This window comes from Capra hircus, chromosome 16 (genome assembly GCF_001704415.2).
Source record: "Capra hircus breed San Clemente chromosome 16, ASM170441v1, whole genome shotgun sequence".
Classification (NCBI taxonomy): Eukaryota; Metazoa; Chordata; class Mammalia; order Artiodactyla; family Bovidae; genus Capra; species Capra hircus.
In genome coordinates, this window is record NC_030823.1 from 59,500,802 (window position 1) to 59,628,749 (window position 127,948).

General features: G+C 45.1%; 1 protein-coding gene across 2 annotated transcripts; it reads left to right on the forward strand.

The window, feature by feature from the left end:
• Positions 13,201-111,013, forward strand: FAM163A (family with sequence similarity 163 member A). 2 transcript variants are annotated; one of them, XM_018060658.1, is made up of 5 exons: positions 13,201-13,273; positions 100,270-100,360; positions 105,804-105,824; positions 106,809-106,923; positions 107,711-111,013. In XM_018060658.1, exons 4-5 carry the CDS (start codon positions 106,831-106,833, stop codon positions 108,119-108,121), a joined length of 504 nt encoding a protein of 167 aa, XP_017916147.1. In that variant the 5' UTR covers positions 13,201-13,273; positions 100,270-100,360; positions 105,804-105,824; positions 106,809-106,830; the 3' UTR covers positions 108,122-111,013. The 2 variants fall into 2 exon arrangements, with proteins under 2 accessions (XP_017916147.1, XP_017916148.1); XM_018060659.1 differs by lacking the exon at positions 13,201-13,273 and adding an exon at positions 29,751-29,927.

A 127,948-nucleotide genomic window follows, 5' to 3' on the forward strand; every position in this document is an offset into this window, starting at 1 on the left:
TTCTCAGCATCAGGGTCTTTTCCAATGAGTCAGTTCTTTGCATCAGGTGGCTGAAGTATTGGAGCTTCAGCTTCAGCATCAGTCCTTCCAGTGAGTATTCAGGACTGATTTCCTTTAGGATGGACTGGTTGGATCTCCTTGCAGTCCAAGGGACTCTCAAGAGTCTTCTCCAACACCACAGTTCAAAAGCATCAATTCTTCAGTGCTCAGCTTTCTTTATGGTCCAACTCTCACATCCATACATGACTACTGGAAAAACCATAGCTTTGACTATACACACCTTTGTCAGTAAAGTCAAGTCTCTGCTTTTTAATATGCTGTCTAGGGACTGTCCCTTATGAGGGATCAAACCTGTGTCTCCTGCATTGGCAGGCAGATTCTTAACCAACAGACTACAAGGGAAGCCCGCAACTGTCTATTTTTTAAAGTTGTCTTTCAGTTCAGTTCAGTTCAGTTCAGTAGCTCAGTCGTGTCCAACTCTTTGCGACCCCATGAATCGCAGCACGCCAGGCCTTCCTGTCCATCACCAACTCCCAGAGTTCACTCAGACTCACGTCCATCGAGTCAGTGATGCCACCCAACCATCTCATCCTCAGTCGTCCCCTTCTCCTCCTGCCCCCAATCCCTCCCAGCATCAAAGTCTTCTCCAATGAGTCAACTCTTCGCATGAGGTGGCCGAAGTACTGGAGTTTCAGCTTTAGCATCATTCCTTCCAAAGAACACCCAGGACTGGTCTCCTTCAGAATGGACTGGTTGGATCTCCTTGCAGTCCAAGGGACTCTCAAGAGTCTTTTCCAACACCACAGTTCAAAAGCATCAATTCCTCAGTGCTCAGCCTTCTTCACAGTCCAACTCTCACATCCATACCTGACTACTGGAAGAACCATAGCCTTGACTAGATGGACCTTAGTCGGCAAAGTAATGTCTCTGCTTTTGAGTATGCTATCTAGGTTGGTCATAACTTTCCTTCCAAAGTTGTCTATATTGCTTACTAACTCTGCATAGCCACTGGGCTAGGTGATCTTTGTGTGGGCACACTTAAGAGGTAGAGAGTTGTGACTTCCCTGGTGGTCCAGTGGCTAAAACTCCATGCCCTCAATGCAGGAGGCCAGAGTTCGATCCCTGGTCAGGGAACTAGACTCCACATGCTGCAACCAAGAAGTTGCATGCCACAACTAAAGAACCTGCAAACAATGAAGACCTGTTGCAGTCAAATAAATAAATAATTTTTTTTTTTTTTAAGAAAAAAGTACAGAGAGTAATCTCTCATTCTGTAGCTGAGGAACTAAGATTAAGAAAGATTAAGTAACTTTCCCAAGATTATTCTGGTGATGAAAACACCCAAACTCAGTTTGTTTGACTATGACTGTACTATTTGTTGTTGCAGTATGATTTAAAATGCAAGCCAAGAATTCCTGATTTCCAAGAAGCAACTATAAAACACTCTCAAGAGAGGATTGTACATGCGTGGTCAGTCATGTCCAACTCTTTGGACCCTATGGACTGTAGCCCACCAGACTTCTCTGCCCATGGAATTTTCTAGGCAAGAATACTGGAGCGGGTTGCCATTTCCTTTTCTAGGATAACTTCCTGACCCAGGGATTGAACCCACATCTCTGTGTCTCCTGCATTGGCAGGCAGATTCTTTCTTTACCAACTGCACCCCCTGGGGAGCCCCAAGAGAGGACAGATGCTTCATTTGTACTGGAAAGACCAAAAAAGGGAGAGAGAAGAAAATGCAAAGTTGAGTAAATTTAAATGCAAGATAAAAATTCACACCTTCACAGAGGTAGCACACTCCTTTTTGTTGGATAATTGATTACACCTTATCTGAATCTTGATTCCCAGGCTTTGTGAGAGAAGACCTGTCCCCCATTGTTTCTGGGAGTTTTCCAAGCTTATTTTCTCACATTTCTCTCTTTCTCTGGGCTTGTATATTCACACATGCCACCTCCTTTCTGACCCACATTGCAGCAGGCACAAAGCCAGCCCTCTTTACCTGTTCTTATACACCCACAAATTCATACACAGAAAGGCATATTGTTGGTTTAGAAACTTTGCTGAAGATCTGGGGGAAGACGTTCACAGGAAAGGGTGATATATGTCTGTGTCCACTATCCTCTTCTCATCTTCCTTGTTTCTTACACCCCAGGAGCAACAAAGTCTCTTTGCCTCAGAGAGGACAGTTTTTTGAAAATCAATTTTCCCCCTAAATTTAGAAAGGAAATTCGGTGCATATCCTGCATATTAGCATAACACACCCCTAATAGAGACTGGAGTGGCATTCAAATACATCAATGTTTTTGCAGCAGAATGAATAAATACTGGCACCAAGTGAGATAAATAAAGATTTTAAATAGCCTCACTGTTGCCTGAGATTTGCTACCAAATCAAATCAGCTCAGATTTTTTTTCTCAAATGAAGTCATTTCTAAACTGAGGTTCATCGATTTTTGAATTTCAAATTGTGGATCAGGGATTGTAGAACTGTGTAAGAAAACCACTGAGCTAGGTTTTCTTTTTCTTTATTTTTTAAATTGTGGAAGTATGATAACACATTTACAGGAGACTTGGAAGATACAGAACAAAGTTACATATAGTTCCACTGTAACAATTATTTTTTTAAGTAGCTAGATTAAGATTTTTAGTTGAAGTTTCAATGAGCTAGGTTTTATACTCTAGCTCTTCCCTGGAGACATCTGTGGCCTTAATTAATCACTGATTAAACAGTACTGGACATCTTTAAAAAGAAAAATTTAAATATGTAGCTTGAGTGTCTGATGGCAGAGTCGGTCATATGGAGGAAATTAAACTAACACTCCTTTTTGAAACTTTCCCCAGCAAAACCTGTCTTTAGATAAAAATAATTTTTATTTCCCCAATTATAATGACAACACCAAGATTGCTTTGGGAAGAGAGAAACAGCCTCCTCAGATAAAGGAGGGGATGTTTCCACTGGCCAAAGAGACTAGGCTGAGGTGATGTAGTCCTTGTCTAAAGGGTCCTTTTATTTATTTATATTTTAATTTTTATTATTTTTAATCTGTGGGATCTTAGTTCCTCAATCAGGGATTAAACGCATGCCCCTGCATTGGAAGTGCAGAATCTTAAGGAAGTCTCAGGTCCTTTCATTTTACAATGAAAGTCAATAGAAACAAAATATTCACTTTACAGCTTAGTTTACCAGAATGCATCTAAGAAAGCAAGGGATATGGGTAATTTTCTTTTTTTCCTTGAGTTAGTCCTATAGATTTCTAGCCAAAAGACAGAATATTTTTTACCAAAATAAGCCCTTCTAGATTAAAACAAAAGCAACACCTTCATGCATGCAACTGAAGATCTTCTGATAGTGGCAGACTTACCCTCCTGAAGGATTAGCTGAAGGTGAGTAAAAGGTTGGATAAAACAAGATTAAAATCTTAAAAGCATTAAAGAGCTAACAATAAGGAATTACTAGCATTAAACCCAACCTGAAGATAGAAATCCAAAGAGACGGAACCTTACATTTGGGACACTGGGGGTCTTTTGATGATCCTGGTTAGAAGTCAAAAGTTGAAGCGCACTGTTCACCAAGGGTATGAATGCTGCTAAACCACCCTGTGCTTTGGTTTGGAGTCTTTTAAAGGAGTTACACTCTAGGGTAGAGTGAATGGACGTGCACTTGTACTTGGGTGTGGGCTGGATTTAGTGACTCATTTCTCATGAATAGTATATGGCAAAGGTGACGCTTTTTCACCACATAAGCTTTCATCCCTGTTTCTTTCTTTTTGTGGGGATGGGAGGTGCATGGCATGTGGGAATCTTAGTTCCATGACCAAGGACTGAAACCAAGCCCCCACAGTGGACATATGGAGTCTTAAATCTTAACCACTGAACCACCAAGGAAGTCCCCTGGGTTTCTTAAAAAAAAATTTTTTTTTAATTTTCTAAACAAGTAGTTGATTTACAATATTGTATTAGTTTCAGGTGTACAGCATAATAATTCAGTATTTTTGCAGATTATATAGGTTATTGTAAAACAATGGGCATAATTCTCTGTGTTATACAGTATATTCTTGTTGCTTATCTATTTTCTATTTAGTAGTTTGTTAATCCTATACCCCTAATTTGTCTCTCCTCTTTCCTCTCCCTTTTGGTAACTGCAAGTTTGTTCTATATCTGCAACTCTATTTCTGTTTTGTATATACATTCACTTGTATTAGTTTTAGATTCCACATAGAAATTATATTATGTAGTATTTTTCTTTCTCTGTCTGACGTTTTCTTAAGCATTATGTTCTCTAAACTGAAGATCAACAAGGATATGGAAGACCTGAACAAACTATGAAACAGCTAGGTGTAACATACACCCATAGGATGCTCCACCCAACAACACCAATCTTCTCTGGTGCACATGACCTTCTCTAGAACAGCCCTTACATTAGGTCATAAAATACATCTCAATACATTTTAAAGATGTGATATCAAAGAAAACATGTTCTCTAACCAGAAATGGAATAAAATTAGATAATGCTAACAGAAATAATGGAGAAGGCAATGGCACCCCACTCCAGTACTCTTGCCTGGAAAATTCTATGGATGGCAGAGTCTGGTGGGCTGCAGTCCATGGGGTTGCTAAGAGTCAGACACGACTGAGCGACTTCCCTTTCACTTTTCACTTTCACGCATTGGAGAAGGAAATGGCAACCCACTCCAGTGTTCTTGCCTGGAGAATCCCAGGGACAGGGGAGCCTGGTGGGCTTCTGTCTATGGGGTCGCACAGAGTCGGACACGACTGAAGCATCTTAGCAGCAGCAGCAGCAACAGAAATAAATTTGGGAAATTCACAAATATGAAATAAACAACATACTTCAAGATGACCAGTAGGTCAAGGATGAAATCAAATGGAAAATTAAAAATCTGAGGTGAATGAAGATGAAAACATAATACACCAAAACTTATGGAATACAGTGAAAGCAGTGCTTAAGGAGAGATGCATACCTATAAAGACCCATCAATATATTAACAAAGAAGAAAGATCTCAAATCAATTACTTAAACTTCTACCTTAGGAAACTAAAAAAAAGAGCAAACTAAATCCAAAGCAAGAAGAAGGAAATAATAAAGATTAGGGTAGAAATAAGTGTGATATAAAATAGAGAAACAATAGAGAATCAACAAAGCCAAAAACTGTGACTTGAAAAAAATCAACAAAATTGACCAAACTTGAGCTAGACCACTCAAGAAAAAAAGAGAGGAGACTTAAGTTACTATTTGTTGTTGTTTATTTGCTCAGTCATTTCCAACTCTTTGCAGCCTCATGGCAAGCCACTATACTCAAGAATAAAAGCTAATCAACTGCTGACATTACAGAAATAAAAAGGATTATAAAGGAGTACTATGAATAATTGTATACCAAAAAATTAGATAACCTAGATAAAATGGTCAGATTCCTTAAAAGATGTGAACTACTGAAACTGACTCCACAAGAAATAGAACAATCTGAATATACCTATAACAAATAAAGTGATTTAATTAGTAATTAAGAAACTACTCACAAAGAAAAGCCTAGCCCCAGATAGCCTCACTAAAGAATTTTATATTGTTGAAAGATGAATTCTTCCTTCATAAACTCTTCCAAAATAATGGAAGAGGAGGGAACACTTCTCATTTCATTCTATGAGACCAGTATTACCCCGATACCAAAATCAGATAAAGACATTACAAGAAAAGAAAACTACAGACAAATATACCTGATGAATATAGATGCAAAACATCTCAACAAAATACCAGCAAATCAAATCCAGCAGCACATAAAATGGATTATTCAGCAGATTGCTGCTGCTGAGTCGCTTCAGTCGTGTCCGATTCTGTGCGACCACATAGACAGCAGCCTACAAGGCTCCTCCGTCCCTGGGATTCTCCAGGCAAGAACACTGGAGTGGGCTGCCATTTCCTTCTCCAGTGCATGAATTTTGAGACCCTATGGACTGCAGCCTACCACGCTCCTCCATCCATGGGATTTTCCAGGCAAGAGTACTGGAGTGGGTCACCATTGCCTTCTCCTATTCATCAGGACCAACTGAGATTTAGCCTAGGAATGCAAGATTGTTTTAACATCCCAAAATCAACAACTATAATACACTATTTGAACAGAATAAAAGCCAAAACCATTTGATCACATCAATAGCTGTAGAAAGCATTTGATAAAACCCAACATTCTTTTTTAAAACAAGAAACATTCAACAAACTAGGAATAAAAGGTATCTTCTTCAGCCTGATAAAGGACATCTAGGCAAAAACCCATAGCTAACATATTTTGTGGTGAAAGACTGAATGCTTTCCCCCTAAGATCAAGAACAAGACAAGGAAGTCGGCTCTTTCCACTGCTACTCAATATTTCACTAGAGGTTCTAGCCAGGACAGGAATGTGGAGTGAAGTGGGCTGACCACAATGAATCAAAGTAGAAACCAATAACAGAAAGATAATAGGAAATCTCCAAACACTTGTAAACCAAGCAACATATTTCTAAATTATCATTTCATCAAAAAAGAAAGTCTTAAGGGAAGTTAGAAAAAAAACATGTTGAATAAAATAAAAGTTCAAATACAACATATCAAAATTTATGGGATGCTGAGGAAGCAAGACTGAGAGAAAAATTTATTTCACTAAGTGCGTGTAAATAGAAAAGAAGAAAGTCTCGAACCAATGATCTAAGTTTTTGTCTCAAACCTAGGAAAAAGAGCAAAATAAACCTAAAGGATTAAGAAAGAAGACAAGGTTAGAAACAAATAAAACTGAAAACGGAAAAACAATAGAGACATTCAAGAAACAAAGAGTTGTTTCTTTGAAGGAATCGATAAAATTAGCAAGACTGACAAAGGAAAAAAAGAGATAACACAGATCACCAATGCTTCAAGAATGAAACAGGAAATATACTATAGACCCTGCAGACTTCAAAAAGATACCAAGGGAACATGGTGAACACACATAAATTTGACAACTTACATGAAATGCCAATTCTTTGAAAAATATGAAGTACCACATCTCACCCAAACTGAAGTAGACAATTTTAACAAACCTGTAACTATTAAGGAAATTAAACCTGCAATTTAAAAACTTCCAAAAAAGAAACCTCCATGCTCAGATAGTTTCACCAGAGAATTCTACCAGCATTTAAAGAAGATTCGACATCAAATCTACATCATCTCTTCCAGAAAATGGAAAAGGAGGAAACATTTCCCCATTCATTTTATGAAGCCAGTATTACTGTGATATGAAAATTAGATCAAGACCATACAAAGAAAGAAAACTTCAGACCAATACATCTAATGAATATAGACACAAATGTGCTTAAGAAAATATGAGCAAATAGAATTTAGCAACGTATAAAGAGAATTATATACCAGGAGCAAGTGGGCTTTATTTCAGAGATGCAAGCCGGGCCCAATTTATAAAAATCAATCAATGTAATTCACCATATTAACAGGCTAAAAAGAAAAAAAAATCACATGGTTATATAAACAGTATAAGAATGATTGACCAAATTCAACCCCCTTTTGTGACAAAAACTTTCACAAAAATAGGAACGGAAGGTAAATTTGCCCAGTTGATAACTACAGCTAATTTATACTTAATGATGAAAGGATTGAATGTTCTATCCCTAATTCTTATCAAAATATCAGGAAGATTCTTTGTAGGTATAGAAAGATTATTCTAAAGTTTAAATGGAAAGGCAAAGGAACTAGAAGATTTAAAACAATTTTCAGTAGGAAGAATAAATATGGGTAGAATCAGTCTGCCCAATTTCAGGGTTTATTATATAGCTACAGTAATCAAGACTCATAATAGGAAAAACTGAAAAATCAGACCTTATTAAAATTTAACACTTCAACAAAAGTTATGACCAACCTAGATAGCATATTCAAAAGCAGAGACATTAGTTTGCCAACAAAACTCCGTTTAGTCAAGGCTATGGTTTTTCTAGTGGTCATGTATGGATGTGAGTGTCGGACTGTGAAGAAAGCTGAGCGCCGAAGAATTGATGCTTTTGAACTGCGGTGTTGGAGAAGACTCCTGAGAGTCCCTTGGACTGCAAGGAGGTCCAACCAGTCCATTCTGAAGATCAGCCCTGGGATTTCTTTGGAAGGAATGATGCTAAAGCTGAAACTCCAGTACTTTGGCCACCTCATGCAAAGAGTTGACTCATTGGAAAAGACTCTGATGCTGGGAGGGATTAGGGGCAGGAGGAGAAGGGGACGACAGAGGATGAGATGGCTGGATGGTATCACTGACTCGATGGACATGAGTTTGAGTGCACTCTGGGAGTTGGTGATGGACAGGGACGCTTGGCATGCTGCAATTCATGGAGTCGCAAAGAGTTGGACACGACTGAGCGACTGAACTGAACTGAATTGCAAAGGGGAAAAAAAAGTATCCGTGTAAAGAGGATGAAAAGACAAGTTACAGACTGGAGAAAATATTTTCAAACCACACATACACAAAAGGACTAGGAACTAGAGTATATGAAGAACTCTTAAAACTCAACAGTAAGAAAACAAACAACCCATTTAGAAAATGCCCCAAAGATATAAACAGACATTTCACCAAAGAGAACGTACAGATGGAAATTAAGCATGTGAAAGATGTTCAACATCATTAGCCAGTAGGAGAATGTAAATTAAAATCACCATGAGCTATCACTGCAGATCTATCAAAATGGCTAAAATCTCAAAAACAGTATTAACACCAAATGTTGGCAAGAATGTAAGAAATGGGGTCAGTCATATATTGCTGGTGGAACGTAAAAATGGTAAGCTACTCTGGATGGCATCACTGACTCAATGGACATGAGTTTGAGCAAACTCCAGGAGATACTGAAGGACAGGGAAGACTGGTGTGCTGCAGTCCATGGAGTCCAAAGAGTCAGACACGACTGAGCAACTGCACAACACTCTGCAAAACAGGGCGGCAGTTTCAAAAACCCAAGTAATATGAAAACTCAGTAATATGAAAACTATTTGGACCAAAAAAACCTGTGCACAAATGTTTGCAGCAGCTTTATTTATAATAGCTCAAAAAACTGGGGGTCGGGGGAAGATGTCTCTCAATGGGTGAGTGAATGGTTAAACAAACCATGGTACACTCATACCATCCAATAAATAAACCTGCATGAATTTCCAAAGAATTATAGTCAGTGAGGAAAAAAACTCCAAAAGGTTATGTACTGGACAGTTTTATTTGTATATCATTCTTGAAATTACACAATTTATAGAAATGATAAACAGACACATGGTTTCCAGGAGGGATGGGAAGGGGTGCCAGGCAAAAGCAGGTGTGGTTTTATAGGGAAACCTGAAGGATTCTAGTGGTGAGTAAAGATTTGAAAAGGCATTTAACAAAACAGAAAATTTGATTAGTCTATAAGCCCATGTAAAAGTGCACAACCTCATTTGTATTGGGTTGGCCAAAAAGTTCGTTTGGGTTTTTCCATCCTGTGTTACAGAAAAATCCAAATGAACTTTTGGCCAACCCAAATAATTAGGTATATGAAATGAAGATCACAATTTTGATACCATTACATATCCACCAGATTGACAAAAATGAAGTCTGATAGTAGTGTGTTTTGGCAAGGATGTAGAGCAATTGGAACAATCATCCATCTCTGCTAGGAGTGTAAACTTTATGGCCGCTTTGGAGAACAACCTAGTATTATCTGAAAGACTTAAATGTAAGTATACCCTATAGCTTAGCAATTGTACTCCAAGATATATACACTAAAGAAAAGTTTGCCCTTGCATACCAGGAAATATATAGATACATGCAAGAACATCATTAGCAGCCTTATTTGTAATAACTCCAACTACAACTGCATGCAACAAAAACAGATGACCTCATAAACCTAACCCAGTGAAAGAAGAGGCCAGACACACAACGAAATATTCATGCTATATTACTCTGTAAACAGAAAGTTCAAAAACTAAACTGCAATGTTTAGAGATGAGTAACAAGCTGATTTAACTTATATGCAGAGTACATCATGAGAAACGCTGGGCTGGAAGAAGCACAAGCTGAAATCAAGATTGCCGGGAGAAATATCAATAACCTCAGATATGCAGATGACACCACCCTTATGGCAGAAAGTGAAGAGGAACTAAAAAGCCTCTTGATGAAAGTGAAAGAGGAGAGTGAAAAAGTCAGCTTAAAGCTCAACATTCAGAAAACGAAGATCATGGCGTCTGGTCCCATCACTTCATGGGAAAGAAATGGAGAAACAGTGGAAACATTGTCAGATTTTATTTTGGGGGGCTCCAAAATCACTGCAGATGGTGACTGCAGCCATGAAATTAAAAGACGCTTACTCCTTGGAAGAAAAGTTATGAGCAACCTAGATAGCATATTCAAAAGCAGAGACATTAGTTTGCCAACAAAACTCCATTTAGTCAAGGCTATGGTTTTTGCAGTGGTCATGTATGGATGTGAGAGTTGGACTGTGAAGAAAGCTGAGTGCTGATGAATTGATGCTTTTGAACTGTGGTGTTGGAAAAGACTCTTGAGAGTCCCTTGGACTGTGAGGAGATCCAACCAGTCCATTCTGAAAGAGATCAGCCCTGGGATTTCTTTGGAAGGAATAATGCTAAAGCTGAAACTCCAATACTTTGGCCACCTCATGCGAAGAGTTGACTCATTGGAAAAGACTCTGATGCTGGGAGGGATTGGGGGCAGGAGAAGAAGGGGACGACAGAGGATGAGATGGCTGGATGGCATCACTGACTCGATGGACGCGACTCTGAGTGAACTCTGGGAGTTGGTGATGGACAGGGAGGCCTGGCATGCTGCGATTCATGGAGTCGCAAAGAGTTGGACATGACTGAGCGACTGAACTGAACTGAACTGAACAAGCTGATAAAACTATAAAAATATATAAGGAAGTAATTACCATACAGTTAGGATAGTTGTTGCTTTAGGGGGAAGGACTTATGAAAAACAATGGGATCTGAGTTGATGGCAATGTCCTGTTGGTTATTATAAGGTAAGTGTATTTTTCTCTGTGTGTAATTGTTTATGAGAAAATAACACATCCCTTCATATTTCACTGTCTTGACTTTGAGAAGAAATGAGGACGGAGGAATGTAGGTGTGAGGTTTGACTGTGTGAGAAAAGGCAGCACAGGAGAGTCTGAGGTCAAAATTTAGAACCTGTGAAGAGAGAGGGGGGAAATGGAGTGTTGAGGAAATGGCAAACCTGCTAGGATGATAAAGTGGGTAGATTGCCTATGAATGGTTTTTTTTTTTTCCCTCAATGCTTAGGAATAATAAAGTTTGCTCTAAGTGCTAAATTTCTAACTCCCCTCTGAGCTGAGGGACTATAGTTTTTTCCAAACTTATATTTGGTTCACCTTGGCTTTGAATCCACGAGACTATCCAGGGCAAGAAGAGGAAAACATTTGATGTGGAGCAGAAAGGCTCCCTCCTTGAGCATGAAGCCGGGTGATGCCATCCCTCTCTCCTCCCCAGTCCTCAGTTTAAGCAAGACTGGGGAACAGGGTCAGGAGAAAGCTAAACAGCCCAAATCAGGTAAAAGTTCCCCAAATTTGGAAGTCCTGGAAAGGGACACATTCCTTCTGTCTCATTCTGTCAGGCTCTCCAGGCAGATCTGAACTATTGATGTCAGAATTCATTGTCTGGAAGTACAGCATTGAAGCAACTTTAAAAGCTTTATGTGCTGTGTTGAGCTGCTCAGTCGTGTCCGACTCTATGCGACCCCAAGGACTGTAGCCTGCCAGGGGCCTCTGTCCATGGGGATTCTCCTGGCAAGAATAGTGGGGTGGGTTGCCATGTCTTCCTCCAGGGAATCTTCCCAACCCAGGGATGGAACCCAGGTCTCTCGCATTGCAGGCGGATTCTTTACGGTCGGAGCCACCAGGAAAGCCCGTGTCATCTCAACTCTGAACCACCAGGGAAGCTCCTATAAAAACTTTGTAAGAGGATGATTTAACGAGAGTCTGGAGCACCCTTAACGTTTTCTCCTTGTGCTGTGGGAAACAGCTCTGCTGCTTGTTCCCTGCCTTTTCCTGCCAAATCTTGCCAGCCCAACTCTGATCACACACTGACTCCCTCCCTGCCCAGCCCCGAGGACCGGGTACCCCTCAACCGGGTACCGCTCAACGGCGGGGCCATCAGGTGTCACCGGGGCTTCAGGGACCAGTGCGGGCCGGAATTAGGAAAACAACGAGCCGTTCAGGCGGCTCTCGAGGCCAGGTCCAGTGGACAGCGACACACCCCGGTCCTTACGACTGCCATTCTCCCAGGGTTTTCCGCGCTGGACCCAATCTGTACGTATCATACCAAGTCCCCTGATCCAGCCTTCCTAAGGCGCCCGACTCCGAGTTTCCTTTTTTTTTTTAGGCAAAAAGGCAGGGAAGCCTCTTTGGAAGGCAACCACCTGCGCTGTTCCATCTCTTCCCTTCGCCCTGGAGCAGGCATCCTCTCTAGCAGGGGATTCTCCCAGGATGCGGGCCAGCGCCAATCAGGACGCTCGGCACCTGCCCCCAGTGCCCGCACCTGGAGGGGTTGATGAGGTTCTCGACTCCGGGCAGGGCCAGTCCTCCGAGCGCCGGGGAGGGCGGAGGAGCCTCACGTGGGCCTCTCCAGCCCGGGGCGCCCAGAAGGACGCGCGCAGACCCCGTGGGAGCCCAGCCCCGGAGCCGCCGCCGGAGCGAAGCCGCTCAGCAGAGGTAAAGAGTCAGGCGTTAATCCAAGCCGAGGTTCTCCGAAGGAGGCAGAAGGGAGGGCGCACGGCGGGCGGAGGACCACGCGGGGCGCCCGGCTTTGCGCCGGGATGCGCCCGGCCAGCGCGTACTTTCGAGGGCGCCTCCGAAGCCGGGTAAGCGCGCCCCGGGATCGCCGCCCTCAGCCCATCCCTATCTTGGCTTTGGCCGTGGTCATGCCCGGCTGGCTCTGGGCACCCGCTCGCCTCTCCGGCTTGGCGCCAGAACAGCTCTCTCCAAGGAGGTGGGGGTGGGGGTGGAGGTGGAGGGAATGTCTCCGGCCTCGTGGCCAGGCCCCCGGGTCCCGCGGTCCCCGCCCCGGGGCGGGCCTTGCCGGGTCCCTGCCCGCGGCCGCACGTCCGCCGCCCGCCTCGGCTCGGCCTAGCCGACCTGCTCCGCGGCGTTTTCCGCCCGGCGGGACCCCCACACTGACGCGGCTGCTGCGCCTCGGCGCCCGCGAGCTCCCGGGGACCATGCGGCTGCCCCGGCCCGCGGCACGACTGGCCGCGAGGTCTGGCCCGGCGCGCGTGAGTGAACGGGGCTCCGGGCGGGGACTGAGGACCACGGGTGGGTGGAAACGGTCCGTCCGCGCGGCCGCGGGGATCCCAGCGCACGGGCGCCCCCGGGCCAGCCTTGCAATTTGGGCTCGAGGTGCTGATGGTTTTCCTGAAGTTTTTCAAAATAAGTCGGGCGGAGGTGCGTTCGCGAAGCCGGTTCGGCCTCGCCGGTCCAGGATCGCCGGGGGCTGACTGCCTGCCTCGGGGACAGAGAAATCGGACTGTCACCCAGGCCCTCTGTCCGCCTCGTCCTGGGCCCCAGGGCGGGCGTCCAGCCCCGCATCCCTCGGGCAGCGCCCGGGCAGGAGGGCGCAGCGGGTCTAACTGGAGGCACTGGCCACATCGGAGCTCCGCTCAGCGGCCGGGAGGAAGGTTTGGCTCGGGTAGAGAGATCCGGAGGTGAGCGAAAGCAGTGTCGGGGTGATACCCCCCATTCTGCTGCTTGCGCTCGGGTAACTCTGAAGTCCGGCTGGGATGGGCGAGTAGAGCGCCCAGCGCGGCGCCTGGGAGACCCTCGGCATGGGGCTGGAGAGCTTCCTGGCTGCTCTGCACCTCCCAAGGCGGCGAAGGAGGGCAGGGATGAAGAGCTGTCTTCTCTGTCGGTGTCTTTGGGCTATTTACGCCATCCATGCTTTTCTGCCTCCTCTGGGCATCAATTTTCTCTGGGGGCCCTGCAAGTTTGCTCCAACTATTTTAATGTGGCCCCAGCTACTTTCCTCTGGGGCCCCCCGCAATCAGTTGAGGCACTTTTTCTCGCCCTTTCGCCCAGGTCCGAGCTGCGGACCTGGAGGATCTGGGCTGCAGGGAGGGTGGTTTCCACTAGCAGGACTCCGCTGCGACCCTAAGGAGGCTGCAGTGTAACTGACACGGGTCGCGGTCTACACAGTCTGATCTCTGTGCTCTGCCACGTCTCCGCCACCACCACCACCTCCCGTGGGTCTGAGCGAGACCCACGTTTTATACCGTGGGAGAGAGAAACGATGTTGGACTCCAGATCCAGCAAGTTCACTTTGCGGGCGATCCGCTGGGATCTGGAGTCTTGGGCGGGGGTGGGGGGTGCGGAAGGCCGCTTTATTTCTGTGCTAATGAAATACTTGAAATCACATTTGAATCTTGCCCGTTTCCTTCAGACTGACAGAGGTGGACCTAGAGGGAGGAAAGAGCAAAGGAATATTTTCTGAAAGCAGTTGTAATTTCTCAGGCGTCTCCCAGGAGGGTCCGGCTCCCACGCAGGAGATCTAAGCTAACAGAATACAGACATAAAGGGTCAGGTCGGCACTCATGTGGTTTCCTGAGGTTCAGCCGGGGCATTAGACATCAGAAGCATGGTCCTCCTCACAGCTCCCTCATTGTCATAATAACTGCCATCCTAGGGGTGGGGGGTAATGAAATGAGACAGGACCTTGTGTGAATGGGAAAAGTCTCAAGTTCTTTGGGAGGAAGGGGTATTATATGCATAGAAGCCCAGCTGTGAACATCACTGAGATTCCTGCCAAAGCTAGAAATCTGCATGTAATTGACCACATCAAAAATAGTGCTTGGGGAAGCTAAGCTGGGGCTGTGCTGCTGATGAGAGCAAGTCCTTCATGTTTTGCTCAAGGATCTCTGTTTTGTCTCTGACTTGCCCATCTGTAATTGGAAATGAGCTCTGCCTAGACCAGAGAGCCCTCAGCCTGAATACAAACGTCATCTGGCAGCAGAGGAGCCTGGCACAGAAACAGCCCACCCCTCACCCAGAGGCCCTGCAGGGGATTTTAGTGAGCTCTCCTGCTAACTTTGGAAGGAGCCTGGGGTGACTTACAGGAGGAGTTGGGAATCCTCTGGGTGACCATTTAACAAAAGAGCCTTTTCCCCCAGCTGGACAGTTTAGGTCCTGTCAATTGTGAAAAGTGCCCTGAGGTTTAGAATCTAGCCTGATGGTTATTAACGCTAATGAAGGCTGCTGCTGTTTGGTAACTACCTTCTGTATACCAGAGATAAGGCTTTGCAAAAGATCAGTATTATGATCCCCATATTTCATGGAAATATGAAATTTCATATTTAGGAAAGGTTAAGCAATTAGCTAAGATCTTAAAGCTCATCAGTGGCAAAGCTGTGCCTGGAACCCAAGTCTGTCTGATTCTGTCTCTGCTCCTTCCACAGGGCAACTCTCCTCCTCCTAAGAACAGACACACATGTGGGAGCTGAAAATACAGAACGTTGTGAATAAAGACTGTTATTTGTAGGTCCAAGGGATGTTTGTGACCCCATTAGACTTCAGAGGACATGCTGTCCTGGTAAAACTGGATGCTCTTTTCTCCCTCTAGGACTCAGGCATTTAACTCATACAAAACAGATTAATTTCTTTAGTATGTAAAGGGTAAACTGCGATGACATTTATTTACCGTTCAGTTAGCAAACATCAAAAAGATGGATAAACTGCTGATGAGGTTCTGAGAAAACAGGCAGTTTCATACATTGCTGGTCAAAGAGTAAACTGGTAGTACTCCTTTGGAGAGCATTTTAGACGCATTTATCAATATTAGTAATGCCCATGCCCTCTGACTCAGTGATTCCAATCTTAGGAATCTAATTTGCCCTTGTTCTTGCATGTGGCCACATAGACATGTATCCATTACAGTATTGTTTGAACAATGAAAGAACAACCTACATGCTCATTAAAGGGGGACTTGTGGTACTTCCAGATAGTGGAATACTGTTCTGTTCATCCATTAAAAAAATGAAAGATTTAGGAAGCTTACTATTAATATATAACTGATATAGGACAGTTTGTTTTCAAGATAGGGGCTAAGTGGAAAACATGCATAGGGTGTGTATAATATGCTACTGTTCACACTATAAAAGAGAAGGAAGAAGAAGCAGTTCAAGAAATTTGCTTGTGTTTGCATAACCATATACACAAAAGCTAATAATATCTGTTGCCTCCAAGGAGAGTGGCCCTATAAACTCTCTTACACATTTTTACTTTTGAATCATGTGAATGCATCAGCTATTCTTAATAAAAACCTCTTTCCTTGCCCTGTGTCTGCCATAGTCCCTCAAGCTGAACAGTGTGGGGCAATAGTCCCCTTAGGGTTGCTTGGTTCCCTTTGGGATAAAAGCAAAAGTACTGTGAGACTGCACAGGGCCCATAGGCTCTGGGCCATCTAAAATTGCTTTGACTTCAGGCAAGTTTTGCTTGGAAAGTTGGGATGAGAGGTGTTTTAGCCTCTCTGAACTGGATAGGATATCTCCAGCCTTGAAAACAACACGAAGAAATACCAACTATCCTTTTTACTGCCATATTTGTTGTTTAGTCGCTAAGTTGTGTCCAACTCTTTGGGACTCCATAGGTTGTAGCCCACCAGCCTCCTCTGTCCATGGGATTTCCCAGGCAAAAATACTAGAGTGAGTTGCCATTTCCTCCTCTAGGGGATCTTCCTGATCCAGGGATCGAACCCACATCTCCTGCATTGGCAGGTGGATCATTTACCACTGAACCACCTGGGAGAGCTCTCAGGATAGTACTGCCCTATTGTTCCTCTATACAGGATAAAGTATCAGCACCTAGATAGCATTAAACAAGGGAGGGGAGGAACACTGTGGTTGGACTTCAGAAAGGGCAGAAGAGGTCTGTTTCTGGTGTTGCATTTGGACCTCAGAAAGGAGAGGAAGGGAGACACGCTTGAAAGAAAAGTTTTGAAAACTGTTCTGGGATCTAGGAATGTATTATAGACCCAGAAGAGGAAGGGAGGATATTGATGCCGTTGTCTGTGCATCAATCAATATGTCCCCAGAAGCCCCTTTGGGTGCTCCCCATCTGCACAGATGCGCAGTTCAGTTTTTCCCCCCATGCAGCCTGGAAGCCATTAGATGCACAAAGGTGGTTGGGGGCAGGTATTAGGCACTGACTTCCCTCCTTCAGGTAGGACAGGGTGTTGAATAGCAGAAGCAGTGGAAGAAAGACTTGCTTCTAATCACATGAGAAGAGGCCCTCCTGCACTATTAGGTGGGAAGCTTTCATTGGGAGCTCTCTCTGTTCAGTTACCCTGCTGAGCGCTCTGCCTATTATTATCTCATTTAACCTCTTGATCAGGTACACGTGAAAACCCTTTGCCATCAAGCAACGACAACTTTATGCTCTTCTTTCAATGGCTTTTCCGATCTCTGCACGGGAACCTGCAACACAGGCATAGCGGCATCACAGAGGCGCTTGCAGACTCAGTTTGGGTTATAACAGCATGTGGCTGAGCATTCCACGCTTTGATGGATGAGCTGGAATCTGTGCAGGCTGGATAGGTTTGTATAAAGCAGGGTTCAGGGACAAAGCAGTCAGCGCTCTTGGTTTAGATTTTCATCTTTCTTGTTTCTGTCTGTGTGTGCATTAGGGCTGGGCTGAGTGGACTGTAAGTGCGATGTTCCCCGGGGATGGAGGGAGGAGGGGTTGTCTCTGCTTTAGTCCAGATACCAGTGGTGTGGAGGGCTGTGAGGATGTGCTTGGGAGGCCCGGGGACTGCAGTCAAGGAGGGAGATGAGCAGAGTGGCCCCTGAGCCCTAGATCTGTGCTGGGAGTCTGTCTGCTGTTTGGAAAAAAAAAACACACAAAAACACAAAAAACACAAAAAACAGCCTGAGAGCTGAGAGCCTTGCTCACTGCAAACCTTTCTTCTCCCACGCAGCTCACTGGCTAGGGCTCACCTCTGATTCCCATTCCACTTCAAAAAGAAGCAGCTTGAATTTTTCTCCAAATAAATTCTGGAGCACCCAGGCTCCTTCTCTAAGCTGTGGTTGCCAATAGGGGTGAGAGCAAGAAGCTGGATGGGAGTCTCAGCTAAGGCTGTCAGGACCCAGCCAGAAGGTGGGAAAGCCAGATACCCCATCTATGGATATTTTTAAAAAGTCACCTTATGACAAACACAAAGATGCTATTTACATACGTACTAATAGTGGATGATTAGCCTAACACACTTCAATTCAATTCTGAGGAGACAGAAAGGTGAGCACAGCCTTGTCCCCAGATCTGAGCTGCCTGCAAGGCAATCTGGGAGAGAAACAGTCATGTCAGCAGCAGGACTTTGCAGACCAAAGAAGTCAACGCCAAGCAGAGGAACAGGCGACATGCCGTCACACGCAGGGGCTAGGGTGAGCCAGGCTGCCGCGGTAATTCTGATAGATTATGAAGGTCTTTTTGGAGGAGGTGAGTTTTGAACCGAGCCTTGAAGGTGAAGTATGATTTTGACAGATAAGCTCAGGAGAAAGGGCAGAAGTGGCTAAGAGAACAGCTTGGGCAAAGGCACAGGATTATGATAGAATGTGGAATGTTCAGAGATACACTCATATCAGAAAAACATCATGATTTACCCAGCTTCTGCTTCAGGCACACAGCATTTGCAGATACTTAGAGAATAAAACTCTATATCCCCATTAAATAGGTGGCCACTATGATTTTTTGTTGTTGTTGTTCTTTTTTGGTGGTAAAATCAACAGGGCTCGATGATGGATTAGATATTAGAAGTGAAGCTCACAAGGACAAGACTTGTAAAGCTATAATAGGTTTGCATCAGATTCATTGTACTTTAAAAAAAATACAGTGGCTGGTATTTTGCATATGTGAAATTTACATTTCTGTTCTATCACACCGCTGTGTCACTGAGTTGTTCAATTGGAAGGCAGCGGAGCATAGAAGGAAGAGTACTGGGACCAAGGATGTAGGTTCTGTCTCACTATTTTGTTTATTCATTTATTCAGTCATCCATTTATTCCTTCATTCAACAAACATGATCATGGGCCTGGGCCACATGCTGGGATCACTGGGGAGGGATAGGAATGGGGGAGAGAGAAACAGAGAGGCAGCGGCGGGGGGGGGGTGGGGTAGGTAAGGAGGGAGTGAGAGAGAAAAAGAAAGGGGGAAAGAAAAGGAAAAGCCATGGTCCCTGTACCCTCCAGGAACTTGCAGTACGTGGAGGAGATCATAGGAGGAGGTGATAAATATTAAAAATAGGGACGAAGGGCAATGGGAGAGGCTAGTTGCTAAAATGAATAACCAACCTAATAAATTGCATGAGATACCTCCAAGAGAACAAATCAGAAAGCTAAAAACTTTCAGTGGGTCTCAAATACTTGTTCATGTAGTAAAACCCATGGGAATCGTGGTGCTCTTTAAAGAACCCCATGAAATATTTATATAGTAAAATGGCTGAATGTATAATTTTGAACTAAATCCGAGAGCGTCCTATGCCAAACTCTATCACAGGCATAGACTTGTAGGTGTCACATTTTAAGAAAACTTTCTGAAACAAAAACTTTAAATTGAGAATATTCTGTCAGCTCATTTTTGCTCCCTGAGAACTGAGGAATGATGGCCAGGTTTCTATTTTAGTGCAGGAAACCCTCAGTCCAGCTGGTAGAACATCAGGCCTCCACGGGAGTGTGGTTTTGGCAGTTTGAAGGTTGTGGATGACTTTAACAAGGGCAATTTCAGAGGAGTGACATGGCGAGAAGCTAGTTAGAGTTGAGTTGAAAAGTGAGGATCACATTTTCGAGATGTTAACAAGTATTTCTTGAATGTCACAGGGGATACCATGTTAAGTTTAGTCGCTCAGTCGTGTCCGACTTTTTGCAAGCCCATGGACTGCAGCACAGCAGGCTTCCCTGTCCATCACCAACTCTCAGAGTTTGCTCAAACTCATGTCCATTGAGTTGGTGATGCCATCCAACCATCTCATCCTCTGTTGTCCCCTTCTCCTCCTGCCTTCAATCTTTCCCAGCATCAGGGTCTTTTCTAATGAGTCAGTTCTTCACATCATGTGGCCAAAATATTGGAATTCCAGCTTCAACATGAATATTCCAATGAATATTCAGGACTGATTTCCTTAGGATTGACTGGTTGGATCTCCTTGCGGTCCAAGGGACTCTCAAGAGTCTTCTCCAGCACCACAGTTCAAAAGCATCAATTCTTCAGTGCTCAGCTTCCTTTAGAGTCCAGCTCTCACATCCATACATGACTACTGGAAAAACCATAGCTTTGACTAGACGGACCTTTGTTGGCAAAGTAATGTCTCTGCTTTTTAATATGCTGTCTAGGTTGGTCATAACTTTTCTTCCAAGGAGCAAGCGTCTTTTAATTTCATGGCTACAATTAACATCTGCAGTGATTTTGGAGCCCCCCCTCCCAGAAAGTTCTGTCACTGTTTCCCCATCTATTTGCCATGAAGTGATGGGACCAGATGCCATGTTGAGCGGGGACAAAAACCAAAACAGTCAAAGCCCTAGCCCCCATGGAGCTTGAAGTCATTGGGAGGAAACAGATTTGTCACAAGGGCAATATAAAGTGACACAGTGATAAAAGCTATAAAGTAGAGGCACATGGTGAGCTCCCTGGTGGCTCAGTCGGTAAAGAATCCACCTGCAATGCAAGAGACCTGAGTTCAATCCCTGGAGGTCCCCTGGAGGAGGAAATAGCAACTCACTCCAGTATTCTTGCCTGGGAAATCCCATTGGCAGAGGAGCCTGACAGGCTATAGTCCATGGGTTGCAAGAGTCAGACACAACTTAGCAACTAAACCACCATCACTAGAGGCACATGGTACATTATAAGAGAGTTTCATGGATGGTCTGAGGCCACTCAAGGAGGACCTGGGAAGTCATCCTGAGGGAATGCTGATTGAGCTGAAACCTGAAGAGTGAGCAAGAGTTAAGGATGTGAGGGGACTTTGGGAACTGGGAGAGAGTATTCTAGAAATGGAGAAAGGCTGTGGCTACAGGGAACATGGTATGTTAAGATGCCAAAGGCCAGTGGGTTGGGGTGCACAGAGAGAGAGAGAGAGGGACAAGCACATGAGGTGATCAGGAGAGGCAGAAAGGGGTTTGAACATGCAGAGTCTGATTGGCCACAGGCAAGGATTTGATGTTGTTTCTAAAGCAGTGGGTAGTCGCTGAAGCAGGAGGGCAACATAGTCAGAATTTCCATTTCAAAGAGATCTCACTGGTTGCATACTGTGGACTGTCTGTCTGAAGTGGTCAAGAGAATATCCAGGGAGATCAATCAGGAGACTCGTGAAGTCGTCCAGGTGAAAGATGACAGTTGTTTAGACTGGGATGGATGTAGTAGACATGGAGAGAAGTAGGCAGGTTTGAGAAGTCTAGAGATTGAAAGGAACGGGAAGTGGTGGTTTGGATGTGAGTGTTGAGAGGAAATTATTGTGGATAAGTCCTAGGCTCCCAGTTTTGTGTGGTGGATGGTGGTACCATTTCCTGAGACAGGATGTAGTGGGGGAGGACAAGACTTCAGGGCAAACATCATGAGCTCAACCTCAACCCTGCTGTACTTGAGAAGCCTTTGAATCATCTCAAGCAGGAGGTTTGAGAAGTCTGGGCAGGAAATATGCCTCTTGTAAGTCATCAACATCTGGGGGTCATAGAAACCATGGCATGGATGAGGCTGCCTAGGGACTGAAGCTGGGCTCAGAAGAGAAGGCCTGGGACTGACTTCGAGTAGAGTAGAATGATTCTGAAAAGTAAACAGAGAAGGATAATCCAGAGAGACAGGATGAAACCCAGGAGGTGAAAACTTCATGAAAGCCAAAAGCAGAGTGTTTCCTGAAGAAAAGAGAAAGCAGAGGTGCTGCTGGGAAGCGAGTTAACATGAGCACCAGTAAAGGCCCATTGGCTCTAGAAACATGGAGATCGTAAGTGATTTTAAGCAAGAGCTTCAGTGATATAATAAACAAAAGTCAGATTGTAGTTGATGGAGGAAAAAGTGGAAAGTGAGGAAATGGACACAGCTTATATAAATGTCTTTCCAGATGTTTGGTTGTGATGGAGAGAGAGGGTAGTTTCATCGTTTTAGGAGGAGGCAGTTGAGCACGTTTAAATGCCAATGGAAAGGGTTCAGTTGAATGGAGAAGTTAGACGTTACAGGTAGGATAATTCATAATGTGAGGTTCCCAGGAAGATGAGAGGACAGCACTGAATGTGCAGGGGGAGGGACTGGTCTTAGGATGGAGAGGGACCAGTCTTGGAGGTAGAGAGGGGGAGGATAGGATAAGAGTGGGTGTTAGAATGCTTGTAAGTGCTGGTGGCAAGATGAGGATGTTGCCATCGATAATGAGAAGAAAGAATGGATAGAGGGGAGACAGGAGAAGGGCATTCTTTTAGAATGGGCGTGATGAGGACAGTGAAGAGAGAAAGGGTGATGACTGTAAAGAGGATCGCATCAAAGCACTTAATAGCTGTGTGACCTTGAGCCTGTTTTCTCACCTGTAAGATGAGGATAATAACCATGATGCTTCCTCCATAGAGTTGTGCTTGGCACATAGAAAGTGATCAGTAAATGCAAGTTACTCTTTTAACTTTTATCCTCATTGTCAGTGGCTAGCACAGTGCTGAACCGTGGCTAGCACGGTAATTGGTTTTAGTATGAAATAGTCATCAACTGGAGAAGGCACATAGCTGTGCCCAGACAAGGCAGGGAAGCCTTTCCAGAACAGGCAGTGTTTGAGCTAGAACGTGAAGATGAAAGTCTTTGCAGACAAGAAGGGAACATCTTTGCAGAGAAGGAAGGAGGCCTTGCAGGCAGAGGGAGGCCCAGGAGTCTCAAGAGATGGCAGGAGGAACTGGAAACCGCATATAATCCAGTAACGTCAGAAAAGGAAATGTTGGATTATGAAGATGAGTTGAGAGACTGGATGGAGCCTGGCATGCTGCCTCCTGGGCTAAGGGCCTTGACTTGCCCCAGTAGGAGATGTGTAGCCACTGTTGATTTTTGATAGAGGCAGAGTGATTGCTCAGGAGACAGTAGTGATAGTCTAGGTGAGGGCTGACCAGAGAATGAGTTTTAGTGACACGGGTCTGAGGTACGGTCACCTTAGTGGATGAGTAAAAAGAAATTAAAAGCCATTGGCATTAAGGAAATCACGGAAATTTGAGGCTAGGCTGTTAGAGAGGTCATCTTCGTACGTGCTGAAACTTTCTGGGATGATGGCAGAAGCTTAGATGATGAGGAGACAGTTGCTAAAGTCCTCAGTGAGTGAGGGAGCATCAGTGATGGGGCAGGAAATAGAGTGAAGAATAATCAAATAGCATAGAGATCTCAAAGGAATAAGGGATTTTTGCAAGATAATGGAAATCAAACACTCTAGACTCTACTTCTGGAGAGCAGAATTGACTCATGGAAGATTTTAACTGTTGCTTGTGTCCAAGATGAGGCAGCCATCATAAAACAGGACATGTTTCCAAGGTGCCAGGCCACTGCTGGAGGATACCATGCAACACTACAGATGGGCACCCACAGATTCAAGATCTCAGAAATCAGCTGAGTGGCCATGATGACTCCACAAGCCAAGATGTTATCCTTGGTGGAGTCCCTTTCCCAGCCCCTCAAAGAACATTTCCAGTCTTTGCTGAGGTCTTGTCCTCCCACGGGGGCAAAGGAGTTGGGCAAACTGCCTCCCTCATCTCAAGGTGCTGACTGTTCAACGCCTGCCTTCTCTTGGCAGATGGGTTTCATTGCCGACTTACTTCTTTGTTGGGCATCCACTCTGTACCTAGGCTGTGCTGGGCACATTGGAGGATTCAGAAAACTGCCAGACATGGTCCATGCCCTCAAGAATCCCTCTAATTAGAAAAGTCAGACTGGTACACCAGGAGTAGAAAGAGCAATAGTAAGAGGCTATGTCCAGACAGTCAGGAAAGGAGGTACGGGTACTGAGCTATCTAGTCAAGAGCTGGTGGCTCAGATGGTAAAGCATCTGCCTGCAATGCCGGAGACCTGGGTTCAGTCCCTGGGTTGGGAAGATCCCCTGGAGAAGGAAATGGCAACCCACTCCAGTATTCTTGCCTGGGAAATCCCATGCACAGAGGAGCCTACACAGTGGGCTACAGTCCATGGGGAAGCAAAGAGTCAGACATGACTGAGTGACTTCGCTTCAAACAAAAACAAGGAATCTGGAAAAAATCTTCCAAGTTTTGGATGAGGGAGGAGGCTTGAGAAGTGGTGCTGCCATTCACAAAGATAGGAAATTCAATAGAGGAAGTCTTTGGAGGGGAGATGAAGACTTCAGATTTGGAAGTAGAGAGTTTGTAGGCTTATTTAGGTGGAGACAGATGTGGGTCTCATTTGTCTATGTTGATGAAATGGCAAGTTCTGAGCGGGCATCAAGAATAGATGTTTTGTGAGTTTCCTGGTAGACTCATGGTTCGGATTCCATGCTTTCACTACTGTGGCCCAGGTTCAGTCCTTGTTTAGGGAACTGAGATTCCACAAGCCATGCAGGACAGCCTAAAAACACGAGGACCCAGAAAGGGAAAAGGGAGGGAGGTTCAAAAGGGAGGGGATATATGTCACCTATGGCTGATTCATGTTGAGGTTTGACAGAAAATAACAAAATTCTGTAAAGTAATTATCCTTCGATAAAAAAATTTAAAAAAAAACCAGGAGGAGCCAATGAAGACAATGGTAATAAAAAGATGAAGAAGGCACATACTTTAGAAACAGTTAAGGCAAAAATGGATAAGATTTGGTGATTGATCAGATATGAGGGAAGAGATTGGGATGACTTACAAGTTACTGGGCATGGGGACTGGGTAGATGGTGCATATGTGCTTAATTGCTCAGCTGTGTCCCTTTAGTCATAGCCCTCCAGGCTCCTCTGTCCATGGGATTCTCCAGGCAAGAATACTGGAGTGGGTTGCCTTGCCCTCCTCGAGGGGATCTTCCCGACCCAGGGGTTGAACCCAGGTCTCCTGTATTGCAGGCAGATTCTTTACCATCTGAGCCACCAGGGAGGTCCAGTTAGATGGTGGTACCATTAATTAGGAGGAGAAATGCAAGAGGAAAACACTTTGCAGAGAAGAGCAGATAAAACCATAAGACCTGTTTTGGAACATTCGAATCAGAGATTCCTGTGGAACAGCTAAGCACACAGAGTCTAGGAGCCACTTGGCAGTGCGAGTCTGAAACTCAAGGAGCATTCAGCCCAGGCATATAGCTTTAAGGTCATGCTGTCATGCTGCAAGAGAGTCTCTGAGCACCAAGGGATATGGGTCCGCAGATGTTGATATTGTTACTGGACTCTTGATGCCTTGTTAATTGAAAGGTCATGTGGGAAAAGGTAGGTTGGTTGAGAATGCTTCTTGTAGTATTTTCTTTCTGTCTGTCTCTATTAACAAAGCCTGGATCAGAGCACATGCTGCTTCGCCCTGAGAAAGAACGCTTATCTGGATGTCAGAGCTTTCCTTAATCCAGGTCATCTTCCCAAATATTTCCCTCCTGACTGACAAATAATAACTGTATCTTCCGGATCTTTTTGAATCTAAAAGAAGATATTTTATAGACTTGCCTGGTGGTCCAGTGGTTTAAAATCCACCTGCCAGTGCAGGGGACATGGACTTGATCCCTGGTCTGGGAAGGTCCCCATGCCACAGAGTACCTAAGCCCCTGAGCCACAGCTACTAAAGCCTGAACTCTAGAGCGCAGGCTCAGCAACAAGAAGAGCCTCTGCAATGAGAATCCCCCGCCTGCCGTAACTAGAGCAAGCTCACGTGCAGCAACAAACACCCATCACATCTAAAATAAATAAATAAAGGTATTTTACTAAAAGCGCTTCCCAGGTGGCACCGGTGGTAAAGAACCCACCTGCCGATGCAGGAGGTGTAAGAGACACGGGTTTGATCCCTGGGTCAGGAAGATTGCCTGGAGGAGGACATGGCAACCCACTCCAGTTTCTTGCCTGGAGAATTCCATGGACAGAGGAGTCTCATGGGCTACGGTCCCTGGATTCACAAAGAGTCAGATACAGCTGAGCAACTGAACACACACAGCACATTTTACTAAACTATTTGAGGACAAAAGGTTGCAGTTTCTCTGAAACAGATATAACTCTTTTAATGGTTTAAGAGAAAAACAACAGAAAAAAAAAAAAAGGCTAACACTCTCCTTAATCCCACCTTCATGTCTGCTCATGCGTTAGCCGCTCCCCATGCCTCCTCTCACTAGGCGAGTCTGAGTAAGTGTGAGGCTGCAGGACTGTATGACTATGCAGACGCTGTAAATAGTTCTTCTAGTCTGTTTCCTTCTTCAGCTCACTAACTTCGCCGGTGTTCCTGGCCTTTTGTCCACCCATCACCCTGCCTTTTAGCAGGCATTTATTGATAGGGCCATGCAGGTCATTATAGTTTTTATATACTTTCATTTCCTATACTTTCCTTTTAAAATACTTTTCCTATTCCTTTCTGGAATTCCTTGAGTCCCCCACCTCTGGGGCTGCTCTGGCCCCTCTCTTAAGACTCCCAGATTTCCCCACAGTCCAGCAACCAAAGGGGTAATGTTGGCACAGCAGCGACTCCTCTTCCCAGCCCAGGGCTGCTCTGGACACCAGTACTGATTGGCCATCATGGGTCAATCCCGTTGTTTTTCTGGATTGAGGCTTACGGTGTATCAGGCACTGGGCCAGGTGCTGAGATGCAGTGGTGAACAAGGCAGGCGAGGCCCTTTGTCTACACCAAGTGAGAAACACTTGGCCTGTGGTCTAGACTGCTGTTTCTCAGTCTCATCACAGTTGACGTGGGCCTGATAACTCTTCACTGCGGGCAGCTCTCCTGTGCACTGTTACGTTTAGCAGCATCCATTAGACGCTTATAGCAATCTCTCCCCTGACTGTGACAACCAAAAATATGAACAGACGTTGCCAAATGTCCCCTTGAGGCCAAAACATCGCTCCTTCCCCACTGAAAGGATAAAAGGATAAAATTATTATCAAATAATTGATCACAAAAAGAAAAATACAAAGTACAAAGATGCTCTGAAAAAAAAAAATATTAGCAGATACCATGATAGAGAATGGAAGGAGACTTTAGGTTTGATTATATGAATCAAGGCCTCATTAATGAAGTATTGCTTAAGCAGAAGTTAAGTAACGCTTAAGGGGGATGAGAAACTAAAGAGCCTGTTGATGAAAGTGAAAGAGAGTGAAAAATTTGGCTTAAAACTCAGCATTCAGAAAACTAAGATCATGGCATCTGGTCCCATCACTTCATGGCAAATAAATGGGGAAACAGTGGAAACAGTAACAGACTTTTTGTGGGAGGGGCTCCAAAATTACTGCAGATGGTGACTGCAGCCATGAAATCAAAAGATGCTTGCTCCTTGGAAGAAAAGTTGTGACTAACCTAGACAGCATATTAAAAAGCAGAGACATTACTTTGCCAACAAAAGTCTGTCTAGTCAAAGCTATGGTTTTTCCAGTAGTCATGTATGGATGTGAGAGTTTGATCACAAAGAAAGGTGAGCGTCTAAGGATTGATTCTTTTGAACTGTGGTCTTGGAGAAGACTCTTGAGAGTCCCTGGGACAGCAAGGAAATCCAACCAGTCCATCCTAAAGGAAATCAGTCCTGAATATTCATTGGAAGGACGGATGCTGAAACTGAAACTCTAATACTTTGGCCACCTGATGAGAAGAACGGACTCATTTGAAAAAACCCTGATGCCAGGAAAGATTGAAAGCAGGAGGAGAAGGGAATGACAGAGGATGAGATGGTTGGATGGCATCACTGACTCAAAGGACATGAGTTTGAGTGAACTCGGGCATCGGTGATGGACAGGGAGGCCTGGCGTGCTGCAGTCCATGGGATCACAAAGAGTCGGACACAACTGAGCTACTGAACTGAACTGAAGGGGGATGAGAAGGAGCGAGTCACATAAGGAATAAGGGGCTGAACAAAAGGCTTTTGCTGTTTGAAGAACAGAAAAAAAAAAAAAAGACTTGTTGACTGGGGCCTAGGGACCAAAGGGAAAAGTGATGCAAGATGAGAGAGGAGAGGTAGGCAGAAGCTAGATTACAAGAGCCTTATAAACCATGGTGTTCTAAGAGTACCTCCAAATATTTGTGCAGTGTTTTAAGTAGGCAAGAGATATACACAGGTTAATGTCTGAAGATTATCTGTCCGTTGAGTGGCAGCCGGTTGGGAAATGATGCCAGTGGTCCCAGGCAAGAAATTGGGGGTGGCCTGGATCAGGGCTGTGGAGATGGAGAGGTGTGGATGGATTTGGGATCTGGCTTGCTTGTTCCTGGTGCCTCACATATTCTGGTCATATCCAAGGGTTGGCAGTACTGGTGCAGGGACCACCTTCCCTTTATTCAGTAGCATTTGTTGAGTACCTGCTGCACACCCAGTGAGTAAGACACTCATCCAGGCAGCCCAAAGTCTAGTAGAGAAAGAGACACACAATACGATTCCAGAGTGTGGAGGTGCCATGACTCTAAAGCATGGAAGTGTGGAGCGGGAGGTAACCCAGTCTAGGGGGAGGAGAAGAGTCAGGGGAGGACTGGAGGAAGGGACAACTAAATCGATTTACAAAAAAATAAGTTAACCAAGTGAAGAGGTGGGGTGGGGAACAGGCATCCCAGGCCTAGCACAACCCAGCGGAAGCCCAGAGGATGCAAAGTATGCGTGGAAGGGCAGAAGCATAAAAACCAGGGCAGGGGCAGGAGAGAGAGGAGGCTGCAGGGGTCAGCAAGAGCCTGACCATGAATTAACCTTTGGGTCTCGAGGTGAGAACAGGAGCAGATGGGAGGCGTGCGCTCTCCAGCTTCCGAGCTAGTCTCCTCCAGTGCATCCCCCGCTTGCTACCAGAGCACTCTCTCTAAAGTCTAGATCTGCTTAAGACCTCTCAAAGTTCCTCTCATATTCTGTGTCCCACAGAGTTCCCCACAGTGGCTCCCAGGTGTCCTCACCCTACTCAGCTTCTGCCACACCAAGTGACTTTTACCAAACCCAGTCTCTTCCACAAACCATGTGCCCTCATTCACAACAAAAAGAATCCTAAAAAGAGAGCACAAGATTATCATCACAGGTAAAATAACTAATGTGACAGAAATGTTTCCTAATCAGAAATTTCCTCGGTAAACTAGCAGCCACTTAAAATGACGTAGGGACTTCCCTTGTAGTCCAGTGGTTAAGAGTCCACCTTCTGATGCAAGGGCTGCTGGCTCAGTACCTGGTCGGAGAACTAAGGTCCCACATGCCTCGGGGTATGGCCAAAATTTTTTAAAAAATGATGTAGAAACATTTGACATGAAAAAATACATATGATCTGTAGCTAAATTATAAAGTGGGCTTTACACAGTATAATTCTAGTAAGCACGTGGGTATATATCAGTATGAGAGTACGGGAAAAAGTCAACAGGTCTTATCTCCAAGCGAACAGAGTTACAGGAGATTTTAACTTTTGTCTTTTGACTTATGTATTATATTTTAAAAATTTCTAATACATGGTTATTACTTTTATGATAAGAAACAACAAACAAAGCTACTCTAGGGACGTGGCTGGCAATGTTCCCAAGGGTGACTGACCTCTGGCTGGTTACCCTGACTGCTCCTTGTAGACACAGCAGTATTTTTCTCCAGGAGGACTGCAAGCGAGACTAATTCATTAAGTGCTTTCAGTCCTGAAGATGACAGAAACCAGGAAAGCATAAAGTCTCGTTACTACGACAGCCAGTAGCCTTGATGTCTGTGTGTTTATTTATTAACAGGACTTTATGTATCCATCCTCCCACCAGTTCCAGGAGCCTCACAGCTGACTTTGATACAGATCACATTTTCAAAATGGTACAGCCCATCCGTCAAAAGACAGACAAGGCTCATGTAAGAACTGAATCGCCAGTCTATGTCTGACGCAGGGTGCAGCATGCTTGGGGCTGGTGCATGGGGATGACCCAGAGAGATGTTGTGGGGAGGGAGGTGGGAGGGGGGTTCATGTTTGGGAACGCATGTAAGAATTAAAGATTTTAAAATTAAAAAAAAAAAAAAAAAAAGACAGACAAGGCTGTCTCACCCGAGGATTAAAACTACAAGAACATGGTCCTTGGAAGCAAAATGAGCTTGAAAGATACTGACAAGGGCTGGTGAGGGGTTAGGAGAATAGTGTGCCGAGGAGCAAACTGGATCCGTGGGTCGCTTTCTTTAAGTTAACGATAATCGAATAATGACTTTACTGTGCAGGCATTGAGTGTGCTCTGTCACCTTTCCAGTAGTTTTATAAGGAATTATTCCCATTTTAGAGCTGCTGAAACTGAGACTCAGAGAGGATGAAGAACTGGTTAATAAGAGCTTAATTTTTAACACAGCTGTTTCTTCAATGAAACACCCACTCCCCGGCAACTCCACCCTACTTAATGGATGTGGCTTAAAGGCAGGGGATTTTAAAGCTTGGGAAATTTTCTATTGATTTTGGCTTAGAAGTTACTCAGCATCAAGTGGATGCCAAATGCCCTTGTTAAATGGATGGATGAAGGTGTGGGTGGATGGGCGGATGGACAAAGAAAGAATGGTTTTTAAAAATCATACAAAGGCAGAGAGAAATGATCGCATTAGAAACTTATCTCACAGTTTCTACAAATGGACGTGACCAGGATACCATAGGTCTGTCTGTTCTCTACCGGAGACTTACAAGTCTGTGCCTGTAATGGGAGTAAACATCAGGAGGGACATTTTTGGAATGCTGGAGAGAAATGGGACCCTGCTGGGTATGTGGGTCAGTCAGTCCTGTCACAGCTTGGGGAGGAGAGGTGCTGGCTTGGCCGAGCTTGTGAACAAAGCTTAGATGTCTGCTGTTCTCCTTTGCAGACTGGTTACCGTGGTCCTACTGTGTTCTAGCAGTTTGCCTGCCTTACTCTATTCTTGTGGTCTTGGGACACAGGGCAGTAAGGAGACCCAAACAGCACTGCTTCATAGGAAGCAGAGCTTTATTTTATTTTGTCAAGTGGGTACCAAACTGGCAGCTTTCTCCTGGCTCAAGTGAAGAGCTGTTTTTCTCCATGTGTGTGCTGTCAGCTTTAGGAACGCTTGACATCAGTTATTGGGTCAGCAAGTAGAAAACGAAGGAAGTGTTAGTTCACATGTCTTATCTCCTGAGTCATCTTCCTTGCTCTGGAAGAGGCTCACACCTTCCTTTTTCCAGCTCTGCCTTAGTCAGCCAGCAGCAGGAACAAAGGCCCTTGTATCCAGACCACTGTGGAAGCCTAGAAGAGAAATACTTTGGGCAACACGAAGGTCTTTGTCTTCTAAGGAGTTCATAGCTTTCTTAGAAAGAGAGTGTCCACCAACTTCAGATCACAGAGCAATGGGATTGGAGTAATGATGAAAAGTCTGTGAGTGAAGGGGCTGCAGAACCCTGGACTGGCTAGTCTCTTGTGAAAAAATGAAGGCAGTTGGGATGGACTCTGCTTTTTCCTATTCTTTTTTTTGCTCTAAGAATGTGAACTTCTTTAATCACACACCTAATGAGGTTAATCTGGGAAGACCTGAAGACGGTGACTTCTGAAAAAGGGCACTTTCTCATAGGACATTAGAGAACTGTATCTGAGCTTGAGAGGAGAGGCACGGTCTCTGGTGGTAGGCTGTGGCAAGTGCCACTTTACAGATGTGGAAACGGAAGGCCAGACGTCCCCGCGTCCCCCCCGAATGGCAGGGAAATCCTAATGCTTGGACCTGTGCAGTGGCTGCAGGACAGGTGCCTCCCCTTTCGGACAAGAGGCACTTTCCCAGAGGCCTCCCCCAGGTGTATGGCAGAATCCGAATTCCTCTCCTTGATCTTCCCTGGTGCTTCCTTACTAGCCCCATCCAGCCCCAATTTGGATTGGGGAACAGCTTTTAAAAATTATCTCTAAAAGATCACATACCAAGATTTTAAAATTTAAAAAAAAAATAAAAAAAATTAAAAAAAAAAAAAAAGATCACATACCTACACATACTCATCAAGTTGAGTATTTTATTCGGGAAATCATAAATGACTCTCGGACTGAATAGAAACCTGAACAATCAAATAAGTTCCCCAGGGGCTCCAAAGAAACAAGATTCACAGAACTGGCTGGCAGCACTGCAGAAAATAGAGCTGATGGAGAGCCCCACATGGGTGTGGGGTGACCTTGACAAGGGAAATTCTAGCTGGTATTTTGATCGGCCTTCTTTCTCTCAGGACACTGATGCTGTTGGACGCCCAGAAACAGGTTCCTGCTTATTCTCATGACACCTGGGTAGATGAGATGGGGAAGACAGCAAGGCAGATGAGAGGGTACCCATGTGAGCCATAGATGGACAATGAGCCCTGCTGAAATTCCTACAAACAGGGATTTCCCTGGTTGTCCACTGGCTAAGACTCCAAGCCCCCAAAGCAGGGGACCTGGGTTCGATCCCTGATCAGGGAATTAGATCCCACATGCCACAAATAAGAGTTTGCAAGCCACACTAACAGTTTGCATTCCACAACTAAAGATCCCACATGCTGCAACGAAGATCGAAGATCCCAGGTGCTGAGCTAAGACTGTGCAGCCAGATAACAAATAAAAATAAATATTGAAAAATTTCCTATGGACAGGATTTGGGGTTCCTAAACTAGAAACAGGCTACCCACACTCTGATTGTATTCCAACAGCTCAAATTCTATAATCTCAAAATTTTCCTATTACATTTAATTGTCTTCCATTCTATTTCTCTTCTTTTACTCTTCTGTGGGTGGTGAGGTTATCAGGCATCGGTAGGGCAACCAACTTGCCCAGGCCTTCCTGTTGTAACACTGAAAGTCTCATCTCCAAGGAAGTCTTTCAGTCGCAGGGAAAGCCAGATGGTTGGTCACCCTAAAGGTATGTCACTGCTTTCAGAGAAACTCCTGTGGAGGGAGAGTGTGTCTCCAGGTTTCTTCTGGAGGTGGTCTTATATGGTAGTTAAAGTGTGGGCTCTGGGCACATGACCAGGGTGCACATCCTGGCTCTGACTCACATCCATACCAGACCTGGGGCAAGTCACTGGACCTCTCTGTGCCTTGGTTGCCTCATCTGAGAAATGGGTATAATGGTATAATGGTAATCCATACCTTAAAGCATTGCTGTGTGAAATTATATAAAGCAACACATGTAAAGCACTTTTATTTAAAACAGTACCTGTTAGTTGCAGTTATTTTGTTAACGAATGTCAAAGATCACAGGAACTCAGAATCAATGGGAAGCCCTCTGAGATTTCATCTCGTGCGTGCATGCTGTCGCTTCAGTCGCATCAAACTCTTTGCAAACCTAGGGACCATAGCTTGCCAGGCTCCTCTGTCCGTGGGATTCTCCGGGCAAGAGTACTAGAGTGGGTTGCATGCCCTCCTCCAGGGGATCTTCCTGACTCAGGGATCAAATCTGCATCTCGTATGTCTCCTGCATTGGTAGGCAGGTTCTTTACCACTAGCGCTACCTGGGAAGCCCAAGATTTCGTCTCAGTGACCCCCAAATTTAAGTGTGATTCACACATTGTAGCCACCCCAGTGCCCCTTTTCTGTGTTTCCCCACAGTGGTGACAGCTGCTGCTGGTGGAGGTTAGTTTGCTCAGCCTCTGAGTGGACACCACTCCGCTTTACCTGGTGGCAGGGGTGTGGGATATGATGGCTAAGTGTGGTAACTCTCGATTGTAAATGCGCACACAAAACACCTAGGGATCTTGTTAAACCTTGTTAAACGTGGATTCTGATTCAGCCAGTCCAGGTGAGGCCCAAGATTTTGTATTTCTAACAAGCTCCCGGGTGATGCTGCTGATCCAAGGTCCACACTGTGAGAACAAGGCCACATTGTATGTCAGCCTGCATGAGTCTGAGCAAAAGCCGATGAATATAGTTCCCTGTGCTACACAATAGGACCTGCTGTTTGTCCATCCTGTATATTGACATGATAGTTTACATCTGCTAATCCCATACTCCCAGTCCTTCCCTCCCCTACTTTCCTCCCCCTTGGTAACTACAAGTCTGTTCTCTATGTCTGTTATGTTCTGTAGATGGTTCATTTGTGCCATATTTTAGATTTCTTAAATATATAAGAATATCTGTGTGTGTATAACTGAGTCACTTTGCTATACAACAGACAAAGATTGGCACAACATTGTCAATCAATTATGTTTCAATTAACCAAGCCTACGAAATTCATGCCCAACAAATTCCTGAGATTAGAGAATTAGTCCTGTGGTCAGGAAGATCCCTTGGAAAAGGAAGTGGCAACCCACTCCAGTATTCTTGCCTAAGAAATCCCATGACAGAGGAGCCTGGCGGGGCTACAGTCCATGGGGTCACAAAGAATCAGACAAAACTTCGCAACTAAGCACGCAGGCCTGAGGGCTGGGATGGGAATTTTTTGCTTATTTTCAGCATCGGCGCTGGTTCAAGACTATTGCTTTAATCTGACCTCCTCACTCACTTGTGTCCATGGCTTTCCGCTCTTAAATGGTAGAGTGCCCCAGCACTGCCCAGGTATCACACATGGTGAGTGACATGGGGCTGTAGAAAGGTTCAGAACTACTGGCCTAAAGAGACAGGAGCCCCTAAACCTGGGACTTTGGTGTCCCACCCAATACCCCCTCAGTCACCTTGCCTGGGAGCCGTCTAAAACTTCCTCAGCCACCTCAGAACATGAGTCCGGATCTTCCACCTCCACTTTGGATAGAGATCCAGATAAATGGATCTGAGTACCAAAATAAGCATAAACAGCAAACCCCTCACATTTGAGGAGCCTTTATTCCTTCTCCAAAGCCTTGAGCAGGAGTCCCCTTGCCCTCCGTCTTCCCTCTGAGACTGTACCAGGCACCAAGACAGGATCATCGTGTAGTGTAGTGAATCCGTTCTTTGTTCCCCGCCTCTATAGACGCGGGAGGAACCTTTCCTGGAGAGGTCAGAGAAAAGGCTCCGGAGTACCAAATCTGCCTGCCGCCTGCTGCCTGGCTTCCCCGAGGCCAGACTTGTGCTAACTTGAAAAATGGCCTTATGATAATGAGCGTTAAAAGCACTCCACAGCCCCCAGTGCCCTGGGAAGAGACTGGGGGATTCAGTCTTCGCAGCGCCTTCCCCTCCACCGCCACTCTCCGCACCCCGCGCTTTTAATCTCCCACACGTCTGCCGAGTGTACTACACATTTGTACCTGTCACTTCAGATCCCCCCCGCATGGCTGCTCCCAGCCAGCGGGGCTTTCTCCTTTCTTCCCAGAATGTTCCCCGAGGACAGCCCGGCCCGTGATAACGGCTTCCAGTTTCTTTTGTTTCTCTTTGGTGAATCCCAGCCCCCAGCTCCAACCTTACAGGACCCAGCCCCCTGGCGCCCCCTACCTTCAGCCTGGTGGGATGCAGCCACATGCCTTCTGAGGGATCCCACAGAAGTTAAGTTTTCCAAGTTTCTGAGAGCTCCCTTCTCACCCCATTTCCCTGAGTGGCTCCCTGAAAGAGAGCAGTGGTGTTCTGAGGCACCTCCCAAGACAGATCAAAGTAACAGCAACTGTAGTATGTGCCTCCATTTCCTGCAACCGGAATGGACCCCCAGAAGTTGTTGTTTTTAATCATGGTGAAAAACATAACAAAAAGTTTAAGGTCTTAGCCATTAAAGTATTTTTTTTTCTTGGCCCCATGACATTTGAGATCTTAGTTCCCTGACCAAGGTTCGAACCCCACACCCTTGCGCTGGAAGCACAGAGTCTTAACCACTGGACTCCCAGGGAATTCCCTGTTTTAGCCATTTTTAAGTGTACAGTTCAGCAGCGTTGAGTACATTCACATTGTTGTGGAATAGATCTCTACAGAACTTCTTCATCTTGCAAGACTCAAATTCTATACCCACTAAACACTAATTCCCCTTCTCCCTACCCCCAGTCCGTGGCAACCACCTTTCTACTTTCTGTTTCTATGGTTTTAACTACTTTGAATGCTTCATAAGGGTGGGATCATGCAGTATTTTCACTTTTGTGACTGGCTTATTTCTCTCAGCATAATGTCCTTGAGGTTCATCCGTGTTGTGATCTGTGAGTGACTTCCCTTTTAAAGGCTGCATGGTATTCCATTGGGTGTATCTACCACATTTTTTTTTAAAATCCTTTCATCTGCTCATAGACAATTGGGTTTCTTTCTCGGGTTTTTGACTTTATTTTGCAACCGGTCACCCACATAAACTAAATGACTTGCCCACAACCACACAGCCAATCAGGCGTCTGTTTGGTTAGGATTTTATCCTTGTCTTCTGGATTTTGGAATCTGCATTTGGGGAGGTCTGGTCCAACCTGGCACTACCAGGATAGACCTTCTAGGATTTTTACAGACTGCTCAGGCAGGTAATGGCATCCAGACAAGTTCCAATGACTGTGAACCTATGAGAATGTTTGGCTTTGAGTCTGGTGTGGTCAAATGCCCTATGTATATGGACTCTGGATTTTTATGATATTAGGAAACTATTGTTCATTTGTTTTAGAGTGCTAATGTTATTGTTTATATGTTTTAACAAGAACCACTTTTAGAAATGCATACCAAAATGTTTATAAATTAAATGCATGGTGATTTAGGGTGTGCTACAAAATAATCAGGAGAAGGTATGGATGGGACAGGCTGGGGGCTCATTATACCATTCTCTCTACTTTTGCTTTCTGTATAATCATATAGAAACTATGTATAACCATAGTTTATATATATATATAAAGTGTTTAAAATTTTATTCTTTAAAAAACATTTTTTTTTGCTCCTTACATTTGGATAGGGTGATATATGCCCACTTTCCTAGAACTTAGATTCTTACTGAAATAGCACTTTTGACTATTTTCAATGGTATATTGCAGAGAATAAAATACTGCTGCTGCTAAGTTGCTTCAGTCGTGTCCAACCCTGTGCGACCCCATAGACAGCAGCCCACCAGGATCCCTCCGTCCCTGGGATTCTCCAAGCAAGAACACTGGAGTGGGTTGCCATTTCTTCCTCCAATGCATGAAAGTGAAAAGTGAAAGTGAAGTCTCTCAGTCGTGTCCGACTCTTAGCAATCCCATGGACTGCAGCCTACCAGGGTCCTCCGTCCATGGGGTTTTCCATGTACTAGAGTACTAGAGTGGGGTGCCATTGCCTTCTCCAAAAATACCGCTACCATTGGGCAGATAATGTAAAAATGAACATACAAGCCCTGCAGGATGTGGAAATGACACCAGAAATAGACGTGTGGCATGAGGGGCTCAGATTTCACCACCAGAGCATCATAGGCTCTAGGCTTTGCTCTTTCATCCTGGACCCAAGGAGCTTCCCCACCAGACCATTCTGTCAGCAGTCCCCAGCTTCCCAACTTTTGAATATTTGGCCATGGTATGAAGCAGATATGTTAGTCTGTCGTTCAGTTGTTTACACATTCATTCATCTGCCCATCTCCAATTCATCCCCTTTTCTAACCACCCACGTCCAAGCAATACTATCTGTGTTTGAGTTTGCTTTCTAAGTATCTTCTATGTGCTCATTTTAACCCATAGCCACGGCCACGCCCCTCATCCACCCCACTGTCATCCTTAGCTCGGTTATTCTAACACTTCTTAATTGCTTTCCTTATCACCGCTCTTACCCTGTTCTTTCCCTTTCCATGTGTTCTTCAGATTTTTTTCATTCATCCTTCTTAATTAAAACCCAGCAAGTCCTCCCAGTGCCGCTGCAATGAAGTCCAAACCCCAGTGATGCCTTACAGAGACCTTGGGACCTGAGTCTAATTGCCTCTCCAGTCTCATTTTTCGTCCCCATGCTCTCTTTTCCGGTGCCCCAGCCCCCCTGAAATCCTTTTGGTTCCTCAAAACAGCATGCACGATCTCATTTCCAGAACTTTGCACATGTTGGTCTTTCTTCCTGGGACACTCTCCCTGCCCCCGCCTCCTCTGGGTAACTGTTCCTCATCCCTCAGGTGTCATTAATCCTCACTGCCTCCTAGAGGTGTTCCTTGACCCGGTCAGTTGGTAGTCCTGCTCTGACCTCCTCCTGTAGTTCTTATAGCACTTAGTTCATCATAGCACTTAGCTCCACTTGGAGGTGTCCTATAAATATTTTTTGAACTGACAGAACAAATTTGATTTGAAAGAAACGGAAAATATAAAACTATATATTACAACCATGTTGATGTTGGATAGCATCACTGACTCAATGGATGTGAGTGTGAGCAAACTCCAGGAGATAGTGAAGGACAGGGAAGTCTGAAGTGCTGCAGTCCAAGAGGTGGCAAAGAGTCAGATACAGCTTAATGACTGAACAATAACAAGAACAGTATATTACAACCAGGAGGTTATAGTATCTCCAGATACTCTGTGATCTCTCAATCACCCCACAAATATTCATTGATCTGATATTCCCACAAGTAGCCCCTGGTCACTGAAAATTTTCCAGTTGCCTCAGTCCATTGTGCTGCCCTCTGCTGTCAGGACCTGCTTGTTGTGTGACCTTACCCTCTTCAGGTATTCATTCCGCAGAGCCTGTCCCCCTCCTCACTTGTAGGCACTACCACACAAGATCAGCCCGACACCCTCCAGCCACCCTACCTTTCACCAGAGGAGCTGGACGTTCCCAGCTGGTCTGCCCAGTGGCCCCAGAGCCTCAGCCCTAGTGGAGATTCCTGCCTGGACACATGTCCTGTGCTTGTAGCCTCGCCCTGCGGCCACGGAGGCTCACCCAACAGTGGGGGCCTATCCTGCTCCCGAGATGCTCAGATTCTATCAGCCTTCACTGTCTGACCTCTGGGCCTCGTTGCACTGCTTCTACAAGAGCTGCTATCACTGTTCTTTTCTCTTCTTCTCTCTGAAGTATCCCTCTGACCTGTGCTCCCAAGCCCATCCTCTGCTTCCTCCTTCAGGACCTTATGCCATCATTGCCCTCCGTTTCCCAGTATCTTTGGTCCGTTGCCCTCTCCCCTATGTTCTTTCCTTCTGTCTACTCCTGTGCTTGGGCTTCCATCTCATATAAAATCCCCCCACCCTCTGACCCCCATAAGTTAACATCCTGGCTCTCTGCTCCCTCTGCTCACTGGTACCTTCTCACCACTTCTGTCATCACAGGCCTCCACTCACTCCTCACCCACTCTGGTCCCACCACTGCCACCAAAGCCAGTCCTGTGCCCATCTAGCCACAAGTCCTAAGTGGTCACCTTGACCTCGCGGCTGCCTTGGGTGTCGATGACAGCCTCTTCTCTAGGGCACTGTCTTCCGGCTGCCTGCCATGGTCTTGGCCTGCTGTGGCTTCTGTCCTTGGTCACACTTTCTGACTCATCTGCTGGCATGCTCCCATCTTCCCAACCTCTGAATGTAAGTTTTGTTGAGGTTCTGTGCTCTGCTTATACCAGCTGCCTAGCTGCTCCAAAAGACCCCTCGATGTGGTCTCCAGACCAAACATCTCTCCTGCTCTTGGTTTGCATATCAACTTTGCTGAACAAGGCAAAACTCAACCTGCTCTCCTCTAAATGGGCAACTCTTCTGGACTTTCTCTGTCAGCAGTACTGTTATTCTCTGGTTCCCCAGACTCAAAACCCACAGCTGCCTTTGGTACACCCCTCAGCCTCCAGCTCTGTCATTCATGCTGTCCCCAAGGTTCTCACATCCATCTCCTTTGAGTTTTCCTACCTCACCTTAGTTTAGGTCTCTCTGCCACTGGCAGAAACTGTCGCCCTTCCTACTCCCCGAGATCCTTTTATTCTAGTCTTTATGCCTCCAGTCCAATGTACTCTGCTGCCAAGTCCATGCATTTGAAGAAGTTGTTCTCAAGGTGCAATCCATGGAACAGCAGTTTCCACAGCACATATCCTCAGGCTCTGATCCAGTTTCTCCTGGTTCAGAAATGATCTGGATGGGGCCCAGCAATGGTGTGGGGCGATTCTGATATATCTGAAAGTTATGTGTGAAAGAACCACTGACCAAAACATAGCACTAAGCAAGTTGCTCCTCCGTTGAAAAACCTAAGCATTTTGTTTAGTTAGTATTCAGCCAGATATTACTTTTAAAAGTGCCTTAAACAAGATAGAAATTTATATCTCTCTCACTTAAAAGAAGTCTGGCCATGGATTGTTGTTGCTGTTTAGTCCCGAAGTTATGTGTGACTCTTTCGTGACCCCATGGGCTGTAGCCTGCCAGGCTGCTCTGTCCATGAAATTTCCCAGACAAGAATACTGGGGTGGGTTGCCATTTCCTCCTCCAGGGGATCTTCTCGACCCAGGGATCAAACCCACATTTCCTGCATTGGCAGGTGGATTCTTTACCGCTGAGCCACCTGGGAAGCCCCTGGCCATGGAGAGTGCAGGGATATAGCAGCTCCATGGTATCATCTGGAACCCCAGGTCCCAGCTTTCTGTTTCAACTCCTGGAACATGGCTTTGTGGGCCGGGATGGCTGCTAGAGCTCTGGCTGTCGCATCTGCTGCTCCAGTTTCAAAGTGTCGGGTATTTGTTTTTCCACATCAAGCAATTCTCAGCCACCAGTTGAGTGTCCTGCAATTCAGCCCAATTCTGACACTGTCTATCCAGAGATTGCTGTTATTCAGTGGTTAAGTCATGTCCGACTCTGTGCGACACCATGGACTGCAGCCCACCAGGCTCCTCCATCCATGGGATTTTCCAGACTAGAGTACTGGAGTGGGGTGCCATTGCCTTCTCCGAAGAAGAAGTTAAATAAACAGGGAGACAATATACAGCCTTGACGTACTCCTTTCCCAATTTTGAAACAGCCCATTGTTCCCTGTCTGGTTCTAACTGTTGCTTCTTGTCCTGAATACAGGTTTCTCGGGAGGCAGGTAAGGCGGTTTGATATTCCCATGTCTTTAAGAATTTCGCACAGTTTGTTTTCCACATATCAGATACAAAGGAAACTGGGAAATACAGTTTTTGTTCTGGTTGGTAAGATGCCTAGCTAAAAATTGAGGTTGTCTCAAAAAGTTACATACTGTATGATTCAACTTATATAATATTCTCAAAATGTCAGAAGTATAGAAATGGAACACAGAGAATGGCTTCCCAGGTGGCTCAGTGGGAATCTGCCTGCCAATGCAGGAGACATAAGTGAGAACTTACAGTATTTGTCTTTTTCTGTCTTATTTCAGTAAAATAATACCCTCTAGATCCATCCATGTTGTTGCAAAATTTCATTCTTTTTAAATAGCTGAGTAATATTTCATTGTGTGTGTGTGTGTGTGTATACCACATCTCTATTGATTTATCTGTTGATGGACACTTAGATTACTTCCATATCTTAGCTATTGTAAATAGTGCTGCTATGAACATTAGGGTACATGTATCTTTTTCAAATTAGTGTTTTAGTTTTTTTCAGATATATACCCAGGAGTAGAATTGCTGGATCATATGGTAACTCTATTTTTAGTTTATTGAGGAACTGTCTTAATGTTTTCCATAGTGGCTGTACCAGTTTATAGTCCCACCAACAGTGTACCAGGGTTCCATTTTCTCCACATCCTTGCCAAAATTTGTCATTTGTGGTCTTTTTAATTTTAGCCATTCTGACAGGACAGATGTAAGGTGATATCTCACTGTGGTTTTGATTTTCATTTCTCTCATGATTAGTGATGTTGAGCATCTTTTCATGTGTCTATTGGCCATCTATATGGCTTCTTTGGAAAATTGTCTATTCAGGTCTTCTATCCATAATATAGCCAGGTTGTTTGGCTTTTAAAAAAAAATACTGAATTGTATTAGCTGTTTATGTATTTTGGATATTAAAGCTTCATTGGACATACCATTTGTAAACATTTTCTCCTATTCAGTAGGTTGTCTTCTCATTTTGTTGATAGTTTCTTTTGTTGTGCAAAAACTTTTAAGTTTAATTAAGTCCCATTTGTTCATTTTTGCTTTTGTTTCCTTTGCCTGGGGAGACTGAGTCAAAACAACATTGTTACAATTCATGTCAAAGAGTGTTCTGCAGATTTTTTTTCTTTTAGGAGTTTTATGGTTTCTGATCTTGCGTTTAGGTCTTTAATCCATTTTAAGTTTAATTTTGTATATGGTGGGAGGGAATGTTCTAATTTCATTCTTTTTCATGTAGCTGTTATTTTCCTGGTACACCTGTTGAAGAGACTGTCTTTTCTCCATTGTACAGTCTGGTCTCCTTTGTCTTAGGTTAATTGACCATAGGTGTGGAGGTTTATTTCTAGGCTCCCTATTCTCTTCCATTGATTTATGAGTCTGCGTTTGTGTCAGTACCATAGTGTTTTGATGCCTGTAGCTTTGCAGTGTGACATATTTTAGAGTGGCATGTCATGAACTCCTTCACTAGGTTAGCTGTTTGTGCTAAAACATAGAAAGCAGGCCCCAAGGGTATTTATGAAGCATTTATCTCTTCACTTACATGATCCGGATTAGAGCCAATGAAGCAGATGTTTTTCTCCCCTTCCGGAGCCTCCATTCTGAGACAGCACCAAAATTCTTGGGTGTGTTGACAACCTGACAGAATAACAATGGCTGTTGTCCAATCTAAAGGGGCAGTGAGCACAAAGAAGGACTTTTTTTAGATCCATGTGTTGCTGTAGTGACCACAGTGAGAGCAGGAGGTACTGAAGCATATTTTAAAACGACTTCTAAAGAATTCCATCCTGTCATCTTCCTCCAGGTTCTGATGCTCTTTCCTGAAGGCATTACCCAGCACCAGCTGCTTTCTCATCCCTGGGCAACTTTGCTGAACTTGACTGTGGCCCCATGGGAAAGAATTAAGCTGCTCATCAGGAGCTTCTGCTCAACCAGAATCCTGCCCAGAGGATTTTCCCAGCAGCTTTCTGAGCTGCCCCGAAGGGGGCAAAGGAAGGTGCTGAGGAGGGAGTGAAGGGGTGAAGGAGGAGGGTACAAGGCTTGGAGAGGATCCACCCCGTGGGAAAAGGGTGCCTCAGTGACAGAAAGATGCTGAAGAGAAAGAGCGACAGGCACCTCCAGGAAGAATAAAGGGAAGCAGGCACAGGCCTGGAGAGTGAGGAGGAGGGATGGAGTCAGGCAGAGGAAACATTAAGGGCCTGCAAAGAGAACCTGAAGGCCTACCTAGCAGAGCCGTCCTCCGCCCTGAGGGACAAGCAAGATACAAGGCAGAGACCGCCTGCTATGGAGAAGCCTCTTGGGCTACAGAGCAGGGCATCCTGACCCTGAGCCACAGACTCTCAGGAGGGTTCAGGGATGGGCTTTGGGTGTTTCATGAATTCCCTGAACTGGTAGGCATGATTCTATGTGAGTATATGCTTTTTTTTTTCTTTAGAAAGAGTGTCCATGGCTTACATCAGGCTCTCAAAAAGAGCCATGTGCCCCTCGGCGCTGAGAATGTGACCAGTATGAAGAAAGGGAGCTTTGGAGGGAGGAGTTGTAAGGAAGTTGTGGGTAAGGGACAGATAGAACAGGGAAGGAGCCAGAGCAGAAAAGCCTGTGAGAAAGTGCCAACTGGTGGGAGGGGTCTTGGGGGAGAAAGGATATATGTGTATGTATGGCTGAGTCCCTTCGCTGTCCACCTGAAGCTATCACAACACTGTTAATCGGCTATACCCTGACACAAAATAAAAAGTTTAAAAAAAGAAATACTAAGCTGTGGCTTGTAGGCAGTCAGTATAGGCAACACTCATCCTCCCAGTTCCCTGCGGGGATACACGTCCTGACCTGCTCTCAGTCCAGGCAGAAATCACAGCCAGGACACAGGACAGCCTGCTTCCACCTGCAGGCCCTGGGGCAGCCCCTCTCTAGGCTGACTCTTCCTGATCAAATCATTTATCTCAGCAGAGTGAAACCCTCAAGCTCAGGGAGACCTTCCCTGAGAGCCCAGACCTGTCCGTTCCACTGAAAGACATTTCCTAACCCACCTGTACCTGCCTGTCAAAGCCCCAGCACTGGCCACTGTGCCTGGTGTCTGTCATTCCCTCTTCAGGGAGCCCTCCTCTTATCCACAGTTGTAGCCCCAGCAATAGCCTGGCCCAGCATCTGGCATATGATAGACACTCAATATTCAATAAATACTAATTGGATGGATGGATAAAAATGTAAGAGTGTGTTGCCTTACAGGTGAGGATATGACACCCAGGGAATAGTTTGAGGCCCTGAGCTCAGAAAAACAGCAGAGGCTGACCTTTAACCCAACAGGAAAGAATAGGAGAAAGATGAGTCTGACTTTTCCAAGGAACTCCATTGAGGTGAGGCCTAATTCCACCTACAAGATATATGCTGTGGGGTCCTTGGCAGGAAGATTTCTTCTCATTAATTCTTTGCATGTTATACATTCAAAAGCAGAAGAGGCTGAATAAATTGATGGGGTGGGGAAACATTAGGGAAATAGTTACATCTGAGGGTGAGTGAAATAGCTGAGTCATGGATTCGAAACAGAAGCCTACTTATTTGTGGTCTAGTTAATCAGACGGTATTTAGGATTACTCTGCAAGGAGATCCAACCAGTCCATTCTGAAGGAGATCAGCCCTGGGATTTCTTTGGAAGGAATGATGCTAAAGCTGAAACTCCAGTACTTTGGCCACCTCATGCGAAGAGTTGACTCACTGGAAAAGACTCTGATGCTGGGAGGGATTGGGGACAGGAGGAGAAGGGGATGACAGAGGATGAGATGGCTGGATGGCATCACTGACTTGTTGGATGTGAGTCTGAGTGAACTCCGGGAGTTGGTGATGGACAGGGAGGCCTGGCATGCTGCGATTCATGGGGTCGCAAAGAGTTGGACATGACTGAGCGACTGAGCTAAACTGAAATGAACTGATTGTGGGTGGGCTGCTGAAGAGATACAAGCAGGAGCTACTGGAAGGGAAAGAATCTCCACCCTCACCACCCTCACATTCACTGCCTCTCAGCTCTGCCCTGCAAGAGGGTAGTGAATCTTGGCCCTGGTGAAGCCCTCTCATTTGCTTGAGGCTCTCAGCCCTGCCTTCTGCTCAGTCAATTGTCCAGTTGTGAAATGGCCTGTAACTAGCAATGCTGGTGCTCTACTCTTCAAGTTTTTCCATTTAATTTAGTGAAGTGAAATTCACAGAACCATTTTAAAATGTAAACTTCAGGGGCACTTAGTACATTCACAGTATTGGGTAATCACTGCTTCTATCTAATTCCACATTTCCATCAATCCCAAAGAAAACCCAGTACCATTAAGCAATTTCTCCCCAGTCTGCATCTATGGGTTTGCCTGTTCTGAAATTTCATATAAATGGAACCATGCAAGACATAAACTTTTGCGTCTGGCTTCATTCACTCACTTGACAGTGTTTTTGAGGCTTCCTCATATTGTAGCACGTGTCAGCATGTCTACTTTTTATGGCTGAATAATACTTCATATTCTGTATATAGAACAATTTTTATCTGTTCACCACTTGATGAATATTCGGACTGTTTGCACTTTTTGGCTGTTATGAATAGTGCTGCTGTGAACACAAGTGCAGTTGTATCTGAGTACCTGTTTTCATTTCTTCTGGGTATATACCTAGTAGTGGAAGCCCTCTAAGTCAGCAGCCCCCAACTTTCTTGGCACCAGGGATGGATTTTGTGGAAGACAGTTTTTCCATGGACCCAGGGTAGGGGGGTGTGGTTTAAGGATGACTCAAAGGCATCACATTAATTGTACACTTTTTTCCTGATCTTATGTTGCCACTGACCTGATAGGAGGTATCCGTCTACGGCCCAGAGGTTGGGGACCCCTGTTCTAAGTTTTTGCCCCCAAAGTTAAACATGAATTTAAAATCTGCTGGCAAATGCATATCAAAAGCTCAGTGAAGAGAAATATCACTTGTGACAGGTTTTTAAGCTTCAGTTTTTTGATGGGAAATCCTTTTGTCAAACAGCTGACCCCAAACACTAATAAAACAGAAAAACAGAGATGCTCTGTGTGAGCCAGGTGAGACCAGAGGTTCTGTGAGATCAGCCTTCGTACAATACAGCGCCTCATCCACAGCCTGAGACCCAGGGAGGCTCCCCGGACCTCCTAGGCTCTGGACAGCAGCTGTCAGTACTGTGGCTCCGGAGGCCCTAGGCTCCAGATCAAGCTCCCCCTTCAGAGAGCTGCCGATTTAAACAGTGCCACCTGTAGGCCTCCCCGATCGCTCAGATGGCAAAGAGTCTGTCTGTAATGCAGGAGACCCGGATTCGATCCCTGGGTCAGGAAGATCCCCTGGAGAAGGGAATGGCAACCCACTCCAGTGTTCTTGCCTGGAGAATTCCATGGAGAGAGGAGCCTGGAGGCCTACAGTCTGTAGAATCACAAAAAGTCGGACACAAATGAGTGACTAACACCTTCAGGTACTTTCTCTTTCAGAGAGTTGTCCCTGGGTCTTAGGAGATACGGTAAGAAGCTGCTTTAAAAAAATTTTTTTTAATTTTATTTGGCTGCGCCAGGTCTTCCTTGCAGCACACAAGATCTTTAGTTGTGGCATGTGGGATCTCATTCCCTGATCAGGAATCAAACCTGGGCCCTCTGCATTGGGATCACTGAGTCTTAACCACTGGACCACCAGGGAAGTCCCAAGAAGCTGCTTTTTAATACATAAAATGAGGTAATAACAGCCTTCCCCTCTAGATCTCAGCCTCCCTTTTAAGAGGGTCCTTGGAAGAAACTTCTTTCAAGGCTTAGTGGAAACGCAAGCTGAGATTTGTTTTAACTCTCTCGTTTCCCTTTTTGCTTTGGTTGCTAAGAAGCTCAGAGGTAAATTTGCAGTCCACATCCAACAATTCCGTGTATCAATTTTATGATTGGTCAGGCATTGTTATGCTAACCCTTCTTGCTGTCTTTATTTAATATTTATTCAACTGGATGGTATGCATTTCTGAAGCACTTAAAATCATTTGGGGGTTGAGGTTAAGACGTAGTCATTTTTTCATCTTGGTAGTCAGGAGTATACATGTCCTTCTATCATTAGAACCTCAATTAGATCACAAGGTTAGATCACAAGGAGGCCACAACAGCTCCCTTGCACCCCACTGGCCCTGACTCCAAGGAGGAGAAGCGCCCCCAGGACAGATCAGGTGAAGGTGGGTGGGCCCAAGGCCTTATACATCATCAGTTTCTATTCAGCCACCCCTGTGCAGCTGCTTCTGAGCAGCACTTTATGGAATAAAAGACAACATAAGGATGATCTCAGGCCACTAGGAATTCTAGAGGGCAAGACAGAGTGGGCATTAATGACTGTGGTTAGTAGTTAGAAGTGGAGTGGAGTATTATATGCCCCCAGGAGCAAGCGGAGGAAGAGAGTTTTCTGACCATGGGATCTGAAAGAATGATAATTTGTTATGGGTTTACTGACAAGCGGTCGTCAGAAGGATAGTAGTATTCTAGGCAACGGGAATACTTGAGCAGAGGCTTATAGGCAGATGTGGGAGAAGCTATGTAGATCAATGTAACTAGACGCACAGACTGTAAACTCAAAGGCTTGCAGGGATGTGCAGTTAACATGCGTGTATAAGGTGTGTGTGTGTGTGTGTGTGTGCGCACACGTGTGTGTGTGTGTGTGTATGCATGGTAGGAAGTGCAGAGGGGCTTGTAGTGGAGCCAGGTACCACCCACTCCACCTAATAACACTGTCCTTTCAAACACTGGGGCATAACAACCAGCAAGACACACATCTGCTGGCTGTGTGATTCAGGCTCCAGGCTAGGGTCACAGGGCTTAGGCAGGAGGTTCATAAGGAGAGATAAGATGGACCTAGGAAGGCAGGGGATGTTTAGGTTTTATCTTAAAAGCAAGAGGGCAATATAGTTGTATTTTAGAAAGTAACAAAACAATGCTCTTAATATACACTCATGTGTTGAAAATGATAGAAAAATATTAACAGTAATTATTATCCCAGATATTAAGAATCTAGGTGGTTTTTATTTTCCTTATACTTTTTTATCTTGTGTTTATATTATTAGAAAAGGAGTAAGTAAATGTTATAGCAAAATCAAGCACTTAAACTATTTTTAAAGCTTTTTTTTAGAGAAATTTTATTTTTAAGAGTTTTTTAATGTGGACCATTTAAATTTAAAGTCTGTATTGCATCTGTTACAATATTGTTTCTGTTTTATGGTTTTGGTTTTTGGGTTTTTTTTTTTCAGCTACGAGGCATGTTGGATCTTAGCTCTACAACCAGGGACGGAACCCACACCCCTACCCTGGAAGGTGAAGTCGTAACCACTGGATCGTCAGGGAAGTCCCTAAAATATTTTTATGGACGATAATTTGTGAGGGATCACAAGGCTCTGAACACCAGGACATTGGTAGCAGTAGTAGAAAATAGTAGGTGGATGTGAGTGTTTTTTGAAGTGGAAGTTAGCCTAGCTGAGAGAGAAAGAATATGAGTGGACAGGGGCTGGAGCAGACAGGATGAGCCATTCCTTTGTGGAAAAACAGCGCCTGGAGAGCCCAGGTGCCCCCCTGGCCCTCCGGTGTCCCTGCTTCCCCGGAACTTTAATGAGAATTACTGGGTTTGGGGATTGTGGTGCCTCTTAGCTGGCACAGAGAGCCGCTTCCTCCCAAAGGCCTTAAAAGCCCCAGTGGGACTTGGTTACTGGGTCTCAGAGAAGAAGCCCGGGCAGTGACAAGATGATGTCTCAGCTAAATGAATAGACTAAGATGTTCCAGGGAACGTACTCATGCATTCCGGGCATCTGAGGCTAAAAATCATGTACTAATATGCATTCACATTTCCTGCTTCTCTGCCTCCATTGGTTTTTGCTCTCCTCCTGTAGATAAACAGATTTTGTTGTTTTCAAGTGGAGATCCCAAGGCCTTCTTAATGACAGGTGGAGTTTTAACTCTAGGAGTCCACATGAATGATAAAGCAATGATATGTGGCCATGACCTTGTGTAGAGGCCTGGCTTCACCACTGGCTGGGGGTCTTGGGAAAACCATCTCAGTAAATGAAGTTTCAGTTTATTTTTGTGTTAAATAGAATAATTATGTCATTCCTTGTGTTGTAAGGTTCCTTGAGCTTTATTGTGTGTGTGCATCTGTGTGTTCAGTTGCTTCAGTCGTGTCTGACTCTTTGTTACCCCATGGACTGTAGCCTGCCAGGCTCCTCTGTCCATGGGATTTTTCTGGCAAGAATACTGGAGTGGGTTGCCGTTTCCTACTCCATGAGATCTTCCTGACCCAGGGATTGAACCCAAGTCTCCTGCATTGCAGGCGGATTCTTTACTGCTGAGCCACCAGGGAAGCCCTTGAGCTTTATAGTAGATGATGTGAAAATACTGCATAAAATATAAAGGGCCATATATAAGCATGTGTTCTTGTGTATGTGTGTGTAGTTACTGTTATGAATATTACTGCTTCTTCTCTGAATATAGTTGTTTTTACAAAGAGTACATGCCGCTAAACATGCCTGCTGCTGCTAAGTCACTTCAGTCGTGTCCGACTCTGTGTGACCCCATTTACGGCAGCCCACCAGGCTCCCCGGTCCCTGGGATTCTCCAGGCAAGAACACTGGAGTGAGTTGCCATTTCCTTCTCCAATCCATGAAAGTGAAAAGTGAAAGTGAAGTCGCTCAGTCGTGTCCGACTCTTAGCAACCTCATGGACTGCAGCCTACCAGGCTGCTCTGTCCATGGGATTTTCCAGGCAAGAGTACTGGAGTGGGGTGCCATCACCTCCTCTGTAAACATACCTAGCCATGACCTAAAAAGTCTCATCTTGGCTCCATCTCTGAAGTACAACCCCCGAGGGGCTGAGGCTGAGCAGGTTCACATGGCTGTTATGATACAGGCCATGACACACATGTTCAAAGGAGAGCCCTGGAGATAATGGGTCACAAGGGGCCCACCAGGATTATGTGAATATATATTTATGTTATGGGTAAGATTGCCGGGAGAAATATCAATAACCTCAGATATGCAGATGACACCACCCTTATGGCAGAAAGTGAACAGTAACTAAAAAGCCTCTTGATGAAAGTGAAAGAGGAGAGTGAAAAAGTTGGCTTAAAGCTCAACATTCAGAAAATGAAGATCATGGCATCCGGTCCCATCACTTCATGGCAAATAGATGGGGAAACAGTGGAAACAGTGTCAGACTTTATTTTGGGGGGCTCCAAAATCACTGCAGATGGTGACTGCAGCCATGAAATTAAAAGACGCTTACTCCTTGGAAGAAAAGTTATGACCAACCTAGATAGCATATTCAAAAGCAGAGACATTACTTTGCCGACTAAGGTCCGTCTAGTCAAGGCTATGCTTTTTCCAGTAGTCATGTGTGTATGTGAGAGTTGGACTGTGAAGAAAGCTGAGTGCCGAAGAATTGATTCTTTTGAACTGTAGTGTTGGAGAAGACTCTTGAGAATCCCTTGGACTGCAAGGAGATCCAACCATTCCATTCTGAAGGAGATCAGCCCTGGGTGTTCTTTGGAAGGAATGATGCTAAAGCTGAAACTCCAGTACTTTGGCCACCTCATGCCAAGAGTTGACTCATTGGTAAAGTCTTTGATGCTGGGAGGGATTGGGGGCAGGAGAAGAAGGGGATGACAGAGGATGAGATGGCTGGATGGCATCACCGACTCGATGGACGTGAATCTGAGTGAACTCCGGGAGTTGGTCAAGGACAGGGAGGCCTGGCGTGCTGCGATTCGTGGGGTCGCAAAGAGTCGGACACGACTGAGCGGCTGAACTGAACTGAAATATCTCAAAGGTGACTGTAACTAGTAGGAGAGTATAATCTATAAATTCACAATCACACTTCTATTCAGAAAGGAAACTATTTGCTATTTGATTATGCCCTTTGCAAGCAAATTAAGGAATGGCTAATCTTAGCTCCCTAGTGTGAAATGGAAAACTCTGACCATAAAACATACTTATGAAAATGCAAACAATGTTATTCACCAATGACTATATTCAAGACAACATGTCAGCTTAATTAGCTTGAAAGAGTGACATATAAACAAAGCCAAATGCATGAGATGGGTGATTCTTCTTTGCTATGACCGCTACTCGATATAGAGGTGGTAACCATGCCCATACTGTGTCAGCTGTTCTCCAAGTGTGTCCTGGTCAAGCAACATCAGCATCACTGGGAACTCATTTTGTTGTCGTTGTTTAGTCCCTAAGTCGTGTCCAACTCTTTGCGGCGACCCCAGGGACTGTAGCCTGCCAGGCTTCTCTGTCCATGGGATTTCCCAGGCAAGAATACTGGAGTGGGTTGCCATTTCCTTCTCTGGGAAATCTTCCTGACCCAGGAATCGAACCTGCCTCTCCTGCTTGGCAGGTGGATTCTTTACTGCTCACCCACCTGGGAAGCCCTTTCAGAACTAATTAGAAATGCACTATCTCAAGCCCTACCCCAGTCCTGCTGAATCAGAAACTCGCAGCCATGCAGTGTAACAAGCTCTCTAGGGGATTCTGATGTTGGCTAAAGTTTGTGTGATTCCTGTAGAGGTACCAGCCCCCAGACAGTTGACATTAATTATCTTTGTGGTTTCTTGTGCTTCCTTAAAATGCTTTATTCTTCATGCCAAAATAACTGAGGTTTTCCACTTTGGCTAAACTTCTAACACTAAGGATATCACTTAGCCTAGAACTTAATTCCCAGACTTACACCAAAGAACTAGGAGGGCAGTGGTGTGAAGACAGGGGACACTTGTCAATTGCAGTGTGTGACCAGGCCCCTGCAGCACCTAAGTGCCTTGAGACCTCAGAAGTAAAAGCACCTATGTGCCTCATGCAAAGGTCTCTTGGTATCCAGTTATGAAAAAAAATAGAGAGATGGGGAGGATGTGTGCAGGATGGCTCCTAAGCCCAGTGATTTAATGGAGACAGAAAGTATTGATAGATTAGTGATTTTCCAGGGCCTGGAGAAGAGAATGGTAGGGGGTTTCTTTTGGAGGGTGATGAAAATATTCTAGAATTAGATAGTAATTCAAATGATTGCTTAATATTGTGACCTTGCTAAAACACCACTGAATTATAGATTTTAAATGGTTAAATTTTGAATTTTGTTATGTGAATTTTATCTCCAAAAATGTTTTAAAAACTGGTGGTTTGAGTGGATAAGTAATGATCCTTCTTTTTTATTTTTCCTTCTCCCACATCCAGCTGCAGTTTGAAGCAGGGCACATAGTAGATGCTCAGAGAGTTCTCTGTTAGTTGACTGACTGCTCTGACCCCTAAGAAAGGGGTTCAGATGAGCAGGCGCCAGGGGATTTAATGTGGTTGGGCTGTGGTCCCCGAGGCAAGTGTACCTTTTCTTGGAGTGAATCCTCACCTCTAGTTCCAAAGATTCCACTGCGATCATGGGGGGAGACAGGGTGCGGAGTGAACAAAGGTTAAAGAAAAATGACATTGCTTTAAGAGCCAAATTGTTTCCGGTTCCCTGTGGGGAGCACAAATCTGTTTATGCCGTCAGAGGCAGGGCTTGGCAGGCCAGCTGCTGCGCCGCCGTGACGTGGAGAAGGCGCCTCTCCTGGGCTGAGTCCTGCCAGCCGCAGACAGCCCCAGGGAACCTGGCGGGATGAGCTCAGGGGCCTGGGTGGAGCGAACATCGCGGACAAGGACCAGGCCCCTCTGCTAGCAGATATAATCAGCTTTGATGGTCAGAGGCCGAGGCGTTTTTCCAATTAGGGCTGTTAGAGGATTCTGGCGGGGGCAGCAGTGAGCCTAATTGAACAGACTCGCACTCATTCAATTAGCCAGCGGAGGGGCGATGAGAAGGGCGCTGATGTGAGTGATGCTGGAGCAAGGATGGAGAAGGGGCGATGGGGACCGGAAGTGGGGAGGCCGGCGGGGACACACAGTGAGGCCTGGCCATGCGGTCAAGGGGCTGCCTTTGAATGTCTCCTTGTTTGGCGAGAAAGCTGTGCAAACAGGCGTGGAGGAGGAGCGCAGAGCCACCTCTGGCACAGATCGGGCTGCCCGGGGTGGGGGTGCTCTGGGTGCTCAGCTCGTGGGGAACTGGATTCTCAAAGGCTATGGCCGGGGTTTGGGGACAGTCTTGTGGGGACACTGTCTCGTGTCTGCCTTCTGAGGGACCTGCAGCTACTGTCATCTTCTCCTTTTTCTAGAACCCCCGGTTCTAGGCCTGCACCACCAGGCAGCCTTCTTGCTGGTTTGAGAACATGAGCGTCACTGAGCTCCTTACAGGTCCCGAGTCCACACCCTCCTTTTACAGAGGAGGAAATTGTTTTCTAGAGAAGTTTGGGAAGTTGCCTGAGAGACCACATAGTTCATAGAGGCAGTGAAGGGTTGCAGTCCAGGCCTCCCTATTTCTATCTTTCCTATTCCCCAACATTCCATTGAAATAATAGAAGAAAAGGGAAGAGATAATCCTATTTTATTTGTTTTTCAGTAGCTCAGTCTTGTCTGAGTCTTTGTGGCCTCATGGACTGCAGCCACCAGGCTTCCCTGTACTTCACCATCTCCCGGAGCTGGCTCAAACTCGTGTCAGTGATGCCACCCAATCATCTCGCCCTCTGTTGTCCCTTTCTCCTCCTGCCTTCAGTCTTTCCCAGCATCAGGGTCTTTTCCAATGAGTCAACTCTTTGCATGAGGTGGCCAAAGTATTGGAGCTTCAGCTTCAGCATCAGTCCTTACAATTAATATTCAGGATTGATTTCCATCAGGATTCACTGGTTTGATCTCCTTGCAGTCCAAGGACTCTCAAGAGTCTTCTCCAACACCACAGTTCAAAAGCATCAATTCTTCAGCTCTCAGACTTCTTTATGGTCCAACTCTCACATCCATACATGACTACTGGAAAAACCATAGCTTTGACTAGACAGACCTTTGTTGGCAAAGTAATGTCTCTGCTTTTTAATATGCTATCTAGGTTGGTCATAAATTTTATTCCAAGGAGCAAATGTCTTTTAATTTCATGGCTGCAGTCACCATCACCATCTGCAGTGATTTTGGAGCCCAAGAAAATAAAGCCTGTCATTGTTTCCCCATCTATTTGCAATGAAATGATGGGACCAGATGCCATGATCTTCGTTTTTTGAATGTTGAGTTTTACGTCAGCTTTTTCACTCTCATCTTTCACCTTCATCAAGAGGCTCTTTAGATCCTCTTCACTTTTTGTCATAAGAGTGGTGTCACCTGCATATCTGAGGTTATTGATATTTCTCCCAGCAATCTTGATTCCAGCTTGTGCTTCATCCAGCCCGGCATTTCACTTGATGTACTCTGCATATAAGTTAAATAAGCAGTGACAATATACACTCTTGACGTACTCCTTTCCCAATTTGGAATCAGTCCATTGTGCCATGTCTGGTGCTAAATGTTGCTTCTGACCTGCATACAGATTTCTCAGGAGGCAGATAAGGTAGTCTGGTATTCCCATCTCTTTAAGAATTATCCACAGTTTGTTGTGATCCACACAGTCAAAGGCTTTGGTATAGTCAATGAAGCAGAAGGAGATGTTTTTCTGGAACTCTCTTGCTTTTCCTATGATCCAATGGATGTTGGCAATTTGATCTCTGGTTCCTTTCTTTGCCTTTTCTAAATCCAGCTTGAACATCTGGAAGTTGTCCGTTCACATACTGTTGAAGCCTTGCTTGGAGAATTTTGAGCATTACTTTGATGGCATGAGAAATGAGCCTAGTAGTTTGAATATCCTTTGGCATTGCTTTTCTTTGGGATTAGAATGAAAACTGACCTTTTCCAGTTCTGTCGCTACTGCTGAAGTTTCTAAATTTGCTGGCATATGGACTGCAGCACTTTAACAGCGTCATCTTTTAGGATTTGAAAAAGTTCAGTTGGAATTCCATCACCTCTACTAGCTTTGTTCATAGTGATGCTTCCTAAGGTCCACCTGACTTCACTCCAAGATGTCTATCCTATTTTACAGATGAGAAAAACAGGGCACGGAAAGGTTTTTAAATTTTCTCAAGTTCACATAGATACTAAGTATTAATATTAAGTAGCAAATCTAGAGTCTGATCCTAAATCCATATGAACCTTCAACCACTGTGAGGGACTGTTATATGCCTTTCATTTTTTAAATACTTTCCGAATTTTCTACAATGAGCATATAAAAACACCTAATTGTACTTCCTGATGGGCTAGGCTTGGTGGCTGCAAAGAATATCTCCCTGATTATATTTCCTGACTCTGCAATTTGCTCAGACATTGGCTATTTTTACCCTCAAGGCCACATTTAGAATGAAAGTTCCTGAAGAGAGGTGTACAAGTGAGCCCACCTCCTCTGGGCTCACTAAGGCCTGTCCATCTATGGAGGAGCCAGAGGTTGGCTCTGGTCTGCAGTGACCAGGTTGCAGGATTCCTGGAAGGCTGGGCAGTTTTCCCAGGCTTCCCAGGTGGCTCAGTGAACCTGCCTATAATGCAGGAGATGCCAGAGATACAGGTTCTATTCCTTGGTCGGGAAGATCCCCTGGAGGAGGGCACAGCAATCCATTCCAGTATTCTTGCCTGGAGAATCCCATGCACAGAGGAGCCTGGGGGGCTACAGGTCATAGGTGTCAAAGGTCAGACACGACTGAAGCGACTGAGCACAGCACACAGCACTGCTCTCTGCCCACCAGGACCTTGGGACTCCCAGAACCTCCTGTCCTCTCCACTTACATGTCCCTGTCCTCCTCTCGGGTCATGCCTCCTCTTTGAGAGCAGTGGTGGAGGAGTAAGTGTGAGATCCAAGCCTCGCTGCCAAGTTCACAGCCCAGCTCACTTCCCAGTGGAGTGATCTGGGCAAAAAGTTACTTTAATCCTTCTGAAACGCTTGTTTGAAAATAATGACAAACGTGCATCACAGGATTTGTTGTGAGGATGAACTAAATCTGCAGTTACTGCAGTGCCCGGCACATCAAAGCCATCCCTCTGCTGTAACCATCTGCGTGGTCTGTGTCCAGCATTGCCCCAAATACCTGCATACCCAAACCTGAGAAAACACAATGTGGCATCATCTCTTGAGGGATTTATCATCTTGTGAAGGCAAAAAAAAAAAAAAAAAAAAAAAAAAACCATCCACATATGAAACACAAAATTAGAAAGAAAAGTAGGCTATATGCAGACAATTCTTATTATGTGCAGAGAAAGAAAAAAGATACTGCAATGCTTTGATGTAGAAGATAGTCCAGAATTGAGACACTCACAAGATACAGGAACTCAATGGTGGGGCTTTAGGGCATCCCTTCTGGTCTCCTTTCTTTGTGATTATTTTATTTCACTGATGTAAGTGACTTGAATCCTCCCATCCCTGTCCCTTCAATTCCGCCCAGCAAACTGGACTCTTCTGTTGTCTTGGCTACCAGGCAGGTGGTCTCAAATGTGGGGAAATAAAAAGCTGCCCAGCCTTAGAAATTGGCCACGGACATCACTGCAGGAAGACAAATAAATATAGAATATGAAGGGGTTATTCATTTAGAGCTCTGCTCCTCCAGCATCGCCCTGCTGTGATTCACCAGATCAATTCAAGATGCCGTAATTCGGTGTGTCAGGGAGGCTGGGAAGAGAACAGATCCAACCCCTCCTGCCTCCCCCCACTCCCAGCCACATCCCCTCGCTCACCCCTTAGCCCTCACTGCTGCCTCTGATGAGATTCGCTCCTCCCTTGCCTTGGGATATAAGTTACTACAGCTTGTTTCAAGAAAACCAATTAAGAAACCATAAATTGCGGTTGACTCGGAAGGTCAGTGCACAGGCTATAAATACAGGCGTTTCTAACCTGTGAGTACAAGTCAGTCTGAAGCCCATTCTCTCCTCCACACCACGTCTTCCAGCTGAAGCTTGCCTCTGATGAACGGAGAGCACCTCCAGGATCAGAAAGGCACCCCTGGGTTTTAATTCTGCTGCCTGCTGGTTGGAACGGACCTGAGCTCTGGAGGGACTGCAGGCCTCAGACACCTTAGCTAGACTCCCAGTTTTGTTTTTCTTCGTAACAATCATTTCTTCACAGTGCATGAAACGTATATAAGTTCAAGGTAGAAACTTGGAAAATAGTGAAAAGCACAATGGGAAGATAACCCATAGTTCTACCTCTTAAAACAAATCTAACATTTTAGGATATATTATTCCATGCTTTTTCCTCCTTGGCTATATATATATATATAACAAATGAGATATATGTGTATGTATCTCCATATTTGTTTTTCCTCACAAAAATGCATTTAAAGAGTGCCATTTATTGATATTGTTTTGGAGCCTGCTTGCTCAGCAATATTTATGTTAATGATATTTTTCCATGAGTGTGTGCTCAGTTGATTCAGTCGTGTCCAACTCTTTCTGACCCGTGGACTATAGCCCTCCAGGCGCCTCAGTCCATGGGATCCTCCAGTCAAGAATACTGGAGTGGGTTGCCATGCCCTCCTCCAGGAGATCTTCCCAACCCAGGGACTGAACCTGCCTTTCCTGCATTGCAGGTGGACTCTTTACTACTAAGCCACTATTCTGGAGAAGGCGATGGCACCCCACTCCAGTACTCTCGCCTGGAAAATCCCATGGACGGAGGAGCCTGGTAGGCTGCAGTCCATGGGGTCGCGAAGAGTCGGACACGACTGAGCGACTTCACTTTCACTTTTCACTTTCATGCCTTGGAGAAGGAAATGGCAACCCACTCCAGTGTTCTTGCCTGGAGAATCCCAGGGACAGAGGAGCCTGGGGGGCTGCTGTCTATGGGGTCGCGCAGAGTCGGACATGACTGAAGCGACTTAGCAGCAGCAGCATGCCACTATTCTGTGTGTGTGTGTGTGTGTGTGTGTGTGTGTGTGTGTGTGTGTGTATGTGTGTGTGTGTGTATGTGTGTGTGTGTGTGTGTGTGTGTGCGCGCGCTCAGTTGTGTCTGACTCTTTGCGACTCCATGGGCTGTAGCCTGCCAGGCTCTTCTGTCCTGTCCTTGGAATTTCCAAGGCAAGAATACTGGAGTGGGTTGCCCTTTCCTACTCTAGGGGATCTTCCTGACCCAGGGCTAGAACCCATGTCTCTTGTGTCTCCTGAATTGTCAGGTGGATTCTTTACCATTGCACCACCTGGGAAGCCCTGGTGTTCTCTGTGTACCAGAATGTGTTTAACTTTCTCCTGCTGTTAAGCATTTATATTGCTTCCAGATCATCCCTCATATATAATGCTGCAGGTAACATTATTGATTTAAAGTTTGCATAGAGCCTTAATGACTTCTTTTGGGTAAATATGGAAAGTGAAATTGTTTGACCTGTAATTTTAAAGACTGGTACATGTTACCAAGTTGCCTTCTGGAAAAAGATTGAACCTGTTTCCACTTCACCCACATATGCTTGTGCCCACCTCCCCATACCCTTGCCCCTTACTCTGACTATTGATAGATATCTTTTAAAATCTTGACCACTTTGTATGGTTGAAAAAAGATGTCATGTGGTTTTAATCTAAAAGCCAATTAGCACCTCCTAACACCTCACAGATGCTCCCAGGACCACCAGGAACTTAGCCTGGAGTGGATGCTTCTTCCTCCCCACTTTGGTGGGGACTTCGGAGGTCCTCACCCTCAGGAGGGTGGCAGTGACAGCACCCGGGTCCCAGATGCCCCCTGGGCAGGTCCCGAGCAGGGTGGCTGGAGAGTCCCAGTCCTAATCATCTCAAAGAAAAACCATGCTCCAGCCATCCAGCTGGGCTGCAGGCCTGAGAGTCACAGGCACAGTGAAGCATAGATCTGAATGGGACTGTAACCGAGGCTGTGGGCTCAGGCCCAGGGCCGGCTCCTTTGTTTCCCAGCAGAGCCTTCAGCTCGGCAGCAAAGAGGGGTCTTGGGGCTCAGTCTCATCACCCACACGTGTGTGCAGCGTGTAACCATCTGCTAAGCCCTTTGACATATTGATAACTGTGTCATTTAATCCTCAAGACAACCCCTGAAGGAAGATACAAAAATTATCCCCATTAACAAATGGAAACATCAAGGTTCAGGGACTTCCCTGGTGGTCTGGAATCTACCTTCTGGTGCAGGGCACTCAGGTTCAATCTCTGGTCTCGGAACTGAGATCCCACATGCCTCAGAGCAGCTAGGCCCATGTGTGGCAACTAAGACCCAGTGCAGCCGAAAATGATTACATGGTTTTCTTTTTTTAAAAAAAAGAAAATATTAAGGTTCAGAAAGATTGAGCAATTTTTCTGGGGTCAAAAGGAGAATTAGGATTTAAATTTAGACTTTAAAATCCTAAACATTTCCAGTGTGACCTATAACATATCTGGCCCCTGACATTTCTCAGCCCACCATCACTGCCCTCATTCTTACGTGTTTGTCTTTCAGGACCCAGGAACTCTTTCTCGAAGGTCTGGCTGGGAAAGCAGGGTGCCTGAGCGGTCGCTGGCAACCCCCTCCCCTGCCAGCTCGACTTGCACCCCAGCCACATCAGGCCTGCTGCCAGGAAAAGGGAGAGAGACCTCTGTAACCATCGGGGTTGTGAGAGGATGAATTAGATAAAGTCCATTAGGCGAACCTTGACATCCTTTGACTTACAAAGCAATATTATTAATAATGTTTGAAATGAGATTATCTCAGAAACATTAAGTGCTCATGGAACAAGTGGTATCAAACCCAAAGCAGAGTCTTCCAGTTCCTAAGCAATAGCTTTAGCCCAAGGCTCCTCTTTATTTGTAGTAAATACAATAAGCTATTAAGCTGTGTTAAGAGAGCTCTCCTCTCTTTGAGCCAGGAGAGCTCATAAACATATCTATTCTTGAAACTTGCTTGATCTAAGATGAATATAAATGACAGCTCAAGGTACCTGCATGCGTGTATACATTTATTCATTCATTCATTTGGTGTTTATCGAGCCCCTGCCACATGCCAGTCCCTAATCAGGCATGAGGGCTTCAGAAATGGTCAGGCACAGCCCTTGTACCAAAGGCTCCCTCCCCCACATTCTTGTGTAGTTAAATGTATCTGTAATCAAATAACTCCATAACCCCGAGAGAGCGGTGCTAATAGAAGATACACAGCACCTGCTGCAGGCCTGGAACTCAGGGAACACTTCACAGATGAGCTTTGCACGGGGAGTGGGGTGAGGGTGAGAGTGGGGGCTGGACGCCCACTCTATAGCTCCCGCAAAGTTCCAGGATGTAGCCTGAGGGAGCTGGAAATGGAAGCAGGAGAGGGACCTGATCAGATGGGTTTTAGGGAACTCAGTCTGGCGGTAGAGTGGAAAGGGGACTGGGAGGGGAAGAACTGGGGCCAGGAGCCCAGCAATGCAGGGCCCAGGTGAGAGACATGGGCGGCAGTGGCCAGGCTGATTTCAGCAGTGCCCAGACTCAGCTCCCCGTGGGGAGTCTTGTGGTTACATTTAACCATGCGCCTGAGGAGTTCTGAGTCCTTTGGTCTGGACAGAATCTGGGGACCTGGGTGGGACCAAAACTCTCCAGTTGACTCTGGTGCCACCTTGGGAACTACTGGCTTGGGTGTGCTCCAGCTCGGAGATTCTAGGAGACCAGTTAACATGCAGGCTTTGTGAGCTGTGAAATGCTGTGCAAACATGAGCAATACATTTCTCAGGATTTTCTGTGTAAAAGTAATTTTACCAAATACCACCATTTCACTTCTCTTGGTGTGAAATCAGGGGCAGGCTTGATTTCCAGCCTCTGGCGCTGCATCTGTTTCTCTGGTCCTCCAGCCTCTAACAGTCCAGGCAAAAAAAGAATTCTTCTCCAGCCAAGGGATACAAAAAGGGAACCACTTTGACAGTGAATAATCCTCTCTTTCCCACCACCAACTCACCTGTTCATGTATTTGGGAAATTCAAATGATATTCTTCTGCTTTTAAACAAGACTATTATACTCTCAGACTGCTCTTGTTAACCATTCAGAGTCCATTTACCTCCTCCCAGGGGACTTCCTTGACCTAAGCCTCACAGGGAAAGTCTGCTCTGGCCAAGACCTGCTCTTCCACTGACCCTATTACTGTCATGTACCCGCCAAAGCTCATAAGATCTCTAATGGGCAGCTGCTGCTGCTGCTGCTAAGTCACTTCAGTTGTGTCCGACTCTGTGCGACCCCATAGACGGCAGCCCACCAGGCTCCCCCATCCCTGGGATTCTCCAGGTAAGAACACTGGAGTGGGTTGCCATTTCCTTCTCCTATGCATGAAAGTGAAAAGTGAAAGTGAAGTCGCTCAGTTGTGGCCAACTTCTCGACCCCATGGTCTGCAGCCCAGCAGGCTCCCCCATCCATGGGATTTTCCAGGCAAGAGTACTGGAGTGGGTTGCCATAATGGGCTAAGTCCAGAGAAACTTGATGTGGTATGTGAGGTCTTTTCTCTTTCCAGTGATATGTATTTGAATGGGTAAATTTAAACTTCTGAACCTCAATTCCACCATCTCTAGAATGGGGGAAATAAGACCTGTATCTCAGGGATCATATAAGAATGGAATGAAGTGATGCATGTCATGTGCAGGAATACGGAATTACTGAGTTGCAGCTTTTGGGAAGAGAGATGTAACAATGAATGAAAAGGCTCAACACGTCTGCAGACAAAGCAGTCTGGCTCTGCCAGTGCTTTCCCAGCAAGGTCCGACCCTTCAGCCTGACAGCATGGTCTCCTTGTAGACACTTCTGTCACCAAAACACCCTCTATGAGCCCAAAGATGGCTCTGGTCAGTCATCAGGTCAATTTAAAATCAGTGAAAACTTCCAGTTACTTCATCTCAAAAATCTTCCAAGGCATTCCTGGGAGAGGAGATCAGATTCTTCTCTTTCCTCTTCTTCTACCACCTTTTTTTTTTTTTTTTTGCTTTCTCCTCCTTTTTCTCATTTTAAAACATTATTAAGTCCTGAGTTTGACCAGCCAGCTGGGAGGAAGTTTGCCTTGAGTTGTCCCTTACAAAAGAAGGACAGTCAAGAGTATCCTGGACGAGACCTGCATGGACTAAAAACTTTATATTTGCAGAGTGATTTAAATTTACAAAGTGCTGTCACATTATCTTAGCTGGTCCACACAGCTGCCCTGGAAGGAAGGTAAAGTCATTCAGTAACAAAGGTGTATTACTGCCCTCGTTCTGCAAGATGACGACATGGGCTTGAAAACAATTTAAGAGCCCTGTCCAGAGTCACACAACTGATGAATGGCACATCCTGCATTTAAACCCAGGGTATCTGCCAGCAGAATTCACCAGTGTGGCTTGAACTGAAGACTCGTATTTTAGATGATGGGAAATAGTGGTGAAAAGGAAGACTGGAACTACATTCTAGAGGGCTGGACAGGCAGGTTGTATTTCGGTAGTGGGCAATGGTGAGTCTCAGAACTCTTTAGAGAAGAGGAGAGACATGACCAAGGAATGCTTTAGGAAAGTCAATGTAGCGGCACGCAAAAACTGATGGAAAGAGGAGATTGGTAGGAAAGGGACCAACTATTTGATTTCTTTCTTTAAAAAAAAAAAATTGAAGTATAGTTCATTTGGGCTTTCCTGGTGGACAGTAAAGAATCTGCCTGCAATGGGGGAGACCTGGGTTCAATCCCTGGGTCAGGAAGATCCCCTGGAGAAGGGAATGGCTACCCACTCCAGTATTCTTGCCTGGAGAATTCCACAGACAGAGGAGACTGGCAGGCTACAGTCCCATGGGGTTGCAGAGAGTCGGACACGACTGAGCGACTATCACCCATACACATAGTTGATTTATAATGTGTTAATTTTGCTGTACAGCAAAATGACTCAGTTATACACTGAGATATATATATTCTTTTTCGATTATGGTTTATCACAGGATATTGAATATAGTTCCCTGTACTATACAGCAGGGAACTACTATTGTTGTTTATCCATCCTATCTATGAGTTTGCATTTGCTAATCCTTCTCCCTGTCCTCCCTCTCCATTGGCTACCACAAGTCTGTTCTCTAAGTCTGTGAGCCTGTTTATGTTTTGTAGATATGTTAATTTGTGTCATATTTTAGATTCCACATATAAGTGATATCATATGGTATTTGTCTTTCTCTTTCTGACTTGACTTCACTTTGTGTGATAATCTCTAGGTCTATCCATGTTGCTGCAAATGGGGACAAACTATTTGAAATGTGACCCTCAACTCAGACTGTGGTAGTTGACATAGAAAGAAAGAGACAGATTAAATACAAGAGACAGTTAAAGGATATCAGAGGCTCCAAGCCTTGGGGTGGAATGAGAACCATGAATAGAAGTAGGAAGTATTATTAATAACAGCTTACTTTTTTTTTTTTTTTTTGAGAAGCTGGAATCTGCCAGCCACTGCAAAAGTAAGATTTTTTTTGGTGAATTTTTTCATTAAGTCCTCCTAATGGCCCTGTCACATAGTTAAAATTATCATCCCCATTTTAGAGATGGAAAAACTGAAGCCCAAAGTGATTATGAAGCCCAAGATTACAAAGCTAATAAGCTATGGACCAGTATTTCAACCCAAGTTTAGCTCACAGTCTCTAGAATCCGCATTCTTAACCTAGCGCTAAACAGCACTTTCCCCCTACCTGCAGATATAAACTGGGGTACAAGGACAGTCAGTTTGGTGAGCAGGCATACCTGGCCTCTGCAGCTGCTGTCACCACTAAGAGAGCAGGTTTACCCTTCTGCTGGTCAGACCGTCATCCCTCAAGGAGTTGGGGTTTTCTGTTTAAGATGATTACTATAGAAAAGGTCTAGGCAGGGTGGGTGGGAGGTGGAGAAGACAACTCTAGTTCAGATCCTGGACAGACTTGGGAAGGTGGTGGCCTTTGGAACGTTAGAGAATAAGGAGAGGATGCAACTAGGGATACTAAGAGAGAAAAGTCAGAAAGAGAAAGAGTGATATCATATCACCATATGATACCATTTATATGTAAAATTTAAAATATGACATGAACCTATCCACGAAACAGAACTCATAGACTTAGAGAACAAATTTGTGATTGCCAAGGGGTAAGGGGAGGGAGAGGGATGGACTGGGAGTTTGGGGTTGGGAGATGGAAACTATTACATTTAGAATGCATAGACAACCAGGTCTTACTTACTGTACAGCACAGGGAACTATATTGAACATCCTGTGGTAAACCCTAATGGAAAAGAATATAAAAAGAGAATTTATAGATGTGTATAACTGAGTCAGTTTCCTGTACAGCAGACCTGGGCACACATTATAAATCAACTATATTTCAATTAAAAAAAAAAAAGAATAAGGAGAGAGATCAGTGGAAGAAACTTGTAGGAAAGAGGAGGAAAATACTCGAAAGCCCAAAACATTCTGATAAGTAAAGGACTTTGTATGGGCAGCCAGGCAGGGAGAAACGTGCAAAAACAAAAGGAGATGAATTTATTTCCACCAGTTGTTTTGTCTGGGTTTCTCCAGCAATATTTCTTTTTAGGCTGTTGCACTCAAAGTCTAACAGCAATAGCAAAGCTTCCCTAATCCCCACCTCAGAATTATCCATCCTAGATATCTCTGTCCCAGACAGAGGATTTGGTCTTAAAGTCAGATAATATAAACATCCAAAAGACAGGAAAGACCCAAGGAACTTAAACGCCATGGAACTCTCATATTGGAAGAAGCCCTTAGACCAGGCAAGAGAGGCCCCTGTGCTGGGTTTCCTCGGCCATGCCATCTCCAATGAGCGGACAAGTCTGTGGGGTCAAAAGGAGGGGTTTGTGCCTTCTCTTTTAAACCATTCTTTTGCCCTTTCCAAACAGCCCTGAGGTGCTTCTGGGACCCGTTCAGGCCTCTTCTCCCTTGTCAGTTCTTCCACAGGTATGCATCCTTCTGTGCAGGTGACCAAGAGGCAGTTCTTTAGGGACAGTGAATGGAGCCTGGACTTTCAGCCTGGAGAGTCCACACTCAACGTACATGAGGCCCCTCATGGGTACAGAGCAGGTCTGTGGTAGAAAGAGGAGGGGACTGGGCTGCAGACTGGCTACTGGGCCAGCTCTCTGCAGGCTGCCTCATTTCAGTGTGAAGTTCCAAGTAGTCTTGGCAGTCTCCAGTTGAGCCTGGATGTCCAGGTGTTACAAAGTATATTTATCAAGGCAGGAGGATATAAACTTTTTATTTCACAGGTGCTAGCCTGATTTTTCGGAGAAGGCAAAGGCACCCCACTCCAATACTCTTGCCTGGAAAATCCCATGGACAGAGGAGCCTGGAAGGCTGGAGTCCATGGGGTTGCTCAGAGTCGGACATGACTGAACGACTTCACTTTCACTTTTCCCTTTCATGCATTGGAGAAGGAAATGGCAACCCACTACAGTGTTCTTGCCTGGAGAATTCCAGGGACCAGGGAGCCTTGTGGGCTGCCGTCTATGGAGTCACACAGAGTTGGACACGACTGAAGCGACTTAGCAGCAGTAGCAGCAGCAGCCTGATTTTTAACTTTGAGATATTTAGACATATAGTCTGTGACCTCCATTTGTCATCTTTCCCTGGGCCCCACAAATGTTGGAGGAACTAGGATAAAAACCATAAAAGTCATCTATTTCAACCACCAAGCTTAGGTTCCCATCAAATGCTTGAACACCTCCAGCCATGACTGGTATTGGTCTCACTGCCTCCTGAGTCGCTAGACTGCTCTGTTTCAGCAACTTCTTACTTCCAAAAAGTGCCCCTGGGTGAAAATTCCATCAAAAGCCATTTTCCTGTTCCAGAAATAACATTTAGTAGTCCTAAATAAAGGCTTACTCTGCCGAGCAGTAATGTGCTGAGATTAATGAGCTTTGGGGCCACATAGATCAGGTTCCAAACACTAATTCTGCCAGTTAGGAAATGTGTGGCTTTGGGCAAGTTTCTTAGTCCCCCTGACCTTCAGTTTCCTCATTTGTAAGGTGGAAATAATAATTCCCACTTCAAAGGATTGTCATGGATAATGAATATCTATGATCAACATTCAGTTCAGGTCAGTCGCTCAGTCGTGTCTGACTCTTTGTGACCCCATGAACTGTAGCACGTCAGGCCTCCCTGTCCATCACCAACTCCCGGAGTCCACCCAAACCCATGTCCATTGTGTCGGTGATGCCATCCAACCATCTCATCCTCTGTCATCCCCTTCTCCTCCTGCCTTCAATCTTTCCCAACATCAGGGTCTTTTCAAATGAGTCAGCTCTTCATATCAGGTGGCCAAAATATGGAGTTTCAGCTTTAACATCAGTCCTTCCAATGAACACCCAGGACCGATTTCCCTTAGGATGGACTGGTTGGATCTCCTTGCAGTCCAAAGGACTCTCAAGAGTCTTCTCCAACACCACAGTTCAAAAGAATCAATTCTTCGGCGCTCAGCTTTCTTTATAGTCCAACTCTCACATCCATACATGACCACAGGAAAAACCATAGCCTTGACTAGACGGACATTTGTTGGCAAAGTAATGTCTCCGCTTTTTAATATGCTGTCTAGGTTGGTCATAACTTTCCTTCCAAGGAGTAAGCGTCTTTTAATTTCATGGCTGCAATCACCATCTGCAGTGATTTTGGAGCCCAGAAAAATAAAGTCAGCCACTATTTCCACTGTTTGCCCATCTATTTGCCATGAAGTGATGGGACCAGATGCCATGATCTTCGTTTTCTGAATGTTGAGCTTTAAGCCAACTTTTTCACTCTCCTCTTTCATTTTCATCAAGAGGCTCTTTAGTTCTTCTTCACTTTCTGCCATAAGGGTGATGTCATCTGCATATCTGAGGTTATTGATATTTCTCTCGACAATCTTGATTCCAGCTTGTGCTTCTTCCAGCCCAGCGTTTCTCATGATGTACTCTGCATAGAAGTTAAATAAGCAGGGTGACAATATACAGCCTTGACATACTCCTTTTCCTATTTGGAACCAGTCTGTTGTTCCATGTCCAGTTCTAACTGTTGCTTCCTGACCTGCATACAGGTTTCTCAAGAGGCAGGTCAGGTGGTCTGGTATGTCCATCTCTTTCAGAATTTTCCACAGTTTATTGTGATCCAACAGTCAAAGGCTTTGGCATAGTCAGTAGGTGTCAGATTCAAAAAGTCATCTCTGAGATTGTGTCAAGAGCTTATTGCCTATTTTGTCTTAGGAGTTTTTGTGGTTTTAGGTCTTACATTTGTTTTTAATTCATTTTGAATTAACTTTTGCATATGGTATAAGATAGCGGTGCAGTTTCTTTTCTCTCTTTTTGCACGTGTTTGTCCAGTTTTCCCAACACTGGTGGAAATCAGGCATCTTTCCTCCTTTAGTTCCCTAGTGGGCCACAACAAGGACAAGGCCCTGAAGTGACAGCCTAAGCAGCTGGCTACACTACTGCCACTGTGCCAGGCAGACGCAGAAGACAACTGAGAGCGTGAGGGCTAGGACAGCTGGTGTCCTCGGCAGGACTTGGCCTACAGTGCCCCCCTGCTACCTTAATAGATGCTGGCTGTGGCCACCGTGAATGAAACTGACAGCCCTGGGGCCAGTGTCCCCTCCAGCTATCCTTCAAGGACCAGGCTCTTTTCACCATGAGATGGGGCTTTAAAGAGGCCTTCATTCATCCAAATAATGCTCCATATTCAAGAGTGAGAATGAACAGCAGTCAGCAGCCTGGGGCCAACAATAGCCACCTAGTGTGTGGTGAGGCTCTGCCGTCTGCCCGATGCCCAGTGTGGTATTTAAGCAGCAGCACCTCCAACTCCTGTGGCTGGGCTGTTGTTTCCTTCCAGGGGAACTTGGCTTCTGTTCATTTTGCTTTTCCTTTTAATTTACAATCACAGGAAAGCACTCAGTTCCATCAAAGTCAGTTCTGAGAACTTTGAGCCTAAGAGAGTTAAAAAATGATATCTGACCTAGTCTCTGACCTACCCACCAGGATCCCTTGAGATTTAATAAGACACCATCTAGAGTTGAGGTTTTCACTGTCTCCTAATAACATTAAACCAGCAGCGCACAGAATGTCTGCATGAGCATGTCCACGTTCCTATGCCTTATACTCTCTTCACAGACATACTTTTTCCATGTCCATGAGACAAGCCCATACATCACTATGTGAATGGATGATGAGACTTCATAAGTGTAGCTTACAGACTCCTGGAATTTTAGAAAGTATCAATGGCTTTACAATAAGGTATTAATTATGCTATAGTTCATAAATTGGTTATAGAGATTTGACGTATGTGGTCTTGTAAGCCATTAGGGCATAAAGAGAATGGACCGTGTTCACAGCCAACCAAGTGAACAATGGTTGAAGACACTGGGCTTGTTGAGTTTGCCCAGGAGAAGATGTTGGAGAAAGGATGAGAGGACAGGCTATGATAGTTTTTTGTTAATATCTGAAGACCTGTCTCTTAAAGACCTGTTTTTGTGCTGCATTTTTTCCATTAAATGATGTGATTCCACACTTTCTTTTTCATAATATTCCCCTCCCCACTGCCTCCATCTCTTTGAAGTGCCGCTTCCTCCATGAAACCTTGCTGAGATAGAGCCAGTTGTCTCCTCCATCAGACTGCCAGAATTTATCACACTATATTCTTTTTTAAAAAAATTATTATTATCTCTTTGTCTTGTTCACTAGAGTCTTGGGTCCTTGAGGACAGGAGCTGGGTCAGTTCAGTTCAGTTGCTCAGTCATGTCCAACTCTTTGCAACCCCGTGAACTACAGCATGCCAGGCCTTCCTGTCCATCAATAACTCCCAGAGTTTACCCAAACTCATGTGCATTGAGTCGGTGATGCCATCTAACCATCTCATCCTCTGTCATCCCCTTCTCCTCCTGCCTTCAATCTTTCCCAACATCAGGGTCTTTTCAAATGAGTCAGCTCTTCGCATCAGGTGGGCAAAGGACTGGAGTGTCAGCTTCAACATCAGTCCTTCCAATGAACACCCAGGACTGATTTCCTTTAGGATGGACTGGTTGGATCTCCTTACAGTCCAAGGGACTCTCAAGAGTCTTCTCCAACACCACAGTAGGGGCCAAGTCACACTTTCCTATTTCAGCATTTATCATAGAGTAGATCTTTCATGAATGTCACAGAATGAATAAGTGAAAAACAATTTTTTGATAGGAGTTTTTTTAATATAAGAGCTCTGTGAAATGATGGGGCCATCATCAACTCCATTTCATTGACGAGGTAACCAAGGCTCAGAGAGAAGAGGGGACTCACCTAAGGCCACACCACTAGTAAGTAGGGTTACAGACAACTTCTCTGGGTTGAGTGCCACCATCTAGGTTGAATGCCACCTTCTTACCTATGAGAAAAAGTATAATAATAACAAGCAAGCTGCTATTTACTGGCACTAATTATGTCCCTCCTCACTGGGACTGGGCCTTAGGTTAAGATGGCAAGACTGAATAATGTCCTGGTAGAAACTGAACAGATTGGTGGTTGCCAGAGGCATGGGTTGCAGAGTGGGAGAAGAGGGGGAAAGTTGTTAAAAGGTACGAACTTCCAGTTTCAAAGTAAATAAGCTGTGGAGATGAGTATGTAGCACAGGTGACTAAAGTTAATACTGTGTTACAAAAGACAACCCTCAGAATGGGAGAAAATAATAGCAAATAAAACAATTGATAAAAGATTAATTTCCAAAATGTACAAGCAGCTCATACAACTCAATACCAGAAAAACAAACAACCCAATCAAAAAGTGGGAAAAATACCTAAACAGACATTTCTCCAAAGAACACATACATATTAGATGGCTAATAAATATGTGAAAAGATGCTCAACATCGCTCATGATTTGAGAAATGCAAGTCAAAACTAGAGTGAGATATTACCTCACAGTAGTCAGATGGCCATCATCAAAAACTCTACAAATGCTGGAGAGGGTATGGAGAAAAGGGAACCGTCTTGTTGGTGGCAATGTAAATTGATACAGCCACTATGGAAGACAATATGGAGAATACTTTAAAAACTAGGAATAAAACTACCATATGACCCAGCAATCCCACTGCTAGGCATATACCCTGAGAAAATGATAATTGAAAAAGACACACATACCCCATTGCACTGGGGTTCATTGCAGCACTATTTACAAAAGCTAGGACATGGAAGCAACCTAGATATCCATCGACAGATGAATGGATAAAGAAACTGTGGTGTATATTTTACTTAGCCATCACAACAAATGCATTTGAGTCAGTTCTAGTGAGGTGGATGAACCTAGAACCTATTATACAGAGTGAAGTCAGAAAGAGAAAAACGAATATTGTATATTAACACGTATATATGGAATTTGAAAGCAGTACTGATGAACCTATTTGCAGGGCAGCAGTGGAAACACATGGGGATTCCCTGGTGGCTCAGACAGTAAAGAATCCGCCTGCAATGCAGGTGACCTGGTTTTGATCCCTAGGTTGGGAAGATCCCCTGGAGAAGGGCATGGCAACCCACTCCAGTATTCCTGCCTGGAGAATACCCACAGACAGAGAAGCCTGGTGGGCTACAGTCCATGGGGTCTCAAGGAGTCGGACATGACTGAGTAACTAAGCACAGTGGAGGCACAGATATAGAGAAAAGACTTATGGACACAGGGTCAGGGGGAGGAAGGAGAGGGTGGGATGTATGGAGAGAGTGGCATGGAATCATATACATTACCATATATAAAATAGATAGCTAGTGGGAATTTGCTGTGTGACTCAGGGAACTCAACGTGGGGCTCTGTAACAACCTAGAGGGGTGGGATGGGGAGGTGGGAGGGAACTTAAAGAGGGAGGGGACATATGTATACCTATGGCTGATTCATGTTGATGTTTGGCAGAAACGAACACAATATTGTAGAGCAATTATCCTTCAATTAAAAATAAATAAATTTAATTATAGAAAAATAATATAGTATACTCCAAAGTTGCCAAGAGAGAGTGGATCTTAAAAGTTCTCATCACAAGAAAAAAATTTATAACCATGTGTATTATCAGATGTTACCTACACTTCTTGTGGTGATCATTTCATAATGTGTACAAACATGGAAACATTATGTTGTACACCTGAGACTAATACATCAGTTTTAACTTTGAAAATAGGAATGGGTAATGTTGATCATACCAGACCATCTGACCTGCTTCTTGAGAAACCTGTATGCAGGTCAGGAAGCAACAGTTAGAACTGGACATGGAACAACAGACTGGTTCCAAATAGGAAAAGGAGTTCGTCCAGGCTGTATATTGTCACCCTGCTTATTTAACTTATATGCAGAGTACATCATGAGAAACGCTGGGCTGGAAGAAGCACAAGCTGGAATCAAGATTGCAGGGAGAAATATCAATAACTTCAGATATGCAGATGACACCACCCTTATGGCAGAAAGTGAAGAGGAATTAAAAAGCCTCTTGATGAAAGTGAAAGAGGAGAGTGAAAGAGTTGGCTTAAAGCTCAACATTCAGAAAACGAAGATCATGGCATCTTGTCCCATCACTTCATGGGAAATAGGTGGGCAAACAGTGGAAACAGTGTCTGACTTTATTTTTCTGGGCTTCAAAATCACTGCAGATGGTGATTGCAGCCATGAAATTAAAAGATGCTTACTCCTTGGAAGGAAAGTTATGGCCAACCTAGACAGCATATTAAAAAGCAGAGACTTTACTTTGCCAACAAAGGTCCATCTAGTCAAGGCTATGGTTTTTCCTGTGGTCATGTATGGATGTGAGAGTTGGACTATAAAGAAAGCTGAGTGCCAAAGAATTGATTCTTTTGAACTGTGGTGTTGGAGAAGACTCTTGAGAATCCCTTGGACTGCAAGGAGATCCAACCAGTCCATCCTAAAGGAGATCAGTCCTGGGTGCTCATTGGAGGGACTGATGCTAAAGCTGAAACTCCAATACTTTGGCCACCTGATGCAAAGAGGTGACTCATTTGAAAAGACCCTGATGCTGGGAAAGACTGAGGGCAGGAGGAGAAGGGGATGACAGAAGATGAGATGGTTGGATGGCATTACTGACACAATGGACATGGGTTTGGGTGGACTCTGGGAGTTGGTGATGGACAGGGAGGCCTGGCGTGCTGCAATTCATGGGGTCGCAAAGAGTTGCACACGACTGAGTGACTGAACTGGACTGAACTGAAGCAAAGGCAACAAACCCCAAAATAAACACGTGAGATGAAATTAGACCAAAAATAGACAAGTTGGATAAAATCAGACCAAAAAGTAGACAAGTGGGATGGAATCAGACCGAAAAGACACGTGGGATGAAATCAGACTAAAAAACATCTGCACAGCAGAGAAAACCACTATCAAAATGAAAAGACAACTATGTGAGTGAGAGAAAATATTATGAAATCATTTATCAGAAAAGGAGCTAATATCCAAAATATAGAAAGAATTGTACAACTCAGTAGCAAAACAACAATCTGATTAAAAGATGGGCAGAAGATCTGAATAGACATTACAAGAAAACTTACAGATGGTCAACAAACACATGGAAGTATGCTCAGCATCATTAATCATCAGGGAAATGCAAATCGAAACCACGAGGAGATATCACCTCATACCTGTTAGAATGCCTATCATCAAAATACAAGAAATAACAAATCCCGGTGAGGATGTAGAGAAAGGGAACGCTTGTAACCTGTTGGTGGGAATGTAAATTGGTGCAGCCACTATGAAAAATAAATAGTAGGGTGGTTCTTCAAAAAATTAAAATAGGGCTACCGCATGATCCAGTAATTCTAACTTCTGGGTATTTATCCCCATAAGAAAAACACCTGCTTAAAAAGCTATATGCACTCCTATGTTCATTATAACATTTTTTTCAATAGCCAAGACAGGAAAATATGTCCATCAGTGGATGAATGGACAATAAATTATGATTGATAAGTAGATTTATAGATGGATAGAGAGAGTATTCATCCATAAAAAAGAACAAAATCTTGCCATTTGCCACAACATGGATGAGCCTTAAGGACATTGTGCGGTGCTAAGTTGCTTCAGTCGTGTCTGACTCTTTGTGACCCCATGGACTGTAGCCTGACAGGTTCCTCTGTGCATGGGGTTCCTCTGTGCAACTGGAGTGGGTAGCCTTTCCCTTCTCCAGGGGGTCTTCCCGATCCAGGGATTGAACCCAGGTCTCCCAGATTGCAGGTGGATTCTTTACCAGCTGAGCCACAAAGGAAGCCCGAGACAAACAAAACCAGGCTCAAACTGGTGGTGCCAGAGGTTGGGGGCAGGGAGAAATGGGTAAACTGTTTTGTTCTGTTTTTTTTTTTTTCCATTTAAATAAATTGAACAATTTATCATTTAAAATTCTACCAAAAAATTGATAAGTAAATAAACAGTAATTCTTTGCTTTCATGAAGGGCTTGCCTGGTGCTTTCATATGTGTAACTTTGATTTAACAAATATGAGTACCCACAATGTACACATACCTTTCTAGATGCTGTGGGAAATACAAGATAAATAAGACAGTTTCCTTATTTATTTGGACAGCCATCAAAAGAATTTGGGTCTGAAAAGAAATTTGGGCAGATACTACATGAAGTGGACTCCAAGTAACAAGGAAATGCTGAAGAGAAACATTTACACAACAGTGTTAATAGTGCAAGTAGGAAGGGCTTTACTATAAGGAAATGGGAAATGGGAATTTCAAAGAGGCTAAGTGACTTATCTAAAGTTTCATTAAACCAGGAATCTAACCTGGGCCTTCTAGCTCAGGCCTGGGCTCCTTCCCCACATGCTCCCCATGTAACCATGGACGCTGTCCTGCAACCCCAAGGAGAAGCTGGCACATGATAAACAACTGGTGAGTGGCAAGAAGGGGTCATGGGAGAGGATTATCCGAGTGACCGGAGTTACTGAAAAACCTAAGAATTAATCTAAAGAGGATTTATACAACAAAGGGGGAGTTTATAAAAAATGTACTATAGAACAGAATTACAGAAGGTTATAAAAATAAAGAGGAAAAATATCTATAATCCTAAACACCATTTCCACTCCCAATCCAGAACTGAATAGTCCATTTCTTTATTCTTGCACATTCAATTTTTTGCCAGGTTGTTATCATATTTTACATGAACTTGATGTCCAAGTTTGTCCACTTAAACGTTTTTCCGTCATAGGATAAAGTCTTCATAATTATAACAATCATTTTATAATGTGTCGTTTTTCACTCCCTCAGTTGTGTCCGAGTTTTTGTGACCCCCATGGACTGCAGCACATCAGGTTCCCTGTCCTTCACCATCTCCTGGGGCTTGCTCAAACTCACGTCCATTGAGTTGATGATGCCATCCAACCATCTCATCCTGTGTTGCCCCCTTCTCCTCCTGCCCTCAGTCTTCCCCAGCATCAGGGTCTTTTCCAGTGCACTGGCTTTTTGCATCAGGTGGCCAAAGTATTGGTGCTTCAGCTTCAGCATCAGTCCTTCCAATGAATATTCAAGGTTGATTTCCTTTAGGAGTGACTGGTTTGATCTCCTTGCTGTCCAAGGGACTCTCAAGAGTTTTTTCTAGCACCACAGTTCCAAAGCATCAATTCTTCAACACTCAGCCTTTTTTTTTTTAATCTTTTATAATTGAAGGATAATTGCTTTAGAGAATTTTGTTGTTTTCCGTCAAACATTAACATGAATCAGACATAGGCTCAGCCTTCTTTATGGTCCAACTCTCACATCTGTACATGACTACTAGAAAAACCATAGCTTTGACAAGACGGGCCTTTGTCAGCAGTGATGTCTCTGCTTTTTAATATGCTGTATAGGTTGGTCATAGCTTTTCTTCCAAGGGGCAAGCATCTTTTAATTTCATGGCTGAATCACCATCTGCAGTGATTCTGGAGCCCAAGAAAATAAAGTCTGTCACCATTTCCATTGTTTCCCCATCTGTTTGCCCTGAAGATGGAACTGGATGCCATGATCTTAGTTTTTTGAATATTGAATTTCAAGCCAGCTTTTTCACTCTCCTCTTTCACTTTCATCAAGAGGCTCTTTAGTTTCTTTTCGCTTTCTGCCATAAGGGTGGTGTCATCTGCATATCTAAGATAGCTGATACTTCTCCTGGCAATCTTGATTCCAGCTTGAGCTTCATCCAGCCTGGAATTTCGCATGATGTACTCTGCATATGGGCTTCCCTCGTGGCTCAGATGGTAAAGGATCTGCCTACAATGCAAGAGACGCAGGTTTGATCCCTGGGTTGGGAAGATCTCCTGGAGAAGGGAATGGCTACCCACTCCAGTATCCTTGCCTGGAGAATTCTATGGACAGAGGAGCCTGGTGAGCTACAGTCCTTGGGGTTATGAAGAGTCAGACACGACTGAGTGACTATGACTCACTCTGTATGTAAGTTAAATGAGTGGGGTGACAATATACAGCCTTGATGTACTCCTTTCCCAATTTGGAACCAGTCTGTTGTTCCGTGTCCGGTTCTAACTGATGCTTCTTGACCTGCATACAGGTTTTGCAGGAAGCAGGTAACGTGGTCTGGTGTTCCCATCTCTTTACGAATTTTCCACACTTTGTTGTGATCCACACAGTTAAAGGTTTTAGCGTAGTCTATGGAGTAGATGTTTTTCTGGAATCCTCTTGCTTTTTCTACGATCCAACGGATGTTGACAATTTGGTCTCTGGTTCCTCTGCCTTTTCTTAATCCTGTTTGAACATCTGGAAGTTCTTAGTTCATGTATTGTTGAAGCCTAGCTTGAAGAATTTTGAGCATTACTTTGCTAGCATGCGAAATGAGCCCAATTGGTAGTTTGAACATTCTTTGACATTGCCTTTCTTAGGGATTGGAAAGAAAACTGACCTTTCCCAATCCTGTGGCCACTGCTGCATTTTCTAAATTTGCTGGCATATGGGGTGCAGCACTTTAACAGCATCATCTTTTAGGGTTTCAGTTCAGTTCGGTTGCTCAGTCATGTCCAACTCTTTGCAACACCATGAACTGCAGCACACCAGGCCTCCCTGTCCATCACCAACTGCCAGGGTCTACCCAAACCCATGTCCTTTGAGTTGGTGATGCCATCCAACCATCTCATCCTCTGTCATCTCCTTCTCCTCCTGCCCTCAATCTTTCCCAGCATCAGGGTCTTTTCAAATGAGTCAGCTCTTCGCATGAGGTGGCCAAAGTATTGGAGTTTCAGCTTCAACATCAGTCCTTCCAATGAACACCCAGGGCTGATCTTTAGAATGGACTGGTTGAATCTCCTCGCAGTCCAAGGGATTCTCAAGAGTCTTCTCCAATACCACAGTTCAAAAGCATCAATTCTTCGGCACTCAGCTTTCTTTATAGTCCAACTCTCACTTCTGTACATGACCACTGGAAAACCAATAGCCTTAACTAGACGGACCTTTGTTGGCAAAGTAATGTCTATGCTTTTTAATATGCTGTCTAGGTTGGTCATAACTTTCCTTCCAAGGAGTAAGCGTCTTTTAATTTCATGGCTGCAACCACCATCTGCAGTGATTTTGGAGCCCCCAAAAATAAAGTCAGCCACTGTTTCCAATGTTTCCCCATCTATTGCCATGAAGTGATGGGACTGGATGCCATGATCTTAGTTTTCTGAATGTTGAGCTTTAAGCCAGCTTTTTCACTCTCCGCTTTCACTTTCATCAAGAGGCTCTTTAGTTCTTCATTTTAGGATTTGAAATAGCTCAATTGGAATTCCATCACCTCCACTACTTTGTTTGTAATAATGCTTCCTAAGGCCCACTTTACTTCACACTCCAGGATGCCTGGCTCTAGGTGAGTGACCACACCATCATGGTTATCCAATGTGTCATTGAGTCCCTGTACTATGAATAAAATAATGATTCCTGTATCATTAGCAATTTACTTATTTCCATTTTTTTCTGTTATAAATAACGCTATGGTGAATATTTCTCTGATTCCAATTTTTCCTTATTCTGTTTCATTTCCTTCTGAATATATTGCCAGAAATAGGAACGTTGTATTAAACAAATGAACATTTTCAGATGTTAATTTCATACACACAATTTTTAATATAAATGGAATCTTACTCTACCTCATTCTCTTTAACAACTTCATAGTATTCCGTGGAAGAACTGTAATTCATGTAACATGTAATTCAGCTTGGGGTCCAAACAAGTTCATAACTCTTATTTCTTGAATTAATTAATCAACCCCCCTCAAATATTCCTATTAGCATAAAGGTCATTATCACCTTCTTGAGACCTCTTTACCCTCTCCCTCCAAACGTTAGGGATCTCATTCAGCCCAGAGGAAGCTACTACTCTTTCCAGGTACAACATTGAGAAAGAAGCTTAGAAATTCTGGTCAGTGTGCTTGCATTGGTTGGTGCTACGTAATATGCTCGGTATTCCCTAGTGGCTCAGCTGGGAAGGAATCTGCCTGCAATGTGGGAGATCTGGGTTTGACCCCTGGGTTGGGAAGATCCCCTGGAGAGGGAATGGCTACCCACTCCAGTATTCTGGCGTGGAGAATTCCACGGACTGTGTTGTCCTTGGGGTCGCAAAGAGTCAGACACAACTGATCAACGTTCACTTTCATTTTCATGTAATGTGCTATTGAATGCAAGCTCTGGCACTGTCTGATGGACGTATTCATCCACTGCTATGGATGTAATTCACTTAACATTTCCTCTACGATAGATATTTATCAAATCTTTGCAGTCACAATAACAGTACAAAGAATATACTTTGCATATGTGTATTTCTGGTAGGAAAATGTATCATTGTGGATGTCTTCTCTGCCATCTGTTATGGGGCCATGGGTTCTTGGTATTCACCATGAATCTGCCCTCAACAGCTTCTTCTCATACAGAAGCTTCAGTTGGAGGCACAATTTTCTATTTTTTCAGGGCTGCTGTAAATGTGTTTATTGTTTCTTATTATTTCAACAGGATGTTATGGGGGGGTAGGAAAGATAAATACAGATTTTGATAAGCCATTTAAAACTAGAAACCTTTGCTATATACATTTCTAAAATAAATATTGCCAAATATTTTCCCAAAGAGTTTTATAAATTCTCACCTAGCAACAAAGAGTATTAAACCTCAACCTGATCAACACTAGGTATTAATATAATAATTTCCTAAAATTTAGTAAAAGGAAATATGTCTCAGTTTCCATTCCTTTGACTATTAGTGAGGTTGGATAGTTCTACATATATTTATTAATTCATTTCATCCTTGGTAAATCATCCATTACTGTATTTTGCTTATTTACCTATTTGGTCTTAATATATTCCTTTATCATCTAAATAAGTCCTCCTATTTCTTGCAGGTACTTCCTCAACCTATTATTTACCTTTTAATTAATTTTTGTCCTGGGTTCTTGTACACATAGAATTTTAATTTTGAATGCAGTTAGTTGTTCTCTTGTGCCTATAACTTTGATGACCCACTTCACCAGTTTGAGGTACAAATAAGTTCATAATTCTTATTTCTCCAATGAATTTTTCAACTCCTCAAATGTTCCTAACAGCAAAAAGTTCAATATTTCTCTCTTGAGACCTCTTTACCCTCTCCCTCCAAACCTTAAGGATCTTCTTCAGCCCGGAGGAAGCTACTCTTATTTCCAGATACAAAGCTGAGAAAGAAACTTAGAAATTCTGGTCAGTCTATTTGTGTTTGGTTGGTCCATGACGTGCTACTGAAGGCTAGCTATGGCCCTGTCACATTTGTCTGCTGCTGTGACAAAATCTTCTCTGCTGACATGGTCCCTGAACAGCCCATGATCCTAGGTTAAATATCTCTTGGTGCTCACACAGCCATTGCTCCCCAAAGCCCCATGCTATGCCAGCTTGGTGCTCTGTGATGATATAGAGGGGTAGGAAAGAATTGGGGAGGGAGGCTCGCGATGAAGGAGATATATATAATTATGACTGATTTGTGTTATTGGATGGCAGAAACCAACACAACATTTTAAAGCAATTTTCCTCCAATTAAAAAAATTTTTTAAAAAGAAAGAGAGAGACTTCTGGGAGCTCAGCTCAGAGCTCGGTGATGACCTAGATGGGTGAGATGAGAGTGGGATGGGAGGGAGGTCCAAGAGGGTGGGGATATATGTATACATATAACTGATTCACTTTGTTGTACAGCAGAAAGTAACATAGCATTGTAAAGCAATTACTCCAAAATAATAATCATAATGCTGAAATTAAAAGAAGAGGCATCTGACTCAAGTCATGTGACAGGCCAGAACCAGCCATCACCTTTACAGGTACCCTCTGCTCCCCTGGAGTTCTTTGCTTCCAGCAGATCTTGGTCAGGGCCACTCCCCAGGATTCCCTAAGTTCGGATCTTAGGAAGGAGTGGAAGTCTTGGTCTCTGCCCTCTCAGAAGGATCTTGGAATCCTTATACAATTTCATACATTACTTTTTCAGCTGTGTGCATACCAAATGATCTCTAGAAGAGAAGTACAATTTTCATTAAGCCACAAAAGCTTTGGATCACCTTTCCTGGAGGTCAGTGGGTGCCTGCTCTTACTGGTCAGGTTGCAGATACTAAAAGCCACTCTACCTATCTTTTAAATTATTTTTTCCTAGTTTTCATTTTTGTTTCATTTTATTTCAGCTATGTTAAGAGTAAGTATATTTGACACAGGGGATTAGGTGCTTACAAGTCTTTGGAAGATCTAAGGGGCAGGCTCTAGGCTGAGCCCCTACAAATGACCCCTGAAACAATAGCACTGTATCAGGAAGCTGAGGGATCACAAAGCTAAGACTGTGGCTACTGGCCATAGGAACACATGGCCTCAGCTGTAATCTAGAGGTCAGGAAGCTGCCACCGTAATGACTGGCTCCAGAGCCACACAGATCCTGCCTGTTTAGTCGCTAAGTCTTGTCCTACTGTTTTGCGGCCCCATGGACTATAGCCTGTCAGGCTCCTCTGTCCTTGGGATTTCCCAGGCAGGAATGCTGGAGTGGGTTGCCTTGCACTCCTCCAGGGGATCGTCCTGACCCAGGTGAACTTGTGTGTCCCACATTGGCAGGCGGATTCTTTACCACCCAGCCACTGGGAAGCGATGCATCTGATTGGCCCCACTTAAATCATGACCAGAACCCTGGCTGCAAAGGGAATCTGGAAAATGTCACTTTTAGAGTTCTAGCTTCTACAATGCAGTAAGACAGGCAAGAGGAGGAAGGACTAGATATTATAGTCCAACCCACCATACCAGTTGTTTATAATGACATGACAAAAAGAGGCTACACAAGTGATTCCCCTGCTAGGAAAGAAAGTGTGACACAGTGACCGTCCCTATCTATAGACATAGAAACATCTGGAATAAATTTGAAAACCCCTCGTAACCCAGAAATACTTACACATCTAAACTTACTGCCCTTCCCCTTCGATCTTTAAAATGTCCTGTCAGAAGGGAAGATTCTTGAGTGGAATATTAGATGTGCATGGCTCGGGGAGGAGGGAAGTATTCCCAGAGGAAAGAAGTGACTATGACCGTAGCTGAGGCCCTGTCCCACGCCGGCCATGAATTTTGCCGCTGAGCAAGGGGGCAAAGCCAGTCCAGTGAAGCCGGCACCAGTCAATTCAAACCCAGAGAGCTCTATTCAGATGTGGGGCTCCCAATCTGATGATGAATTTGATAAATTGGAGCTCATTCTGAAGACAGGGACAAGGATAATAAAGAGATTCAAAGCCATGCAACGTGGGGAAAGGTAAAAGGAAATGAGAACATTTAGCCTGGAAAAAAGAAAACCAGGGCAGATGCTCTGTCTTTTGTTCATTCAATCAGTAAATGTTTACTGAGTCCTCTTTGTCCCAGGCATTCTGCTAAGCAAGTGCCATTCCTGCCAGAACTGGGCTTGCAGTTTAGTAATGGAGATGGGCCCATTGCAAAACAATGCTAAATTATGGATTATAAATTATGCAAGTGCTGCAAAGGAGGGATCCATAAGATACAGAATGAGGAAGTGTGAAGCCTGCCTAGAGGAGTTATGGAATGCTGAAAAGGGCAGGAAGTCTTAAGCTGATTCCTAAAGGAGTGAAAAATTTGCCAAATAGATACAGGTGGAAAGAAGGTGGCCTAGGATGAAGGATCAGTATATATAAGGATGAAGAGATATAAGAGAGGACAGCTTAACCAGGGAAAGACATGCATTTCAGTATTACTGGAGCAAAAGTGCAGAGAGAATGCCAAAGACTAGAACTGGACTAGAAGGTAGGGGCTGTGGCAGAGATGCCTCTGCACAATACAGCCTGGTCCTCCTCCTTCCTGGGCACTCAGCCCTTTATGTCTCCCAGCTTCCCTTGCACTTAGGTGTGGCCTGAGTCTGGCCAGTGGCATGGGAGTAGAAGTGATGTGCACCCCTGCAGGTCTGACCCACAAAACTCTTCCTCCCATGATCCTCCACGCATCCTCTGTCTGATGGCTGGAGGCAAAGAGGCCCACAATGGGAGGATCCTGGGTCCCCCCCCCGCACCCCCCCTCCCCCGTGCAAGGCTCCCTGCCCAATACCCAAGCCCCAGGTTTGAGGACTTCTCTTTTATGCCAGCTAACTGAGCATTGATATATGGCATGTTATCTGTCTAGAGAGTTTGAGAAGACTGTCTTTCAGAGAGAGGGATCCATCATAAATGACCCTTGAAGGCAAACCAGCTCGAACAGTTGAGAGTTACACAGAGGCAGCTTTCCGCTCATCTCTTCCTTTTTATTTGTTACCCAATTGTCATCTTTCTACCTCTCCCTCATTCCCCCTCACTCCCTCTCCAGAAAATTTAAGAAAACAAGGAAGCCGGCCACGTCTGATCATAAATCAGCTGCGGGGATCAGCATGTCCGCACAATATGCTCCTTCTCTTCTTCTCCCTGCTACTCTCAGCAACGCTTTGGTTGTTTTTCATCTGGGAGTCCCTGACCTTCTAGTTGGATGCTGCCCTTTTTGTATTAGCTTCCAATGAGCAGTGGGATAGAGAACTCACGTTTGCCTTTAGTGGCCCAGTTCTCCAATCTCCCATCCCTGCCAAGACTTGTGCATGGAACAGGTTTGATTGGCAGGTCAGGAATAATTAGAGGGCTGTATTCTGCCAGGAGGAAAACACTGAACTGGATTTTGAGCCTGGCTAGTCCTATAGCATCAAGCAAGACAGCAAGTGAGTTATCTCCCTTTTCCTCTTTTTCTTCCTTGCTTTCTCAGAGGGGACCATTCTTGGGTCCATGACCCACAGGCTTTGTTTGTTCCTTAGGATCTGCCAGCCTTGTCTCTCTGTGGCAATGCAGGGGACGTGGTATGCTCACAGTCCATTTCCCAGCATCTGAGCTCAGCAACCTAGAATCACCTAGGGCATTTGGGGGAGGGAGAGTCTTCACCATCGCTGCTGCTGCTAAGTCGCTTCAGTCGTGTCTGACTCTGTGCGACCCCGTAGACGGCAGCCCACCAGGCTCCCTCATCCCTGGGATTCTCCAGGCAAGAACACTGGAGTGGGTTGCCATTTCCTTCTCCAATGCATGAAAGTAAAAAGTGAAAGTGAAGTCGCTCAGTCGTGTCCAACCCTCAGCGACCCCATGGACCGCAGCCTTCCAGGCTCCTCCGTCCGTGGGATTTTCCAGGCAAGAGTACTGGAGCGGGGTGCCATTGCCTTCTCCACTTTACCATCGCAGGTCAGTCCAATTTGGGCTTTGACCCTCCCCGTCTGTCTCTCTTGGAGGTAGTGTGATGTGTGGGTTTGCCTACGGTGGTTCTCCAGAGGGTTGGTGTTGGTTTGAGCATGTGTGTGCAAACACACACATTCATATCACATGTTTCCCAAGGCCAAATAATTCCGAGACAGTTTAGTCTGAATCCAAATTAAGGAAAAGTTTTCCCTAACAGAGCATCACCCATAAAGGATTCCCTGTCCACAGAAGAGAACTCACTAGACAGTATTATGCAGGGTGGCTTTGATTTGGAGTGGGATATTCTCCCCTGAGGGCTCTCTGCAAAGAGAAAGCAGTAGCAGCCCCTGCACCCACCCTCTCAAGAGGCCTGTGTCCCAGATCTTCCCGGTTCCACCACCTGGACGGTAGAGTTTGAAAAGGGAATAGTCTAGCTCTTCCTGCTGTTGATGAGAAGAAACCGAGAGACTTCAGGCTCCAGTTGCTTTGCCTCTTTGCTCATTGACAGATGACACGGTTCAGTGCCCTTTCCAGGTGGGAAAGCTCCGGGGCAGAAGTTCACATCTCTGTCCTCATCATGGTCCAGCCACAGCAATCTTCCCCAGCTTGGCTTCTGGTTATAAGGCCCTGAGCCACTCTGTAAGAAGCTATGGCCCAGGAGCCAGCAGCAAAGGGGCTAGTGGTCATGAGAAAGTCTATACTCATGTGCCAATCAACAGAGCTCTACCCAGGAGTTAAAAACAGACTCATAAGCCAGAACCCTAAGGGAGGCTTCTAGGGGGCAAGTTACATGGATGTGTTCGCAGTGAGAAAATTTTATTTGTGCCCTTTCTATATGTGACACAGACTTCCTTAGTGACTCAGATGGTAAAGAATCTGCCTGCAATGCGGGAGACCTGGGTTCGATCTCTGGGCCAGAAAGATCTGCTGGAGAAGGAATGGCTACTCACTCCAGTATTCTTGGCTAGAGAATTCTGTGGACAGAGAAGCTTAGTGGGTAGGTACCCATGGGGTCACAAAGAGTAAGACAAGACTGAGCAACTAACAGTTTCACTGTATGTTACACAGTAATAAAAAGCTAAAATGTAGTCTTACCATGTGGAAGCGAGCTAAGTGTCCATATACAGATGAAGAATAAAGATGTGTGTATATATATACATATATATCTCTATACACACGTGTGTGTGTGTTGGAATACTACTCAGCTGAAAAAAAAAGTTTGCCATTTGTAACAACATGGATGGATTTGGAAGGTTTTATTCTAAGTTAAATAAGTCAGATAGAGAAAGAAAAATACTGCATGATGTCACTTATATGTAGAACCTAAAAAATAAGACAAACTAGTGATTTTAACAAAAAAGAAACAGATTCACAAATATAGAGAGCAAACTAATGATTACCAGTGGGGAGAGGGCAGAGGGGAGGGGCAAGATAGGGGTAGGGGATTAAGAGGTACAAACTACTGTGTATAAAATAAATAAGCTACAAGAACATATAATACAACACAAGGATTATAGCCAATATTTTATAATAACTGTGATGGGAATATTACTGTTAAAAATTGTGAATCACTATTGTATACCTGAAATATATAATATTGCACATCAACTATACTTCAATAAAAGTATATATAATCTTACGTCATTAAAAATTTATGATAAATCAAGTTAATTAAAACAGTGGGGCATAAGAATAATTGTAGGTAAGTAGAATTGAATAGGGAATTTAGAAATAGATCTGCACATAAATAGATCTGAAATTAATATGTACTAAAAACAGAAATTTAGTCTAAGACTATTTGGCTTACCCGGCAGAACTGGCTTTCCTATCTAAGAAAAAAAAAAAAACTAAAACTGAAACCCTAAGAGCACAAAAACAGATCCCTGCAAGATGAATAATTAAATTTTTAAAGTGAAACATTTCTTACATAACCCTGTGTGCAAAACTTTCTAAGCCAAGTAGGGAAGAAAAAGTGATGAAAGATTTAGCTCCCTAAAAGTTTAAAACTTTTACACTGTAAAGGAATTCATACTGGGGAAAATATTTACAGTAGTTTTGACACTGCAAGTGTTAATATGCCTAACTGGTAATATTCAAAGAGATTGATAAGAAAAGCACAAAGTAACAAGTAGGAAAACTGTATAAAATTAAGGAGTGGTCATTCAAATAAGAAGAGATTTTTTTAAAAACATCACCATGGCCCCCCTGGGTCAGAGACCCAGATGCAGGCTTGGCCATAGCCTGGAGCTGATGTTGGCTGGTCCCAGAGGGACTACTTACTAGGAATATTTTGAGGAATTGTTTATCATTCGTTCAGTTCAGTCGCTCAGTCGTGTCCGACTCTTTGTGACCCCATGAACTGCAGCACGTCAGGCCTCCCTGTCCATCACCAATTCCCGGAGTTCACTCAGACTCACATCCATTGAGTCGGTGATGCCATCCAACCATCTCATCCTCTGTCGTCCCCTTCTTCTCCTGCCCCTAATCCCTCCCAGCATCAGAGTCTTTTCCAATGAGTCAACTCTTCGCATGAGGTGGCTAAAGTACTGGAGTTTCAGCTTTAGCATCAGTCCTTCCAAAGAACACCCAGGACTGATCTCCTTCAGAATGGACTGGTTGGATCTCCTTGCAGTCCAAGGGATTCTCAAGAGTCTTCTCCAACACCACAGTCCAAAAGCATCAATTCTTCGGTGCTCAGCTTTCTTCACAGTCCAACTCTCACATCCATACATGACTACTGGAAAAACCATAGCCTTGACTAGACGGACCTTTGTTGGCAAAGTAATGTCTCTGCTTCTGAATATGCTATCTAGGTTGGCCATAACTTTTCTTCCAAGGAGTAAGCATCTTTTAATTTCATGGCTGCAATCGCCATTTGTAGTGATTTTGGAGCTCCCCCAAAATAAAGTCTGCCACTGTTTCCACTGTTTCCCCATCTATTTCCCATGAAGTGATGGGACCAGATGCCACGATCTTCATTTTCTGAATGTTGAGCTTTAAGTCAACTTTTTCACTCTCCTCTTTCACTTTCATCAAGAGGCTTTTTAGTTCCTCTTCACTTTCTGCCATAAGGGTGATGTCATCTGCATATCTGAGGTTATTGATATTTCTCCCGGCAATCTTGATTCCAGCTTGTGCTTCTTCCAGCCCAGCATTTCTCATGATGTAATATACAGCCTTGATGTACTCCTTTTCCTATTTGGAACCAGTCTGTTGTTCCATGTCCAGTTCTAACTGTTGCTTCCTGATCTGCATATAGGTTTCTCAAGAGGCAGGTCAGGAGGTCTGGTATCCCCATCTCTTTCAGAATTTTCCACAGTTTATTGTGATCCACACAGTCAAAGGCAATAAAGCAGAAATAGATGTTTTTCTGGAACTCTCTTGCTTTTTCCATGATCCAGTGGATGTTGGCAATTTGATCTCTGGTTCCTCTGCCTTTTCTAAAACCAGCTTGAACATCTGGAAGTTCACGGTTCACATATTTCTGAGGAATGGCTTGGAGAATTTTGAGCATTATTTTACTAGAGTGTGAGATGAGTGCAATTGTGAAGTGGTTTGAGTATTCTTTGGCATTGCCTTTCTTTGGGACTGGAATGAAAACTGACCTTTTCCATTCTTGTGGTCACTGCTGAGTTTTCCAAATTTGCTGGCATATCATTTGTATTTCCTACCAAATCCCTATTTTCTGTCTTTCTACTTAGGAAGTTCATAAACACTAATCTCTATATCTCTTTCCAACTTGACCTAAATTGGCATCCTCCCACCTCTGAGAGTTACTGGTGAAAGTGAAAGTCACTCAGTCGTGTCCAACTGTATGCAACCCCATGGACTACAGCCCATGGAATTCTCCAGGCCAGAATACTGGAGTGGGTAGGCTTTCCTTTCTCCAGAGGATCTTCCCAACCCAGGGATCAAACTCAGGTCACCTCCATTGTAGGCAGAATCTTTACCAGCTGAGCCACAGGGGAAGCCCAAGAGTTACTGGTTCAGTTCAGTTCAGTCACTCAGTCCTGTCCAACTCTTAGTGACCCCATGAACTGCAGCATGCCAGGCCTCCCTGTCCATCACTAACTCCTGGAGTTTACCCAAACCATGTCTATTGAGTCACTGATGCCATCCAAGCATCTCATCCTCTGTCATCCTCTTCTCCTCCTGCCTTCAGTCTTTCCCATCATCAGGGTCTTTTCAAATGAGTCAATTCTTCACATCAGGTGGCCAAAGTATTGGAGTTTCAGCTTCAACATCAGTCCTTCCAATGAACACTCAGGACTGATCTCCTTTAGGATGGACTGGTTGGATCTCCTTGCAGTCCAAGGGACTCTCAAGGTCTTCTCCACAAATTATCTTTCTTTGGACAAGTCATCCTCCTTTATGATGATAACCTGTGAAAGAAAAGGAAAAGTTTTCCTGTGGGCTCAGTCTCCTCAAGGTGTCTTATTTAAACTCAATCCAATATGCAAAACCTATGTGGAAAGGAATGGAAACCTTTACTGAAGATTTTCGGAAATCCCAAGGGAGTAAATTTCATTCATAATATAGAAAATACTCAAAACTCCTCCTTACTTTGAGAGTCCCTTGGACTTCAAGGAGATCAAACCAGTCCATCCTAAAGGAAATCAATCCTGAGTATTCATTGGAAGGGCTGACGGAGAAGCTGAAGCTCCAATACTTTGGCCACCTGATGTGAAGAACTGACTTATTAAAAAAGGCTGATGATACTGGGAAAGATTGAAGGCAGGAGGAGAAGGGAATGACAGAGGACAAGATGGTTGGATGTCATTACCGACTCCATGGACTTGAGTTTGAGCAAGTTTCGGAAGATGGTGAAGAATAGGGAAGCCTGGTGTGCTGCAGTCCATGGGGTCGCAAAGAGTCAGACGCAGCTGAGTGACTGAAGAACAACCTCTTTCCCGTTTCCACTCCTCCCAGTGTCTCGTGCGCATGGCAGCCACCTCAAGTCTCCTCCTCATTTGCAGTCCCTCCAGAATGCTTTTCAAGTACCTTTCATGCCAGCTCTTGAATTTCTCCTCTTCTCCTTTCATTGTCTAAGTGTATTCAGGTCAGGTCGCATCTATTCAAATAGAATGGTGTCTCCCGATTTACCTTTTACTCTCCAGTCCAGATGCGCTGGTAGACACAGATTAGCAGAAAGCAGAGGAGGGGGAAAGCTATAAATAGTGTATGTCTCCCTATTATGCAATGTGTTTTCCTATTGCACACACACAAAAATGTAAAGTTGCTCTTTTGTAACCTGTTTTCTGAGAGAGCATGGCTTATCTGTATCCAGTCTGTTCTAGAGCTTTCCCTGATGAGTAATCTGACCACAAGCAGTTTTCACTCCCTTCAGCCCTCAGGGACCAGTGGATAAAATGGGACTCCTATCTCCATCTCCACTTCTTGTGGGGAGCTGGAAGCCCCAAGGTTTCTTGGGGAAGCCTCCCTACCCCATCTACAGGGTACAAAGTGATAAAGATTCAGCTGGAAGAGCCATCCCAGGCCACTCTCAGGGCCAGAGAAATCAACGCATGTAACACAGACGGAAATACAACTCATCGAGATACAAACACTGTTTCCTTAATTTTGCTCCCTCTGCACAAGATGATATTGACAAATGATGTAGGTCAGTTTTTAAAAAGTCATTGGAACTCCGCAAAGACACCCGAAGAATTACTTGAGAATTAGCAAACCCAGAATATGAAATAGGAACCATATATATTGTGGCATGCAGTTGATTTGAGTGTGTGTGTGAGTGTGTGTGAACTATTAAGAATAGGAGGCATATTTGGATGTAAATTTCCCATTCTGCTCACTAAGCCCACAGGATTCTACCAGGAGCTCTCCCATGGTTTCCATGAAGTGTTGCCCCACCTGCAGAGGTAGCAAAAGGCCTGCAGCCTCCATTGCCTTATCACCTGCAAATGGCCTTTAAATAAATAAATAAATATGGTTTCTTTTTGTTGTTGTTGTTTTGAATCTTTGTTGCTGCCTCTGGGCTTTCTATAGTTACAGTGAAAATGGGCTACTCTTTAGCTACTCATTGCAGTGGCTTCTCTTGCTGTGGAGCACAGGCTCTAGGCACACAGGATTCAGTAGTAAAGGCTCAGGGGCTCTGGAGCGGGATCAGTAGCTGTGGCACGTGGTCTTTGGTTGCTCTGCAGCATGTGGGATCATCCCAGACCAGGGATTGAACCTGTGTCCCCTACATTGGCAGGTGGATTCTTAACCCCCGGGCCACCAGGGAAGTCCTTCTCAGGGCCCTTTTGCCCATTTTAGAATATTCTCATTGAAGTGAGTAAGTTCCCTGAATAAATCCTGGTGCAATTGTTAAGCCCCCCAAACCCAGAAGCTGCCTCGTCCCATCCTTGCTGTATCCTCACCCTGGCCCAGTCAAACCCAACCAGCAGCGTGAATAGGCCAGGTCTCTAGACTTGAGCCAGGAGAAGGGGCAGCTCCATAATGCTCCCCAAGCCTCCCTGTGCAATGTAGGTTGACAGATCTCAAATCTCACTGTTACATTTGTTTGTGTCCTGTGAAATTTGCCTTAATTTGGTCTCAATGTCTTTGGTCTCCTTTTATCCCATTACTTCACATCCGTCCCCTTGGACAGCTTGAGCAAGCCTACCCCTTCCTGCTACTCTGAGTTAGATGGCTCTATGGGCCTGAGACCCATCCCTCACAGGTTAGCTCCTTCTGGTCCACCTGTTAGCCTAGCGCCTTGCCTCTCCTTATCGCCATCTGGCCTCAAACTTTACTTCCTTTCAATGGCCTGCATTCTCACCTGGATATCTTCCAGACTGCTGACATCCTTCTAGCAAGGAGAAACAAACCCCGCAGATGCTTCTGCCTTTCCTAACAAGCCTGTTCATAGTCAGCGGGCTGGAGGCCTGCTGCCTAGGGATCCCGGAATACCTCCCAAATGCCAGTAGAGATCAAATACAGATGGAGAGAAATCCCAGTGAACCATATAGGCCAATGCATCTTCCCAACACACAGGCCGTGATGCCCCTGTCCCTCCTGCGAGTGGTGAGTCAGGAAATAGAACGTGGAGTCAGAAAAGCTGGGGTGACATGGAAATGGGGCCATGGCTCAGGGCCTGTGTTCCTTGCAGAGCAAGAACTACACTGGGCGTGGAAGAATGGTGAGGGCAGGGTGTCCTGGCTCTCCCCAAAATAGCTGTGTGACCTTGGCTGAGCCACTTCGCTTTTCTGAGCTGTATGTTTTCTGTGAAATAAGAGAAATAAAAAAACCTGCCATGTCTGAACGTCAAACAAGATGCACACAGGAAAACTGTCAGAAGTAATAAATGTTGTTTTGAAAGGCAGAAAGGGAAAGAGAGTTGAGTCCAAGGTGAACCAAGCCTTTAACCCACTTGCTGACCGCAGTCATCTCTCTGAAGCAGAGAGAACAGGCCCATAATCGGGAATCCTGACCCCAAGAGCTGCAGGGACAAGTGTCATCTGCGTAAAGCAGCCCACGCTCTGCATGCAAAGCAGCGTCCCCATTAGACCTGCCAGCCCACAGTCTAAAATGTGCAGAACACTGGAGTGGAGCTTTATGAAGACACAAGATTTCAGTGCCCTTAAATGGTCTGTCATCTAAGAATAAAACAAATACACCCACTTGACCCCAGTGTGGCAACAATACAGTTACCTGAGAACAGATAGGAAGGTCAGATAGAAGTGTGCAGCACGGAGGGCCTCCTGGGGGTGGTGAGAGACCCCTTTCCTTTTGTGTGGTTTGGGCCTCAGATGTAGAAAGTTAAGTTAATTATACTTCTCAGTATTACTCTCAGATAGTACATAATATGATTCATCACTGGTCTGGGCAAGGCCCTTCTCTATTAGTTTTTTTCTTTTTTATTCCTATTTTCATTCTTCTCCTTCCACAGTCAGCCATTCTCACATATTTAAAGCATATACAACTTTGGGTATGTATTTTGGATTTTGTTTTATTTATTGAGGTTAAAATTGACAGATAACAGTGTATTGATTTCAGGTATATCACATAGTAATTTCATATTTGTATACATTGCAAAATGATCACCACAATAAGTCTACTGATCACCCGTGACCAGTGGCCAAAAAATGTTTTTCTTATGATGAGACCTTTTAAGGTCTACTCTCGTGGAAACTTTCAGATGTACAATAGAGTATTATTATAGTCACCATGCTATGTATTATTTCTCCACGACTTATTTACTTATTTTATAACTGAAGTTTGTACCTTTTGACCCTCTTCACCCATTTCTCCCACCTCCACTCCCTACTTCTGGCAACCGCCAACCTGTTCTCTGCATCTATGAACTTGGGTGAGGAGGTTGTTTTTGTTTTTGTATGTGTTCTTTTTTTTAAGCGTAGTTTGGCGATTGTGGGATCTTTTCTCTTTTCAGTTTGGTGTGTTTATTTTTGGCTGCGCTGGGCCTTCGTTGCTGCTCAGGCTTTTCTCCAGCTGCTGTGAGCAGGGGCTGCTCTGGAGGTTCTGTGTGCAGGCTTCTCGGTGTGCTGGCTTCTCTTGCGGGGCACAGGCTCTAGGGCCTGAGGACTTCAGTAGTTGTGGCAGATGGGCCTAGTTGCCCCACGACATGTGGGTTCTTCCTGGACCAGGTGTCGAACTTGTATCCCCTGCATTGGCAGGAGGATTCTTAACCCGGTTGCTGGACCACCAGGGAAGTCCCAGTATATGTTCTTGTAAATGTAAATTGTTGGTCTATGTGCTTATATTTTAAATTTATATAAGCAGTGTTGATGAAAGTGAAAGAGGAGAGTGAAAAAGTTGGCTTAAAACTCAACATTCAGAAAACGAAGATGCATGGCATCTGGTCCCATCACTTCATGGCAAATAGATGGGGAAACAGGGGAAACAGTGGCAGACTTTATTTTGGGGGGCTCCAAAATCACTGCAGATGGTGACTGCAGCCATGAAATTAAAAGACACTTACTCCTTGGAAGAAAAGTTATGACCAGCTTAGATAGTATATTCAAAAGCAGAGACATTACTTTGCGGACTAAGGTCCATCTAGTCAAGGCTATGGTTTTTCCTGTGGTCATGTATGGATGTGAGAGTTGGACTATGAAGAAAGCTGAGCGCCGAAGAATTGATGCTTTTGATCTGTGGTGTTGGAGAAAACTCTTGAGAATCCCTTGGACTGCAAGGAGATCCAACCAGTCCATTCTGAAGGAGATCAGCCCTGGGATTTCTTTGGAAGGACTGATGCTAAAGCTGAAACTCCAGTACTTTGGCCACCTCATGCGAAGAGGTGACTCATTGGAAAAGACTCTGATGCTGGGAGGGATTGGGGGCAGGAGGAGAAGGGGACGACAGAGGATGAGATGGCTGGATGGCATCACTGACTTGATGGATGTGAGTCTGAGTGAACTCCGGGAGTTGGTGATGGACAGGGAGGCCTGGCGGGCTGCGATTCATGGGGTCGCAAAGAGTCAGACACGACTGAGCAACTGAACTGAACTGAACTGAAGCAGTATTATACATCTTTATACATCTAATTCTGTTTGTGTGGTTTTTTTTAACCTCGCCCTCTGCTAACATTTATCCCTGTCTCTCTGTGTTACTCTGGTCTTATTGCTCCATTGCTCTCAGCAGTTGCGTTATCCTCTGGGGTGCATGTCTACCTGACTTTATACTCTCCAGTGATGATCACTGAGCTTGCTTCCAGTTCTCTGCCACCATAAAAAACACAGGGATGAACATCTTCACATGTGGCCCCATATGGATATATTGAGAAATTTGGACATAGACCCAGGAGAAGAGTTGCTGTCTCATGGGGTCTGAACTTAATATGACCAAGTAGTGGCAAGTCTCTCCCTCAACAGCTGCTATAACTACACCCCCAGCAGTGCCCCTAAATCCCCACCAATTTTTGCTAGTCTACCAGTGTAGAGGGATAGCTCACTATGGTTTCCATTTGCATTTCCTAGGTTATGTTGAGTTTGGTCATCTCTTCTTTTTCTTGTTAGCCTTTTGATTCTGTTTTATAAACTGCCTGTTTACTATCATTATTATATTGAGGTTCCCTTTTCCCTTGATGATTTGCTGAGTTTCCTTGTATCTCTCAGAGAGGTCCCTACTCAAACAGCACACACCTCTCTGCTGCTGTGGTACCTCCTCTGGGGCAAAGGGACCAATCTGGCCACCAGGTCTTCCCACCCACATCCCAGGAGTCAGGGCTTGGTAATGGCCATAAGCACAGTCAGAGTAAAAGGAGACCCTTTGTCTGATTCCCTCTGCCAGCCATGCCAGAGCATTGATGTCTGCAGAGACAGGGAACGAGGGGAAAAAAACCTGCTCTTCTTAGGAGCTGCTAACCTGCTGTGTCAATTTCATGAGTTAATAAATGACTGGAGAAGGCTTAATTGCATCAGAAGAAACTGAGATCAGCCTGTGCTTAGGCCCTGCTCAATTAACTTGTGCTCCAAAGGGGGCCAAGCAGGGTGCAGGGGGCAGCTGATCGTTAATTACATGGGCTGGTGCCAGCTGTGGCAAGAGTTTCCTGTCACGGTTGGTCCAGGCGGTGAGGGAGATGACCCCGCCTCTGGGTGCTGAAGTCACTGAGGGCAGGGGTCCTTCAGAGAGAGCGCAGACCCCTGGCCGTATGGGGACTGGGAAACCCGTTTCCAACACATTCTATCAGGGAGGCTATTTTTTTTTTTTTAAAGTAGAGTTGCTTTACAATGTTGTTAGTTTCTACTCTTTAGCCAAGTGAATCAGCTATAGGTATACATATATCCCCGCTTTTTTGAATTTCCTTCCCGCTTAAGTCACCGCAGAGCACTGAGTAGAGTGCTGTATACAGCAGGTTCTCATTAGTTACCTTTTTTATATGTGGTAGTGTGTATATGTCAATACTAATCTCCCAATTCATCCCACCCCTCCTTTCCCCCTTGGTATCCATACATTTGTTCTCTATGTTTGTGTCTCTATTTCTACTTTGTAAATGAGATCAGATTAGGGTGGCTTTTATGTTCCCCCAGCTTTCACTAGAAGAATGGCCTTAAGGTTCCCCATCCTGACCTCTACTGGCTCCATCCCACCCAGAGACACCGTGTTACCTTTGGTTCTCCTTGCACTCCCCTCGTCCTCCTTCTGGCCTGTTTGCCCTGAGGACACAGAATCCAGATCCAGCCTTGTTATGGGCAGCAGATGATGCCACAGGCTCCGCAAGGTCACCCACCTCCCCTGCTGCCTCCAGCCTGAAATCCTCCCAAAGACCTTCATTCCTGCATCTTTTCCCAAAAGGACCAGATGGCAAGATTCAAACCTGTTAAAGACGCAGATTCTGGGTCCCTCCTCTGGAGATACTGCTTCAGGAGATCTGGAGTCTCTGCCTTAATGTGTGGCTCAGGTGGATTGTTACCATCAAGACAGTGTGAGAAACCCAGCTTTAGGGACACCTTAGCCCCTGGTGAGATGCGGGCAGATGTGCTGGGAGGAGAGACAGCAGGGGCCGGGAGGCTTTGCTCCCAGTGCCTCTCCAGTTCCATCTCTATCTTGCTGTGTGTGGTTAAGTAAGTCTCTTGTCCTCTCTGAACTTGATTTCTTCTTCTAGAGAAGAAGTAAAGATGTTGGGACAAACTTTTTAGAGTTCTTCCATTTCCACCGACCATTTTTCTATAAAGTAACTGGTTAAGCAAGCATGTTGCATGATTTGTGCCCAAAAAACAACTTTGATTTTTTTCAAATATCCCTTTACTTTTTATTTTATTTTTATCTTTTTAGTATACCCCTCCATTTATTTAGGCATCTTGAAGTCTTTCTGTAAAATTTTAAAGATTTCTTAAAAAAATCCCTATATTGCTCAATTGTGTCTGACTCTTGGCAACCCCCATGGACTGTAGTACGCCAGGCTTTGCTGTCTTTCAACACTTCCTGGAGCTTGCTCAAAGTCATGTCCATTGAGTCAGTGATCCCATCCAGCCATCTTGTCTTCTGTTGTCTCCTGTATAGCTGTATTATATGTGTGTGTGTTCTCGGTTGTAACTTGCTAGGCTCTTCTGTCCATGGAATTTCCCAGTCAAGAATACTGGAATGGGTTGCCATTTTCTACTCCAGGGGATCATATAAACCTAGGACTTAATGCTGCTGCTGCTGCTAAGTTGGTTCAGTCGTGTCCGACTCTGTGCGACCCCATAGATGGCAGCCCACCGGGCTCCCCCATCCCTGGGATTCTCCAGGCAAGAATACTGAAGCGGGTTGCCATTTCCTTCTCCAATGCACGAAAGTGAAAAGTGAAAGTGAAGTCACTCAGTCATGTCCGACTCTTAGCGACCTCATGGACTGTAGCCTACCAGGCTCCTTAGCCCATGGGATTTTCCAGGCAAGAATGCTGGAGTGGGGTGCCATTGCCTTCTCTGCTAGGACTTAATAATTATCTCATTATTTTATATGATGTCTTTAAAATTACATTTTCTGTTTGTTGCTAGTGAAAAGTGATAGTAAGATGACCTAGAGTGTTTCTTCTGTTTCTGTTCTTGGAATGCTTTGTGTAAAATAGGATGATTTCTTTATTAAATGTTTGGTAGGTGTTTCTGGTGAAGCTCTCTGGGCCTAAGTATTTTATTTTTTCCTTCTTTATTTTGAAAGTCAACTTTTGATGATTTGATTTCTTCATATTATCTTTCAAGTAATTTATTTCTTCTTGAGGAAATATTGGTAGGTTACATTATTCCATAAATGTATTCATTTCCTCTATATTTTTAGATTATTAGCATCGAGTTGTTTTTAATACCCTTTAGTTTCCTTATGTTTGCAGCATATGTGGTAATATTCCATTTTCATTTTTCCTAGTCTGTAACTTGTGTTTTGTCTCACTTTCATTGATCAAAAGCTAGGAGCTCTATCAGTTTATTTTTAAAAAAATTTCTGTTGGCGTATTGTTGATTTACAATGCTGTGTTAGTTCCTGCTGTTCAGCAAAGTGGATCGGTTATTTGCTGTTATTGTTCAGTCACTAAATCGTGTCCAACTCTTTGCAATGCCTTGGACGACAGCGTACCAGACTCCCCTGAGGATAGCGAAGGACAGGGAAGCCTGGTGTGCTGCAGTTTGCAAAGAGTTGGACATAATTTTGTGGCTGAATAACAACAGGAACATGTCCATTGAGTTGGTGATGCTATCCAACCATCTCATTTTCTGTCGCCCCTTCGGTCTTTCCCAGCATAGGGGCTTTAGATTCTTTTCCCATGTAGTTCATTACAGAGTATTAAGCTGAGTTCCCTGTGCTATACAGCATGTTCTTATTAGCTATCTATTTTATATATAGGAGTGTATATATGTCAGTCCCAATTTCCAGCTTATCTTCCCCCCACATCCCCTGGTGACCATAAATTTGTTTTCTACATTTGTGACTCCACTTCTGTTTTGTAATTAAATTCATTTGTATGTACTCTCTAAAAAATTATATATATAAACGACATGGTATGATATTTGTCTTTCCGTGCCTAACTTAGTTCACTCTATGACAATCTCTAGGTCTATCTATGTTGCTGCAAGTGGCATTATTTTGTTCTTTTCTATGGCTGAGTAAGGGCTTCCCAGGTGACTTAGTGGTAAAGAATCCGCCTGCCAAGCAGAAGACATGGGTTCAATCAGGAAGATCCCCTGGAGAAGGAAATGGCAACTCACTCCAGCATTCTTGCCTAGGAAACCCCATGGACAGAGGAGCCTGGTGGACTCCATAGAGTTTCACAGGGTCAGACACGACTTAGTGACGAAATAACAGCAACAAGTGGCTGAGTCAAATTGCCTTACATATGCACTGCACCCTCCCTATCCATTCCTCTGTTGACGGACACTCAGAGCACACTTGGCTGTTGTGAAGAGTGCTGCTGGGGACATGGAAGTGCATGTATCCTTTTGAATTATGTCTTTTCTCTGGGTATATGCCCAGGGGTGGGATTGCTGGGTCATACGGTAGTTCTGTTTTTAGATTTTTAATACTCTCCATATTAATTTTCCATAATGGCTATATGAATTTACATTCCTACCAACAGTGTAGGAGGGTTCCCATTTCTCCACACCCTTTCCAGCACTTATCATTTGTAGATTTTTTTTGATAACGGCCGTTCTAATGTATGTGAGATGATAGTTTTGATTGTAGTTTTGATTTGCGTTTCTCTGATAATTAGGATGTTGAACATCTTTCCATGTGATTTTCAGCCTTCTTGTATATCATCTTTAGAGAAGTGTATATTTAGATCTTCTGCCCATTTTTCAACATTTTATTTATTTTTAATTGGAGGATAATTGCTTTATAATATTTGTGTTGGTTTCTACCATACATAAATACTTTTTGATTGTGTTGTTTTTTTGATACTGAGTTGCATGAGCTGTTTGTATATTTTGGAGATTAATCCCTGTTGGTCAATTCATTTGCAGATATTTTCTCCTATTCTGTGGGTTGTCTTTTCATTTTGTTTATGGTTTCCTTTGCTGTGCAAAAGCTTTCAAATTTAATTAGATCCCATTTATTTTTGCTTTTATTTTCATTACTCTAGGAAGTGGATCAAAAAAGATCTTGCTGCAATTTATGTCAAAGAGTGTTCTGCCTATGTTTCCCTCTAAGAGCTTTATAGTTCTGGCCTTACATTTAGATCTTTAATCTATTTTGAGTTTATTTTGTGTATGATATTAGAGAGTACCCTAATTTCATTCTTTCATTTGTAGCTGGCCAGTTTTCCCAGCACCACTTGTTGAAGAGACTGTTTTCTCTCCATTGTATAGTCTTGACTCCTTTGTCATAGATTAGGTGACCATAGGTGCATGGGTTTATCTCTGAACTTTCTATTCTGTCCCATTGATCTAATTTCTGTTTTTGTGCCAGCATCATACTGTTGATTACTGTAGCTTGTAGTATAGCCTGAAATCTGGAAGGCTGATTCCTCCAGCTCCATTTTTCTTTCTTAAGATAATTTTGGGTATTCGGGCTCTTCTATTGTGTTTCCATACAAATTGTAAAATTTTTTGTTCTAATTCTGTGAAACATGCTATTGGTAATTTGATAGGGATTGCATTGAATCTGTCGATTGCTTTTGTATAGTATGGTCATTTTCACAGTATTAATCCATCCAATCCCAGAACATGGTATATTTCTACATTTGTTGGTGTCATCTTTTATTTCTTTCATCAGTGTCTTATAGTTTTGAGAGTACAGTCCTTTGTCTCCTTAGGTAGCTCTGTTCCTAGGTATTTTATTCTTTTTGATGCCTGGTAAATGGAATTGTTTCTTGAATTTCTCTTTCTGATCTTTCATTTTGAGTGTATAGAAATGCAGTAGATTTCTGTGTATTAAGTTTGTAACCTGCGACTTTACCAAATTCATAGATGAGCTCTGGCAGTTTTCTTGTAGCATCTTTAGGATTTTCTGTAAATGGTTATCACATCTTCTGCAAACAGTGACAGTTTTACTTCTTTTCCAATTTGAATTTATTTTATTTTTCTTCTCTGATGACTGTGTCTAGGACTTCCAAAACCATGTTGAATAAAAGTGGTGAGAGTGGATATCCTTGTCTTGTTTCTAATCTTAGAGGAAATGCTTTCAGTTTTTCGCCCTTGAGAATGAAGTTAGCTATGGGTTTGTCGTATATAGCTTTTACTACGTTGAGTTATGTTCCCTCTGTGCACACTTTATGGAGAATTTTTATCATAAATGGGTTGAATTTTGTCAAAAATTTTCTACATATACTGAGATGATTGTATGGTTTTTATTCTTCAGTTTGTTAATGTCATGTATCACCCTAATTGATATATGCATATTGATGAATCCTTGCATCCTTGGGATAAATTCCACTTGATCATGGTGTACGATCAAGTATCCCTTTATTTTAAAATGTATTCAGTGGGAGAAATCTGCCCCTGCCCCTAGAGTAAAACTTATGCCAGGCCCATTGCTGTTTCATTCCCTCCTAGGTGATAGTCTCGTAGTCACTCTAAGTTATAGATGCAGTTTCAGCTCAGAAATTAGAGTGTCAGTCATGAGTGATAATCAAAATACTCCCCACCCAACAGCATTACTCTTCTCCTGTTCTCCAGTTTGGATCTGCTGCAACTGGGGCATTGGACAGAATCCCTTGCTGTCTACATTCCCCCTGCTCTTACCCTCCCTCCCACTATCCTTAAGAGCTGCTGAGAAATGGAGAATTCTTACTGGTTAGAGAGTAGCTTTAGACTGGTTCCTGCTTTTGTGAATGCTTTCTGGGGCTCTTCTGAGGCTCCCTGATGGTCCCTTAACCCAGACAAACACATCATCTCTATTCCTGGCCTTCTTGGCAACTCCTTGCTCAGCCCCTGGGGCATCTGGAGGCCTGGCCTCCTCGACTGGGGTCTGCTCATGCCTCCAGGTGGCACTACTGGGCAGGACCCAAGGCAACGAGCCCTTCCAGTTCCATGGCCCTCCCGCCTCTTTTGCTGGTTGGAGTGAGAGATTCACGGCTCAGCAACAGCTCTTGCTAAGGAAATCTTCCTCACCAAATCTTCACCAGATTATTGACCCATCTCTCTTTTACAAAGCACTCATGAATCCTGACTCAATGAACATGAATCTGAGCAAACTCCAGGAGACAGTGAAGGACAGGGAAGCCTGGTGTGCTGCAGTCCATGGGGTCACAAAGAGTCTGGCATGACTTAGCGACTGAACAACAACATGAATCCTGAAGCCGATGTGCATCCCCATGTATATTTCCCTGCACATGGCCAGGGAGGAGGGACCTATTCCAAACTCACTTTAGTCTTCTGATGTCAACCCACTGGCATCTCCATCAACACTTAGGTGGGAAGAGTCCCACTCCGACATCCAGCTACATACAACATGTATTTTCATATGAGTGAAAACATCTTTTAGAAGAGAAAGCCTGAGTGTCCAGAACATCCAAGGCAGGCACTGAAGACATTGTTAAGGCCTAGATCTAGAAGGAGGTGAAGGTGGGGATGGAGCACCTCTGCAGGTGACCAACTGCCTTCTCAACTTCTCTGGGAGCTCTGTTCTTGAGACCTGCTGAACTCAGATGGGTGCAGTCCTTGAGGCATGAAAATGTCTGTGCTTTGACCTCCAGCTTCCTGCTGAGCCAGAGATCCTGGAGGTTGTCAGCTCTGTCCCTGTGGAAGGTGGCTCAGCACATCCCATTCATGGTTAGGTTCCCTCTAATGAAAACACACACCCGGTGGAGCAGGTTTTCCTCAGGACAGTGAGCAGCAGCCCAGCATCACCATCGGGGGCACCCTTCCTCTCCCTACCACCCCCAATACCCCATTCCTAGGTTGGGCCCAGATGCTCCTCTAAATAAGGTTGAGTGGATAAAGACTTTTGGCTTGAAGGGATGCCCAATAATTTGCCTACACTGGATTCCTCGGTGGATCTCACCTCCTCCACCTCCATCACCATGAACTTATCCATCCAAGTGTCTGGTGGGCATGTTGCCCTGAGGAGTCAGGGTATTGGAGTAAGAGAAAGGTGTGAGCAACTCTGGGCACTGGGAATACAGACAGTTCCAGGAAAGAATGAGGTAAGGGGATGGGAAAGAAGTATATGAGAGGGATCCCTATGCAGCCAAAAGGGACACATCCACCAGGGGACAGGGCAGCATGCTCCAGCAGGAGCAGGGAAGAGGAGCCGGACTCCCTTCCCGGACTGAGGCTCACTTCCCAGAGCAGGAGGTTGCTCTTGTTCCGATGCTGCGTCGGGCAGAGGGTTCCAGGCAGTGACACTGAGGGAAAGAAACAAGGACGGGATAGGATGTGGCCTTAGAGGTCTGAGCCTAGGTTCTCAGGCTGGGGGGACCTCAGACCAAGGCTGTGGTGGAAGGTCAGGAAAAAAGCCCCCCTTGGGAGTGTCCACTCCAGAGTCCTGGGGCCACAGCCAGGTGCCAGCGTGTACCCGTCTGTCCTCTCAGCCTCCCCGACAAGCTCTCACTGACTTTCTTCCCCTCCCTTCTCTGGCAGGAACTGATGCCCTTGGCCATGATGCGCCCCCAGCTGCTGTCTGCTCAGGCACAGCCGGCGTGACTGGGCTGTCACTGATCCAGCTGTTCACGTAAGTGTGAGGCACGGAGGAAGGTACCTGGATCATGGGTGAAGAGAGGTGCTGGTGGAGAGGGGGCTCCAGAAAGTCCTGGTCACAGAGGGTGGGCCCGGGGCTCTGCAGTTGGCAACAGCCTTTGTTCTCTTTGGCTGCCCTCAGCCCCTGAGTTGGTTCCCACTGAATCTATTCTGTCCAGGCCCTGCGAGGGTACATAGGGACCTTCTTCTCAAAGCCTTGGAAATTAATCAGGCAAGGGATGTGGCAGAAACTCCATAGCACTAGCCCTTCAGTCCTGACTCCAGTCCTGACTCAGACACTTGCTATTATGACTTTAGGCAAATCATCATGATGCTGTTAAAGTGCCGCACTCAATAAGGCAGCAAGTGTGGAAAACTCAGCAGTGGCCACAAGACTGGAAAACGTCAGTTTTCATTCCAATCCCAAAGAAGGGCAATACCAAAGACTGTTCAAACTACCGCACAGTTTCACTCATTTCACACACTGTCATGCTCAACATCCTTCAAGCTAGGCTTCAACAGTATGTGAACTAAGAACTAGATGTACAAGCTGGATTTAGAAAAGGCAGAGGAACTGGACATCAAATTGCCACCATCTGTTGGACCATAGAAAAAGCAAGGGAATTCCAGAAAAACATCTGCTTCATTGACTATACTAAAGCCTTTGACTGTGTGGATCACAACTAACTGTGGAAAATTCTTAAAAAGACACCAGACCACCTTACCTGCCTTCTGAGAAACCTGTATGCAGGTCCAGAAGCAACAGTTAGAACCGGACAAGGAACAATGGACTGGTTCAAAATTGGTCAAGGAATACGTCAAGGCTGTATGTTGTCACCCTGCTTATTTAGCTTATACAGATAGTACATCATGAGAAATCCCAGGTTGGATAAAGCCCAAGCTAGAATCAAGATTGCCAAGAGAAATATCAATAACCTCAGATATGCAGATGATACCACCCTAATGGCAGAAAGCGAAGAGGAACTAAAGAACCTCTTGATGAAGGTGAAAGAGGAGAATGAAAAAGCTGGCTTAAAACTCAATATTCAAAAGACAAAGATCATGGCATCTGGTCCCATCACTTCATAGCAAATAGTCAGGGGAAAAATGGGAACAGTGACAGAGTTTATTTTCTTGGGTTCCAAAATGACCTTGGACAGTAATTGCAGCTATGAAATTAAAAGACGCTTGCTCCTTAAAAGAAAAGCTATGACCAACCTAAATAGCATATTAAAAAGCAGAGACATCACTTTACCAACAAAGGTCCATATAGTCAAAGCTATAGTTTTTCAGATGTCATGTTCAGATGTGAGAGTTAGACCATAAAGAAGGCTAAGAGCCAAAGAACTGATGCTTTCACACTGTGGTGTTGGAGAAGACTTTTGAGAGTCCCTTGGAAAGCAAGGAGATCAAACCAGTCAAACCTAAAGGAAATCAACCGTGAGTATTCACTGAAAAGGCTGACACTGAAGCTGAAGCCCCAATACTTTGGCCACCTGATTCGAAGAGCTGACTCATTGGAAAAGACCCTGATGCTGGGAAAGATTGAGGGCAGGAGGAGAAGGGGATGACAGAGGATGAGATGGTTGGATGGCATTGCTGACTCCAGGGACATGAGTCTGAGTGAACTCCAAGAGATAGTGAAGGACAGGGAAGCCTGGCGTGCTGCAGTCCATAGGGTCGCAAAGAGTCAGACACAACTTAGTGACTGAACAACAGATAGAATTGAATCCAGCAAGGAACCAGAACCTGTGCCATCAACATCAGGCGTGAGTGAAATTGTAGCTTGCCCTCCATCTCCTATTGTTGAGTCCTTCAGCTCTACTGTCTCCCATCTCCTCTCCCTCCTCCAGTCAGTAATCTTCTTGCCTGTTCCGTAAATGCCAGCCCCTGAATGCCAGCTGTTTACTACTGTAGTTTTCAAGGTACTATAGTTTAAGATTAAAAATGTTTTGTGTTTGTTTTTACATATTATTTGTGTGGAAAGTATTATAAACCTATTGCAGTACACTACTATATAGCCAGTTGTGTTAGCTGGGTACCTAGGCTAACTTTGTTGGACTTAACGAGCAAACTGGACTTAATGATCGGGCTCTCAGAACAGAAGGCATTCATATGTAGGAGAAAAGACAAAGAAAGAAAGTGAAGTCACTCAGTTGTGTCTGACTCTTTGCGATCCCATGGACTGTAGCCTACCAGGCTCCTCTGTCCGTGGGATTTTCCAGGCAAGAATACTGGAGTGGGTTGCCATTTCAGACTTATGGTAAACTGTAGAATAAAGCTGTTTAGGTTCAGGGAGTTATTGTGATTATTTACATCTATTTGCAAGGAGAAAATAAGCCCACCTGAAACCATAAACACCCTTGTGGGGCAGAATTGAAATGCACCACCAGGACTGGACCCTCCAGGGGGCTGGCGGGGACCTGGCTAGTTGACCACATGCACTTTACAGGCCCCTTCTTGGTTTACGACTGTGAGGCCAGACTTAGGTGGTCACAAAATGTGTGGGCCTCCCTTTTCTGCACAGATAACCATGTTTGAAGGGCATCTTAGAGTTTACAAGGGGCCATTGTATATGTGAATCCTTTTATTCATGGTCATACTAGTAAGCTGTGTTTTTTTTTTTTTTCGTAATCTCTCTTTTACAAATGAAAAAGAAGGCCAGCTTCCAAGATGGGGTGTCTGCTAAGTGGCACATTTGGGCTTTGAATGGGCCTTCAGCCCCATGGCTCCGCCTGTACTGCCTTGCTCCCCTTTCCAGGCCACTTCTGCTGCGCAGCCTTCACAGTGCTGAAAGAGGGAGGCCAGGCACGGAGGGCAGAGAAGGAAGGATGCTCTGCCTGTATGGTTTCATAATTCCCTGCTTCCTAAAGCGGCCTGGGCATATCCCAGGGGACCAGACCAAGATTTCAGGAGAGTGGACGACTGCTGGCTCCTCCAACCTCAGGTCGCTAGGGTCTCTCTCTCTCGAGCCATCTCAGGGGTGAGCAGGCCAGTGAAGGAGGAGAAGGAGGAGTGGTGTTGTTGTGATGGTGTATAAGTCCTCCCAAGGCTGAGGTTCACCTTCTCACCCCAAGTCCCAACAAACACCCCAATGAACCCTGAAGCATGGCTCACCACACATTTCAGCAGTCAAACGGACTGCAGATGAGACGCGAGTGGAGAGATACACTGCCCTCTGGTGGTCAATCAGGGTCATTACTGCCAGGCCTATAAAAGAAACGCTGTATGGGGGAAGGATATATATGCATGTGTTAGTCCCTCAGTTGTGTCGGATTCTGCGACCCTTTGGACTGTAGCCCGCCAGGCTCCTTTGTCCATGGACTTTTTCAGGCAAGAATACTGGAGGGGGCTGCCATGCCCTCCTGCAGGGGATCTTCCCCAACCCGGGGATCGAACCCAGGTCTCCTGCATTGCAGGCACATTCTTTACTATCTGAGCCATCAGGGAAGCCCATATGGGGAAGTGATTACTTTTATTAAGTGCCTGCTGTGTGCCAGGCCCTACGTATAAAGCTGCAGGATAGGAGAGAGTATAACATGCAACTCCTGACCCCGGAGGACTTATAACTTAGTGCAGGAGTCACGAGGTTCCCACACAAGTTGACAAGCATTGCACCAAGATAGGATCTGAAAAGTGGCCCGTGGAAAGGCATTACAGTAGAAGTGCAGAAAGAGAGATTGCATCACGATGAGGCAGCTGGGGAAGGCTTCTCAGAGCCCTGAAGGATGGGCAGAATTGAAACAGATGGAGAAAGTGAGACATTATGGTCTCCCCTACTGAAACCCTTCAGGAGCCCCCACTGTCTCCATAAGCATTAAATCCCATGTCCTTGCCTGCTTTACAGCCTCTCCTGCTTCATGCGTACCCCAGCCTTCTTGGATCCTTACAGTTCCTGAGAACTGTATGTTGCCTCTGTGTTCTTTCACACTCCTGGACTGTGCATTCCACCCTCTGCACTTTGTCTGCTGGACAAGCCTCCACACCACTTTTAGAACTCTGCTCATGGAACATAACGTGTTCTCTGGAACTTTTCCCCAAGTAGGTAGCTGCCCCCTCCTCTGTGTTCTCACAGCCCCTGGTCTGTGCATCTCTGGTCCATAAGGTTTATTAAGTGTCTTTTCAATACTAGGCAATACGCGTCTTAAGAACTGGGACTATCTGATGGGCAGAGAATTCCTGAGGCAGGGGAGGGCGGACAATGGGCAGTGAGAAGGGAAAAATAAATTGGTAGTGAGCATGCAGGGAAGTCAGGGAGGGAAAAGCCACTGAAGCTCAGTCTAAATTAAGTCTGCACCCAGATAAATGTGTCCTGAAGGCAGCACGGTGCCAGAAAGGCTCTGGAGTAAGAGGGGAGCAGGGGCATGGTGAAGGGCTGACTGTAGGTGATGTGAAGACAAAACCAGTGAAGTCCTTTAGGAACCCATCGCACCAGTGCAGGTATGCAGCCTACAGCCATAACTGGTGTGAAGAATCGAAGACTGGAAGAAGCCAAACGATTGGAGGATTTGAAAGTCTGGGCTTCCCTGGTAGTCCAGTGGTTAAGAATCCAATGCAGGGGACACAGGTTCCACCCCTGGCCCAGGAAGATCCCGCACACCACGGAGCAGCTAAGCTTGTGCGCCACAACTCCTGAGCTGAAGCTCATGTGCCTGGAGCCCATGCTGAGCAGTAAGAGAAGCTATGGCAGCGCAAGCCTGTGCACCGCAACTAGAGGAAGCCGTGTGCAGCAACGAAGAGCGTTTACCATTTATTTTAAACATTGAAAAGAAATGCTTATTCATCAACAAATAAACATTTTAAAAGAAGAAACTGGGCACCTAGGGGAATGTGCCACAACCTTGTCAAACTCCAATGTGCAGATAATCACCTGGGGCCTCGTTAAAACACACGTTCTGACTCCTTCGGCTGGTGGAGGGGCCTGAGATGCTACGTATCTAACCAGCTCCCAGGTGCTGCCTGGACTGGTCCACAGACCACACTGTGAGCATCTTTGAGTGAGTTAGAAGCAGTGCCGGGTCCATGCCGGGCTCCAGGAGCACAACAGTGAGGAGCAGATGGTGTCTCTGGGTGAGGAAAGGCACCCTTTCCTCAAGTGGACACAGTGGGGCACACGGCTTCCTGAGCAGCTCGTGTTCCAGCCCCCGCTTGCCCTTTGAGAGAGAGACAACCCGTAAAACCCTTTGTGGCAGCTCCAGGAGAACCGGTAACTCAGAGGTTGGCAGAGGTGGGGGAGCCCACTGGAAGACAGGGTAATGACTTGGCCTGTCACAGTTGGGCTCAAGCTGCAAGCTGGAGACTCAGATCTGGGACCAGCGGGCCCACTGATGACAGAGCCGGGTGAGGTGAGGTGGAGCCCAGTGACTAATCTAACCCTTGGGGCCTTTTTCAGGATGACACTCTTCTAACACATTTCCGTTTCTTTCTTTGTCTTGCAGGTCACCGTTCCCTTTATGAACGTAAGTGTTTGCGCTCCTCAAGATGCCAAGTCTTCTCCCACCCTCCTGCTCCACTGGCAGAGTCAGCCTTGGCCCCTGTGTGCCTGGGGGGGTCGAGGATCTTTGTTCAGGGACCTGAAAGGGGAGTCAGCCGTCAGACAGCCTCATATCCAGAGTATGCCTCTGCCCCACCCACCCCCTTAGCAGGACCCGTCTCCCCAGCCTCGCCCCAATGTGCCTGCCACAGGAGCCAGAATGTGCCTGCCAGCTCCCTCTGAGCTCACCTTGCCCTTGTTTCCTGTATGAGTTGGAAAGAGAGAACAGATGCCACCCGAATGAGTGTGGTTTGGAGTCAGGGCAGAACCAAGTAGAACTTCTGAGGCTCAGACCCTGTGCCTTCCACCTACGTCAAGGGCTTGGGGACCATGGGTGTTTGTGCCCTTGAGGGTGCAGTGATTAAGAGCCTGACCACTGGGGGTGAACCAGGCTGGGTGGACTCTCAGCCAGATCAAGTAGAGCCTTAGCTCATTGTGAGTAAAGCAGGGATAATGAACAACTATCTCGAAAGGTGATTTTGAAGATTAACTGAGATAACCAGGGGTGTGCTCAGCACAGTGCCTCACAGAGGCTAAGCCCTCAGAAACAGAAGCTATTTATTCTCCGTGTCTTGGTCCCATGGGGTGGGGGGCCTGGGGAAGGACCAAGGTGAGGGGTTGAGCATGATGTGGGGAGAGGGGAGAGGAGAGTTAAAGCAGAAAGACAGCAAGAACCTTTGAAACTAGAGGGAAACCAGGAGCAGAATTACACCCCCAGTCAGCTCTCCGCCGCCTCTCTTCCCTCCCAAAGCTGTGAGTCCCAGGTTAGGCTGGCCTGGCCGCTGTGTCTGCAGGAAGCTCCTGGCGTCCCACCCCCAGGGCCCTCCCTGCTCTCAGGTGCCCCCCTCCCCACCATGCCTCCAGCTGAGAAAAGTCAGCTGCCCTCACCTCTTCCCACCCGTCTTTGCAGAGTTTGATGGGGCGCCGGGCGGATGACAGCGGGAACAGTTGTGATCACTGGCGGAATCCTAGCTACGGTCATCCTCCTCTGCATCATTGCCGTCCTGTGCTACTGTAGGCTCCAGGTCAGTGCCTGGGGCCCCGGGCCACAGGCTGCCAGCAAACCACTTCCCCAGCGTGGAGGCAACAAAGCCCCAAGCCTAGAAAGTGGGAGGCTTGTGTCGAGGGAGCTGGACCTTGCAGGGTGGTCAGAAGGGAGCTTTCCCTCAGCCTGCACACGCTGGGCACCCGAGCAAGTGAGCTGGGAAAGCACCGGGTGCTTGTGTGGTGTCTCCTGGAGGTCTGAGATTTCAGGATTAGTGGGAAGGACACCTGTAGGGAGACTGAAAGCAGCTCCCAGCACCCCAGCCTGGGCTCAGTGGAAGCTGTATGTCCCTCCCTCTCTGCCTCCCCGCCTCCCTCAACTAAGTTGCTCAGTCAGGTCCGACTTTTTGCGACCCCAAGGACTGTAGCCCGCCAGGCCCCTCTGTCCATGGGATTCTCCAGGCAAGAATACTGGAGTGGGCTGCCATTTCCTTCTCCAGGAGATCTTTCCCACCTAGCAATCGAACCTGCATCTCTTAAGTCTCCTGCATTGACAGGTGGGTTCTTTACCCCTAATGCCACCTGGGAAGCCCCTCAACAGCCACGTGGAGTTAATACACAAGAAGTAGGTGGAGGAAGCGAGAAGAACTGATCTTGTGAGGCCGGGAGGACTTCGCTGTGGACCGTGGGTGCCTGGTGTTGACTTGTGTCTCCAGGGTTGACCAAGGGCCCCATGCAGGGTCCTCGGCGGAGCAGGGGTGTGGGTGTCTGTGCGTACCCAGAGGGGGGCACCCCACCCTCAGGCAGCTCTCCCCTCTCTCCCCTCAGTATTACTGCTGCAAGAAGAGCAGAGCGGAGGATGCAGACGAGGAAGAGGAGGAGGAGCACGACCTGCCCACACACCCCAGAGGCCCTACCTGCAATGCCTGCAGCTCCCAGGCCCTGGATGGCCGAGGCAGCCTGGCGCCCATCCCCGGCGAGCCCTGCGGCCAGCCGTGCAGGGTGGCGGCTGGCCACTGCACCGCCTGCTCCCCATACACCTCCCCCTTTTATATACGGACGGCTGACATGGTGCCCAACGGGGGTGGAGGCGAGAGGCTCTCCTTTGCTCCCACCTACTACAAGGAGGGGGGACCCGCATCTCTCCAAGTTGCAGCGCCCCAGAGTTACCCGGTGACGTGGCCAGGCTCTGGGCGCGAGGTCTTCACCAATCCAAGGGCTATTAGTACAGACGTGTAACCCCTTTCACCCCCGACCCCCCCAACACATACCGACACTGCTGCCCCCCACCCCCAGGATCATCAGTGGGGACAGCGGACGACCCCTCCCACAGCCTGCAAGGACCTTCTCAGTTTTTCTGGCTCTCCTTGCCCCACAGTGGAAGGCTCACCCGGATTCAGGGTGTCGAGGGCATTGAGAGCCAGGGCAGGGGCTGGCCCCACGGCCCAGAGGAAGGGGGCCTGACAGGTCGTGTTGGCAGCCTGGCTGGCTTCTCTGCTGGGACTTTCCTCCGGCCAGGCCAGCATGGCCACAGCCCTCGCGCTTCCCTCTATCCCCTGGCTTTGCCAGACTCTGAGGAGATGAACAGGAGCACCAGGAGAAGCTAAGCAACGGCTCCGGAGGTCTCCAGAGTCCTTGCGGGATGAAAGGAGAAAGTGGGGGCGAGGGCAAGGGGAGAGGCCAGACCTGAGGCCCTGGCAGAACTCGAGAAGGGTGAGGAAGGATTGAAGGGCTTTTTCAGGACTTGCTTGCCGCAATGAATCCAAGAGCTAGTTCACCATCTCGTTTTGTACTTCAGCTTCCTAGAGACTAGTCCCTGTAGCTGTTCCAACACAGATGTTACCTCCTGGACATGCTTGTATTTGCCCCCATCCTCATGGAACATAGTGACTTTAAAGGCCATGGCATAAAGTTATTTGCGGGGAATGCACCCAACATGAGCGTCTAGCCGTGTCTCCCCACGAATCCTCTTTCTCTGTCTTGGGAACCAGCTATCCCGGCTGTTGAAACTTTTCCAAGTTTCGTTACTAGAGTTTGAGTAGCTTAGCGAAGGAGAGCCTGCCAATGGTGTCTGGGGCCCTGGTCCGCCACGCTGAGTGTTGTGCGGCCCTGCAAGGACCTGTGCATTCCCAGGTGTATACACACACACATATCCTTCACCACCAAGTGTGTACACGCAGGCCTGTCACCACCTGGTGTGTGCACACACACACGCACCTGTTACCACCAGGTGTGTGCACACACACCATCACCACCAGCACTCACCAGGGCTCTGCCACCTTCAGGAACCACAGAGCAGAAGAGTGATGTGCCAGCTAGAAAGAAAGTCTGCCTCCAGACAGCAGGAGTGACAGGTGGTCAGGGTAGTGGCCACAGCAGCCAGCTGATGGGTACAGGAAGCGCCTGCGGAGTCTCCCGTGAAACAATGCTGCCGCGTGGAGGCCCCTCCAGAGACCCGGTATCCTTCCTGGGCATCCAGCTGTGAGGCCGCAGACCAGCACCCTGTCTTTCCACCAGGGACGGCAGCGCTGGCTCCGAGGATGGGGGCAGATTTGACTTGGCAATCAGATTCCACGCTGGCCACCCTCCCTCTGCTGACCCAACCCTCAGTCTCTGAATGAGGGCCTGTTTATTGCTGGGTCGCTCCGGCCCCAAGTCTAGATCCCAGATATAACTCAGCTGTGGCCTTATGCTGTTTGCGTGGCTGCATCTGATGAGTGTCCCAGTTGATGTAAGGGGTGGCTGCCCACCCCCTCCTAAGGGCATTAGTAACCCCCAGCCTCTCTTGAGTCATTGCAGTGTGTGGGACAAGAAAGGAGCAGGCCCCTTGGCCGATTTTTGCTGATTTTTTATTTTTGCATCTGAGAAAGGGAGGGTGCAGCTGGAGGAGGGGTGAAGGGGAAGAGAATTCGCCATATTTTTGCATCCCTCTGGGCGCTTCTCACCTTGCATCTCAATCTGGAATCGAGGCTAACTGGGTTGAGAACCAGAGGACCTGGGGTCTGGTCACATTGGGTTACTCTGGGTCCTCTGAGGACCAGTCCCTTATCTCCTCTGAGACCCCATTTCCTCCAGGGAAATGGGACTCACCCAGATGGACTCTGAGGGCCCTTTAGTGCTCCAGGAAACCAGGATTCCCCGAAAAGTCCTGCTGGCCAGACCTCTCTCCCTCGCTCCAGTCCTGGCAGAGGGCTGGGTACACTTTCCAACTGCCTGATCCCGTGTGCACCGATGCATGTTGATGGATCCAAGACCGCAGTACATTGCAGGATTAGCTGGCAAAATAATTTTAACATCAGAAAAAAGCCAACATGTTTGACCCTCCTACTGGGTGACTTCAAGTTCTCTGCTACTAGGAAGCAGCTTTCAGTGGGGGTAATCAGCTCTGTCTCCGAGAGCCCAGAGGGACCAGCTTAGGGACAATGGCTTTCGCATCCCCACACCCATCCCACTGCCAGCCCTTCCTGGACTAAGCACACCCATTGATGTGAGCTGCTGGGCCTGGCCACCCTAGCTGCCTCCTGATGGCCAGCCCCAGTGCCTTGCTGCCCTGGGATTCCACAGTCGCACAACCACATCAGGGGCTGTCCCTCCTCACCCCCAAAATTCCAGTACCTCCCACCTTCAGAGAAGTCAAGACCCAGTCAACTCTTAACGTGCTTCTTGGCCTTCATCCTTTGAGATCCCGGAGTGAAAAGCATCTTCGTACAGTCCCTCTCTCCTCCCAGAGCTTCCCCAGCCTCAATCAACCCACAAGTCAACATCTGAGTTTGGAGTGTTGGAGAGATGGTGGCCACGGCTCCCCCTGCCCCGACCACCCCATGCTGCTCCAGGCACAGCCTCGAGGTTGCCCGCCAGCCTCCCAGCAGCTGCGAGGACCTTGCCTGTGGAAGAGGAAGCTCACCCCACTCCACTGCATTGTACTTTTTAGCTGCCGAGTCTGTGCTCTGGGACACTGTTTGGACACTTTTCAAACTGCACCCTAAAAAGGAAGCAGAGAGGCAGGGACCCCCTGCTCTCGCCAACTTTTCTCTCCACTTCACTGCTCCCGCTACAGAGTTCTTGCCCTGCATCTTTGATAACTTGGAGTCACAACCAAGCAAATGTCCAAAATAAAGGAGAAATTTGAAATAGAAACCCCCGCAGGGTCCTCCGTGCTTTACCTGGGGGGAGAGGCAGCGGGGCACGATTGAAGAGTGAATGCCCCCTACTCAGCGCCCAGAGTGTCCTTTCTCCGCACTGAGATCTGCCAGCTTCCTCTCCCTTCCAGCTTCCCTCTGTCGTGCCCACTCCTGCCCCCGCCACCCCCCATCCCTTTTCTTGCCTCAATCAGAGCTCACTTCCAGGAGGGATGTATCATGTGTTGGGAAAGGGGATTAAAGCATAGCTGCTGCTGCCCCCTGAGGTGGAAGGAGCCTGAGGTGGGAAGTCTTCCTGGGGAGCAGCCTGCTCCCCAAGCCTCACTGTCCAGGCCCTGGTGTCCCCCCTGTAGTTTGCCTTAAGTCCCCAACTCTGAGGCCTGAGGAGACCCTGACAGCCTGAGGAGGGAAGGCCAGGGAGTCTGGGGACCTGCTCCTGAGCTCAGCAGGGATGGTGATATCAGAAGAGGCGTGCATTCCATTGCTTTGAAAATTCCATTGCTTTGCCTGAGCTCAGCAGGCACGGTAGCAATTGGAGCTGTGGAGGCAGCTGGGATCGCTCAGACATTGGGGTGAAAGGCTCCTCTGGGCTCATTTTCACCCCTGCTCCCCTCCAAGCCTCCTGAAGCCTCTCCTCCATCGCCGCCTCTCCTCCATCGCCACGTCTCCCTGTCTCTTCCAGACACTGCTGGATCATCTCTGCCCATCACCGCCTCTCCCTTCATTTGGGACTTCCCTCCCCATAACTGCCTGTGACTCTTGGAGGGACCCAGGGTCCCATCAACCTGTGCTGTGCTGTGCTTAGTCGCTCAGTCGTGTCCAACTCTGCAACCCCATGGAATGTAGCCCACCAGGCTCCTCCGTCCATGGGGATTCTCTGGGCAAGAATACTGGAGTGGGTTGCCATGCCCTCCTCCAGGGACTCTTCCCAACCCAGGGATCAAACCCAGTCTTCCCACATTGCAGGCAGATTCTTTACCACCTGAGCCACCAGGGAAGCCTAAGAATACTGGAGTAGGTAGCCTATCCCTTCTCCAGGGGAACTTCCAGACCCAGGAATTGAACCGGGCTCTTCTACATTGCAGGCGGATTCTTTACCAGCTGAGCTACCTGGGAAGCCCCGATCAACCTAGGACTGCCTTTTGGCCTCACATTTGCCTCAGTAAACTATACAAATAAGGGAGAGAATATTCTTACATACAAGAGTTCAGCTCTCAGCTGAGTTCTGTGCTTATTTCACTGGCTTTCAAGTTCAAGACTTGGGTTCAAAAGTCAGGTCAGAAGGGGTCAAGGGGACTCCTCCAGCCCTTCCTCTTGAGCCCAGACTCCCCAGATTGTCCATCCCTGGCCCTGCTGAGTCTCACCCAGAACCTGCTAGACATCCTGGCTTCTCTGTCGAGGTGTGGACAAAGGCCTCCAGGTGTTGGTGGGGAGGTGACAGTGGGAGAAAGAGTAGAGGGAGGAAGTCCCAACATCTGGCTGGGAGGGGCCGGAATGCGCTTCTGTAGGACACCATCTGCACTGTCACAGAGTTGGGAAACCAGAGGAGAATGGGACCTGCCCCACCCTATTGCCTCTCGCAGTGGGCTCTATAGGACCCACCTCCACTCGGCTCTGAGTCCCCCTCCTTGTGTTCTGCCTAAACCCACAGAGAACAAAGGGAACTGATGGCTGAGCTCTACAACATAACCCATAGGCCACGAAGGACTCTATTTCCCTGGCTAACCGCCATATCATCATTTCAATCCCTCCTATCTGGGGGGTGGGTGGGGGAGAATTCCTAAGAAAGAAAATCAAAGTCCTCTTTCTCTATTTAGCTTCCAAAAGGGTAAGCCGACTCTGCAACCCTGCTGTGCTCCTGTTCATCTGTTTTTGTCATAACACTTAAAGTGTGACTTTAGGGAAGTTTTTCATGTAATTCTAAGTTATTTGGGGAAACATATCCACGGACTTGTTTCCACTTCAAAATGAACTGAGGCGGCTTGACTGGTGCTAGGAGACTGAGAGCTGGGAAATAGGACTCTGGGACCTAACGCTGCTAGTTCTGTAAAAGAGCAGCAAACCATTCCCATGCCCCGCTTCCGCATGCATCCTTAGAGGGGGGCGGCCAGCCAGATCCAGACAGCCACCAAGCACCACCCACTCACCTCCCGCCCCACCTGCCTTCATCCCTCCTCTGTGTCTTGCTGTGGATGCAAGTGGGAAAAGGCTTCATCAGTCCAGATCATATTGCTTCTGCCTTTCCTCCCTTTCCCTTTGCTTCAGTTCAGTTCAGTCATTCAGTCGTGTCTGACTTTTTGCGGCCCCATGGACTGCAGCACGCCAGGCTTTCATGTCCATCACCAACTCCTGGAGCTTGCTCAGACTCATGTCCATTGAGTCGGTGATGCCATCCAACCATCTCATCCTTTGTCATCCCCTTCACCTGCCTTCAGTCTTTCCCAGCATCAGGGTCTTTTCCAATGAGTCAGTTCTTTGCATCAGGTGACCAAAGTAGAGCAAAAATACGTCCTTTGCATCAGGAGCTTACAATCCTGTACCTTTTATCTTTTTTTGGATGTCGCATGCAGGATCTTAATTCCTTGCTCAGGAATTAAACCAGCTCTCCCCGCAATGGAAACACAGAGTCCTAACCACTGGGTCAATAGAGAAGGCCCTACAGGGTACTTTTAGATGGGAGGAAAGAGAACCTATGAGTGTAAAAAAGTGCAAGTGTTAGATCCTCAGTCGTGCCCAACTCTTTGCGACCAGGTGGACTATAATCCACCAGGCTCCTCTGTCCATGGAGTTCTCCAGGCAAGAATACTGGAATGGGTACCCATTCCCTTCTCCAGGTAATCTTACCAACCCAGGGATCAAACCTGGGTTTCCTGCGTTGCAGGCAGATTCTTTATCATCTGAGCCACCAGGGAAGTAATGTTGACACTTTAATCACGAGTTCTGTTCTGGACCTAACTAAACAACTCAAGGTTAAACAGAAGCCTGACCCTCCTCACAAAGTTCTCTGAACTCTTCCCAAACACAGGACCCAACCAGGGAACAGGTCTTCAGATAACCAGTCGGTGCTGTTGCCTGCAATATCAGTGTAGTGGGGAGGCCATGGCTCACTCCCCAGGAATGGAGTCTCTTGAACTCTCCTTCTGGCAGGAATCTTGAGCAGGCCAGGGCCCTGTTGGAGGGTGGAAGGAGGGTGGAGAATGGCACCTCCACCTTCTAATGTCTAAAAGGCAAGATCATCAAAAGCAACCACACATAGGCTATGAAAAATTTCAACACTCACCAAATCTGTGAAAGCATTGTCCAGTGAAAAATTTCAAATACATCCAGGAATAACACAGTTCTCATGAATATTCTTAAGGATAATATTTTCTGCCTTGTAATCCATTTGTTCGGCAGCCATGAACTCTTCCTGAAGCTTAGGAGATGAACATCCATCCAGGGTCCTAGCCGTAAACACAGCAGAAGTCTCCCTTTCTCCAGCAAACTGCCCCCCACAATCCTAAGTGAGCCTGCTTCCTAGGATGGTCCTTTTCCAAGGGTGTTTGGTCTCAGGGGGACGATCTGCTCACGCCTCCAGGGAGCACTTGACTCCCCAACATCCTCTCTATCCGGTAATGAAGCAACCCCCGACTCCTTCTTACACACACAACACCACTACCATCAGCAAGAAACCCCAGCCATAGCTTGGAGCTGGCAGGTAGGCAAGGCAGCCGTTTCCCTGAGCTCACTGGCTCCCAGGCCTGCTCCACCCAGTGGGCAAGACAGGTCCAGTCTTCACAGGGGTGAACATCCAGAAACTGAGTGACTGGACATCTGAGGTCACCTTTGCCTCCAAGTCTCCACAGCCGATGACAGGGCCCAGCCAGCCCTGGCCATTGGCACCTGAGGCCCTGGAGGCCCATGGAGCTCCAGTGCTGGCCTGCCTGCAGGTACAGGCCAGGTCCCACACCCACGCTAACCCATCACAGTATCTATATATACTCCTGGGCTGGGTTTTGCCTTAGGCCAGAGATTTTCTTTCTACTCATTGGGAATTGCATCCCTACTCCTAACAAAAGATCCTTCCCCTGAGAAGATCCATGTTCTGGGTCTAATCAAACCTCCTAAATTCATAACTGAGGCCTGACCCTCCTCACAATATCTGAGTTCTTTCTGCAAACATGTAGGGCCCAACCAAGGAATCTAGAATGATCAGAAGACCTCAAACCCCAGACCCCTACATAGAGATCAAGAGTCTCACCAGCCCCCTCATCCTCCCCTTCCTCTGCCTCCCACCCACTGCATGTGGTCCCTTATCTTTGCATCTAGAAAGGAGTCACGAGCTGGTGTCAATGAATGAGGAGGAACCCAAAACAGAAAAATTAAGAATCGAGAATTTTTGAAGAGGGAAAAAAGCTGTCATATAAAATGTCTGACACTGGAAAATACACACACACACACACACACACACACACACACACACACACACACAAAGAAAAATGGCTTCCTGTTGGAAGGGACAGGGGAATTGGTGAGATGAAGGCAGAAACTAAATTTTCCAATGTATGCACGTGCTAGGTTGCTTCAGTCGTGACCCACTCTGTGTGACCCTATGGACTGCAGCCCTCCAGGCTCCTCTGTCCATGGGATTCTCCAGGCAAGAATACTGGAGTGTGTTGTCATGCCCTCCTGCAGGGGATCTTCCCGATTCAGGGACCAAACCCATGTCTCTTATGCCTCCTACACTGGCTACTTCTTTACCACTAGTGCTACCTGGGAAGCCTCTTTGAATATATACCTGGTTATGTTATTTTCCTTTGGTGACTTTATATTTTGAAAAGTGTTTTCTCTCAGTTAAATTATACCAGACTGTGTCTGAGAATAGCAAGTACCCTCCAGGAAGTCATATACAGGTACATGCCTGGCTATGAGCAGAGCCCTTGGGGGCAAGCCTGCTGAGGCCTGTGCTCAGATCTGAAGCGATGCCAGGTGGTCAGGAGCCTCTTCAGATGTTGCCGCGTTTGGACTCTCCCAGCTCTGGGGCTGGGTCATGGCTCGTGTGTGCCCACTCTCCACAGGCAAAGGGGCTTCTGTGCTACAAGTTTGGAGCAATTTTCTCTCCACAAGACCAGCGGGCAGAAGACTAAAGGGGAGAACAGTGTCAACCTGCATAGGTTCATATCAGATAAAAATTTTTGGAATTGCTTTCTGTTGTGGTAAATTATCTATAACATAAAATTTACAGTTTTAAACATTTCAAGGTATACAATTCAGTAGCCTTAGTTCAATAGTGAACTTATTTATTTACCTATTTATTTGCGATATAACTGACATAGAACATTGTATTAGTTTTAGGTGTACAACATAATTTAATATCTATATATATTGCAAAATGATCACTGCAATACATTTAATGTCCATTACCACATACAGTGGCACATTTGTTGTTTCTTGTGATGAGATTTTAAGTTCTATGCTCTTAGCAACTTTCCCAAATGCAATACAGTGATTTTTAAAATACTTATTTGGCTGCACTGGGTTTTCATTGTGGTATGTGAGATCTAGCTGCCTGATCAGAGATTGAACCCAGGCCTCCTGCACTGCAGAGTCTTAGCCACTGGACCACCAGGGTAGTCCTCAGTAATTTTTAAAAATACATAATTATTAACTGTAGTCACCATGCTGCACATTACATCTCCAGGACTTTTTATCTCATAACTGGAAGTTTTACTTTTTTAAGTTGATGACAAGTTAAATGCATTCTGAAGCTCTACCTTTTTATCCACCTCCTCTCACCCCCATATGCTATATTTTTTGTGATATTTTATTTTAATTAATTTATTTTAATTGGAGGCTAATTACTTTATAATACTGTAGTGGTTTTTGCCACACATTGACATGAATCAGCCATGGGTGTACCTGTGTCCCCTATCCTGAGCCCCCCCCACCTCCCTCCCCATCCCAACCCTCAGGGCTGTCTCATTGCACTGGCTTTGAGGGCCACATGCTATATTTTCGATGTCACAGGAGGTTCTTTTAATACTGTGCTTCTCTAGTTCATTTGCTAGGTTTCTCCCCTAGAGAGGGCAGTGGGGCCAAGAGCTCAGGATCTAGGTTCTGATCTCAGTTTTGTACTAGTGAACACACAGCCTTAAATGGTCACTTAGTCCCTCAGTTTCCCCATTTGTAAAATGAGGGATTAGACTATTTAGACCATACAACTATTTCAATCATTCCATTTTAGTATTTCATGTCCCCTTTTTAAGGAGATTCTAGGCAAAGAAGCTCAAAGCCAAAGTGGAAGGATCCTATTGGTTATCTAAATCCAGTCAAGTGAATTCACATTTCAGCAAAGACAAAACTTCCTGGTTGTCAGAAATCTGACACGTTTGTAGCTTTCGGAAATCGGTATGTGGCAGAAAGTTCTAAATGAAGGCAAGGGGCCAGAAACCATCATTCTCTTGGTGAGCCAAGTGCTTTCCTCTGCAGCCATGCCCAGAGCTTTGAGCCGTGTGACCCAACACCAAGGGTGAACCAAGGTGCTTCCAAGCTGAGCTAGGTGGGAAAAAAGCCCGAATGGAGGAAAACAGTCATGAGAGAGCAGAGCTAACATAGGCAAAACTCTTCATTCAACTGCCATTTGCTGGGGATGTAACACTAGGTGCTAAGCATTGTGCTAGGAGTTAGAGAAATAGAAATGAAAAGTACCACCCTTGTCCTCAAAGCGGGTTATATTCTAGGATAGAAAATTAACACATATTTCACAGGTAAAATACTAAACCTTCCAGGTATTTACTCGCCCTTAACTAAAACACAGAGTGGAGAGACTTCTCTGGCAGTCCAGTGGTTGAGTAAGACTCTGCTTCCAATACAGGAGGCATGGATTCAATCCCTGGTCAGGGAACCAAGATCCCACATGATACGTGGCATGGCCAAAAAATTTAAAAAAGACAAAAAACAGAGTGGGTACTCAAAGAGTATAAGATGGAGTCCATTGTCTTCAGATTGGCATGGTCAAAGCCAGGGGCAGGGGGGTCCATCCGCCTGTCAAATGTGGCTTCGTTACTTTAGGAAGTAGATACCAGCCTCAGCGTTTCTTTCCTGCCAGACTTTGTCCTCATGTTAGAAAGAGTGAAATTGCTAGGAACAGTGTCTTAGCTCAGGTTGACAAATTACCATAGATAGGTAGCTTAAACAGTGAACATTTATTTCTCACAGTTCTGGAGACTGGAATGCTCAAGATCAAGGTACTATCAAATTTGATGTCTGGAGAGGGCCCGCTTCCTGGTTCATGGATGTCCATCTTACACTGTGTCCTCATGTTGTGGAAGGAACCAGAGAGCTCTCTGGGGCCTCTTAAATCCTATCAGGAGGGCTCCATCCTCAGGACCCCCTAAAGACTGTGCCTCCTAATATTATCACTATGGGTAGGATTTCAATATGTAAAATTGGAGGAGACAAAAGCATTCAGTCCATAACAGACTTTTCCCAGGTCCCTGGGGCAGAAACCATTAATCAAGGCAATTTTTAGGTGGTAAACATAAACTGAAATTCAACCAGAGTGGGCACAGATGAAGAGGTTGTGCTAGGGCCTTGAGAAGATGGAGATACATAGTGTGGTAAATTAAAGAGAGAAGAAAAAAGATAGACTGGAAGAGTCAATACCATTGTGAGGATCAGAGTCCTAGGGATAGAGGGCAGTCAGAGGTCACATAATCACCCTCACCTCAATGCACTGTCAATGCAAGTGATCAATAACCAATCTAAAAATAGAGGGGAGTTTTATTCAAGCCAGACTGAGAATTATAGCCCAGGAGACAGCTTCTCAGGAGGTCTGGGAATTACCCAAGGGAAGCATGGTTTTCAGCAGTTTTCTATCTTCTCAGAACAAAGAAGATCAAACACGACCGGGGTGCATTCCTTCAAGTTTAAAAAAAAAAAAAAAAAAAAAAAGACAGATTAGCACATCCAGTGAGTCAGTATGACCTTGGTGCCGGGAAGGGAGCCTTATCATCAAAGGAGTACTTGCATTGATGTCCCAGGAAGGGGGGCATTTATCTCTGTCTTCAAAACAGACATTCTTTACTTCTGGACACCACACCCTTTTCTTTAATGGTTAGAGCAGCTGTACAATATTCGTGTGATGGACCACAGACAGAATGTCCTAACTGGCATAAAGTTCAAGCCAAATCATGTACAAGCTAGAATGACTTCCTCAAATCTCAATAAGTGAAAATTTCTTCCATCAACCATTAGAAACCATCTGGCAGGGAGTACTTTCCTGGTGGTCCAGTGATTAAAAATCTGTGATTCCACTGCAGGGGACACAGATTTGATCCCTGTTTAGAGAACTAGGATCCCTCACGCTGTGTGGTGCAGCAAAACAGAATTCACATGCATGCTCTTTGGGTTTCCTTGGCAGTCCAGTGGTTAGGACGCCACGCTTCCACTGCATGGGGTGCAGGTGGAAATGGCAACCCGCTCCAGTATTCTTGCCTGGAAAATCCCATGAATGGAGGAGCCTGGCGGGCTCAGTCCACAGGGTCGCAAAGAATTGCACACGACTGTGCAACGAACACACACACACACACAGGTGGTGCAGTGGCAAAGAATCCACCAAGCAGAAAGCGCAGGTTCAGTCCCTGGGTTGGGAATATCCCCTGGAATGGCAAGCCACTCCAGTACTCTTGTCTGGGAAATCCCATAGACAGAGAAGCCTGGCAGGCTACAGTCCATGGGGTTACAAAGTTGGACACGACTTAGCAACTAAACTAAACCTTTAGGAGAATAACATTACATTTTTTTAAAAGGTAAACACCACTTATTAGAATGTAAATAATAGTGAGGAAATGTTAGTCAAAAGGTACAAACTTTCAGCTATAAGATGTAATATGGAAATCCAATACAGTATGGTGACTGTAGCTTACACTGCATTGTATACTTGAAATTTGCTCTACTACAAAGCCACAGCCATCAAGACAGTATGGTACTGGCACAAAGACAGAAATATAGATCAATGGAACAAAATAGAAAGCCCAGAGATAAATTCACACACCTATGGACACCTTATCTTCGACAAAGGAGGCAAGAATATACAATGGATTAAAGACAATCTCTTTAACAAGTGGTGCTAGGAAAACTGGTCAACCACTTGTAAAAGAATGAAACTAGAACACTTTCTAACACCACACACAAAAATAAACTCAAAATGGATTAAAGATCTAAACGTAAGACCAGAAACTATAAAACTCCTAGAGGAGAACATAGGCAAAACACTCTCCGACATAAATCACAGCAGGATTCTCTATGATCCACCTCCCAGAATACTGGAAATAAAAGCAAAAATAAACAAATGGGATCTAATTAAAATTAAAAGATTCTGCACAACAAAGGAAACTATAAGCAAGGTGAAAAGACAGCCTTCAGAATGGGAGAAAATAATAGCAAATAAAGCAACTGACAAACAACTAATCTCAAAAATATGCAAGCAACTTATGCAGCTCAATTCCAGAAAAATAAATGACCCAATCAAAAAATGGGCCAAAGAACTAAATAGAGATTTCTCCAAAGAAGACATACAGATGGCTAACAAACACATGAAAAGATGCTCAACATCACTCATTATCAGAGAAATGCAAATCAAAACCACAATGAGGTACCATTTCACGCCAGTCAGAATGGCTGCGATTCAAAAGTTTAAAGCAATAAATGCTGGCGAGGGTGTGGAGAAAAGGGAACCCTCTTACACTGTTGGTGGGAATGCAAACTAGTACAGCCACTATGGAGAACAGTGTGGAGATTCCTTAAAAAACTGTAACTGCCTTATGACCCAGCAATCCCACTGCTGGGCATACACACCGAGGAAACCAGAATTGAAAGAGACACGTGTACCCCAATGTTCATTGCAGCACTGTTTATAATAGCCAGGACATGGAAGCAACCTAGATGTCCATCAGCAGACGAATGGATAAGAAAGCTGTGGTACATATACACAATGGAGTATTACTCAGCCATTAAAAAGAATACATTTGAATCAGTTCTAATGAGGTGGATGAAGCTGGAGCCTATTATACAGAGTGAAGTAAGCCAGAAAGAAAAACACCAATACAGCATACTAACACATATATATGGAATTTAGAAAGATGGTAATGATAACCCTGTATGCAAGACAGCAAAAGAGACACAGATGTATAGAACAGACTTTTGGACTCTGTGGGAGAGGGAGAGGGAGAGGGTGGGATGACTTGGGAGAATGGCATTGAAATATGTATACTATCATGTAAGAAACTAATCACCACTCTAGGTTCGATACAGGATACAGGATGCTTGGGGCTGGTGCACTGGGATGACCCAGAGAGATGATATGGGGAGGGTGGTGGGAGGGGGGTTCAGGATTGGGAACTCATGTACACCCGTGGCAGATTCATGTCAATGTATGGCAAAACCAATACAGTATTGTAAAGTTAAAAATAAATAAATAAATAATAAAGAGCATTAAAAAAAGAAATAAAAAGAAAAACAAATAAATAAAATATGTTGTATTCATGAAAAAAAAAATAAATAAAATATCTGACTAAATGATCTAAAACTGCCAGAATGACACACATTATGGGACAAGGTGCTATATTGTTCTTAAATATGAATAAAACATAAGCAAATCCTGCTTAAAGGGTAAAAAAAAATAAAATAAAACTTATGCATATGACTTGAAAAAAAAAGTAAATCTTGAGTGTTCGTAACACAAAAGAGGTGAATATGTAAGATCATGAATATGTTAATTAACTTTATTTGTGGTGATCATTTCACAGTATACATATATCAAATTATCATGTTGTATACTTCAAATATATATAATTTTATTTGCCAATTGTACCTCATAAACCTGGGGAAAATGTAAGTAATTCAAAGCAGATAAGAGATTTGATATCATAATTCTAATATTCTTGATTATTTGGGTGCTATTAGTTAACAACCTAGTCTTTAAAAACTACATTTAATTTTTAGATGTGTAATAGGGAAGAACCTTTGTGTTCTCTTATAAGCTAATCACTAAGGAAATGTTGCCTGTAAGCTTAAATACACATAATGGCCCAACTCTGGGAACCTTGCCTCCCAGGTAATGAGCATTAAGCTAAAACGCCTTTGTTTAGCTCAGACGAATCATCCTGACCAGGTCCACGTGTGAATGATTGCAGGGAGGAAGAAATTAACACATCCCCTCCAGAGGCTGATGGGAACCAGGAAGTGCTTGACTTTACGCCCTCCCTTTTTAGTATAAAAGAAGCCTGATTCTAACTCAGGTAAGATAGTTTTTTGCCATATGAGTTTGTTATCTTAGTCTGCTGGCTTCAGGAATAAAGTCACTATTCCTTGCCCCAACAGCTCATCTCTCAGCTTATCGGCCTGTTGTATAGCTAGCTGTATGAAGTTGGACTTGAAAACAGGCATTAATTTCCATTTAGGTCAAGAGTTATTTTTTTTTCTTTTAGACTTACTAGGAATTTTTCACATCTTGTACAGATGTGTTAAAAATAAGATGTCAACTTTGCTACTTTGAAGTATTATGGGAAGGAAATAATTCCAAAATTATGTATAAAACACCTATGAATCAGATATAATAAAGGACAAAGTATATGATGAACAGAAGTACAATATATTACTCTTGATCTTAGCCAAAAGGCCGAGAAGCAGTATAATTACAATATAAATGCTAACTAATATTAAATATACTCATTTAATAATACAAGGGGACATTTAATCACATGAAAAGAATCGTTAGTGGTTTTGACATCATGGTGGACTGATGGTGAATTCATCTGTGCTTCTGCTTTTCTTGCTTTCTGAGAAATTTCTGAGGATTCCTGATCTCATTCAGGAAGCATTATGACAAAAATCTGATTGAAGAAATATACATTTTATCTATGCTGGGTTTTTTTTTTTTTTTTTTTTTGGTAATTGGAATGGTAGGCAATGGCACCCCACTCCAGTACTCTTGCCTGGAAAATCCCATGGACAGAGGAGCCTGGTAGGCTGCAGTCCATGGGGTCACTAAGAGTTGGACTCGACTGAGCAACTTCACTTTCACTTTTCACTTTCATGCATTGGATAAGGAAATGGCAACCCACTCCAGTGTTCTTGCCTGGAGAATCCCAGGGACGGCGGAGCCTGGTGGGCTGCCATCTATATGGGGTCGCAGAGTCGGACACGACTGAAGGGACTTAGCTGCAGCAGCAACCTCTTGGTAAATCTGCCCCATACTTTCATCACTAAATAAAACCCACTGAACTGATGGCTATTCTAAAAGGTACTTTCCTTCTTTGTTTAAATTTGTTAATTCAGGCATGAAGTTTAAAGACAACTCTATAGAAAGACTATTACCTTGAGTTCACATGGAGTAATTATTGAGGGTGATATTCTTTAATTAAAGAAAGAGGGAGAGTAGTTTTTCTTTCTGTACCTACCAAGAATATAAATTTTTTAAAAAAATGGCACCAGCTCCTCTACTGTGGCTCCTGTATATATTTTTACATTTATTTATTTGACTGTGTTGGGTCTTCAGTTGCGGCAGTTGGGGTCTTTCCTTGCAGTGTTCCGGGTTCTCTCTAGTTGTGGCATGGGGGCTCCAGAGCACAAGAGCTCAGTAGCTGTGGTGTGCTGGCTTCGTTGTTCCGTGGCATGTGGGATTCTGGTTCCCCAACCAGGGACTGAACCCATGTTCCCTGCATTGGAAGGCAGATTCTTAACCACTGGACCACCAGGGAAGTCCCAGCTCCTGTTCATTCTGATTGCTGCTGTATAAAATTTTCAAATCAAATGTAATTGTTGAAGTTTTCGTTTTGTTACTTTTTCTCTAGTTTCCAGCAAACATATTGACATTCTTCAAAAAACCATTTGCTCTAGATTTCACCTGGGGAATATTCTACATGTGGCTTACTATCTCTGTGAAATTCATAAATAAATGAATGAAAAATTGATAAAATGTGATGCAATATCACTGACAACAGACCAGGATGGTGATTTAGTAACCAGAAGTGTGTGGTTTTTGTTCACACTGTTTAGTAATGTGTCTGATGAGTAATTATAGCCCCACATCAAGTAATGAAACTACTGGCTATAATCAAAAAGATTAGTGGGGACTTTTTAAATTAACTTTCTCCAGACAAACTACATGAAATATAAGAAATTATGAAACTGACTTGCAGTACACTTATAAGATGCATTCAAACAAGATATTTTTCTTAAAAAGCTGCTTGAAACAAAGAATTACTCAGTTTTGTGGATAACAATACTAATTTTGCAGGGATTGCCTCTCAGTTGTGTTGTTTATATAACTAAACTGGTGTGCCCCACATGGTTCTAAGCACCCAGAAGCCTCTGCCTGACTGGATGCAGGACCCAGCAGGCCTGTGGCTTCAGCCCCACTTACCACTTGGTTTTTACAGTTTCTGATCCTCAAAGGTGCATCTGTTGTTTCTGAACCTGGCTTTGTGTTTTATTTTCTGATTTTATTGATGTATAGTTGATTTACATTGTGTTAATTTCTGCTGTGTGGCAAAGTGATTCAGTTGTATATACACTCTTCTTCATATTCTTTTCCATTATAGTTTAGGATATTATTGTTCCCTGTGCTATATAATAGGACTTTGTTGTTCATCTATCTTACATATAACAGCTTGTATCTGCTAACCCCAAACTCCCAATCCTTCCCTCCCCCACCCCCCTCCCCGTTGGCAACCACAATTCTGTATTCTGTTTGTGAACCTGTTTCTCTTTTTCAGATTATGTCCTTTTATATTTCACAGGTAAGCATATGGTATTTGTCTTTCTCCATCTGATATACTTAGCTTAGTATGATAATCTCTAGGTCCATCCATGTTTCTGCAAATGATGCTTCATCCTTTTCTATGGCTGAGTAATATTCCACTGTATATATCTACCACATCTTCCTTATCCATTCACCTGTCAATTGACATTTTAGGTTGTTCCCAAGTCTTGGCTATTGTGAACAGTGCTGCTATGAACATAGGGGTGCATGTATTTTTTTGATATAGTTTTGTCTGGGTATATGCCCAGGAGTGGGATTGCAGGACCATATAGCAGCTCTATTTTTAGTTTTCTGAGGAAGTGCCATATTGGTTTCCATAGTGACAGCACCAACTTACATTCTCACCAACAGTGCAGGAGGGTTCCCTTTTTCCCCACACCCTCTGCAGCATTTGTTATTTGGAGACTTTTCAAGTGATGGCCATTCTGTCTGGTGTGAAGTGGTACCTCATTAAACTGTTATGATTTGCATTTCTCTAATAATTAGCATGATGATGGCTCTGTTTTTTAAAAGTTCCCTTGAATTTATTTTATCTATTATTGTTACATGTTCAGGGTTACAAAAAGATGTTAAAGTGAGAACTTTATTATAATAAAAGGCATTACCAAGTTGAGGGTTCATCTTAAGTACTGGTTTGTATATTAGAAAATTAGAGATCCTAAAAGGTGTCAGGCTACAAGGAAAAAAAAAATTGATTTGTGGCTCATTTGTAGTGTCTGTATGAAGGCCTTCTGCAGGCCCTAATTTCATATATCATGTGGGTAGATTCCTCGGTAGAGTACCCTGCACATATATGAAACAGGATTTGTTCCCTTTTCTTAAAGTAGCTAAGGACTTCAGTAGCTAAGTTCCTTCCCTAGTTTAGCTCGATGAAGCTACGTGTTGAAGAAAAAATAATTCAGTGACACATCTACAAATTATAAGGCAGACTTCATTCAGGACGTTAATGCTGGTATAGGGACCACTGCAATGGGATGTTACAGTGTGCAAACACTACATGGAATTTAGAAAGATGGAACGATAACCCTGTATGCAAGACAGCAAGAGACACAGATATATAGAACAGTCTTTCGGACTCTGTGGGAGAGGGAGAGGGTGGGATGATTTGGGAGAATGGCATTGAAACATGTATATCATATATGAAACGAATCGCCAGTCCAGGTTTGATGCATGATATTGGATGCTTGGGGCTGGTGCACTAAGACGACCCAGAGGGATGGTACAGGGAGGGAGGAGGGAGGGGAGGTTCATGATGGGGAACACGTGTATACCTGTGGCGGATTCATGTTGATGTATGGAAAAATCAACACAATATTGTAAAGTAATTAACCTCCAATTAAATAAATTTATATATATATTTTAAAAAAGGATGTTAAAGTGTGGAGAGAAACCAGGTTCAACTCCAAACACAGCTTGGGCAAGAAGGAATTTATAGCCAAGGAGCAGGGATAGAAAACAACCAAGAGGAAACAGCAGGGATAACAGGGGTTCTGGCTAAACTGACTTATCAGAATTCTAGCTGAAGCCAGGCCAGGGTGATAAGACATCACCTAGGGCAGGGGTCCCCAACCTCCAGGCTGCAGACCCGTACCTCCTGTCAGGTCAGTGGTGGCATTAGACTAGAAAGAAAGTGCACAATAAATGTAATGTGCTTGAACCATCCCCAAACCATGTCCCCACCCACTGTCTGTGGAAACATTGTCTTCCATGAAATCAGTTCCTGGTGCCAAAAAAGGTTGTGGACCACTGACTAAGGATGCTGAAGGATGAGGAAACAGGTTAGATATTGAGGGTGGAGGGTCCTAGTTAAACTGGGATTCTTGTGAAAACTTTATTTTCTGAAGTACACAGATAGGCCTAGGAAGATATTCAGGAGCCCGACTAAAGTTTGGGCAAGCAAAGAATCATTGTAGCTTCTGTATCAAATATACCATGATCCAGAATGCAACTTCAGACATCATTTTTATAGTATACTATTTAAAATTACAATTTCTACAGTAACCAAATAATTCATAGCACCTCTTTTCCTTATTAAACAATTTTCACAGTACTGAGACCCCAGTCTGTTCTAATGTATTTGGAGAAGTATATTAACATCCTCTAGTGGTGAGTTTATGAATAAGAATTAAAAAAATCATGTTGCTGCAAACCCACTGTGGCATTTGGAGAACTGAATGTTCTCTACCTTTAGGCTCAATTTATCCTTTGACTTTAGCCCTTTCATGGAAAGCTCTTATTTTAAGACATGCTGATTCCCAAGAGTTTCTATTATTCTGAACTGCAAGAATAAATCTCAGATTTTCAAAACTCAGTTCACCCAACCCCAACACACTGAAAGATGTCTGCCCTTAAGAGTAACACAATTCCCAATCAGCACACCAAGGTTAGGAGCAATCCCCGGAGCTCTACTTATTAAGCCAAGTCCTATTTCTCTCCTACTCAAGAAAGCCTTGTTAAGTAAAAAGAGCATACACAGTATGCCCAACGAGGCCAGTAATTGATAGCCAAGTGCCACCTGACATTCACAGGATTCTTTGGCTCTTGAACTTACTACCAAATGAGGGCTGTTTCCCTTCCCATCATCAATGACAATATACCCATTTCTATAAACTTGCTATTTTGAGAAACAGAATCAAGAATCAGTCAACAGAGAAAAATTAAGGAGATTTATTTTTTGTAAAACCACATAACTAATTTGAATAAGGCACATTCATCAACATCTATGAGAAACAAATGCAAACACAATCATGGGTACATAAGGAAGAAGGGGAATATCCAGAATTTTGACATTAATATGGGCCATTTATGTTTGTTAAGTAGAAAAAAAGCAAAATGCAGTTGTTTGAAGGTCAATGTGTGCTTCTTTTATGACCGGGATGACAAACAGATTTTAATCTCCTGTAATCTGACCAACCAGACGCAACCGCCTGGAGCTTTGGGCTGAGAAGGCAGAGGCCAGTGTGGGCACAGGAAGAAGGTTCTGGCTGCTGTGGGCGGGAGTGCCAAGCGTCATATCTTCCTGCCCACTCAGCCCGCTGCTTCCCAAGTCCAAAATGTTCTTTCTGGTTCAGGTGACTGCTCTTAGCCAAGGACAAATTTAGTTTATGAGCCTCAATAAGGAAA

Excerpts from the sequence above, each read along its gene's own strand:
- FAM163A (XM_018060658.1), top strand. The coding sequence starts at position 106,831 with ATGACAGCGGGAACAGTTGTGATCACTGGCGGAATCCTAGCTACGGTC. Across the intron at positions 106,924-107,710 it reads TGTGCTACTGTAGGCTCCAG|TATTACTGCTGCAAGAAGAG; the intron begins GTCAGTGCCTGG and ends CTCTCCCCTCAG.